General features: G+C 37.6%; 1 protein-coding gene across 3 annotated transcripts; it reads left to right on the top strand.

Moving 5' to 3' along the window:
* Positions 1-1,574: 1,574 nt before the first annotated feature.
* EPM2A (EPM2A glucan phosphatase, laforin) lies at positions 1,575-101,599 on the top strand. Of its 3 annotated transcripts, none has more exons than XM_054490304.2 (4): positions 1,603-1,993; positions 46,977-47,151; positions 91,448-91,689; positions 99,175-101,599. In XM_054490304.2, the coding sequence occupies exons 1-4, from the start codon at positions 1,693-1,695 to the stop codon at positions 99,450-99,452; spliced, it is 996 nt and encodes a 331-aa protein (XP_054346279.1). In that variant the 5' UTR covers positions 1,603-1,692; the 3' UTR covers positions 99,453-101,599. The 3 variants fall into 3 exon arrangements, with proteins under 3 accessions (XP_054346281.1, XP_054346279.1, XP_054346280.1); XM_054490305.2 differs by lacking the exon at positions 1,603-1,993 and adding an exon at positions 46,395-46,429; XM_054490306.2 differs by lacking the exon at positions 91,448-91,689 and having other exon boundaries at positions 1,575-1,993; positions 99,175-99,373.
* The last annotated feature ends 20,297 nt before the right edge of the window (positions 101,600-121,896 follow it).

Raw genomic sequence — 121,896 nt, 5'->3', positions numbered from 1 at the left:
TATTGTTTAATTTTTCTGCTACTGTTTCATCTACAGAATGGGCAGAACTCACTCTGGAAGAGCTGGTGGGAATAATGCCATTCGGGAAGCACACAACATGGGCAGCACAGTGGAGCACAAGAAAGTCCGGAGCTGTTAGCTCCCGGGTCCTGAAGGAATGAGAACTTTCACTGGAGTCTGGATTCCACTGTAGACAAAATCCTCTCTGCATCGCCAAATGACTCTTATTTTCCTAAACTTACTCTAAGAATATCTTTTAACAGCAATTTGAATAAACCGACTCACATGCCACTGTGATTTAATGTCTGATTTGCTGCCGAATCAGCTGTGTTTGGCCAGCCCTTCTGTCTTCACATTTTTCATAGTGTTTATCCTTAAGCTTAGCAACCAACCAAACTTCGAGTGGAATATCAACATTCAAAAGTAAAATGTATTATTAGTTTTCTAATTGTTCCACAAGAGATTGAGTTTGTGTAGTTTACATTTTTGCACTTTCTATTTTACTTATATCCTCAACGCATGAAATTTTGGCCTGTTCCCCTTTTTCACGAACTTCCAAATACTGGTAAAAATGCCTTTGTGTGTCTTTAATTCACATAACAGATTTGTGTTATGTTAAATGTTAGTGAATATATAAACGTAAGAATACAAGAATAATTTTGTTAAAGAATCAAAAAGTACCAGGACATTCCTTTGTCTTATGGCAGTGACAAATTGAAGTTCCCCACCAAGATATACGTATTTTGGATTTGGGCCAGACAGCTAAAAAACCTGTTTCAACTTAAAACCCAAAAAGGTTTTAAGTTGAAAAAATAGTGCTGACTTTTACTGAAAGTAAATTTTAAAGTTTTTTTTTTAATTTACTCCATTAAAAAATGCATACATCTGGACAGAGCGAGACTGTCTCAAAAAAAAAAAAGGCATACATTTATAGTCACAGAATGTTTTTGTTTTGACCTTGAAAAGTACTTGAAAGTATTTACTCCAGACTTACTTTACACACACTAAAAATACAGTTTTTGAAAAAAGAAAGTGATGTGGCTTTTCAGACAAGGGAATGGTATGTAATGTTTTGCATCAGCTCCGGGTCTTGCGTGATCTCCACCAATCAGAGATCCTTTAGAGCTGGTAGGGTCTAGAAAGATCATTATTTTACACCCTCATTTTACAGACAAAGAACCTGGGACCTGCTAGAGTAAGTGACTTGGTTCAGATAGGGAGCGCTCCAGAGACCGGGTCCAAGATCTTCCCCCGTTTCACAATTAGAAGGCGGCTGTCTAGAGGTCATTCCCTTCCTTATGATCCTCATAAAGTTAATTTCCAGTCTCTTGGAGAGAGGACTGGACGATCGCCTGGCTTAGAAGTTTTCCTCCCTCCCCGAACCCCGTTTTCTCTTCCATTTCTTCCGCTGGCGTGTCCCCAGCGCCCACAGGTGGAAATCAACCGCCCGCGGGGCTGCGGGGCACAAAGAGGCGGCTGGCGGCTCCGCTGACCCCTTCCCGCCGGCCTGGACGAAGCCTGGGCTCGGGAGCCGCGTGATGCATCCCAAAGAAGGCGCAGAACGGCACGTGTTCTCCCCGGTGCCCGGGGCTCCCCCACCGCCGCCCAATCGCTGCGGCCGCCTCGTGCTCGGGCCGCGCCTGCCGGCCGCGGGGACTCCGTGCCCGGGGATTCGCGCCGCCGCCGCCAGCCATGCGCTTCCGCTTCGGGGTGGTGGTGCCGCCCGCCGTGGCCGGCGCCCGGCCGGAGCTGCTGGTGGTGGGGTCGCGGCCCGAGCTGGGGCATTGGGAGCCGCGCGGTGCCGTACGCCTGAGGCCGGCCGGCACCGCGGCGGGCGCCGGGGCGCTGGCGCTGCAGGAGCCCGGCCTGTGGCTCGGGGAGGTGGAGCTGGCGGCCGAGGAGGCGGCGCAGGACGGGGCGGAGCCGGGCCGCGTGGACATGTTCTGGTACAAGTTCCTGAAGCGGGAGCCGGGAGGAGAGCTCTCCTGGGAAGGTATTGCCAGCAGACGCCTGCCCCCGGCGCAGAGCGACAGCTCCGGCCCGCACCCCCAACCGGGGCCTCGGCCTCGGCCTCGGCCTCGGCCTCAAGCAGGCCCCGCAGGCCCCGGCGGCGCGCGTCCCGGGCTTTTTGCCCGCGTCCCTGCGCAGTCCCCGGGCGACCTGAGCTGACCCTGCTCTGCCGGCCACACTGTCGCCGCCAGCCGCGCCTCCGGCTTCCTACTGGTTCCCTAGACCCGTATAGCGCTCCTGGCCGCCTTCCCGCCCACTCGGTTGCCTGCCCCTCGCACCTGGTTTCCGCACACCCAGTCCTCAGCTTCTTTCCAACCGCGCCTGCGTCACGGGCCAGTGTCCTTCGTCTCCTGGCCTGGGCCCCCTTGGCCCTCCGAGTGCCCCTCGCCCTCCGAGTCCCCACTTCCCTTGGCTGCCCGGCCGCGCGCGGCTGATGGCTTCAACAGCCCAACTCCGCCTTAGTTGGGTTTTGTGTCCTCATTTTCCTGCTCTAATTCACTAAAAAAACCCCAAAACGATCCAGCCAACGAAACTAGCGTTTTCGCTAATCCTAGACAGCAACGTGCTACTTAGTTTTTTTTTTTCTTAGATATTGAGAATGAACTAATGGAAAGACGTTGAATGTTTCCCTTTTTGGATATTTTTTCTTTTTTAATCCCAGATATATGACAATTGAGACATGACCTAATTTCTTAAAATACTAAAACAATACATGCTGGTTGTAAAATAATAATAAAGAAATGTACATAGTGAAAACTTACAGTGTTTCCTCCACACATCTTAAGCACACTGCTTGTACACATATATGTATGTGATATATGCATATACTTTTTTTTACAAAAATTGCATAGTAATTCTGAATTTTTGCTTTTCTTGCCTAACAATATGTTAGGGACATCTTTCACTGTCACTACATGTAGATATATATTTTACATGTAGATATATATTTTAAATGGCAACAAATTATTCTGCATCTACCGATGTGCGTTTAGGTTCTTTTCAGTTTTCCTCTGTCGTAAACAGTAGTGGCTTAATTGAAATTCCTTTTACAGGTATCTTTGAACATTCCGAGAGTGTTTCTGCAGAGTGGATTCAAAGAAGTGAAATTATTAGGTCAAAATGCAGTCATTTTTTTTTTAACACTTCATTAAAGACTGCTAAATTATGCCCTAAAAGGGTGATAACTAATGTCGGCTCCCGCCAACAGTGTCTGAATTGAGACAGCCCCTTTCTTTAAAGGAAATGTGCAAGGTTGTAGACTGGAGTGGGTGTGACTCAATAGTTGAAGTCAATTAAATGAATGTCTCTTTAGAAGTTTATATGGAAAAAAAAAATGGGCCATTTAGCCTGTAATGATGTAGAAACAAAGAATCAGTAAAGAAGATTAGAGTGGAATGTGTTTATATATTATCCTTGTTCTCCTTTTGTACCTCACTGGGCTTATGGTCTGGTAGCATTTATTGGTCTGTTATTTTACCATGACAGAATTGAAAGATACCCTCTTCAGTTTATCCTTTCTTTACAGAATATTACTATTATTCATAGTATTGTAGAATTATTTTTTAAATAAAATAATATATGATAATTGTAATAAAAATGCAAATGGTGTGAAACAAAGATCTTCCCTTTCCCTAGTTCTTTTCTTTAGCTTTTCTGATAGTCCTCCTTATGCTGTTAATAGTTTGCTTATGTTGCTATTTCTTAAGGTATCATAAACTTTTGTTTTAAATTTTTCTAATAGTTACCATATAAGTTATATATAATTTTAAAAGTTAAAATTAGGCAATAGATATTGACACCTACTGGATGCCCATAAAATTAACCATCACACCTGTTATGAAATATGAGGAATTTAGCTCAAGTTCATTCCCTGTCTTCCCTGCTGATATTTTTTTACTATTATTTTCAGTTTTTTTTGATAAATATTTTTCTTTACCATCCAAGCAGGAATTATTTTCAGTTTTGTATTAAAAATTGACTGTTGACTTTCTAGGAAGTTACTCCTATAAGAGAGGATAAGAAAAATATTACACATTTCTTCCTGTCTCACTTTGGTTTATTATGACTTTTACATTATCAAGTTTTATATAATTTATATTCTATTTTCTAATTGTTACAGTGCCTTCTTGTTTAAGGTAAATAGCCTGATTCTAAACATCGTAAATTAACAGAGAGCTTTATGAGAAGCAGGGTGGCCAAGTGTTTAAGAGCAAGGATTCTGGAGCCAGATTGCCTGGGCTCACCAACCAGTGTGGGATTTGAGGCGTGTCACCTCAGCTCACAATGAAAGGACCAAGCTGCCTAATAAATGAACTGTATTTTGTAGAATAGGATATATATTAAGAACTTAGAAGAGGACATATGGTAAATGTTAAATAAGGGCTAGTTATTATTTTTTACTATGATTATTAGGAAACCACGCAGTGCAATTAGGCTCGTAAACAAGGAAATAAAATTTTGTGACATGCAAACTGTACCACTTCAAGGAAAAATTCTCTTTTCTTCACTATAAATCATGTTCAGATTTTACTTAAAATGGTACTAGAATTTGTTTTACTTCATATTTGGACTGTAATGTTCTTCTACAACTTATTTAAAAATTTGTTATTAATTTTTTTGACAGAAGAGTTAAACCGGTTCTCACAATGTCCTAGCTTAATTGCACTACTTGATGAATGCATATTGCTTATTTCTTGGAAATAGAATTTTTTCCTTGAAGAATTAGGATTCCTGTTCTAATTTTCACTTTTCACTAATATATGGCTTTCTGATATATATATATGTGTTTCTGATATATGTATTAGTTTTATATAAAGTATTGACTATTGACTTTCTATTATATAGAAAGTTCATTCTTATAATCTTATTATGCAGGAAGTTACTCCTATATGAGAGGATAAGAAAAATAGCTTACTTACACATTCCTCTCCCTTCCTTACTTTGGCATACACACACACACACACACACACACACACACACACACACACACACACACACACACACACACACACACACACACACATCTTAGCTGTAAACCTGAGACTTTAAAGAAAACAATCGAACTCATATGTTAGTTGCACTGTTTTAAATGGTATATCTTCCTCTTTCTTAAAAACCTTAATCATTTCTTTGGATAATTTTCCAGAAGTGGTAAAATCAGAGAGAAAATATCTGAGTCCTCAAATTCCTAAAATGTCTTTATTTGGCTTTCCCACTTGATTGATCATTTGGTACAATATTCTGGTCTTAAAATAATTTTTCCTTTGAAGACTTTGCCTCAGTAATTTCTAGCTGATAATTATCAGCTGTCGCTGATAATTCTGATGTCAAACTAAGCCCATTCCTGTTAGCAGTCTGTTTTATCACTTGGCACTTGGTTGGCTCTTTAAATTCCAGGAATTGTTTCCTTCAACTCAGGGAAATTTTCTATGATTTCTTTCTCTTTTTTTTTGTTGTTCATTAAAAAAATTTCTTCTAAAAAATGACATACATGTGCAGAATGTGCAGTTTTGTTACATAAGTATTGTACATGTGCCATGGTGGTTTGCTGCACCTGTTGACCCGTTCTCTAAGTTCCCTCCCCTCAACCCCCACCCACCAACAGGCCCTGGTGTGTGATGTTCCCCTCTCTGTGTCCATGTGTTCTCTATGTTCAGCTCCCACTTATGAGTGAGAACATGCGGTGTTTGGTTTTCTGTTCCTGTGTTCTCATTAGTCATTGGGCACTTAGGCTGGTTCCATATCTTTGCAACTGTGAATTTTGCTGCTATAAACATACATGTGTTCTGTAGTCAATTGTTTTTTCAGGATGGCTTTTTTATTCTATTGATTTTTCTCCAGCATCTGGTAGTCCTTGGATATCCATTCATTTTTATGAATGAAGGATATGCTGATCAGTAGGGGTAGCTGTGCTGGTTTTCTGTTGAAGTTGTTATGTTTACTGAAAACCTCCTCTAAATGGGAGAACACTCATGGAATACTGTGTAATTTGGCAGATTTTGTGAAGGATAAAATTCCGCTCAGGGTGTGTGGCTGGGGAGCCAGTAGGCTTCAGATCGTTATCGTTGGCAAAGTAAAAAGAACTTTATCATGAGATGAGATCATTTAGTATATTTTATTGTTGAATGGAGTTTCCTTTTTCTTTACCTGTAGGTCTGTTGGGTGGGTCTGTAGACATCACAGGATTTGTTTCACCCAGTCTCCAGCTCCTATACCCACACTAGGGTCCTTTCCAGGAAACCCTTTCCCTACTGTGTTTAGAGCATGCTTATTCCATGTTGGTGATTTGGGAACATGGAATAATGGGAAGGGGTTGAAGGAGGCAGGTGGGAAACCTTTCTTTCAACTCCTCTCCAGGCTGACATGTGTTTGTTAGGTTTCCTCTTTCATGTTGCTTTTCTAGAAGACCTCCGTAACTACCTACTGATTCTTTCTCGTAACATCTGTTCATTTTTCTTGTATCACTTATTACAGTCTAAAAATCACATTAACTATGCTGGATTGGAGTCTTTAATTGCAAGTGATAGAAACTGAATGTGAACCAGTCTAAAAATAATTTTAAAAAATCAGTTCATGTAACCAAACTGAAAGAAGCATGGAGTACAGCCTCTCTCTCCTCACTTGCTTTCTAGCTCTCACTCTCTCGTTCTCAGATTTGCTTTTCTCAGGTCTTGGCTTTATTTTCTCAAGATAATTGACTCTATCAAGCTAGGCTTTCCCACAAGAAGCTCAGGACTATATGCCTAAATTGGATGTCACGTGCAGTGTCACACTGTATTCTCTTGGCTTTTCCCTTAAGGCAACAAGATGGCTGCTGCAGCTCTGTTCATCACATTTGCATTTAGTGGAATAAGGGAGAAGGAAGAGTGGAAGAGTCATCCTTAGGTATTTCCTATAATCTAGGAAGCAGAAGTTCACCAGAATACCTCCACACTCCCACTTTGTTTTATGTTTAGAATTGGCCAGAACTATTGTGTTTGACTACCTCTGCTGCAGAAGAGACTGGGTGTATTAGTCAGTTCTTGCATTGCTATAAAGAAGTACCTGAGATTGGGTAATTTATAATGATAAGAGGTTTAATTGGCTCGTGGTTTTGCAAGCTGTACAGGAGACATGGCTGGGGAGGCCTCAGGAAACTAACAAGTATGGCAGAAGATGAAGGGGAAGCAGGGACGATTGGCATGGCTGGAGCAGGAGGAAGAGAGAAAGAGGGGGAAGTGCTACACACTTTTAAACAACTAGATCCCATGAGAACCTACTCACTATCATCATGAGAATAGCAAGGGGGAAGTCCACCCCCATGATTTAATCACCTTCCACCAGGCCCTTCCTCCAACATTAGGAATTACAATTCAGACATGAGATTTGGGCAGGGACACAAATCTAAACCATATCATTCCACCTCCGGCCCCTCCCAAATCTCATGTCCTCACACTGTAAAATACAATCTTTTCTTCTCAACAGTCCCCCAAAGTCTCAGCTTATTTCAGCATTAACTCAGAAGTTCACAGTCCAAAGTCTCATCTGAGACAAGGCAAGTCGCTTTTGGCTAGGAGCCTGTAAAATCAAAACCACTTAATTACTTCCAAGTTACAATGGGGGTACAGACATTGGCTAAGTACTCCCATTCCAAAAGGGAGACGTTAGTCAAAACAAAGGGGTTATAGGCCCCACGCAAGTCCAAAACCTAGCAGAGCAGCCATAAAATCTTAAAGTTCCAAAATAATCTCTTTTGACTCCATGTCTCACACCCAGGTAACATTGATGCGAGGGGTGGGCTTTCAAGGCCATGGGCATCTCTGCCCCTGTGGCTTTGCAGGGTGCAGCCCCCATGGCTGCTTTCATGAGCTGGTATTGAGTGCCTGTGGCTTTTCCAGGCCTATGGTGCAAGCTGTTGATGAATCTACCATTGTGGTGTCTAGAGGACAGTGGCCTTCTTTTCATAGCTCCAGTAGGCAGTGCCCCAGTGGGAACTCTGTTTGGGGGTTCCAACTCAACATTTCCCCTGTGCACTGCCTTAGTAGAGGTTCTCACTGAGGGCTCTGCTGCTGCAGCAGACTTCTGCCTGGATATCTAGGTATTTCCAAATATCCTCTGAAATCTAGGTGGAGGCTCCCAAGCCTAAACTGTTGCCCTCTGTGCACTAGCTGGCTTAACATCACATGGAAGCTTCCGAGGATTATGGCTTGCACCCTCTGGAGCAGTGGACTGAGACATATCTGGGACCCTTTTAACCAAGGCTGGAGGTGGAGAAGCTGGGATTCAGGGAGCAGTGTCCTGAGGTTGCACAGGGTAGTGAGGCCCTGGGCCTATGAAACTTTTTCCCTCCTAGGCCTCCAGGCTTGTGGTGAGAGGGGCTGCTATGGAGGTCTCTGAAATGCCTTCCAGGCCTTTTCTACACTGTGTTAGCTATTAATATACAACTCCTCTTTACTTATGCAAGTTTCTACAGCTGGCTTGAATTCCCTAAAAATGGGTTTTTCTTTTCTACCACATGGCAAGGCTGCAAATTTTCCAAGCTTTTATGCTCTGCTTCCCTTTTAAGTATAAGTTCCAGTTTCAGATCATCTCTTTGCTCATAAATATGTGCATATGCTGTTAGAAGCAGCCAGACCACATCTTGAATGCTTTGCTGCTTAGAAATTTCTTCCACCAGATACCCTAAATCATCTTTCTCAAGTTCAGATTTCCACAAATCTCTAGAGCAGGAGCACAATGCTGCCAGTCTCTTTGCTAAAGCACAACATGAGTGACTACTGTAGTTCCCAGTAAGTTCCTTATCTCCATCTGAGACCACCTCAGCCTGGACTTCACTGTCCATATCAGTATCAGCATTTTGGTCACAACCATTCAACAAGTCTCCAGGAAGTTCCAAACTTTCCTTCATCCTCCTGCTTCCTCTGAGTCCTCCAAACTGTCCCAACCTCTGCCCAACACCCAGTTCTAAAGCTGCTTCCATATTTTAAGGTATCTTTATAGTAATGCACCTCTTCCCAGAAACAGTTTTCTGTATTAGTCAGTTCTTGCATTACTATAAAGAATGACCTAAGACTGAGTGATTTATAAAGAAAAGAAGTTTAATTGGCTCATGATTCTCCAGGCTGTACAGGAAGCATGGCTTGGGAGGTCCAGGAAACTTACAAACATGGCAGAAGGCAAAGGGGAAGCAGGCACGTCCTACATGGCTGGAGCAGGAGGAATAGAGAGAAGGGGGAAGTGCTACACACTTTTAAACAACCAGATCTCATGAGAACTCACTTTCACAAGAACAGCAAGGAAGAAGTCTGCCCCCGTGATTCAGTCGTCTCTCACCAGGCGCCTCCTTCAACATTGGGGATTACTGTTCAGACATGAGATTTGGGTGGGGACAAAAATCCAAACCATATCACTGGGAAAGTGCTTTATTTAAGCCAGCATATTCCTTCTCTGAAAAAATTAGGGTATTGATTACCAAGAAGAATGAGTAGAGTAGATTTTAGGTAGGCAGCTAACAATGCATGCTACAGTTTAAAACAAAAGATATATACAACATTTATTTGTGTATTTATTGGTTTTTATCTGCTACCAGATTGTGAACTCTGTGAGTGTAGGGACTATGTGTATTTTATTCATTCTTTTATATCCTGCAATTGTAGTTGATACATAGTAGTAGCTGCTCAATAAATATTGGTTTGATGAATAGAGCACGGAACAGAAAGCGATGGAGGTTTTTTTTTTTTTTATCATGGGCTAATTACTTTTTAGGTGCTTTCAATTAAATTACCCTTTGTCCTCACAACAACACTGCAAGGCAGATATTCATTTCTCTGTTATATAAATAAGAAGATTGAGACTTTCTTCTAGGTCTAATCTGCTGTGAATCCCATCCAGTGAAATTTTATTTTCAGATACTGTATTTCTCATCTCTAGAAGTTCCATTCAGTATTCTTGTGCATCTTTTTCTTTTGTTCTCATTTAGTTTATGTTTTTCTTTAAATTCATGACCATGTTGAAGATATAGCCAGAGTCTTTATCTTCTCGTTTCCTTATATATGTAATATTTGGGTGTGGTTTCTATTGACTAATTTTTCTAACAGTTATTGATAGTATTTGACTACTTCTTTCCATGCCTTTTTGAGTAACCATAGCTGAGCTTTATTTGTGGATTATTTTAAGGTATGATAAATTATATTACATGTATTTTTAAGAATAAACTGTTTAGAATAATTTTAGATTTACAGAAAAGTTGCAAAGATAGTACAGAGAGTTCTTATATACTCCTTACCCAGTTTCCTCTGTTGTTAATATTTTATATTAGTATGACACTTGTGAGAATTAAGGAACCAATATTGATACATGATTATTAACTAGGATCCAGATTTCATTCATATTTCATTATTTTTACTTAACATACTTTTTCTCTTCCAAAACCTTATCTGTATGACCACATTAGATTTATTATTTATGACTGTGATAGTTTCTCAGACTTTATGTATTTCTGCAATGACCTTAAAAGTTTTGAATAGTATTCATCAGGTATTTTGCAGAAATTTGCTCAATTGGGATTTTTCTGGTGTTTTTTTCTCATCATTAGACTTGGATTATGGGTTTTTGGGAAGACCATCGAAGAAAAGTGCCTGCCTTATTACATCATATCAAGGATCTATACTATTAACATGACTTACTACCGTTTGTGATGACTTTAATCATGTAGTTGAAGTCATATTTGTTAGTTTTCTCTGCTGTAAAAGTTGTGTTTTCCCCATATTTCCATACTGTAGTCTTTCAGAAGAAGTCACTGTGCAGGGCTCACGTTTAAAAAGTGAGAAGTTATGTTCTGCCTGCTTGAGGGCAGAATATCTACATTAATTTTCTGGAATGTATTTATATGGAGGATTTGTCTCTTCTCCCTCATTTATTTACCTATTCAATTATTTATATATATATGAATTCACAGATATTATTTTATACTTTGGTTTAAATATCTTACTACTTTATTTTCTTGTTCAGTTTATTTCAGGTTTGGCCATTGAGAACTCTTTCGGTGACTTCTCTTCTGTGTCTCTTTGACATCCCCCCATCTTTGTGTGTGTGATTTTTAGTTTGTTTTTGAGCACTTCCTTACTTTCTGGCACTACAAGGTGCTCTGAGATCATCTTTTATGTTTCCTTCCTCCACACTAAAATTGGACATTTCTCCAAGGAGCTCTGTTTGATTTTATTTTAGAATGGTATTAGAAATCAAGATCTGGGCAGTGAGTGTGCCTCTTCCTTCTGGGATATTGTTGCTTGTAGGCCTTCTTAGCTGGCAAAACAAAGAAATATATGTTTATATTAATTATGTATATATATGGGAAATATATTCTTTGTAATATAAAGTTCTGTGGATTTTGATAATGCACAGTGTCATGTATTCATTATGATAGTCTCATTTAGACTACTTTCACCTCCCTAGAAACTCCTCTTTTGTCTATTCAACCCTTCCCACTCCTCAAACCCTTGGCAACCACTGATCTGTTTACCATCTCCATAGTTTTGCCTTTCCACAGTGTCAAGTAATTAGAATCGTACAGTGTGTAGCCTTTTCAGACTGGCTTCTGTCACTTAACAATATGTTTAATATCTATCTATGTTTTTTTCTGTAGCTGTAATTTCTTTTTATTGCTGAATGATATTCCATTATATGTATGTTCCACATTTTGTTTATTTGCCTATTGAAAGACATCTTGATTGCTTCCAGGTTTGGATGATTATGAATAAACATTGGTGTGCAGATTTTTGTGTAGGTATGAATTTTTATATCAGTGGGTAGATATCTAGGAGTGGGTTTGCTGAATCATATGATAAGACTACTCAGCATTGTAAGAAACTGCCAAACCACCTTTTAGAGTGGCCTAGTATTTTTCATTTCCACTGGCATAGAATGAGAGTTCCTGTTCCACATTTTCATCAGCGTCGATGTTGTTAGTGTTTTGGATTTTAACTACTGTAATAGGTGCATAGTGGTATCTCATTGTTTAGATGTGCAATTCTGTAATAAATGATATTGAGCATTGTTTTATATACTTATTTGCCATCTGTATATATTCTTTGGGTGTCTGTTCAGATCTTTTCATTTTTAAATTCATGAGTTTTAAGAGTTCTGTGTATATTTTGGATACAAGTCTTTGAGAGATGGGTGATTTGCAAATATTTTCTCTCAGTGTGTGACTTATTTTTTATTGTAGCAGTGTTCATTGCAAAACAAAACTATTAATAAAATCCAACAACTTTTTTTTTCTTTCATGGATTATGCTTTTGGTATTGAATAAAAAAACTCTTCTCCAAATCCAAGGGCATCTAGTTTTTCTTCTATGTTATTTTTGGAAGTTTTTACATATGTATATATTTATAAGCCATTTTCTGTTAATTTTTATGTTTTATATAAGGTCTGTGGCTAGGTTCTTTTTGCTCCCCATATGGACATCCACTTGTTCCAGCACCATTTGTTGAAAATAATGTCCATTATTTTTTAAATTGTCTTTATTAGAAACCACCTGACTTTATTTGCATATGTCCATTTCTGTGCTCTCTATTCAGTTCTATATGTCTGTTTTTTTTGAAACCAGTATCACTCTCTGTTCATTACTGTAGGTTTATACTAATCTTGAAATAGTGTAGTGTGAATCTTCCAACTTTGTTCTTGTTCTTCAAAATTGTGTTGGCTCTTCTTGGTCATTTGCTTTTCCAAATACTTTTTAGATTCAGTTGTTGACTTGTACAAAATAGCTTGCTATGATTTTGTGTTGAAGCTATAGATCGAGTTCAGAAGAACTGACATCTTAACAATATTGAGTTTTCCAACTTATGAACATAGAGTATTTCTCCAGTTTTGTTAGATTTATAGATAAGGGTTTTTGGTGTGCTATTTTAAATAGTATATTTAGTTTTTCTTAAACAATTAAATTTCGGTTGTTCTTTGCTGATATCTAGGAAATAAATTAACTTTTGTATCTATTGATTTTTGTTTGCATGCTGGCCATTGTAATTTCCATTGTTTCATAGAGTTGGGATTAGTTTCTGACAGTTAAGTTACTTGTGGATTAGCTTGTTCTATGTGAGGTTCCTCTTGAAGGTTTACAAAGGCAGGTCTCTAGGAAGGTTGGTGCAGCCCCACTATTAAGCAATGAACTCTGGGTTCTTTACTGAATGCCTCATGTATTCAGTGACCCAAGATTTCCTCACTCTGTCTAGTGGAGACTAAAATGTTTCCCAGTTCTGTGTAAGCTCTGCAAGTTGTCTGGCTTACAATTTTCAGAAATTTTTCGTTTCTTGCCATTTGTTCTTCGTATGACTCTGTCAGAGTTTACCTTATGCATCCACAGATTGACATGCAGCCAAAGAATCTAGGAAACTTTTATGCAGATTTATGGACTTCTTTGTCTGCATAGCTTTCTCATCTCTGGTATTTAACTCTCACTTTGTTCTCCCCAAATGTGAGAGAAAGCCCTGCATCCCTATGTCATGGTTTGGAAACGCCCTGAAGTCAGAAATCCATGGCATTTATATCATTCATCTTGTTTGTTTTCTTCTCTTAGAGATTATAGTCCTGTACTGCCCTTTATTCAACATTCAAAAACAATTATTCTATGAATTTTGCCATTTCTCTAGTTGTTCTTATTGTAGGCAGGAACAGAAATCTCTACTGATTTTTAAAAATTTTGCAGGCATATATTTGTCCAGCATATTCTTAAATTTTTTGCAAAATAATAAGTCCTGATTTTGTTATTTAACTTATTTCTAATTTTTTTTGTATACTTGTGTATTTTTGTGTTCTGTGTGTATGTATATGTGTATAGTCTAAACTATATCTTTCTTGTGAAATTAGATTATTTGTTTTGGAACTCTCTTCCTTCATGCTGAAAATCCTTAACTCTAATTATAATGTGCCATTAGATTGACATGTCCCCACTCAGTGATACTCTGGATGAGGTTTTATATTCTTAGATTTTAATGGCCATAAATTCAGCCTTCAAATTATCACTATTTTTTTACTCCACTCTTTCATTTGCCCTGCACAAACTGTAATTTACCGTCATTTCATATTACCTTTGTGCTACAACGTTTATGTTAGAGCATATTTGATATATAAAAATTTTGAATCCTTAAATAATCTATTATAATTTAAGAAGATTAAATAAATCAACATGAAATTTTATGTCTTTAAAATAACACATTTGTTTGCGAAGGCAGCCATAATCAAGTACTTCACCGCTGGGTAGTTTAAATAACAGAAATTTATGGTTCCACAGATCTGAAGCCTAAAGGCCCAAAATGAAGGTGCTGTCAGAGTTGGTTTCTTATGAAAGCTGTGAGGTAATTATCTGTTCCAGGCCTCTTTCTTTGGTTTATAGATGGCTATCTTCTCCCTGCCTCTTAACACCCATCTTCTCTTTTTGTGTCTCTGTGCCCAAATTTCTTCTTATAAAGGCACTAATCATATTGGACTGGGGCCACCCCTAATTACCTCATTTTAACTTTATTACCACTGTAAACACCCTATCTTCAAATAAGATCACATTCTGAGGATCTAGGAGTTAGGACTTTTATATGAATTTTGGGGGACACAGCTCAACCCGTAACAGAGTAAATCTTTTCTAATATTTCATTCACCAAATTATTCTAACATTTCAGGTGTTATGATTTAGTATTCCCTTCCATACCACATCACCTCTACTAGGCAGGACATGGAAATTTGGCAAGTAAATTTTAATATCCCATATACAAACTCTGAGCTCTGGAACTTAATAGGGAGAAGTTCTTTGTATTTGTGTAGGATGTGTGGTATCTTTGTATTATCAGTAAGAAGAGAATTGAGAGAAAATGCCAACAAAACTGGGAGGTGAGTAGAGACTCTGTTTATTCCAACTGGTCCTTTTCCTTGACATTTCTATTAATTCCCCCATCCTTCTTTTCCAAAAGAATATTCATTTAATGTGTTGTTTCAGCCAAAATGATTCAGAGTTTTTGAGAACATTATCAGGAAATACATTCAAATCCAGATGAAAAGTCTTTTCCCTTACTCTTGGATCAAACCGGTCTTCTACAAATCCAAAATAAAATTGTGCCAGACTAGAATAATCCAGGTGTATAAATTGCTACAGTTTCTCATTCTGTCTTCCCCCGTATCTGATCTTCCATCATTTGCCAGGGTTAATGAGAGCTGAAATGATATTACTTGTTACTTTTAGATGATTTGTTCATGTTCCATAGAAGCAGAATGGATGTTCTAATATTAGGGGAAATTAAAGAAAGTACTGTTGCATGCTCACAGGTTAGAAAAGACAAAAGTTATGAACTTTTCCCCCCAAAAGGTACTAAAGCAACTACAATGTTATGAAGTGTTGTTTGGTGACCTACCAGAAACAAAATAATAGTTTGGATGAAGTACAATCTTAAACCAGTATAACATATTTTATGATGTCTAGAGAAATAATAGGCATCTGATAGGGATTTTTTATTTGTGTAAAAGTAATGCTCATGTGTTTGAGATGTGAGAGTGAATGTGTTTGAGATGTGTGAATGAATTGTGAATGAGGGAGAGTGAATGCTCATGCGTTTGAGTTGTGAGAATGAGTTGTGCTTGCAGAAAGCCAGTAAACAGATAGTTCAGTGAGATAAGAGCTGTCTTAGGAGATTGCATCTTTTTCTGAAAGAGCTAGGGTAAGGCTGACAGGTCAAGATTGACTGTCTGGGCCTCTACCAGGTGTGAGAAGTCTTAGTACCATTGTTGGTCCCAGGACTTCTGTTCCAGTAAGCTCATTAAAATGTTTTATTTTTCCAACACCATCACCAATTTGAGTTTCTGGAATATCTTCTAAGTTTTTATCTGGAATATCTTCTAAGTTTTTTGCTCTGATGCTGGCATCCTGGGCAAAATCCAGATAGCTCAGGCCTGTAGTGCAGCCAGTACATACAGGGTTGAGAAGCCCAACAGTTTCAATTTCATGATCTTTATGTTTTTAAATGGTAAATTGTAATGCCACATGAATGTAGCATTTTATCCTGAATTTTAGCTAACTAAAACTTGAGATAATTAAGGGAACGATTTTTTTTCTTTTTTATTTGACAGGGTCTGGCTCTGTCACCCAGGCTGGAGTACAGTGGCATACTCTTGGCTCACTGCAGCCTCCACCTCCCAGGCTCAAGCCATCCTCCTACGTCAGCTTCCCAAGTAGCTGAAACCACAGGCATGTTTCACCATGGCCAGCTAATTTTTGTATTTTTTAGTAGAAATGAGGTTTCGCCATGTTGCCCAGGCTGGTCTCGAACTCCTGAAGCACAAGTGATCCACCTGCCTAGGCGACCCAAAGTAATGGGATTACAGGTGTGAGCCACTGCACCTGGTCAGGTTATTATACAATTATTGTCTTTTAAACCTTAGTCATAACTGTTTCTATGAGCAAAGAGAAATTTTACCATAGTTTCATCTATTACCAACATTTCTCAACATTATATTTGTAGATTTTATGAACTCTGTATGTCTGGAAGAAGTTAGCATAACATTTACATTCATGCCTTTTGCCATAAAATACCAAAATATTACCATCTCTATTGTTTGGAGTCAGCAAAAGTCTATCTGTTTGATGAATATGACAATCAGTACTTGGCAGAATTCCAGAACTGGAACAATCTGGAGCCCCACATATGGAAAACAATATTTGGGGGTCACACTGTTAGTTCCATCATCTTCGATTTAGAACTATCTTTAATTTCACCTATGGACTTCTGAGGTAAAAATAATTCTGAATGTTGTACAAAAAGACATTGGTTTAAAGTGTTGCTTTAACACTTAACTAGTTCAGAATAATTATGAGGAAGAATTTACTTAATGTATATGAGTATTGCTGGTAAATGGAAGTAAAACTATTTTATATAAAAATATTGACAATATTTCATCATTGGTTTGTGTTTCTTAGTTTTGACAATGTCTCATGTTTTCTCTACAATGAAGAAGTATCCCATAAAAGAAATACATATTTAAAAAGTTCTTTACTCCAGAGCTGTGTATGCTTTTTTACACAGACTTCAGTCTTTACTTAATGTGGTTAGAAGTTTGAATCTGAAATTTTAGCTTGATAATGTTGTCTTTTTATTGTGGTTGAAGAAGTTTTGTTATCTCTTAGAGGGGTGTACTTAGAATCCATTAGTGAATCAATCTAACTAGAGATGAGAAATGTTGAGATATGATCCAAATGAAACATAAAAAAACACTAAAAACTCTTCTAGGTATTCTGGTAATACAAAAATGTGTTAACTTTATTAAACCTCAAGTTTTAGTATTGTTTAAATCGTTATTTTGGTATTAACCACTGAGAAGAGATCTCTATTACTTTTGCACCTTCAATTAGGAAAACTAAAACCCTAGCAAATCAGAATCAGTATTTGATTCACTTATTCAACTCATTGAAGAACTTGGAAGCTCAGTTATACACCTGGAATTGTGATAGGTACTGGGATACCAAGATGAAAAATGTACAGCCCTTGAGGTTAAGAGATATTTTTAGTTGAGGGGAAAAAATGTTTATTGTCAAGTAAGGACTAAAGCAGAAGTCTGAAACCTGTATGCAATGTTGTGGAAGAAGTTCATCTGGGTGGGGATTCAGGAGGGAGGAAGGGGTTGGGAAGACTTTATAGTAGGGATAGTATTTTGAACTTGGTATTTAATGAAACATAGGATCTTCTCTCATTTATTTTTGTATTGCAATTATGGGAATAAATACAACAACAAAGCTGTTTTTAAAAATCTGATCTGAATCCAAGAAGAAATGAGTGCTCAGGCTTTATCCTCCATGTCAGGGAGACAGGAGAAAGGCTGATTTTATAAAATGACAAGGAAAGAGCCAAAGTTGGAGGGTTTCAAAGGTGTTTAAACTTTTTGTGGTGGGGCTCCCTGGGTGTGTGGTGGTGATGTGGGGAGAGCTGCATGAACACATTTTGGGGTGAAGGAATCCTGAGTGAGAAGACTGCCACAGCTGTGAGGAGGGTGGGAATGGCGGCTGCAGGAAGCTGTGGGGTGGCCACCCTGGGGTGGGGGTAGGGTCTTCTTTCTTGAGGCCTGGAGGATGTGAGCAGGGATCACCTCTCTTGCTGAATGGCTTACCTCGAGCAGTCCTACGGATATTTTTTCTTTTCTGTCAAACATAAAACATCAGACAACTTTCTAGTAAATTTTCTAGGCACACCAATGATGCCCTGTCCTGGAATGCATTAGGATCACCTTGGGAGCTTTTTAAATCACAGATCTGCAGAATCTTCATGGGTGGATCCTGGGAATTCATATTTTTTATAACAGCTTGCTGAGCTATAATTCACGTACCATAGAATTCATCCATTTAAAGTGTATAGTTCAGTGGTTTTTAGGACACTTAGCCTTCTGTCCCTATGGATTCTGCGTCTGTGGATTCAACCAATCTAATATTCAGGAAAAAATTCTACAAAATTCTAAAAAGCAAAACTTGAATTTGCTGTCTGCCAAGTGTTATGTTGATTCCACACGAGTGGAGTGATGTGCCGGCATTGCATTAGGTATTTGATAGTATAAGTAACCTAGAGATGATTTAAAGCAGTGGTCCCTAACCTTTCTGGCACCAGGGACCAGTTGTGTGGAAGATAATCTTTCCATGGACTGGGGAGGTGGGGATGGTTGTGGGATGATTCAAGCACATTACATTTATTGTGTACCTTGTTTCTATTATTATTCCATTGTAATATGTAATGAAATAATTATACAACTCACCATAATGTAGAATCAGTGGGAGTCCTAAGCTTGCTTTCCTGCAATTAGATGGTCCCATCTGTGGGTTGGAGAAGACAGTGACAGATCATCAGGCATTAGCTTCTCATAAGAAGCCCGCAACCTAGATGTCTCCCTGTCTCCCAAGTGCAGTTCACAATAGGGTTTGCACTCCTATGAGAATCTACTGTGCTGCTGATCTGACAGGAGGCAGAGTTCAGCCCGTAATGTGAGTGATGGGGAGCAGCTGTGAATACAGATGAAGCTTTGCTCACTCACTCGCCCGCTTACCTCCTGCTGTGTGACCTGGTTCCTAAGGGAGGAAGTTGGCCAGAGGTTGGGACCCCTGATTTAAAGTACAACATATCCTCAAATAACATCTTTCATTCAATGTTGTTTCATTACAATGTTAATGAGAAAAAGATCACTTCCTACCAGGGCCCCTGTCTGCGGAGTCTGCATGTTCTTCCTTTGTTTGTGTGGGTTCTCTCCAGGTCCTTTGTTTTCCTCCCACATCTCAAAGCTGTCCCTGTGCGGTTCTTTGGCATGTCTATATGGTCCCAGTCAGAGTGAGTGTACATGTATATGAGTGCCTTGCCATAGAAGGGTGTCCTGTCTAGGGTGGGTGCCTGTCTAGCACTTGCAGGAATGAAATCTGGCCACCCTTGATCCTGAACTGGAATAATTGGGTTGGTAAATGAATGAAGAAATGAATACAAATTATTGTCAAACAAAAATCTGTAAAGTATATGATAATCATACAAATGCTTGATAACAAATAATATGCTACCAAAGTGCTCAGTGAGCCTCCCTGTTTGTGAGCGTTTTAGAACTGAGTGGTGGCAGGAGGTGCTCATTTTTCACTTTGCAAACATTTGTTCCTTGATATAACCCATCACCACCACTATTACCACAGTCACTCACTGACTCACCACTAATTGGTTAAATAATTTTCTTACTTGTTGATGTGGTTTGGCTGTGTCCCCACCCAAATCTCACCTTGAATTCCCACATGTTATGGGAGGGACCCAGTGAGAGGTAACTGAATCAGGAGGGCAGGTCTTTCTTGTGCTGTTCTCGTGATAGTGAGTAAGTCTCATGAGATCTGATGGCTTTAGAAGGTGGAGTTTCCCTGCACAAGCTCTCTCTCTCTTTGCCTGCTATTATCCATGTAAGATGTGACTTGCCTCTCCTTGCCTTCTGCCATGATTGTGAGGCTTCCCCAGCCACGATTGTGAGGCTTCCCCAGCCACATGGAACTGTAAGTCCAATTAAACCTCTTTCTTTTGTAAATTGCCTGTCTCAGGTATGTCTCTATCAGCATTGTGAAAATGGACTAATACACTTGTCTTTATTCATCTTTCTTAAATATGTGTATAGCTCACATTTATTTCAGTGTTTAATATGAGAAGTGTTTGTGGTATTTATTGAGAAGTTTGGTGATGTTTTTATGATCAGAAATATGCCATAGAAACTCCACCCTTATTTATATCACTTCACTATGGTTGTAAAATTGATTTGTTATACATCATTTCACTTAAAGTCACAGTTTCCAAGAACCTATCTACCATGTTAACTGAGGGCTTACTGCATACAGGAGGATGTGTGTATGTTATATGCAAATATTATGCCATTTAATATCTGAGACTTGAGCATCTTCAGATTTTGGTATCAGCCGGCGGTCCTGGGACCAATCACTCACGGGAACTGAGAGACAACTCTACATTCACAAAATGTTATGTAACTATCAACACTTATTCTTATGACATTTTTGCCATTCCAAAAAGAAACTCTATACTCATTACCAGTCAATCTTTATTCCTCCCTTCCCTATCCTCAGGCAAACACTAATGTACTTTCTGTCTCTAGGGCTTTGCCTGTTCTGGATATTTCATAGAAATATGTGGCCCTTTGTAACTGGCTGCTTTCACTAATGTTAATGTTTTTGAGGTTTGTACGTGTTGTAGCATGTCTCAGTTCTTCATTAACCCTTATTGCTGAGTAATATTCCATTGTATGGGTGTGTCACATTTTCTTTATTCACTCACCAGTTGATGGAGGTAAAAGCTGTTTTCACTTTTAAAATAATGGTGCTGTGAACATTTGCATACAAGTTTTTGTGTGAACATATGTTTTTACTTGTATTGGATATGTACCCAGAAGTGGAACTGGTATGTACCCAGAAGTGGAATATGGTAACTCTATGTTTAACTTTTTGAGGAAATTCCAAACTGTTTTCCAAGGTGACTGCACTATTTTCCACTCAACAGCAGTGTATGAGAGTTTGTTTTTCCACATTCTTGTTACTTTGTGTATTTTTAATTTTAGCCATTGTAGAGGGTGTGACATGGGGTCTTATTGTGGTTTTGATTTCCCTAATGACTAATGATGTTGAGTATCTTTTCAGGTACTTATTGGCTGTATGTCAATATGGAAGATACACACATATGTATCTTCTATACACACATATGTATATGTATCTTCTTTGGAGAAATGTCTATTCAAATCCTCTGCCCATTTTCAGTGGGCTTATTTGCCTTTTCATTGCTGTGTTGAAAGAGTCCAGGTTTTTAAAATAATCACCTCAGATGACATTGTTCCAGATAATCCTCAGATGGGCAATAGGAAACCACAAAATAAGCAGTCAATGCACCTAACTTGGACAGGACACTGAAGCGTTTAGTGTGAAATGCATGCATTAGTTTTGTACAGTGCTTTACTTCATTGTAACAGGTAAATAAATCCCAGACTCAGGAAAAGATGTACTAACACATCTGCTACAAGAGGGAGCTTTAAAAATTCGTGGAAAATGGAATTAAAAGATAAAAATAAAAAACACAAACTTTATTTCTCAATGTAACTTCCATCACAGTCAAGACACTTTTTAAGCAATGATACCAGCTATTAGTCTATCCCTAAAGAACTGAGGGTTTTAGAAATTAAACCATGTCAATGCAGTCTTTTTTGTTTTTACGTTATTAACTGAAGAAAAATTGGTGCCCTTTACAGATTTGTTGAGATTAGGAAACAAGAAGAAGTCAGAAAGAGCCAAGCCAAATCAGGACAGTAAGGTGGATGCCTAATGATTCCCCATAGAAACTTTAACAAAATTGCCCTTGTTTGATGAGATGAATGAGTAGGAGCATAGTCATGGTGGAGAAAAACTCTCTGGTGAAGCTTTTCCAGGCATTTTTCTGCTAAAGCTTTGGCCAGTGTTCTCAAAACACTCATAATAAGCAGATGCTATCATTTTTTTGCTTTCCAGAAAGTCAATAGGAAAAATGCCTTGAGAATCTCCAAAACTGTTGTCATGATACCTTCTCTTGACCATCAACTTGTGGTTTGATTGGGCCACTTTGACTTCTCAGTAGCCATTGTTTTGCTTGTGCTTTGTCTTCAGGATCATACTGGTAAAGTCGCGTTTCATCTCCTGTTATAATTCTTCAAAGCAGTGCGTCAGGAGCTTGATCTTATTTGTTTAAAATTTTCATTGAAAGCCCTGCTCTTGTCTGCAGCTGATCTGGGTGCAATGATTTTGGCACCCATTGAATGGAAAGTTTGTTCAACTTTAATTTTTAAGCTAGAAATTGTGTAAGCTGACCCAGCTGTTGTTTCTGCTGTTAATTATTGGTCCTCTTCCTATCAAGAAGAATTTTTCTTTGTAGATTGGTGTGGATGGTCTGTTGCTGCAGGCTTCATCTTCAACATCGTCTCACCCCTTCTTAAAATGAATTATCTATCGTAAAATGCTGATTTCATTGGGGCTTTGTCTCCATAAACTTTTGATGCTTTTTGTAAAGCATCAATGATTTCACCATTCTTCCAACTGAACTTCACCATAAATTTGATGTGTGTTCTTGCTTCAGTTTTAAGCAGAATTCATGTTGCTCTAAAGGGGCTCTTTTCAAACTGATGCCTTATTCTTCTTAGTTCCTTAAACTAGACCTTGTTGAGATATGTTATAACAAGTTAGTATAAGTTTATTTTAGTTCCAAAAAATTTTGAAACCTATGCATAGTTTTTCCACAGTATGCATTTTCTGTGAACTTTTTGAGGACCCGCTCATGTTTCGCACTGGAAATTTTTTTTTGAGGAAAAATGCATTTTAAAGTCCTTGAAAATTATTAAGCTCTATTAGTCCAATGAAAACTGATATGAAATTTTTCTAAAAGACATTTGATTTAATGGAATTATCTGTTAGGTATATTTATCCTTCCTTTGCCAACTCTAATATTATCATTTATCTGCACACTACTCTTAGATTTAGGTGCTCTTTGAGTTCTTTCATGAGATCATTTCTTATCTCAAGCTAAATTCTTTCTCTGGAGGACCTCATCTAATCCTAGGATGTTGTATCTCTAGCTGTAATCTCTCTTCTGGGCTCCAGACCTGTATATCCTCTTGTCTACAAGACTTTTACATCTGGGAGTCCTATAAGTAGTTTAAATTCAATATATTCAAACCTCAACTCATTATCAATCTCTGTAAAGATCCTTTTTCTGTGTTCTTGATTTAAAGACACTGCAGCTCAGTCATTCAAGTGTGTGGAAACATAGAACTTTTGTAGGCTGGGCTGTCTGTATTACAAGCTCCTGTGGTATAATGAGTATTTCTTCAGCCACATCCTTTAAATTTTAATTTAATAGTTCTGGGATTGGCCAGGGAATACAAACTTTATAATTTCCCCACGTGCTTTTGATAATCAACTGGTTTGGAAGACCACGGTTAGAGACTCTGCAGTTGAAATATTTCAATCCCCCAATCCTTTTTTTTTTATTATACTTTAAGTTTTAGGGTGCTTGCGCACAATGTGCAGGTTTGTTACATATGTATACATGTGCCATGTTGGTGTGCTGCACCCGTTAACTTGTCATTTAACATTAGGTATATCTCCTAATGCTATCCCTCCCCCCTCCCCCCACCCCACAACAGGCCCCGGTGTGTGATGTTCCCTTTCCTGTGTCCATGTGTTCTCATTGTTCAGTTCCCACCTATGAGTGAGAACATGCGGTGTTTGGTTTTTTGTCCTTGTGATAGTTTGCTCAGAATGATGGTTTCCAGCTTCATCCATGTCACTACAAAGGACATGAACTCATCATTTTTTGTGGCTGCATAGTATTCCATGGTGTATATGTGCCACATTTTCTTAATCCAGTCTATCATTGTTGGACATTTGGGTTGGTTCCAGGTCTTTGCTATTGTAAATAGTGCCACAGTAAACTTACGTGTGCATGTGTCTTTATAGCAGCATGATTTATAATCCTTTGGGTATATACTCAGTAATGGGATGGCTGGGTCAAATGGTATTTCTAGTTCTGGATCCCTGAGGAATCGCCACACTGACTTCCACAATGGTTGAACTAGTTTACAGTCCCACCAACAGTGTAAAAGTGTTCCTATTTGTCTACATCCTCTCCAGCACCTGTTGTTTCCTGAGTTTTTAGTGATCGCCGTTCTAACTGGTGTGAGATGGTATCTCATTGTGGTTTTGATTTGCATTTCTCTGATGGCCAGTGATGATGAGCATTTTTTCATGTGTTTTTTGGCTGCATAAATGTCTTCTTTTGAGAAGTGTCTGTTGATATCCTTTGCCTACTTGTTGATGGGGTTGTTTGTTTTTTTCTTGTAAATTTGTTTGAGTTCTTTATAGATTCTGGATATTAGCCCTTTGTCAGATGAGTAGATTGCAAAAATTTTCTCCCATACTATAGGTTGCCTGTTCACTCTGATGGTAGTTTCTTTTGCTGTGCAGAAGCTCTTGAGTTTAATTAGATCCCATTTGTCAATTTTGGCTTTTGTTGCCATTGCTTTTGGTGTTTTAGACATGAAGTCCTTGCCCATGCCTATGTCCTGAATGGTATTGCCTAGGTTTTCTTCTAAGGTTTTTATGGTTTTAGGTCTGACATTTAAGTCTTTAATCCATCTTGAATTAATTTTTGTCTAAGGTGTAAGGAAGGGATCCAGTTTCAGCTTTCTGCAAATGGCTAGCCAGTTTTCCCAGCACCATTTATTAAATAGGGAATCCTTTCCCCATTTCTTGTTTTTGTCAATCCCCCAATCCTTTTGAGTTTTATCTTGCTGCCTCTGCCCTGGATTGTTTCCTCATGTCTTCTACATGATCTAAAGAACTTCTACAGGAACTACTTTGTGTTTCTTCTCTATTCAATCCTTCTTCTACATGCTACTAGAATTATATTTCTAAAATACAGATGGGATAATGTTACATGTGTAATCAAAATATTTGGATGATGTATTAGTCTGTTCTTACACTGCTGATAAAGACATACTCGAGACTGGGTAATTTATAAAGAAAAGAACTTTTATTGACTCACAGTTCCACATGGCTGGGGAGGCATCATAATCATGTTGGAAGGCAAAAGAGGAGCAAAATCACATCTTACATGGCGGTGGGCCAGAGAGTGTGTGCAGGAGAACTCCCCTTTATAAAACCATCAGATATTGTGAGACTTATTCACTATCATGAGAACAGTATGAGAGAAGCCTGCCCCCATGATTCAGTTACCTCCCACTGGGTCCCTCCCATGAGATATGGGAATTACGGGAGCTACAATTCAAGATAAGATTTGGGTGGGGACACAGCCACACCATATCCTTCTGTCCTGGCCCCTCTAAAATCTTATGTCCTCACATTTCAAAACCAATCATGCCTTCCCAACAGTCCCCCAAAGCCTTAACTCATTTTAACATTAACTCAAAAGTCCACAGTCCAAAGTCTCATCTGAGACAAGGCAAGCCCCTTCTGCCTATGAGCCTATCAAGTCAAAAGCAAGTTAGTTACTTCTCAGATACAATGGGGATGCAGGCACTGCGTAAATACACCAGTTCAAAATGGGAGAAATAGGCCAAAATTAAGGGGCTACAGGCCCCATGAAGTCTGAAACCCAATAGAGCAGTCATTAAACCTCAAAGTTCCAAAATGATCTTCTTTGACTTTATATCGCACATCCAGGTCACACTGATGCAAGAGGTGGGCTCCCATGGTCTTGGGCAGCTCCTTCCCTGTGACTTTGCAGTGTCCAGCCCCACTCCTGGCTGCTTTCATGGGCTGCTGTTGAGTGTCTGTGGCTTTTCTAGGCACACAGTGCAAGCTGTTGGTGGATCCACCATTCTGAGGTCTAGAGGTTGGTGGCCCTCTTCTAACAGCTCCATTAGGCAGTGCCCCAGTGGGGACTCTGTGTGTGTGCTCCAATCCCACATTTTTCTTCTGCACTGCCCTAGCAGAGGTTCTGCATGAGGACCCTGCCCCTGCAGCAAACTTCTTCTATGAAAAGCATCCAGGCTTTTCATACATCCTCTGAAATCTAGGTGGAGGTTCCCAAACCTCAGTTCTTGACTTCCGTGCATCCACAGGCTCAACACCATACTGAAGCTGCCAATGCTTTGGGCTTATACCCTCTGAAGCCATGGCTTGAGCTGTACCTTGGCCCCTTTTAGCTATGGCTAGAGTGACTGGGACACAGGGCACCAAGTTTCTAGGCTGCATACAGCAGCAGGCCCTGGGCCCAGCCCACAAAGCCATTTTTTCCTCCTACTTCTCCAGGCCTGTGATGGGAGGGGCTGCTGCAAAGGTCTCTGACATTCCCTGGAGACATTTTCCCCATTGTCTTGGTGATTAACCTTTGGCTCATCATTACTTATGCAAATTTCTATAGCCAGCTGGATTTTTTCCCCCAAAAATGCATTTTTCTTTTCTATTGCATCATCAGGCTGCAAATTTTCCAACCTTTTATGCTCTTCTTCCTCTTGAATGATTTGCTGCTTAGAAATTTCTTCCACCAGATACCCTAAATCATCTCTCAAGTTCAAAGTTCCACAGATCTCTAGGGCAGGGCCCAAATGGTGCGAGTCTCTTTGCATAGCAAGAGTGACCTTTACTCCAGTTCCCAAGAAGTTCCTCATCTCCATCTGAGACCACCTCAGTCTGGACTTTATTGTCCATATCACTATGAGCATTTTGGTCAAAGCCATTCAACAAGTCTCTAGGAAGTTCCAAACTTTCCCACATCTTCCTGTCTTCTGAGCCCTCCAAACTGTTCCAGCCTCTGCCTATTACCCAGTTCCAAAGTCACTTTCACATTTTAAAGTATCTTTATAGCAGCACCCCACTCTGCTGGTACCAGTTTACTATATTAGTCTGTTCCCATGCTGCTAATAAAGATATACCTGAGACTCGGTAATTTATAACAAAAGGAAGGAAGTTTAACTGACTCACAGTTCCGCATGGCTGAGGATGCCTCACAATCATGGCGGAAGGCAAAAGGGCAAAATCACGTCTTACATGGCAGCAGACAAGAGAACATGTACAAGGGTATACCCTTTTATAAAACCATCAGATCTCATGAGGCTTATTCACTATCACGAAAATAGCACAGGGAAAAACCCACCCCCATGATTCAATTACCTCCCACCAGGTTCCTCTCATGACACATGGAAATTTATGGGAGCTACAATTCAAGATGAGGTTTGGGTGAGGACACAGCCAAACCATATCAGATGATTTCCTAGCTCCTATAAAATAAGTCTAAACTTCTTAGTATGGTCTTTCTGGTTTCTCACAATCTGGCAATTATTTACTTTTGCCTGCTCTTCCCCTGCCACTTCCTATCTTAGTATTGTACAATTTTCTTGGATTTCTGACAAAATCATGGCAGTTTTAGTTCTACAATAAACCATGATACATTCACTACATTGACTTTGGTGTAATAATATGGAAACCAATCAGAAGTAGTGTCTTATTCTTTTCAGGCTGGTATAACAAAAATACCTTAGATTGGGTAATTTATAAATAAAAGAAATTTATTTCTCACAGTTCTGGAGGCTGGGAAGTCAAAGATTAAGGCACCAGTATTAATAGATTTGGCTTTCTCTTTGCTTCCAAGATTATACCTTCTTGCTGCAGCCTCACATGGCAGAGGGGAAAAGGGATGGACTCATTCCCTCAAGCCCTTTTATAAAGACACTAATCCCACTAATGAGGGTGGAGCCCTCATGACTTAATCACTTTCCAAAAGTTCCTACCTCAGTATCGTTGGATTGGGGATTAAGTTTAAACATAAATTTTGGAGCAACACAAACATTTAAACTATAGCAAGTGGCCTCTTCAAATAATTTATATTTATTATATAATTCTTAAACATAGCAAGCAATTATACAATATAAAATTATTGAATGTATTTAAAACCACCTTATTAATACTCAACACTAACACATGCATATACACATTCTTTTGGATTAGGAGTACAAGGGCATATTATTTTAATCTCTATGTGTTGTCTGCCATGGTCTTTAGTGCATTGTAGGTATAGTTGCTCTGTTTTTCTCCAGTGGCCACCTAGGCCATCAGTGTTGATTGGATTTAGTATAAAGGCTTTCGTTAGAGCTTCTTGTCTGAGACTTAACCTTCCAGCATTAGCAGAGGGAAAGAACAACATGCACCCTTCCAGCTGAAGCAAATGTTATTGAGCTATAAAAATAGCATGCAGTTTAGTGAAGTTACATATTTTGGTTATATATGTGGTTAGTGCACTTTCTGGCTTTGTTGTCCTCACTCAACTGTTTGCAGGTTTACATATATATAAATTAGGCAACCTAATGTGTTGATTCTAGGTATAATTTTTGTACATCAGGCTCTGACACACCACCTACCTGGCTATAGTTTTGTGTATATGCCCAATAAGCAACCCTACATTGTAATTGCTGTTAAGATGTGGGATCCTTCATGGGATACAGGCAGCTCCTATGGATTTACACTGATAAAGTACTACTGGAACTTTGAGTCTTAATTTATACTCAAAAACATTCTAAATACCTTTTCTCTACTTGTCTAATATGTAGTCATTTGCATCTTGAATATCTGAAACCTAGACATTCCAAGTCTTCCAGCCTTCTATGCAAACCCCTTCTTTTCATATTTAAATAAATTGCTTGAATTCCCATCACATATACAGAGAGATCTGATCTCTTTCCTCCATATTACTCAGCACCATCTTTCCTTGGTATATCTTGGAAATGTTGGAGCGTGGCAGGCGATTACTGTTTACCAGTATCCATGTCCTCTCCCCAGGGGAAGATTATTCTTCTTTGCTCTGTTGAAGAAGTATATCTTTGTTATGTGGCTTGCTTTGGCCAGTAAAATATGAGAGGAAGTGCTGTGTGTTACTTCCTGTTGCGTTGCCTCATTCTCCTTTCTCTTTGCCAAGAAATTGTTGCTATTTCAAATAGGGATTGCCTTGATGGTCAGCATGAAAATGATGACAATGTGAACAAGAGTCCCTAGCCAATCTATAATGAACTCTAACATGGGAGATAATCAAACCCCTGCACTTTTTCTTTGTTTGTTTTGAGACAGCGTCTCACTCTGTCGCCCAGGCTGGAGTGCAGTGGCATGATCTTGCCTCACTGCAGCCTAGACCTCTCTGGCTCAGGTGACCTTCCCACCTCAGCCTCCCAAGTAGCTGAGACTACAGGTGTGTGCGCCACCATGCCCGGCTAACTTGTGTGTGTGTATGTGTGTGCGTGTGTTTATCTGTCTATCTCTCTCTATATCTATATATCTATATCTATATCTATATATATCTATATCTGTATCTATATTTTGTTGTTTGTTTGTTTATTTTTGGTAGAGACAGGGTTTCACCATGTTGCCCAGGCTGGTCTTGAACTCCTGGGCTCAAGCCATCCACCCACCTTGACCTCCTAAAGTGCTGGGATTACAGGCGTGAGCCACTGTGCCCAGCCCAAACCTTTGCTCTTTTATGCCACTGATACTTTGGGGTTGTTATTACAGCAAGCCCTAGGACCAAAAACAATGCCTGTCATGTAGCAGATGTTCATTAAATGCTTGATAAATGTATGAACTTGAGCAAGGCACTTTCCAGAAATTTCAAACTGGAATACACTCCATCTTCCTTCTTCAATGTGATTATGTGCCCGGAAATTTGTAACATGAAATAAAGATGCAATGCTGTTGCAATGCTGTTGCAAAGCATGAGTTTTTCTAAAAGACATTTGAGGAAAAAAGCATTATTTAGAAATTAAAACAGACATGTCTGTTTTATGGAATAGTACACAAATCTCAAAGGAATTTTAAAGGAAAACTAGAAGTCTTCTAAGAATATTAATACCAGTTGGGTACTGCCTCAGGTTATTTTTCCAAGACCCCTTGGACATGATAATCTTTGAGTCTCAGTTTTATCCTCTATGAAGTACAATGTTTGGACAAAGGTGGAGATGTCAGAGGCTTTTTAGAAGGGGCTATATGGTGTGAACAGCAGTGAGCTGAGAGCCAGCAGCCTTGGGCTTCAGTCCTTGCTTTGCTATATAAGTATAGGACCGTCAGGTCATTTAATCTTGAAATTTAGACTCAGGAAAAAATGTACTAACACTTCCGCTATCTGTCCCACTGGATTTTTTGAGAAATAATACATTTTAGAATACTTTGAAAATTATTAAACTCTATTATTCCAAATGAAAAGTGATAGGAAATTCTTAAAATCTTTTCAAATTTGACTAGTTTATTTATATTCTGTTACCACTGGGTGGCAGTATTTCACTTGCACTCTACTGTAATTTTTATAGTTTGTATATAATCTTATAGAAAAAAATTTAATAACTATTTTAAATGAGTACCTCATTGTTTCCCAACCTTATCTTTCTCCTTTCTCATCCCATACACTCCCTTTCTCTCAAACAATTCAGATAAACCACTACCATTCATTTAAAAAATATTTAATGAAGTAAATGTGACGGCAGTCTCTTTAAGCTTAGCAATTTATTAAGAACTTCTGCTTCATTTGGGAATATGTATTAGATAGCTTAATTTTGCTCAGATGTAAGCAGATTACTTTGATGTAGGTAATTAAAAGTAGTTAAAAATCACCTACAAAAATCTTGCTATTGGTTCTTTATGACAATTTTAAAATAATGTTTTTAAAATTAAGCTGATGGATGTCCTTTTTAACTGCTCATACCAGTGATGCCTATTTTATCCTATCATCAGAAGATCATCACACAGTTGTTATGTGAAATCCTTGATGTTTATGACATGTTCGAGAAACACTTTATCATGGTTTCATATCAGTTTACTTTGTGTCAGAATTTCCTAGAAAATTAGTCCCACAGATGAGTTAAATAAGAAAAGTATACTTGTAAAGCTTGGTGAATAATTCCTTGCTGACTTTTGTTGATATTAAGGTTTTGAGGTAAGTAACGGCATAAATGTGTTAGAGTAGTCGTATCCTACAGCATGAAGATCAGAGTCATTCAGCAGCATAATGGATTGCTAGTTTTCACTTGTAAAGAGACTATCAGTGCAATTTTTAAACTGACATAATCACTGTATTCTGTATAAGAGAGTAGTTGCTTTGAAAAATTAGGCTGTTTAAAGTTTATAAAACTTGATGTAGATAGAATAAATCTTTATTTTTAAATGGCTAAAATGCTATGTAACATTTTAATTGTTTTGTGCCAAATCTTTGTTGTTTTCAGGAAGAAAAAAAGGAAGTTTTTTTTTTAAAGAATATCTAAGGTCACACGTGGTGGCTCATGCCTGTAATCCCAGCACTTTGGGAGGTTGAGGCGGGTGGATCACAAGGTCAGGAGATCGAGACCACCCTGGCTAACATGACAAAACCCCGTCTCTCCTAAAAATACAAAAAATTAGCTGGGCGTGGTGGCGGGCGCCTGTAGTCCCAGCTACTTGGGAGGCTGAGGCAGGAGAGTGGTGTGAACCCAGGAGGCAGAGCTTGCAGTGAGTGAGATGGTGCCACTGCACTCTAGCCTGGGCAACAAAGCGAGACTCTGTCTCAAAAAAAAAAACAAACAAAAAAAACATGTTTATCAGATTTGCTGATAAGAGAAAGTTGGGAGAGATAGCTGGTATTTTGTTTAAGATGAGCACTATTCAAAATATTTTGTCCCACAGACAGGAATAAACCAATAAGAAGAGATTAATAAAAGTTAACTCTTACATTTGCATTAAGTTATTTTATAAAAATAGAGAACAAGAGAAATTGCATTGATCACAAGTCAAAGAGAAAAGAGTTTGTAGTTTCAGTGTTTCAGTTTTAGGGTAAAGCTAGCATGATTGGGCAGGGGTTGGGCAGAAATTGTAAACTATGTGAGTTACTGAAAAATCTTGTATCTTGGAAACACATAAGCCCATGTGGAGTTAGTGTTATTATGGTCTTGTCTTGATACATGTAGGTCTGAACAAAGTTATTGTTAAAATAATTTGAGTTTGTTTTAGTAGTGTACCTCTTTTGCATTAGTGTACGGTTTTGCAAAGACTAGGAGGACTGGAAGAGGTGTAAGGTAATAGTTAAGAGCTGTTACTGGTTGTTGAACATCAACTGTGATAGTTTCTATGTTAAATCTTTTAAATGGATTATCTCATTGAATTCTCTCACAACAGCCCTATGAGGCAGATAGGCATTTTTCTTCTTTTTTTTTTTTTTTTTTTGCAAATAAGAAAACAGACACAGTTTGCTTAAATGATTTTCTCATTACTGTTTACAAAGAGTAAATCATACAACTTGGAATGAAGTCTGAGTCTGAATTTTGAGCCCATGCACTTAACTGCTGTAAAATACTGTCTTTCAAGAAAGAAGTTTTACGGAACCCACAAAGGAGAGTTTCGAAAGAGGGTGGTCACTCTCATTAAGTATTGCACACAGGTAAAGAATGTGAAAAATTATTATGGAAACTAGCAGATGACTTTGTTTAAAGTTTTTTTTCAGTAGAGCATTGAGTGCAGATGCCATATTGCAGGACGCTGAAGAATGAATAGGGAAGTAAGAGTGCTGGGTGAGCACAGGGCTAGCTAGAGGCAAGAGAAGGCAATAAGAGATGCTGGTGGGGCAGAGATGATTGGAAACCTGGAAGAGGAGGGATTTGGGGAGATTTAAAGCCAGGAATAGAAGGAGAAGATTCTGTGTTATAGCAAAGAGGTTGTATAAGCCAGACACAATCAAGAACTAGACAAATAACGTACTCTCTTTCTTGCTCGCTTTTTTTGTGTGTGTGGCAATTGGCAAGTTTTAAAAGTACATTAGAATGCTTCTACTTTTACTGCTGACTTGTTTAAATAAAAATCAGGTGCAATTACAAATGTAATACATGGAATACTTTTGAATTAAATCAGGTAGAGATGTGACGCCTAAGGAAATATGATTTATCCTCCAAAATTATTTGCTGGAGAAAGATAATATGTTCCAACGGATCACTATCACCATTATTTGTTTCTCTCCACTCTCCGCAGCCAACAGAATCCTGATTTCTTTAGGTAGCAATGGAATGAATCATTGCTATAACCAGTTATGGTAATCTTATCCCTCTTGGGTAGCAATTGGCCTAAGGATGTTAATGTCACCTAGTTCTGGCTCGTGAGATATGGGAAGGCGAGGCTCTCAGGAATGCTTTTGCTTTTCTCATGAAAAGGAACGAAGGCTTAGCTGGCATAGCCCTTCACCATTCTTCATGGCTAGGACTCCAGACATGATGCCTAGAGGTGACCCTCTGAATATGAGCTTAGAAGCATGACAAAAGTCAGCATGTGAAGGATGGCAAAGCAGACGTTTAGGAAGATCTTGGTGTTGACCAGCTCTGGGCTACCTGGCTTCTCACCTCTAGTTATGTAAGACAGAGTCTTATATTCATATTTGTTTAGGTCACTGTTAACCAGATTTTCTGTTGCTTGCAACCAGACATAGTTCTGAAAGAAAGAAAATTCTTCTTCAGTGGTTTCTTATACGTGTGTAGTTTATGATTACGGAAAATTTTAGGATAATCTAATTGCCAGGATTACACCCTCTTTTATTTTCAGTTTATAATGTCTTATTAAAAGGATTTAAAACAACCTAGTTTCTCAATTTCATCTTTAAAGATTGTATTTGATCATTTTATCCTCCATTTCAACTAGCTGTATATTTCTAGTTTCTTTCCAGTGCATATGTGATATTCATGTCAACTATATGCCCTTAATATTCATAAAATATTTTTGCCATGGAAGAAACCAATGTGTGAAGCTATCAGGGATGGTTTTTGCAGCAGAACTAGATCAGCTCAAGGGAATGTTTTACTAAATTATTTAGTCCACATTCTGGAAAATCTTAATTGAAGACATTTTATGCCAAATATGTTCTTACTATGAAACTGCCAAAATGCATGTTTACCTAGCTAGCTGGGTTAGGATGGAATTAAATGTAAACTATTTCTCAATGTTCTGAAGAGTTCTGGGATGAATAGTTATATTCTGTGTTTTCTGCATCTAAATGTTGGACACTGTTGAGATATAGCTGCTAGGGAAGTTATCTCCTTCTGCCTCAGCATTATTTGTATATTTAAGTGCACAAAGGTTTTTTTTGTGTGTGTGGGCTTTAAGGTATACGAAATGAAGTAGCAAAATGTGGTTAGAAAAACTTGCTTATACAGTGAGACTAATACTGATATAGATGCTTTATCTATTTTTAACATATGACTTGGATTTGTGTTCTGGCTATGAATAGGGAAATTTCTAGTTAATTCCGAGAGTGCCATGAAGAGAAAAAAAATGAACTACCAGTTTTAACAACAACAACAAAAGTCTAGACACTGCCATGAAAATTGTTTTAATGACAGTAGGAAAATCAACGTTAAAGATTATTAGAATAATTAAATCAAAATTTATTAAACACAAAAATAAACATCTCTGCATGTGACATAGAAAGTAAATTTCAGTATCCAGCAAATGTTTCCAATAATACAGAGATGGCACATTTTAATAGGTTGATCTTTAGTCATAGTATAATAAACTACTGAAAGATTTGATCACATCAAATTATGTGGTCAAATCTTTTGGCTTCTCTTAGATTATTATCATGTTGAATGAATTATTAATAATTTAATCTTGATGGTTTGAGTCAAGCCTATTAAGAATAATCTGAGTTTCAGATTTGATTTTAAAATTATATATCAAGAAAGCTCTGTTATTGTGTTTAATTTTAAATGAAAGCATAATTATCTGGTAATGCCATTGTGGAATTTTTTCAGCATAATCTACAACCTTTGAGATGCTTCCTATTTTGAAGTGTGTTTATCATCATGAATCATTAACTAATGTAAATGCTTTGCATTAAAAAGTGCCTTCTTAAATACAGTAATGGTTAGAGATGTGTAATTCTGTTCTTTACTTTCCAAGTCATGAAATCCAGTTGTTTTACAGTGCTGGCTTTGGAATTCAGTCAGTAATAGGGACATCCTGTGGGCTAGTGTTGTCACTCTACCTACTGAAATAAACAGATTTGTTCTTATCCATTTCCTAATTTGAACCATACTTATTCATACATTCTTGTACTGTTTGTCATGTGTCTAAAGCATATCCTGTTGTTTATCACAGCATAGCACCCATTCCCTCTATTATAAATCCTTTCTCAGTAATTCTAGCCCATACTGATATTACCTTCTCCAACATACTCCATTTTTAGTTTTCTACATTCATATGCACACCACAAACCTATCATAATTTTTCTCTCCCAGTGAGCCAGTTGATCCTTAGAATACAGCTCAGCATAGCCTTTCAGTCATCATACATGGAAAGTGGCATTTGAGATGAGGCCTATTTGCAATCCTTTGGCACTCTGTTCATGTTTCAGTTAACATACTGTTTTAAAATTATTTTCATAATTTAGTTTTGTTTCACTAGTGGCTTCCTATAACTTTTATCTAATCAACAGAAATTCATTTATTGTGGGAATCATGTTTTAAACTTCATTTATTACCCCATCCTAGCATAGGACTGGATACATAACAAGCGCTCAATCATACTTGATTATTAACTGGATTAAATTGGAATATTTTACATATATGAGTGTATTAGTCTGCTAGGACTGCCATAACAAAATACCACAGACTGGATGGCTTAAACAACAGTTTATTTTCTCACAATTTTGATGACTAGAAGTGATAGATCAGGGTGCTGGCAGACTCCATTACTGGTAATGCTTCTCTTCCTGGCTTGCAGATAGCCACCATCTGCCTGTATCCTTATATGGTGTTTCCTCAGTGTGCTTGAGGAGAGAGAGATCTCTGGTGTTTTTTCCTCTTATGGGGTGTAACGGCGTTAGGACTTCACTCTATGATCTCGTTTTACCTTAATTACCACCATAAAGGTCCTATGTTTAAATACAATCACATTGGGAAGTTAGGGCTTCAATATATAAATTTTGGGGTAGGGGAGACACAATAGAGTCCATAACAATGGGATATTCAATTATTAGTATTTTTTAAAATGCACTATTAAATTTTACTTTTGCTTTTACCTTTTTTTTTTCTATTATGATTCTTCAAATTAACTTGGTATAAGCCTCCATTTCATCCATGTCTTTTTCTAATCATGGAAGTTTTTTGTTGTACTATTTTCTGCTCTGTATGATTTGACAGCTGTTAATTGTTTCCTTAAAAGTCTTAGCTGGAACTGATCAAGGTCCTTCTGGGAGTTTTCCCTCAAAGATCCCCACTGGAGGCTTGGCAGATAGTGAATCCAAGGCTAAGCTTTGTCAATCACTCCTTCTGTTTCCTTTTTCTGCACGCCTTAAGCTTACCTTTGAGAGGGCTAACATGTCATACTGGGCTGCTAAACAACTGTCTCAAGGACATTTGTCTATTTTCTCATAGAATTTGAAGCATAACAAATGTCTCAAGGACCTTTGTCTATGTTCTCATTAGCATTTGAATGACCTTAACTCTAATTGTTGAGAACAGATGAGGCCAACCTATTGTGCACCAAGTTATGAGCCCACTGAGTTGTAATTCTGCCATAATTCTGTGCAGTAATTGTCTTAGGCTGAGTGGCTCATTTTTGACTAAAAGAGCTAGACAAGTTTACATATACAGATGTACAGAAAGGCTGGTGCTTATGTATCCAAAATTTCACAATATTATTTGTCATCAAAATAACAATAATCAATAGTAATCAGTTTTCTACCTTGAAACACACCACACACACACACACACACACACACACACACACACACACACACACACACACCCCTACCTGTGCCAGATGTTTGATTCATTACTAGGATCATACTATCATATTTGATATTTTCTTTCCTGATCCTCCAAATTCTAACTTCCTTATCAAATAATATTTTCATTTATTTTAGAAAACCCTGTTATCTCTAATTCTAGTACCTGTTTTAATCATTGCTGTATGGGTTATTTGTCTTTATAATTCCTATTTCTATTATTGATATTTTTAAGGGAAAAATCATAATTGTATACATGTATGGGTACATTGTAATGTTTTGATATAAGTATATATGTGGAATAAATAAATCAAGCTAATTAACACATATCACTTCACTTATTTTTTTGTGGAGAGAAAGCTTTGAAATTTATACTCTTAGCTATTTCCAATATATTATTGACTTTAGTCACCCTACTGTGCAATAGATCTCAAAAACTTATTCCTTCTGTCTAATTGAAACTTCTCATTTTTTTGATATAGGCATTTATTGTTATGAACTTCCTTCTTAGAATTGCCTCTGCTGCGTCTCATAGGTTTTGATATGTTGTATACCCATTATCATTTGTCTGAAGATGTTTTTAATTTCCCTTTTGATTCCTTCTTTGACTTACTAGTTGTTCAGGAGCATGTTGTTTAATTTCCACATATTTGTAAATTTTCCCAGTTTTCTCTTATGATTGAGTTATAGTTTCATATCATTATGGTAGGAAACAATACTGGATATGATTTCAGTCTTCTGGAATTATTAAAGACTTATTTTGTGGCTTAACATATGATCTGTTCTGGAGGATGTTCTGTGTATATTTGAGAAGAATGTGTATTCTTTTGCCGTATATTTCTGTTAGGTTCATTTGGTCTAAAGTGTAATTAAAGTCCAATGTTTCCTTATTGATTTTCTGTCTAAAAAATGATGTTCTGTCCAATGCTGAAAGTGGAGTATTAAAGTCCCCTACTATTACAGTATTGCAGTCTATCTCTCCCTTCAGGTTGCTTAATAACTGACTTAAATATTTAGGTGCTACTATGTTAGATTATATATATTTATGAATGTTGGAGAATTGACACCTTTATCATTATATAATTACCTTCTTTGTCTTTCTTTACTGATATTTGACTTAAAGTCTTTTTCGTCTAATAGAAATATAGCTACCTCTGCTCTCTTTTGGCTTCCATTTGCATGGAATGTATTTTTCCATCCCTTTATTTTCCATCTACGTGTGTTCTTACAAGTAAAGTGAGTATTTTGTAGGCAGCATCTAGTTATGTTTTGCTTTTTCAATCTATTCAGTCACTTTATATCTTTTGATTGGAGAATTCAATCCATTTCCACTCAAGGTAATTATAGTATGTAAGGACTTACCTTACTGCCTTTTCATAATTTGTTTTCTGGTTGTTCTGTGTATCTTTTATTCTTCCTCTTGTTGTCTTTCTTTGTGGTTTGATTGTCTTCTGTAGTGATATGTCTTGAATCCCTTCTTTTTATATTTTGTGGAAGTATAATAGGGTTTTGTTTTGCAATTACCATGAGGTTTACATAAAACATTACCTGTAACAGGCTATTCTAAGCTGATACCAACTTAACTTTAATCAAATACAAAAGCTCTCCATGTTTACTCCTCCCTACCACATTTTATGATTTTGATGTCAAAGTTGGCAACTTTTTGTAATTTGTATCCCTTAACAATTTATCAAAGCCACAGTTATTTTTAATAGTTTTGTCTTTTAACTCTCATGTTAGAGATAAAATTGCTTTACACATCACCTTTCAAGCAAAAGACTATTTTGAATCTGACTATGTATTACTGATACAATTGAATTTTTTCCCTTCATGTATTTTATGTTATTAATTAGTGGTATGTTTTCTCAGCTTAAATAACTCACTTTAAGAATTCCCGTAAGACAGGACTAGTGGTGATGAATTCCCTTATTCTTTATCTCAGGAACCGTATTCTCTCCTTCCACTCTAGAAATCTGTTTGTGAATGTGGTAGATTGTACTGACAGTTGGGGAGGAGGAGAAGAGAAAAATATTACAGAAGTGCATAAAACTTCAAATTAAATATTAAAAGATGCTTGCCATTAACTGCTCTTTGGTGGTCTCATGATCAGGGTGTTTTGACTATCATTTATTCTTACATAGTTTTTCTAGCTGGATCTTCTTTCTTCTCTTTCTGCATCTCACCTTTCCTTCTTCTTGTCAATCTTAACACCCCTTACTTCATCCTCTCCTTCACTGATTGTATCTCAGGTTCCCATTTCATTAGGAAGTACAGTTTAGTTGTATCAATGACTACCTCCGAACTCAGCTATTGTCTACCTTTGCATTTTGCCATTCATCAAAGTGCTCAACTGGAACGGGATTCATCATCTCAAAGAGGCAGTTGGTTGAACAAAAAGATTTTTTGTGCATTTTATTTCTTTGTTTTTGCCATTAGAAGAGAACATCAAAGTGCCAAAGAGTTTGTAATGACTATATCATGTTTGTGCAACTTTATGCAATAATAGCTTCTGAGGTAGTAACAGATGGGGCATGAGAAAGATCAGATGTGGGTGAGTTAATAGTTAAAATTAGAGATTAATGTGTTAGAATCAAAACTTATGTTCATATGCTAGAAATGAAACATTTAAAATAATTTAAATCCAAAGAGGATAATTCAAATAAAATAACACGAATAATAATTGTAAATTTTATTTTGCTTAAGGACACTACACCTATCCAATAGATATTTAACCAATATAATTTCAAAACTTCTGGATTTATTAAGAAATAAACATATTTTAACCCAAACTCTCAAACTTATAGTACTATGTAAAATAATGAGTTAGTTATGAGTTTTTAAATTCTAGGGTTTCTTATTTCTGCGGCTTTAATTGGAGTGCCAGACAGCAGTTCCCTTACTCCTACACATTTACTCACTTTGTTGGAAATCACCTAACTTGCCTTGATGAACAAATAACAAAGTAGCTAAAACTGTTCTGAAGAAATAGATGTTTTTGTTAATTAAACCAATAATTTTCTACTTTTCTATCAAAAATACAGATTAGTTTATCCCAACATAGTGAGCGATTTATATGTTTACTTTTTAAATTTTAATTTTAATAAATTTATTTTTTAATTTTAACTTTTACAGATTTAGGGATACAAGTACAGTTTCATTACATGGACATATTGCACAGTGGTGAAGTCTAGGCTTTTAGTGTGTCTGTCACCTGAATAGTGTACATTGTATCCAGCAGGTAATTTTTCATCCCTCACCTCTGCCTACCTCCCCACCTTTTGAAGTCTCTAATGTTTATTATTTCACTCTGTATGTCCATGTATATCCAATGCTTAGCTTCCACTTATAAGTGAGAATTGTGGTATTAGACTTTTTAAGTTATTTCTCTTAGAATGATTGCCTCCACATCCAAATAGGAAGACAGGAAGTCAAACTATCCCTGTTTGCAGATGATATGATTCTATACCTAGAAAACCTCACAGTCTCTACCCAAAAGCTCCTTGTTCTGATAAACAACTTGAGCAAAGTTTTAGGATACAAAATCAACATATGAAAATCATAGGATTTCTATATACCAACAGCATCCAAGCTGAGAGCCAAATCAATAATGAAATCCCATTTACAATAGCCACAAATGGAATAAAATACCTAGGAACACAACTGACCAGAGACATGAAAGAATTCTGCAACAAGAATTACAAAATACTGGTCAAAGGAGTCAGGGATGACACAAACAAATAGAAAAACATTCCATGCTCCTGGATAAGAAGAATTAATATTGCTCAAATGGCCATACTGCCCAAAGAAATTTATAGATTCAATGCTATTCCTATCAATCTACCAATAAAATTCTTCACAGAATTAGAAAAAACTTTTAAAATTCATATGGAATCAAAAAAGAACTCAAATAGCCAAAGCAATCCTAAGGAAAAAGAACAAAGCTGGAGACATCACATTACTTGACTTCAAACTATACTACAAGGCTATTGTAACCAAAACAGTATGGTACTTGTACCAAAATGGACACATAGACCAATGGAACAGAATAGAGAGCCCAGAAATAATGCCAGACACCTAAAACCATCTGATCTTTGACAAAGTGAACAAAAATAAGCAATGGGGAAAGGACCCTATTCAATAAATAGTGCTGGGATAACTGGCTAGCCATATGCAGAAGATTGAAACTGGACCCCTTCCATATACCATATACAAAAATTAACACAAAACAGATTAAAAACCTAAATATAAAACCTAAAACTATTTATTATTGGTTTCTAGTTTGATTCTGTTAATGTCAGATAACACAATTTGTATGATTTAAGTTTTCTAAAAATTTGAAGTTGTTTTATGGTACAGGATATGTTCTATCTTGGTTTATGTACTGTGAACATGTGCATTCTGCTATATTGGGTGCTGTATAAATGTCACCTAGATAGTGTTGGTTGATGGTGTTCTTGAGGTTTCTAATATCCTTGCTGATTTTCTGTCTAATTGTTCTAACAATTGTTTTGGGTGAGGTGTTGAGGTCTCAAACTGTAATTCTGGATTTTTAAAATTCTTTCAGTTCTCTCAGTTTTTTGCTTTACATATTTAACAACCTTACTGTTTGATATATACACAGTTAAAGTTGCTGTGTCTTCTTGTTAGATTGATACTTTAGGCATTGTATAATTTCCCCTCTCTAGTAATTTTCTTTACTCTGAAGTATACTTTATATAATAGTAATATAACTACTCCTGCTTTTTGATTAATGTTTGCATAGTATATCTTTTTCTATGCTTTTACTTCCCACCTGCCTATATAATTTGAAGTGAATTACTTCTAGACAGCATATAATTGATTCACTTAAAAATTACTCTGCCAACTTTTGTATTTTCATTGGTGTATTTAGACTATTTATATTTAACATAATTATTGGTATGTTAGAGCCTAAGTTTGCTGTTTTATTTTTTGTTTCTGGTTGTTTTCTCTTCCTCCTTTTTCTGTGATTGTATGGCATGTCTGGTTCATAATTGAACTTTTTTTAGAATTCTGTTTTGATTTACACATAGAATTTCTATACACATTATGTATATTATATACCTGACATCATAGTTGACTGGTATCAACCTTTTATGAGTTTGAGTGAGTTTTAGAAAACTTACCTCCATTTTTATTCTTTTGCCTTTCCTCATTTGCAATATAATTGCCTTAAATATTTCCTTTACATACATGTAGAATAACATCAGACAATGTTAGAATGTTTGCTTATTTACTTATATTTTTGTTTACTCTGCTCATTCTTCCTGTTTTCAAAGAGTTTCTTTTTGTTTAGACATCTTCTGTTAGTCATTTTTAAGGTAATTCAGCTGGCAAAATTTTCTTAGTTTTCCTTCATTGAACATGTTTTGATTTTCCCTTTTTTTCCTGAAGGAAATAGTCACAAAGTAAGATTCTTGGTTGACAGTTGTTCTTTTTTACATTACTTGAAAAATGACACTTCCTTTGGTGACTTCTGATGAGAAATCTGCTCATATTAGAATATTTTTTCCTTTACATTGCTGTTTTTCTCTGGCTACTTTTATGGTTTTCTCTGTTGTTAGTTTTCAGAAGTTTAAATATGTCATGTCTCAGTATTGATTTCTTTGGGTTTATGTTGTTTGGGCTTTGCTCACCTTCTTGAATTTGTAGGTTTTGCCTCTTGCCAAATTTGAAAAGTTTTCAGGCATTATTTTCTCAAGTACTTTTAAGCCCTACTATCTTTTTCCCTCTTCTTCCAAGACTCCAATTACATAAATTTAGATCTTCTGTTAATAGTACATACCGCAAGTCCCTAAGGGTCTGTTTTTTGTTTGTTTGTTTTTGTTTTTGTTTTTTTTTAAATTCAGCCTACTTTTCTGTTGTTTGCTGTTTAGATTGGGTAATTTCCATGGTTCTGTCTTGAAGTTTGTGAATTCTTTCCTCTGTCCCTTCCATATTGCTCTTAAACCCATCTATTGAGTTTTTAAAATTTCAAATATTGTGTTTTTCAGTTCTAAAATTACTATTTAGTTCCTCTTTTCATCTTCTATTCCATTGCTGAGACGTTCTGATTCTTCATTTGTTTGAAATGTGTTCTAATGGGTTACTGAGGCTTTAAAATCTTTATCACATAATTCTAACATCATTGTTCTCTTGGTGTTGGCCTTTATCAGGCATCTTTTTTTCCATTTAATTTGAGATCTTAGTGGTTATTGGTATAATGGGTGACATTCTATTGAAACCTGGACATTTTGGATATTATATAATGAGGTTAGCTCTTATGTAAACTTTCGATTTTAACTGAATTCTTCTGACACCACTCCAGCAGAAGAATGGAGGTCCCACCTTATTACCCAGGTTCCTCACACTGTTTCCATTCATAACCAAACCAAACAGACTCCTCCCTGAGTGAGGTGGTAGTTCTAGCTCTCCAGTAGGCCTCCATTGATAGCTTTCTGGCTGAGAGAGGGAGGAATACCTTGTTACTGCTTCCCACATGGCATCCACTGATGGTGAGGTGGGAAGGAGGTGAAAATCTCGACTTTCCACTAGGTCACCTTTGACATGATCTCAGTGGGAAGAAGGGGCACCTCGTTACTGCCAAATGGAGGTGGAAGTCCACCTTTCCACTTGGACTCCACTACATTGCCAAGGGTGATGCTGAAAGTTTCAGACCCCTACTTATCCTTCTCTGACACCATGATAGTGAGTGGGTTGAGGCACTGCAATACAGCTTAGCAAACAAAAGTGGAAGTCTACCCATGCTTGGCCTTTGCTGGCCTGAGTGGGTGTGGGGCCACATTTTTTCAGTGGGTTTGACTGGAGTATTGTAGTTATTATCAAACAGATTTCTGTCTGGCTAGGCTTGTCTTTTCATTTGGCTAGATAGAATGGACTTTTGTCATGTTTTCTTTTTGCTGTCCTTGTGTTACCAGGTTGCTGGCTTCTTCAGATCTAAGTCTGGGATATATAAGGCAAAGAAAATGCAGGAAACTCAGTACTTACGTCTTTCCTTAGGTTTCAGTGTCCCTGGATGGTCTGTCTTCTCTTTGCCTTTCAAAGTTATTTTATGTTTATTTATAATTTTCAGGGTTTTAAATTATACTTAGTGGGAGGACTAGGGAAAAGTACATTTATTCCATAGTTCTCCATGCAGAAATCTCCAAAACCAAAATTATTGTACTATTCATTTTTGCCATTTCATTAGGTGAAATTAAAGAGACAATAACCCATCCTCTAAAAGACATTTTAACTATTAGAACATATTTTGAATAACTCAGGTTACTATCCATGAAAGACTTTTAAAAATGTTGCCTAAAACATAAATGTGTAAAAATAAGTAATTAAAGAAATCATTCTAGGAATGAAGAATTCTTATGAAGATGATGATACATAAATAATTCTTCTTGACCATTATAATTTATGAATATTTGATCTCTTCAACAATTATATTTTTAATAGGTAATAATTCAATTGTTGTAAGTCAGTTATACTGACCAGTGGGAGCCATAGATATTGTTTTATTTAACTAAAAAAGTAACACCCACTCCTTGTAACTAATCCAATCAATTCAAAACAGTTGACTGTGACAGTTCCCCTCCATCCAATTCCATTTCCTAGAAGTAACCATATCCAGTTTGTAGTCAATGTTTACACTTTCAGTCATGCTCTGCTGCTTCAGTTGGTCACTCCTACTTTTCTTCAGCTCCTCTCTCTATTCATCTTTTGTAAGTTTATCCTTCTCTCTCTGGCTGTTAAACATTGAAAGACTTTCAGACTTTGTTGTAGAAATTTTTTCCTTAATTAATATTGTTTTTCTTTGTGACTCACCTATGTTCCTATTTCAATTACCATTTGCACTCAAATTACTCATATATTTATTTTTTTAGTTCAGATTTCTGGTCTTAATGTCAAATCAATAACTCCAGCTCTCTTTTGATGACTCGTTTTGGATATTTAAAGAGCACTCCAAACCCAGCATTGCCAGAACTAGATAGATGATCTTTCCTTACAGCCTCTTTCAGATTTTGCATCTCAGTGAATAGTACCACTGTATATTGAATTATTTTCACTAGAAGCTTAAGAGTCATTATTGATCCCCTTTCATCTTCACCTTCCTTTTCCAATTAATCACCAAGTCCCGTGGCCTTTCCCTCCTGAATCTGCATAATCCTTTCAATGTCTGTGACCAAACTTCATCATAAACTACCTAGGCCAATATAGTAGTTTCTTAAATGGACTCTCTGCTTCTATCTGATTGTTCTTGAATTATTTTTTTACTCTGTAGCCAGAGAGATATCCTTAAAATAAAATCTGGTTATGTTACATGCCTTCTTAGAATATTTCAAAGTTTTAGTTGCTCTTATGATAAATATCTGAGTTCTTATCATGACCTAGCACAGTACCTGTCTTAATAAATATCTGTAGAAGAATGAAAAAAACTTATATGGTTTAATTTTCTATTAAAATAGTATTACTATATGCATGTATCTCTGTATGCATGAGAAATTCTTTTTTCTTATTAATATTTCTGTTGTATATGTTTCTAGAAGTGAGGTTGCTAGTATAGTTTGGTTTTTATCTATTAAAAATGAAGGTTAATAGAGATGTGGTGCAGTGCCTTGTAGTCGTCGAGAAAAAAAATCCATTAAGAGAAAAAAGAGGAGACTGATCTAGGAAGATCAGTAATGGTTTATTAAGAGAGTCATCCCGTACCTTCTGTCTGAGGGAAGGAGTTATATCTCAAAGAAACATCAAATAATTTAAGGATTTTTTGAGAGCTTACGCCAAGCAAATTTAGGTTAAATATTTTCTAAGACAGAGCAAGGAGAAAAGAACAAATGAATCACATTTTTGTATTCATAACAAATGTGATTTATTCCTGTAAACCACTCATGCATTTAGTTTGCTTACATGTCTTTCTTACAGTATATTACACTTAAGTAGTATAAAGAAAGGCATGATTTGAAATGAGATAATAAAAAGGTAATAAAAATAATGTATGAATTATAATTTTTATAGAAATCAAGGTTTACTAGTATATAAGACCATTTGGGCTGCTGTAAACAAAACACCATATGTTGGTTAGCTTATGAACAATAGAAATTTATTGCTCACAGTTCTGGAGGCTGGGGGGGGTCTAAGATTGAGGCGTACCAGATTCAGTGATTGGTGAGGGCTCACTTACTGGTTCATAGACGGCTACAACTTGCTGTGTTCTCACATGGTGGAACAGAGCAAGGGGTTTCTTTCACTCCTCTTTTATAAGGGAGCTAATCACATTTGTGAGGGTTCTTCTTCATGACCTAATCATCTCCTAAAGGCCCCAGCTCCTAATACCAACACCTTGGGTGTTAGGATTTCAACATATAAATTTTGGGGGGACAAAAACATTCATACCATAGCAACTAGTGTAGTTGATACTGGGCAGAATCGTGAAATAGGCAAATAATATTTTTAGAGATGTGTCTCTGCTTCCTTTGATCCATGGCCCTGGAAGGAAGATGGTGTGTCTTTGTGCATGTGACATCAGCAGGGAGCATCACAAAGGCATCAGACGCCAGAAAGGTGGGGGACTAGGAGAGGCAGGTGCTACTAGCTCCGCACTACTAGTTTTGTGACCTTGGGCAAGCTAGTTAATCTCTGTGAGACTTGTTTTCCTCATTTGAAAACAATAATAATAACTGTTTTACCTGTAAAGTAGATTTGATGTGATCATTTATTACTTATTAATGCATTTATTTATAATTATGCATTTTTTGTTGAGCTGATACTAAAACACTTTATTCCTGATTTTATTCTTAAATTTGCATACCAGAAAGTTAGAAGTGTGTAATATAGGGGCATTAATAGCTTTAAAAACTTTTTTTAGGAGCTTCTCAGGCTGCAAAGTGATTCATAATGGCCTCTTAGGGCACTGAGAGGTACCATGAAGCTCTGAGAGAGTTAACATGCTTTTTATAACCCATGTACTCAAAGGGAGTAAAAAACTCTGATTTTCCTAAGTAACTCTTTACAAATTCCTACTGTTCTGTTTTTCACTCTAGTCTTTTTTGTTTATACTGAAATGTGTAGATTAAGTAGCTTTATGTTTTTTTTTTCTCTTGCTATTAATTTTTTATCAGCTGCTTTGAGGATGTTTAAACAAAACACTGATTTAATTGCTCTGTTTATCATTTTTTCTTGTTCTAGGCAATGGACCTCATCATGACCGTTGCTGTACTTACAATGAAAACAACTTGGTGGATGGTGTGTATTGTCTCCCAATAGGACACTGGATTGAGGCCACTGGGCACACCAATGAAATGAAGCACACAACAGACTTCTATTTTAATATTGCAGGCCACCAAGCCATGCATTATTCAAGGTAAAAATAGTGCTATGTTTATAAGCATAGAAGTAGGACAAGAGGTAGCATTAGCACAATGGAAATATTTACTGTGTTCGAAACTGCAGTGTCTCACTTTGGAGGGGTCTATAGGCCTGTAGTACTTTGAGGAGATAATTACAGTGAATCAGTGTGTGAGATTTTCTGGGTTTAGATGTGGAGGATTTTAAAAATAGAATTCTTTAATAAATGCATACCCTAACATCAATATATTTTGACCAGATAGTAGCTAACCAATCGCTGTACTTATGTAGTGGATTAAAAATAAGAACTACACTAAAATAGCCTAAATTAATATTTGTGTCCTTTATGCTACTACCAGTGAAATAAAAATTGGTATTTCCTTATAAAATCTTATTCAAATAAATTTGTGTGAAAATACAGACACAGAACTAGACTGAATGTGATTATCTGCTTTATTATTTGTTAATATTTTGATTTATTTGTTCATTTAATTCCTAAACCAGGAGGTTGCTAAATAAAACATAAGGCTCATTATCCTCTTCTCCTTTCCCACTCATCAGAAGTGATTATTTTTAATCACTTTATGGTTAGTTTTTCTTGAGATTAAATCTGAATCTTAAACAATATGCATATGTGTTGCTTGTTAATGTACCAGTTTAAAAATAGCTATCGATTCCCCTCTATTACACATAAGAAATTGACGTCTCTCGTACTTGTCCTCTCTCCCCACTCCAGTCCCTACCAGGCAGTTTTTGAAAAATTCCATTGTTACTTACCATCATACAAATTCTATGTCTTGACCCATCAATTTTTCACAGTGTCCCCTAGTTTCCTACATTGTAAGAGCAGAGATTTTTTTTGTTGCTGTATTTTTTTCCACATCTATTTCCACCTACTAACTCCTGCTTTTAAATTACTTTTATAATTTCAAGGCTTATAGAATTTATATTAAACTTAGTAAATATAAATGTCTTTCACAGTTTGATTATTTAAAATTTGAAAGCAATTGCTAACATTTAAAATACTATGTAAGTGTTATTTACTGTAGAACTTACAGTGTTTGCACCATACACAAGGAGATGCATTCTCATTTTCTTAAAGAATGTGTTATTTTGAATGAGAGATACAATTAATATAAACAGAGTTGTGAGGGGTAAAAGAGAGAGAAAATGCAATTTCACAATAGTTTTAGGGAATTAATATTCCTCTTGAACACATCTTTCTTTCAGACTTCTGGTAGATGTTGGCTTTGCTGATGGGTTGTATGTATAGAATGAGGAAGACAAGAGTTAAGCATGTCTCGTGGTTTTATGGCCTGAGCTACTGAATTAATGGTGTTGCTGCTTACTGAGATGGGGAAGACTAGGAGATGAGCAATTTGAAGTAGGGATTGAGGTAAAAGTTCTACTTTAGTCATTTTTTGAAATGTCTGTTAGATTACAGGGAGGAAATTGATTTGATGTCAGGAATTTTATGCAGAGCTTGGAAATAAAGATATAAAATTGGCGGTTATCAAGACATAGCATTCAAAATATTGAGTCTAGATGAGACAATAGTAAATGAGTGAAGTATAGAAGAGACAGAGAAGAAGCAAAAATATTGAGCCCTGGTTCACACAATTTAGAAATCAAGGAGAAGCGGAAGATCCAGACAAAAGAATGAGAAGGAACACCTCTTGAGATGGTCTGACATTTAATGAGGATGTGTTTATGGGTTCTTTTAAATGATCCTGAACCACATTTCCTGAATGAACCCTTTTTTCTGAAGAGTCATGTCTTGGGATCTGGAGATTTTTTTCCACTGTATGATTATTTCTTCTCCTTGATTGCCTTTTCTCTTTGTCATTTGAGACACTCCTTAGATGGATGTTGGACCTCTTGGATTTACATTTTATGTTTGTCATCTTTTTTATTGCTTTACATTTTGAGAGGCTTATTTTTTTCCAATTCATCTATCGATTATTTTTTTCTTAATTTTGGTAATTGTATTCTTAATTTTCATGGACTTTTACTTATTGTGTTATTCACTTTTTGCATATTAGTTTGTTCTTGTTTATGAATGAGTATATTCATGAATCTTTCTTAGAATACTAACGAGAGTTATTTTTAAGTTTTCTTCTCTTACTGGAACTATACTTTTTTCTCCTGAATCAATTGTTTTTCATTCATTTTGATCTTTTTTTGTGTTATTATTGTTTTAGGTAACATGATTCTTAGTTGTTCATATTTACTATGTGAAAGATTAGGTTGATTATTGTATATGGCTGTCATAAGTTTCCTCTGCTTTTACTGGCCTCTGTACCTGTGAGAGGTGTTGGGGGCAAGCTGTGCTCAGGTGGGAAGATCCTATCTTTCTCAGCAGACTCAAATCAGACAACCCACCTGCGTACTTCCTCTGCCCCACCCTGAATGAAAAGACAAGGAGGGTCTGTGGTGGGGTACACCTCTCACTCTGAGAACATTTGCTCTCTGAGTTGATGTTTTAATTTTTAAATAAAGTATTTCTTTAGCTTCACTTACAGCATCGAAGCTGTATGTGCAGGTGAGAGTGAACCTTAGTTCATGTACTCAATCGTGCAAGAAAGCTTATGTTTCTTTATTTTCTTTAAAGCAACTTAGTTTTACATCCAAGTCTCTATCCTACTGAATTCTCAGGTAATTCAACCTGTTATCCACTGCAAGGTGTAAATATATCTATGCTTATAAATAGTAATATATTAAAATGTATGTGTATTATATAACTCATTATATATTAGTATAATAAATAATAATAATATATGTGTATGTATACCTGGAGTATAATATATAATCGAATATATACACACTCACATACACACACACACACACACACACACACACACACACACACACACACACACACACACCCACACCCCAAGTCCTGGGAATCTTTATTTTTCAACATCTCCATGTGATTTTTACATGCATAAAATGACAGTAGTTTAGAATAGAAAAGGAATATTTTAATGCACCTTCAGTTGTTTTAGTCTAACTCCCCTTAAAAATTCCAGCATAATTCACCTTCACATGAAACTGGGTAAGATGAAAATCTGAATTCAGTTTAAAAGAAAAGAGTTGGAAAGGCATTTATATATTTCATTATTAAATTGAAAACATCGAATTCTATCTGTTTGCCATGTTCATCTGACAATGTATAATGCTAAGATTATTTGTGAATTTATCTTAGCTGCTTAAATAGATACAGACGGGTAGATTATATGTTTGAGCATTTATACAATGGAGGTATTCAAACTCAACTAAGAATTTGTAATTACAAACTCTCACTCTTTAGTTTGAATATAGGAATGGAATTATGCCTAGAATTTTTTTATGGTTGGGATAAATCATATCAGAATGGAATTGCCAGTATCCTTTATAAGGATAAAGCTTTTTAGAACATATATATCTAAAAATTAAATGTTATATAATAAGATAAATGGTAACTTCATTTATTCAGTAAGAATTGTGTGGATTACTCTGTGCAGCCCATGTTGAGTGCTGGACCATCAACAATGGAGAGACATGATCCTTTCTCTCATGGAACTTAGGCCGTAGTGAAAGACAACATGTAAACAGCTGCAATACAGTTAAATATTTGCTGTAATGAAGTTATATATGTAGTGTAAAAAGGGACAAGAAAAATCTTTAATTCAAGGAAATCTTTATGAGGATGTAGAACTTGAACAGAAATGTGAAGGCTTCTTTTTCTCAGGACATTTGGGAAAGGGAATTCAAGGTAAGAAGAATAGCGATATGGTTTGGCTGTGTCCCCACCCAAATCTCATCTTGAATTGTAGCTTCCACAATTCCCATGTGTTGTAGGAGGGACTAATGGGAGGTAATTGAATCATGGGGGTGGGTTTTTCCCATACTGTTCTTGTGATAGTGAATAAGCCTCATGAGATCTGATGGTTTTATAAGGAGGAGTTTCCCTGCACATGCTCTCTCTTTGTCTGCTGCCATCCATGTAAGACGTGACTTGCTCTTCCTTGCCTTCAACCATGATTGTGAGGCCTCCTGAGCCACATGGAACTGTGAGTCCATTAAACCTCTTTCCTGTAAACATTACCCAGTCTTAGGTATGTCTTTATTAGCAGCGTGAAAACAGGCTAATACAAATAGGAAGTGTACACGTAGAGAGGTGTGAGAGAGCAATATTAGGGTAGCCACCTAATTTTCTCCAACCAGGATGCTTTGAGAGTAAAAAGAGGTACTTTACATAATTAGTCTGAACATGGGGTATAAAAATAGGACTTTACTGGGAATGCCAGGACATATGGCAACCTAGAGAACGTGTCATGTAAAAGAGAACATTCTGGTACTTCTTAATATTCAGATGCATATATAAGCTGACAAGCACCTGTCTCCATAGAGGGACTACAGATATCCTTTGATAGAAATTAGCACCCATTCCATGTTATGATTTATCTAGAGAGTTTTATGTGTTACATTTTAGTTTTTGATTTTAGCCAAGGTATACATGCCAATTCTTTAAACATGTGTTTAAAGAATTTATCAGATCTACAAGTTTTATTATGAGAAAAAGAAATCTTTCTGCCTCTTCTTTCCCCCACCCAACCTCCCCCAATTTTGTCTTTCCACAGGCAACCACTTTCATCTCTTTAAGTTGATAATTTGCAACTTAACTTCAGGTAAATGATAAATAATATGATTATATTACTACTGTTTGTTTTTAGATCTAGGTATTATCTATTGACTTTACAACTTGAAATATGAATATCTAGCTCTCTTTTCTTCTCCTTCTTCCACATCCATCCTATTGTTCAGTCTTCCCAATATAGTAATGCGTTATTTTTCATGAGATCAGTATTCCACATGTATATTCATATGCCTATGTAAATGCTATTTAACAACCAAACAGTTCGCAGATGTTTAAATCTCCTTTGAAGAACTTACAGCTCTCAAGGTTGCTATTGAGAAGTCAAAGCCATTATGCCTTCCAATCTTTATGTTCAAATGTTTTTGTTTTTGTTTTTACTTCTGTAAACGAAGAAGCCTGCAGAATCTTTGCATTTCCAATAGTGTGAAATTCCATGATGAATGTCTTGGTATGGGTCCATTTTATCCATTTTGCTAAGCTCTCAGTGCAGAAGACTTTAATTCTGCAAAGAAGTAAAATTTACTTCTTTGGAAGTAAATTTCTTCAATTATTTCTTTGATAATTTCCTCCCCTTTATTTCTGGAATTCCTATTACTGAAATATTCGATCTCTGGCCTGAGTTTTCAATTTTCTTGTCTTTTATATTTTGCATTTCTTTTTTTTTCTTTTTAAATATATTTTTCTTCTCCTTTTTTTGTTTTTTATTATTATACTTTAAGTTCTAGGGTACATGTGCACAACATGTAGGTTTGTTACATAGGTATTCATGTGCCATGTTGGTTTGCTGCACCCATCAACTCTTCATTTACATTAGGTATTTCTTCTAATGCTATCCCTCCCCCAGTACCCCACCCCCTGACAGGCCCCAGTGTGTGATGTTCCCCACCCTGTGTCCAAGTGTTCTCATTGTGCAATTCCCACCTATGAATGTGAACATGCAGTTCACAGAAAACATGGTTTTCTGTCCTTGTGATAGTTTGCTGAGAATGATGGTTTCCAGATTCATCCATGTCCCTGCAAAGGACATGAACTCATTCTTTTTTTATGGCTGCATAGTATTTCATGGTGTATATGTGCCACATTTTCTTAATCCAGTCTATCATTGATGGACATTTGGGTTGGTTCCAAGTCTTTGCTATTGTGAATAATGCCACAATAAACATACGTGTGCATGTGTCTTTATAGTAGCATGATTTATAATCCTTTGGGTATATACCCAGTAATAGGATCACTGGGTCAAATGGTATTTCTAGTTCTAGATCCTTGAGGAATCACTACACTGTCTTCCACAATGGTTGAACTAATGTACACTCCCACCAACAGTGTAAAAGCATTCCTATTTCTCCAAATCCTCTCCAGCATCTGTTGTTTCCTGACTTTTTAATGATCACCATTCTAACTGGCATGAGATGGTATCTCTTTGTGGTTTTGATTTGTATTTCTCTGATGACCAGGGATGATGAAAATTTTTTCATGTGTCTGTTGGCTGCATAAATGTCTTCTTTTGAGAAGTGTCTGTTCATGTCCTTTGCCCACTTTTGGATGGGGTTGTTCGTTTTTTTCTTGTAAATTTGTTCAAGTTCTTTGTAGATTCTGGATATTAGACCTTTGTCAGATGGGTAGATTGCAAAAATTTTCTCCCATTCTGTAGGTTGCCTGTTCACTCTGATGGTAGTTTCTTTTGCTGTGCAGAAGCTCTTGAGTTTAATTAGATCCCATTTGTCAATTTTGGCTTTTGTTGCCATTGCTTTTGGTGTTTTCATCATGAAGTCCTTGCCTATGCCTATGTCCTGAGTGGTATTGCCTAGGTTTTCTTCTAGGGTTTTTATGGTTTTAGGTCTGACATTTAAGTCAATTTGTAAGGAAGGGATACAGTTTCAGCTTTCTACATATGGCTAGCCAGTTTTCCTAGCACCATTTATTAAATAGGGAATCCTTCCCCCATTTCTTGTTTTTGTCAGGTTTGTCAATTATCAGATGGTTGTAGAAGTGCAGTGTTATTTCTGAGGCCTCTGTTGTGTTCCATTAGTCTATAAATCTGTTTTGGTACCAGTACCATGTTGTTTGATTACTGTAGCCTTGTAGTATAGTTTGAAGTCAGGTAGCATGATGCCTCCAGCTTTGGTCTTTTTGCTTAGGATTGTCATGGCAATGCAGGCTCTTTTTTGGTTCCATATGAACTTTAAAGTAGTTTTTTCTAATTCTGTGAATAAAGTCATTGGTAGCTTGATGGGGATGGCATTGAATCTATAAATTACCTGAGGCCATATGGCCATTTTCATGATATTGATTCTTCCTATCCATGAGCATGGAATGGTCTTCCATTTGTTTGTGTCCCCTTTTATTTTGTTGAGCAGTGGTTTATAGTTCTCCTTAAAGAGGTCCTTCACATCCCTTGTAAGTTGGATTCCTAGGTATTGTATTCTTTTTGTAGCAATTGTGAATGGGAGTTCACTCATGATTTGGCTGTTTGTCTATTATTGGTGTATAGGAATTCTTGTGATTTTTGCACTTTGATTTTGTATCCTGAGACTTTGCTGAAGTTGCTTATCAGCTTAAGGAGATTTGGGCTGAGATGATGGGGTTTTGTAAATATACAATCATGTCATCTGCAAACAGGGACAATTTGACTTCCTCTTTTCCTAATTGAATACCCTTTATTTCCTTCTCTTGCCTGATTGCCCTGGCCAAAACTTCCAGCACTATGTTGAATAGGAGTGGTGAGAGAGGGCATCCTTGTCTTGTGCCGGTTTTCAAAAGGAATGCTTCTAATTTTTGCCCATTCAGTATGATATTGGCTGTGGGTTTGTCATAAATAGCTCTTACTATTTTGAGATACGTTCCATCAATACCTAGTTTATTGAGAGTTTTTAGCATGAAGGGCTGTTGAATTTGTCAAAGGCATTTTCTGCTTCTATTGAGATAATCATGTGGTTTTTGTCATTGGTTCTGTTTATGTGATGGATTACACATACTGATTTGCATATGTTGAATGAGCCTTGCATCCCAGGGATGAAGCCGACTTGATTGTGGAGGATAAGCTTTTTGATGTGCTGCTGGATTTGGTTTGCCAGTATTTTACTGAGGATTTTTGCATCGATGTTCATCAGGGATATTGGTCTAAAATTCTCTTTTTTTTGTTGTGTCCCTGCCAGGCTTTGGTATCAGGATGATGCTAGCCTCATAAAATGAGTTATGGAGGAATCCCTCTTTTTATATCGATTGGAATAGTTTCAGAAAGAATGATACCAGCTCCTCTTTGTACCTCTCATAGAATTCGGCTGTGAATCCATCTGGTCCTGGATGTTTTTTGGTTGGTATGCTATCAATCATTGCCTCAATTTCAGAACCTGTTATTGGTCTATTCAGAGATTCAACTTCTTCCTGGTTTAATCTTGGGAGGGTGTATGTGTCCAGAAATTTATTCATTTCTTCTTGATTTTCTAGTTTATTTGGATAGAGGTGTTTATAGTATTCTCTGATGGTAGTTTGTATTTTTGTGGGATCGGTGGTGATATCTTCTTTATCATTTTTTTATTGCGTCTATTTGATTCTTCTCTCTTTTCTTCTTTATTTGTCTTGCTAGCAGCCTATCAATTTTGTTGATCTTTTCAAAAAACCAGCTCCTGGATTCATTGACTTTTTTTGAAGGGTTTTTTGTGTCTCTATCTCCTTCAGTTCTGCTCTGATCTTAGTTATTTCGTGCCTTCTGCTACCTTTTGAATTTGTTTGCTCTTGCTTCTACAGTTCTTTTAATTGTGATGTTAGGGTGTCAGTTTTAGATCTTTCTGCTTTCTCTTGTGGGCATTTAGTGCTATAAATTTCCCTCTACACACTGCTTTAAATGTGTCCCAGAGATTCTGGTATGTTGTGTCTTTGTTTTCATTGGTTTCAAAGAACATCTTTATTTCTGCCTTCATTTCATTATTTACCCAGTAGTCATTCAGGAGCAGGTTGTTCAGTTTCCATGTAGTTGTGTGGTTTTGAGTGAGTTTCTTAATCCTGAGTTCTAATTTGATTTCACTGTGGTCTGAGAGACAGTTTGTTGTGATTTCTTTTCTTTTACATTTGCTGAGGAATGCTTTACTTCCAATTATGTGGTCAATTTTAGAATAAATGCTATGTGGTGCTGAGAAGCATGTATATTCTGTTGATTTTGGGTGAAAAGTTCTTTAGATGTCTGTTAGGTCTGCTTGGTGCAGAGCTGAGTTCAAGTCCTGGATATCCTTGTTCACCTTCTGTTTCGTTGATCTGTCTAATACTGACAGTGGGGTGTTCAAGTCTCCCATTATTATTGTTTGGGAGTCTAAGTCTCTTTGTAGGTCTCTAAGGACTTGCTTTATTAATCTGGGTGCTCCTGTGTTGGGTGCATATATATTTAGGATAGTTAGTTCTTCTTGTTGAATTGATCCCTTTACCATTATGTAATGGCCTTCTTTGTCTCTTTTAATCTTTGTTAGTTTGAAGTCTGTTTTATTGGAGACTAGGATTGCAACCCCTGCTTTTTCTTGCTTTCCATTTACTTGGTAGATCTTCCTCCATCCCTTTATTTTGAGCCTGTGTGTATCTCTGCACGTGAGATGGGTCTCCTAAATACAGCACACTGATGAGTCTTGACTCTTTATCTAATTTGCCAGTCTGTGTCTTTTAATTGGGGCATTTAGCCCATTTACATTTAAGGTTAATATTGTTATGTATGAATTTGATCCTGTCATTATGATGTTAGCTGGTTATTTTGCCCATTAATTGATGGAGTTTCTTCATGGCATCGATGGTCTTTACTATTTGGCATGTTTTTGCAGTGGCTGGTAATGGTTGTTCCTTTCCATGTTGGGTGCTTCCTTCAGGAGATCTTGTAAGGCAGGCCTGGTGATGACAAAATCTGTCAGCATTTGCTTGTCTGTAAATGATTTTATTTCTCCTTTACTTATGAAGCTTAGTTTGGGTGGATATGAAATTCTGGGTTGAAAATTCTTTTCTTTAAGAATGTTGAATATTGGCCCCCACTCTCTTCTGGCTTGTAGGGTTTCTGCAGAGAGATCTGCTCTTATTCTGATGGGTTTCCTTTTGTGGGTAACCTGACCTTTCTCTCTGGCTGCCCTTAACATTTTTTTCTTCATTTTAACCTTGGTGAATCTGACAATTATGTGTCTTGTGGTTGCTCTTCTCGAGGAGTATCTTCGTGGTGTTCTCTGTATTTCCTGAATTTGAATGTTGGCCTGCCTTGCTAGATTGGGGAAGTTCTCCTGGATAATATCCTGCAGAGTGTTTTCCAACTTGGTTCCATTCTCCCCGTCACTTTCAGGTGCACCAATCAGACGTAGATTTGGTCTTTTCACATAGTGCCATATTTCTCGGAGGCTTTGTTTGTTTCTTTTTACTCTTTTTTCTCTAATCTTCTTGTCTTCTCACTTTATTTCATTAACTTGATCTTCAATCACTAATATCCTTTCTTCCACTTGATCAAATCGGCTACAGAAGCTTGTGCATGTGCCACAAGGTTCTCGTGCCATGGTTTTCAGCTCCATCAGGTCATTTTAGGTCTTCTCTACACTGTTTATTAGTTAGCTATTTGTCTAACCTTTTTTCAACATTTTTATCTTCCTTCTGATGGGTTAGGACATGTTCCTTTAGCTTGGAAAAATTTGTTATTACTGACCTTCTAAAGCCTTCTTCTCTGTCAACTTGTCAAAGTCATTCTCTGTCCAGCTTTGTTCCATTGCCCCCAAGAAACTACAGTCCTTTGGAGGAGAAGAGGTGCTCTGGTTTTTAGAATTTTTAACTTTTCTCCTCTGGTTTCTCTCCATCTTTGTGGTTTTATTTACCTTTGGTCCTACAGACCTACAGGTGGGGTTTTGGTGTAGATGTCCTTTTTGTTGATGTTGATGCTATTTCTTTCTGTTTGTTCATTTTCCTTCTAACAGTTAGGTCCCTCAGCTGCAGGTCTGTTGAAGTTTGCTTCAGGTCCACTCTAGACCCTGTTTGCCTGGGTATCACCAGTGGAGGCTGCAGAATAGCAAATACTGCAGAACAGCAAATATTGCTGCCTGATCCTTCCTCTGGAAGCTTTGTCCCAGAGTGGCACCCGCCTGTATGAGGTGTCTGTTGGCCCCTACTGGTAGGTGTCTCCCCGTTAGACTACACGGGGGTCGGGGACCCACTTGAGGAGGCAGTCTGTTCGTTCTCAGTGCTCAAACGCCAGGAGAACCACTGCTGGGAGAACCACTGCTCTCTTCAGAGCTGTCAGACAGGGACGTTTAAGTCTGCAAAGTTTCTGCTGCCTTTTTTTCAGCTATGTCCTGCCCACAGAGGTGGAGTCTATAGAGGCAGTAGGCCTTGCTGAGCTGCAGTGGGCTCCATCCAGTTCGAGCTTCCTGGCCGCTTTGTTTACCTACTGAAGCCTCAACAATAGCAGACGCCCACCTCCCCCCACCAGGCTGCAGCCTCTCAGGTTGATCTCAGACTGCTACACTAGCAGTCAACAAGGCTCCGTGGGCGTGGGACCCGCCGAGCCAGGCATGGGAGAGAATCTCATGGTCTGCTCGTTGCTAAGACCATGGGAAAAGTGCAGTATTTGGGTGAAAGTGTCCCGTTTTTCCAGGTACAGTCTGTCATAGCTTCCCTTGGCTAGGAGAGGGAAATCCCCCTACCCCTTGCACTTCCCGAGTGAGGTGATGTGCCACCCTGCTTTGGCTCACCCTCTGTGGGCTGCACCCACTGTCCAACCAGTCCCAGTGAGATGAACCAGGTATCTCAGTTGGAAATGCAGAAATCACCCATCTTCTGCATCTATCACACTGGGAGCTGCAGACCGGAGTGCTTCCTATTGGGCCATCTTGGAATGGATTCCTAAAGATATTTTTCTTAAGTTTATCATCCCACACTCCTATTTAGTTTTGTATTTCTGCTATTATTTATTTTCGAGGAAAATAAGTTTGAGTTTTTAAAAAATATTATTGTTTTTATCATGGTTAGATTATTTCTAGGGAGACAGCAAACAATTGTTTTTTTTTATTTTAAAAGCAAATTTCTTTCCCTGACATTGTTTTTGTGTGTTCCAAATTGTTTTAATGTCTTTTTTTCTCTTCAGTTTGTCTCAATAGCTCACATTAGAGGGTTTCCTCTGGTACTTGGAGATTCTTAGTTCCTTGCTTCTCTTTAATGTGGGAGACAAAAGCACAGAATAGAGGCTCTGAGTATATGGATGGGTGTGTGACTACATGATCTGACTGCCCTAGTTGGATGGGAAACCTCTGATGTGAGATCTTTAGATCTTTCCTTCTATACTACTTTTTTTTTCCTAGACAAGGCTATATCAAACTCCTGCCTGGAGGGTGAAGGTCTGTACTGGGACCTGAGGGTAGGAGGCTGGCTGAAGGGATCTCTGCTTCCAATGTACGTAATACACTTAATTCCTCTGTTTTTATTGTGGTGTTTCTTCCTTGTGCCAGGGTTCCCCCAGTCCAGAGACTTCTTTAACCTTTTCGAGAGAATAAACCTCGTCTTTTGCCAGGACTGGGGAGGGAAAGTTTCCCAGCTGAGGAGAGCGTAAAAGTGAATCTGGCATCTGGCTGCTGCTTAAACAGGCTTTCAACTAGTTCTTATTTCTTTTTCTCATATCTAAAAGTATCTGGTGGTACCCATTTCTGAGCCTGTTGGAGATTCCGTAGTATCATTCTAGTTGGTTCTCACCATTCCCTACTGCTGGCATTAGGACTTTGTTGTTTGTTGTAGCTCTGTTAAATTTTTCAACAATTAACCAATTGCTTTCCAACTTCCGTAATTTTATTGTTACCATCTTTTCATTTCTGTGACCTTAGGGACCTGTGTTTTAAAGGGATTTGGGGAAAGAGTCAAAAATTTGGTGAAAGATTCTAGATGTGTGGAATCAATTTGTGTGCAATAAAATAAACTGAAATAAAATATAAAACTTGGTAAATAGCTCAATAAATATTAAATCCACATTTAGCTTGTACTCTGTTTCTTTGGCCCAGGTAAGATTCTTTCATGCTAGAATGAGATTTTAAAAATCAGTGTGCATTTTTATATTCAGGCTACGGTTAGGACCAAACTACACCACCCTCTTGAATAGAATTATTTTTCTTGCGAAAGAATGGATATTTGCATTAAAGGACACATATAACTAACTTAATGAGATGTTAGTGGTTAAGGACTGTAATTTCTGTTCCTTGAAAGGCTTATTGCCAATTAAATACACTTCAAGAGGCATAAATTAGATTTTATGAACGTTACGCTTCACACTCTTTCAAAAATGTTACAGTTTAGAAAACATATTGTAAAAACATGTTTATACTTTTACCTTCTTTGGCTCAGAAAGAAATTCTATACAGTAATTTTTGAAACTCAAAATTATTTTACACACTGTAGAACAATAATTTTGCACATTTAAACATACTATTTTATCTGCCATTCTTTTTAATGAATGAAATTAATTACTTTGGAGACAGAGTAAGGAGCTAGGGTTCTAGCCCCAGCTCTCTCATTTACTCATGGGTAACCTTGGAACAATCCTGTAACAGTTCTAGTAATTTTAATTTCCTAATTTGCAAAGTGAGCTGGTTGAACTAGATAACTATTAAAAGTATAGTTCTGGAAATAATCAAGGTTAACACCTGATTAATGTCAATGTTAATTTCAAAAGCTAAGGCTTATATCACATTTTGCCAACATGTAATATTGACTCACAATGGCTATACTCCATATCAGCTTCTCTGCTTTCAGATCCAGGGACCAAAGGCCTGAATTCCAGTTCTGCCTCAAGGTGGTGCTTTCCCTCATTTTTGTAGCCCAAGACATACGTTCAACTCAAGAGTCCAACTCTACAGCAGCTATATTTGGAAATACATATATTTTATAGCCAGTATATAAATGATTTTTAATAAGTAATGATAAAAGTTTTTTTTACTTTGCTCACATTTATAAATCAGACTTTGACAAGAATCTTTTTTGGAGTAAACAGAGAATAGCCACAGAATTCAGTGTGCAATGGGACCTAATTACATAGTCCTGCTTCTATAGTTCACAGTCAAGACATTACTGGGCAAAGATAGAAACTAATTTCAATTGCATTTCCATCTGATTCAATGATTTGAGATTCTTTTAAATCTTAAGACAAAGATTACAATTGTTCATGTCAGTAGGAAAGGAAAACAACATGCTTCTCCTTCTTGTTGAATTCTTCTGACTGGGGAATGATTTTTATTGAGTATTAACTGGGTATGTGAGAGTTCTCTAAGAGTACCTTTTTTCTATCTGAATAATGCTGTTTGTATGGTCAAATTAATTGCTAGATATCCTCTTTTTCTTATGTTTTTGAAATATATTTTTATATAAGAGAAATATATTTAAATATATTAAGCAAAATACATATTTTATCTCATATATGTCATTATATTAGGATGATTTATTTTCAACACCATATCAAAGAATATTAGTGTTAGACAGTAGCATCTTAATGGTAATAGGGCCTAGTGCAAGCATAGCCCCTTAATTCTTGTTTCTTAAGAGTCATTTAGAACCTATCAGCTAAAGTGTATGAAGAAGTAAATCAGTTTTGGGAGATCATGCTGTTCTGGAATCAGTACAATTGTAAAGGAAGCAGCTGGATTTTTGTGCTCCCTCGTGTATTATCAGCAGCTTTGTCGTTTAAATGGTGATGGAAATGTCTTGACCAGTGGTGAATGAAAGGAAGATTGGAAAGGAGAGAGCTTGACTGCTAGATCTCAGGTTGTATCATAGGAATGGTGGTTAGAAAGATAATGATTTTATCATATAAATTAAGCAAACTGGATTTATTATAAGTCATGAATGATGTGGGTAAGATATGGTGGTTTTACTGTAAAATATAGAATTTTACTACAAAAGAGAGCAGAGCAATGAGGGAAGGTTAGAAAGGTGAGGGAAATTTATAAGGTGGGAGCCATAGCAGGATATTTTCATGTTAATAAACATTATCCCAGAAAGTAGAGAAAAATTAATGATTAAGAAGAGAAAGGAGAGAACTGTAGGAGCAAAATCTGTGTGTAAGCAAGAGTGAACTGAATCAGGAGAATAAATGATTCATCTGTGGTCCTGGGAGGAAGGCAGAGAACTTGGGCATGGATCCAGTAGGTTGAAGCAGCAGTGAGAGCATGTGGAAGTTTGGTTTTTGATGGCTCTTTTCTCAGTGAAATAGGAAGCAAGGTCATCAGACGATAATGAGAAGAGAGAGAAGATTTAGGTTTGAATGAGATATATGGACTGGGTGACTAATGGAATATAAATATACTGACTCATGAATTTTAATTTTTATAAAACTCTCCCAATTCCAATATGTCAGTGGCCATGACAACCAAAGAAGAGTTATTCTTTCTTATAACAAATACCGAAGACAGAATATTTTTGACAAGCTCAGCTAGCCTTTTTCCAGGGTTTTCTATGTGACGCTAACCAGATCAGAAAGAAGTCTAAGTAACATGCTGAAGTGGAAGCTTGGCAGACTGGAAATTTTATATGATGTTTTTCAGTGCTAGAATTAAATCTATTATGCGAACCATTATGGAAGGTCCACTTCAGGAAGCCCAGCTGATTATATTAGGGTCAGTGAACACATCAGGGAATATTTATATCTTGTTTTCAGAAGGTGTATTATGGTCACTTTGCCATTCATTTATTGTGATTATTTAAATTGGCTTCAAATGACTTGTTTCTTAGATCATGGTCTCCTCTTTTGCGGAACAGATGGGAAGGATTATCAAACCCTTGGAGGAGGGTTCAGTTAAAAACCAGTGGTCAAAATGCATATATTACTTACTATGTATTAGAATTAATGTCGCTGTTGCCTATTTCTATATCATAAAGGCCCTATTATAACTTTTCTATTCACAGACTTTTTTTTGAAACATGAACTCTTTATTATCTTGTTTTGATAAGTTGTAAAATGCCTTTCCTGTCTTCCTTTTTCTAAGTCCTTTTAATTTTTATCTTTGGATGTCATGAAGACTTATTGTTCCTGATAAATGAATCAATAGTGATGAAAATATCAGCTTGATTCATTAGCAGGTATAAACATTACACTGAAAAAAATACTGGGTGTATCAACACACAGACCATCTCACACACTCACTCATTTATACACACATGCATGTACACACACGTACACACTGATAACATCTACTTGTACAGGCTCTCCCTTGTATAATGAAAGAATTATTTTCCATCCACAGACCATATGGTGTGTTTGATGGTCCTGTAGCAGGACTCTGGGATCCACACTGATGAAAATAGGAAGTAGATTTTAGATGTTTTACAAATAATATACTGATCAAGTAAAACCATATAATGCTTTATAACCCTTAGCTACTTCTGACTATGAGGGAAAAGACATCTTACACGGTGTCCCTTCATGCTATAGATGAACAAAGTGGGAACGAAAGCCATGGAGGTACTACTCTGGGATCATAGCAGCCAATAAGTAGCAGAGCTTGCCATTCCCAGATTCTCCTCCATCTGCCTCTTAATTATTGTATCTTCACAAGACAGGGTCTCTACTTTCTTGCCCCAGAGTAGTCTATCATCAATTTCTGACCAAAACATAAGTATGGATACAAATGAATGCCAAAAAAATTGTGCCTGTTTTCATTAATCAAATTTCAAAGCTTATATATTCCATGTAAGTCTAGATAAGTTGAATTAATTATAAAAAGGACCTGAAACCTTTTTTTCTCTCCCAGCACCTTCATGCCATTTTTAAAAAATATATATTTATTCAGTCATTTGCCTTATAGTTTAACTCACCTCATTGTCCTTCTCCATCTTATTATCTTGACCATTGTATTAATTGCTTGTCTCATTATCCCTTTTTTCTTAGATTGCAGATCCTGTCCCAACACCCCTTTCTTCTATAAGACTTCTTTGGCCCGTTTAGCTTTACTGAGGCAATTATTATTCATCTTAATTTATTTGCTTTCATTTCCATTGCTATACCCCCTACTTGGACATGTTTACTGCATACCCCATTAGGAATAAGCACTTGATGTTAGAGAAAGGCATTTTATGAGAGGATTTTACAGTATAGAGTATGTCACATTTTTTTTTACTGCTATTCCAACCTAATTATATTAGGTATGACTTCTCATGCTGAGTTTTATGGAAACTTAATGTGTAAAATCTCGAAGCTCAGACCCATAGTTGCATTAAATAGGAAGTCACCAACGAAATTTATTTAAATGCTGACCTCTCCAAGGTCTTAAGATTGTATTTTGACAGCAATTTTTTGCTTGGCCAAACTTTAGTCAGGTCCCTGAACCTCCTCCTAGACCACCTGTAAAAGGGCCTGTATAAGCATTTTCCTTGTGAAATCCATTTTTAGCAACGAACCCAGCTAAGTCAATTTAGCAAGAACCCCATCCTCGATGTCTTATCAGGTTCCTCATTTTCCACTATCCCCAAGTGATGTCTGATCCCCCTGACATGACTTTAGTGAGAATCCTGTGGATAGGTTTAGCCAGAATCCCATTTACCCCTGATATATCCTCTTAGTAATTTTCTATCCACTGATCCCCACCTTGCTCCTTGACTATAAATTCCTGCTTGCTCATGCTGTATTCGGAGGTGACCCAGTCTCTCTCCTCCACCACAAAATCCCATTGTTTCATGATCAGTCATAATCAATCCTAAGTTTACCTTACCTTGCTTTAACAAGTATCATTAAATGATTTTTTTGAACAAATTTCAGGCTAATTTTTCTTGGTCTAGTTTTAGGCAGAATGAGAAACCTAAAGCTAAAATTAATGATCAGTCAGGAAAGAAAATTCAGCATCTCAAAAATGATAAATTAATTAGAAAAATGATCAATTTGTTATAAAAATAATAGATTTATACAAATGATCAGGAATGATTTTTTTGGTGCCAAGTGTAGTATATTTATATTTATATAGCTACTTGTATGTTTACAGTTGGTTCCTAGTCATTTCTTAGACAAATTAGAAAGAGAGAGAAGTGAACACAGAGAAGGAAGTGGGAAGAAGGGAGGAACACAGACTTCTCATCTGGACTTGGCCACTTTTCATTCAGCTATTCTGTGACAGTAGGTGGGGAAATGGTTTTTTCAAAAACCCATTTCCTTTCCGTGCATGCTCTGTCCCTTGAAATTTTACTCTGAATAATCTTTTGTTTCTGATGTTATCAGAGGTTTGGAAATAGGGCTTTTTGTGTGTCTTATTGGTTATAGCCATAATGATGAGTTTTCTTACTTCAGATCTTTCCAAAGAACGCAAAGTCCAGAGATGCAGTGAATGTGAAAGAACCATTATGATAGAGATCAGTGATCACATGTGTTGATCAAAGGTGCTCAGCCGGAATAATGGTTATTTACAATTGAGGGGGTTTCAAGAGCCATTCTTTAACTTAGGATAATCAAATCCGATACTGTGAATTAAGAAGGAATAAAGGGATAAATCAAGTAGAGTAAAAGTTGGAAAATAGATTTGAACATTCATATTCCTTGTTTCAAAATCTTTTTCATATTGTTTAACACTATTTCCTACTGAAAAAAGAACACGTAAAAAGCTGAGTTTAGAAGTATCATTCTGATTACATACCATTTTCCCAGTATTGTATTAAGTACTGTGAAAGTTTTTCAGCTTAAATAAAGTGAAATTAGATGGTGTTTGTTTTTAATCACAAAGGTGTTCTTCACTTTTAGAAAGGATTACCTTGCATTTAAACAAGTTCACATTCTCAGGATAGAGCAGTGGGGTTGGGATTTCTCTTCAGCCTGAGTTAATAATAGCTGAGGCATGATTTTATTCTGGTCACTGTGACTAGAAAAATTAACAAGTAGAAAAAATATACACTCAAGATTCTATACAGTAATGCACCAGTTAATTCACACTTCAAAGATGAGTAATGAGAAGTTTAAAAGCTGAAATCTGTGGCCTGGTGAACTGCAGATTGTGAAAGGGCATTTATAAAACTTTGCATAGGAATGCACCTCATCTATCAGGTTTTGCCCCTTCTGTTCCCTTTTCTTCTTTTCTTCTCTACCACTGTCTTGATTTCCAGTCTACTTCTTTCTCAGACCCGCACTACTTCTTTCTCAGACTTTGTTTTTCAGGGCCTCTGTTGCTGTGCCCCGTCTCCCTCTCTAACCTTCTCTGTCTTTTCCTGTCCTCTCTTCCTATTTTAATGCCCTTTCCCCTTTTCTTTATTGTCTTCTTGATACTTTATTAACTGGCCACAATATGAGATTGAAGTCCAAGTCTCAACACATATTTAAAACGTTTTGTACTGTCTGTTCTAAATATGGTGATTAGGTGACTTTGATCTGCTTTCATTCTTTTCATTCAGCAATTTTTTTAAAATTTATTATTTTATATTATTTTGAGACAGAGTCTTGCTGTCTCCCAGGCTGGAGTGGAGTGGCGCAATCTTGGCTCACGGCAACCTCGGCCTCCTGGGTTCAAGCGATTCTCCTGCTTCAGCCTCCCAAGTAGCTGGGACTATAGGCATGCACCACCATGCCCAGCTAATTTTTGTATTTTTAGTGGAAACAGGGTTTCACCATGTTGGCCAGGGTGGTCTGGGATTCCTGACCTCAGGTGATCCGCCTGCCTCTGCCTGTCAAAGTTCTGGGACTACAGGCGTGAGCCACTGCACCCAGCCAGCAAGTGTTTTTTGAGTGTCTACGTTTTGCTAGGAGTTAGATATTGGAGTAAAAAGTTAAACAAGGCTTAGTGTCTCCTTCAGAAGCTAACAGTCTCATGGTAGAGACAAATAAAATATGTATTATTGTTCCCAGTATTGTATTAGGTATTCTTAAAGTTTTTCAACTTAAATAATAATAAAATAAATTGGTATTTGCTTTTATCACAAAGGTATTCTTCACTTTGCTTTCCCTTACGTTTAGACAAGTCCACATTCTCAGGATAGAGCTATGGGAATCTCTTTTCAGCCTGAATTAATGATACCTGAGGAATGATTTGGGGTTAGATACTGGGGTACAAAGTTAAACAAGGCCTAGTCTCTTCTTCAGAAGCTAATAGTCTCATGCTAGAGACAAATAAAATATGTATGACTATGCAGATCTTAATATCGTTGTTAAAAGATAATTTTTCAGAAAAATTAAATTTAATAGAGTTTAATTGAGCAAGGCATGATTCACAAATCAGCTCCCCACCTCCCACCTGCCCTAGCCTGCAACCAGAATAGGTTCACAGTGACTCTGCTGCATGGTTGGATGATATTTATGGATTTAAAAAAAAGCAAAATGAAGTACAGAAAATGGAAGTAAGGTACAGAAACATCTGGATTGATTACAGCTTAGCATTTAGCCTATCTGAACACAGTTTGAACAGCTGGCTGCCTGCGATTGGCTGAAACTCTGTGGTTGGTACAAAAGTAGGTTACAGTCTGTTTATACATCCAGTTAGGTTACAGTTCACTATGCGTGGAGAAACCTTTAGGACAAACTTAAAATATGTAATGAGGCAGCTTTAGGCCAAACTTAATTTAACAAAATTAAGTGACTTTTTACTTCTCTGTGATTTTTCAACTTATTTTCTTTAATTGATCTCTAGTTTAAATCTTGCTATATTTAGTATGTGATTTGCTTTCACAAATTTAGTTAATATTTAATTTTAAGGAACAATTATTTTTTAATAAAGGGAGAGTTGATGGTACTTAAAATTTTATGAAGTAAGGACATGAACAAAAATTGTATTTACCTCATATTCTGATTTTCTTATCCTAATAAAATCTTTTCAATAATTATACTGTTGAAGTACAGAAAAAGCCTTCTAGGTAAAGTACAATGCTGCCTTAAAATTGTGCTTTAGATTTTTATCATTATTAAAGAATAAAGTTTCATAGAGTATTGGGTATAGGACTGTTGCTTTGCACAATTCCAGAGTGTATGATTCATGCGGTAGTTTATGTGAATCCTCCCACCCCATCCCACCCCATCTTGTGGGAAAATTGGTTGGTTAATAATTTTAGATACCACACAGAAAGTTAGTGGGGATTATAATATTTGGATTAACATTTACTTGAAAATTTTGTGGTAAATTTTTTGATCAAAGACATAGTAATAGCTTCTCAGAAATGACCTGTATTAATCATTTTTAGTTTGTAAGTCAAGTGGCTGGTATTCCTTCACATCTCCTTTGGAACTGTTTGAATGAGTTAACTAACGCCTCTTATATCATTTAATTTTCATGCATATCCAACTTTATAGCCTGAAAAATCTTTCTGGAATTGGTATATGAAAAAGTATCTAAGCCTAAGGAACAAATATTTATAAACACAATAGGAAAATGGAGATTTCACAATAGGAAAAAAAATTATAGAAAGGCAGCTAATCCACTGACAAGACTAAGAGTTAATTTAATTAAAAATCAAAGCCATTTTTGAGATTTGAATTTTAAATTGAGAAAACTACTGTGTCTTTCCACTACTTTAACTTATAAAAGCAATATAGATTTTTTTAACTTATTTTGGTTTGTGAAATAGCCTTAAAAGGCATTTGTCATTCCAGAGTAGATATTTTTGTCTTATTAATTTGTATTTTAATGAAAATAACATAACTTTCATCTGGTATTCAGTGAACTATGCTATTACAGAATAAGACTGAAATAAGATCTTTTGGCTGTATTTTAAATGAAAAGAATATGAAAAGCATCCACTGGGATTTCTGCTTTTAACAAAAACAACTAAATCTCTGATAGAAAATGTCTCAGAGTTCTAGTAATAGTAATGAGAGAAATAATGAGTTTAGGAGCAAAAGTCACATCTGTTGTGCTGTAAATGGTGAATTCAAGCTATAGATCCTCATTAAAAACAAGAAGCCCATGAATTGAACAAATGCTATAGAGTGTAGAACATGTCAGTCATTGAATGGAAAATATCTATAAATACAATGCAAAATAAATAGATGCTAAAGAATGACTGCATGCGTGGACAGATGCAGGCAGTATTTACTATCTAACTTGGCTTAAAGTATTTTATCTTGTTGACCTGACTAATTCTTCAACTTATTTAAAGATATTGTCTTGGGTTGCTTTCTTGCTAATGCAGATAGCTTTTTAGGGGGAAAATTAAAATAGTAAATATAGAGTGCACATAAAGGTAGCTAGTGTACTGAGAAAAAAAGAAGGTAATGAAGTTTTATTCCAGACACTTGAGCAAGCAAACAGTCTTATGATATACTAAGCTGATGGGAGGTTGGTATTATCACTTTAGGACAAAGTTGAAGGGCAGTCCAAAGAAACGCATCACCTGAGTGCCCGTAAGTCTGAGTTCAGCAGACTCTGGGGACAGAGATTGTAAATCTTCTACTGTCTTAAAAGTAAAATGACAGTCTTTTGATTAGAACTTGAAATTGGTCCTTAAAATGAACTTGAAAATCTTAACAGTAGGCTGCTGTGTGTTCCTAAAGTTCTAATAAAAATCTGCCCTGTGGCAGCCTCTGACCACCACTGACCAAGGAGGTTGTTAGAAAAATGCCACTTGTATTGAAAGGCACATCTGTTATTACAGAACAAATAATTAAGAGTGACTAGCATAGAAGAAGGAGCAAACTGAATAAAGGAAATAGAGAAGATTATAAATGAAAGAAGACTAAGGTCAGAAAGAAAAATTAAATAGAATCTAATAGTGAGAATAAATCCTGTCAGTTAAATAGGAAGAAGAACCTTTGTAAAACAATTTTTAAATGCATGCCTGGAAAAATAATCAGAAGGATTAAATTTTTCAAATAAAAAATAGGAAAAGGCCAGGTGCGGTGGCTCATGCCTGTAATCCCAGCACTTTGGTCGGCCGAGGTGGGTGGATCAAAAGGTCAGGAGTTTGAGACCGGCCTGGCCAATATGGTGAAACTCTGTCTCTACTAAAAATACAAAAATTAGCCAGGCGTGGTGGTGCTTGCCTGTAGTCCCAGCTACTCGGGAGGCTGAGACAGAAGAATCACTTGAACCCAGGAGGTGGAGGTTGCAGTGGGCCGAGATCGTGCCACTGTGACAGAGTAGGACTCCGTCTCAAAAAAAAAAAAAAAAAAAAAAAAGGAAAAATGACGGGCTTATTTTTTTCCTTATTGTAATTTCTTGCTCTTCAAATTTCATTGTTGATTCTAAATCTATTATTGAAATTCTCTAAAATGAATTCTGCCTGATTTTGTTAGTGAGCACTGAAAAAATTTCTAGCTTTTCTTTAAAAATAAATAAACATAAAAGCCAAGAGAATATTTTATCTTTAGTAGTACATTTTCATTTATAAGACTGGACAGATTCCATGCTGCCAGACCATTAAAGGAATTTAAAAGAGTCTTGTAGATCAAGAATTTTTCCAGCACTTCCAGTACTGTACTTGGTATCCTGAGAAAAAGAACATAAATAGATATGCTGGGTGAGAAAATGATCCCATTCAGCTTCATACAACTCCTTTGGCAATAGCACTATAATCATGTCAACCGTTTTCTATGATGCTGACATCATGTCATCATGTTGCCAGATCCTGATATTGATTAAGCTCTCTCTCTAATGCCACCTCTTCTGTGAATCCTTCCCTGGTAATGAGGGTAGAGATCTTGTTTGTTTCATTCACTGTTATATGCCAAATCTCAGTGTCCACACTTTGCTTACTCAATGTTAAAGTTACTTAATGATGCATGTTAATTTTCCCGTAGAAAGACTATATGTTAGTTTCAGGGCCCACTAGGATCTAGGTGCTCTCCTGTGGTGAGGTTTGCAGGAGGTGGTGGTGGTGATGTGGCCTGCTGGAGGTCTCTCACTTACCCTTTCTCCACACTGGCTCTCTGGGCTCCCATCTGGCCTGAGCTGGCTTCCTGGCATCCCTCTCCTTCCATGTCTCCAGTGTTTCCTGTGACTTCTCTGTTGAACTCGAGCATTCTCTCTTAGATGCTTTATTCAAAATGTGATTAGCTACTTGCTAGTTTAGTTTTTCTTTGTGGAGGAAGCGAGTGCTGGATGTCTCTAGTCAGCCCCCTTGAGGCTTGTCTTCCTGTGGCTTCATTTTTATCATCATTATAGATTTTTGAAAACTAAAGATATAACTTCTGTACTCTTGCATATTAGTGGATTTTTTGACTTGCTCTGACATTTCCGTTTCAAATCTTGCAGAAAAAATAGGTCTTAGATGAATCTTTGGATTGCATTTTTGGATCAAACCCCTGAAGATATCCAGTAATAGAAGTAATACAGCCTCAAAATACTTTCCAAACACTAAGAACTAAGCTTATTTCCTGCCTTATGATATAGCTAATTCCAGGGTCACTCATTCATGTATTTATAACTTACCTTAAAAACAATGTTCGAATTAGTGAATGCCAGTGCTCTTTTATGTTCCCTTTTTTTTTTCCCCCAGTATATCCTTTAGTTTTTTTGGGACCATTTCAATAGAAAAAAACACATAAAATATTTTTATCTATGGCAATCCCTGAAGAAACTCTTATTTAAAGCTTTAGGAATGTCTAAAACCTGACAAGTAACATCCTCTTCAGGTACCATATTTCTCATGAATTTTGGCCCTTTTCATATTAAATTATTAGTTTTAAAAGTAATTTTGTTTTGTAAATATAAAAACATATTATGACTTCTGCCTTTCAAATATTATTTTAACATTATTTTAAAGTTCACTTTTTTGTGAACTTTTTGACATTAAGAATTATATCTTATTTACCTTCGTATCCTTGCAACCTATTTTAGTGGCTGGGTATAGAGTAGATCTTCCAAAATTACTAAACAGTTCTTTGGATTTTTTTCTTGGTCATAGAAGGTACACGCAATAACTTTTACATACTTAATAGCTACCCGGCACTTCTCTAGCTCCTTTGGACAGAATCCAACATGTACTACAATAGATGTTTGGGCACTTAAATAGATATTATAGCATATAATGGTCATAAACCACTGGAAAAGCCAATCCTGCTTTTTTTTTTTCCCACGGCAGTATCACGCTGTTTGAAATACTAGAATCCTGGAACTTAGAAAAGTCTAGATTTGCTACAGTGTCAACAAAGTGTTATGTGTTTGATTGTGCTTGCACATGGTCACACACACAAATTCAACAAAACCAAATCAAACAAAACGATGTGTGCATTTTTGGGGAGTGAAAAAGCCACTCACAGTCATAAATAATGTACACTCAAGAAGCTGACAGTCTAGGGCAGGAAATAGACTTATGAACAAATGCTATCATTGGTAAAAAAAAAAAGTCCAAATTTGTAGAAGTTCAACTTTATACAAGTGAAGTAAGAGAATCTGGAAACACAGAAACATTAACTAAAACTTCAAGAGCCTTGAAAAACAATTTTATTGAAATACAGGACTCAAACTAAACAGAAATAGATTTTGTGTTAATATTAGCAACTCATAGACAGTTATCAAACCATAAGCTAAACTCTCCATTTTATTTTCTTCTTAAACTTCCTTTTATATAATGAAGAAGTGATATCAGTGAACAGATTACTTATACCTACCATTTCTGTGGAAATAAAGGAGTTAGAATCTAGATCACATATAATGAACTTGACAAACTTTGTAAAGTTCTGTAGGCAACTGGGAATTTCAGTTGGACTTTGAGTATGGCAGATCAAAACTTTTTTTATATTTCCTACAATTGAGAAAATCTTCCATAACACAGAAAGGGAAATTAGTATGTTTTTATTTCTGCTGCCTAGTCCTGAAATGATTTTCTGCTTGTCTGTGCTTTAATACAGTATTATGATTACACCAGCTTGACCAACATGGAGAAACCCTGTCTCTACTAAAAATACAAACTTAGCCAGGCATGGTGGCTCCCTACTTGGGAGGCTGAGGCAGGAGAATCACTTGAACCCGGAAGGCAGAGGTTGTGGTAAGCCAAGATTGTGCTCTAGTCTGGGCAACAAGAGTGAAACTCTGTCTCAAAAAAAAAATTTGCATAGTCTATGTAGAAAATATTAAAATTTACACTCAATAATATATATCACTCAATCAACAGATATACAATGAGTTCTGAGATCAGGACAGTGGAAGATAAAAGAAGTTCAAGAAAAGCTCACTGCCCTACTGGAGCTTACTATTTACTTAAAATGATAAGGCATTAAGGTCTGGCTATTTCAGCAGCAATATATAAATTAAATAAATCTAGAGAAGATCAGAAGAGCACCTAGGAGGCCGCATGTAATACACACCTGTGAGGGTTAATTTTATGTGTCAACTTGGCTAAGCCATGATACCCAGATAGCCAGTCAAACATTATTCTAGTGAAGGTGTTTTTTAGATGAGAATAATATATAAATAAGTAGACTTTGATTAAATCAGAGTACGCTCCATAATGTGAGTGGGCTTCACTCAGTCAGTTGAAGGCCTTAAGAAAAGACTGACTTCCCCAGAAGAGGGAATTCTGCCAGCAGACTTCCTTTGGACTTGAACTGCAGCTCTTCCCTGGATCTCCAGCTGCCAGCCTACCCTGCAGGTTTTGGACTTGCCAGACTCTGTAATCATGGGAGTTAATTCCTGAAAATAAATTTCTTTTCCTAATATACATATGCACATGTCCTATTTGTTCTCTTTCTCTGGAGAACACTGATTGACACAAAAATAACAGTTGAGTGCTGTATTAGTCCATTCTCACAGTGCTATAAAGAACTTCCCTGAGACTGGCTAATTTATAAATCAAAGAGGTTTAATTGACTCACAGTTCCACATGGCTGAGGAGGCCTCAGGAAACTTACAATCATGGTGGAAGGCAAAGCAGGCACGTCTTACATGGCAGCAGGTGAGAGAGAGTGAGCAAGAGCAGGGAAAACTGCCTTATAAAACCATCAGATATTATGAGAAATCACCCCCTATCACAAGAACAGCATGGGGGAAACCTGCCCCCATTATCCAATCACCTTCTTCCATCAATACGTGGGGATTACAGGTCCCTCCTTCAACAGGTGGGGATTATAATTCAAGATGAGATTTGGGTGGGGACACAAAGCCTAACCACATCAAGTGATGTGGCTTGAGCAGAAAAAAATCAGCCAAAGGTTTGATGATTATTGTACATCTCCTGTCTTATTTTCTCTTCCCATGTTTAATCTTCTTTCCTAGATGGTGAGCTCCTAGAGTTCAGTGGGCACAGTATCAAGTTCTGATATAGATACAGACTTGGAAAGGGAATATCTTTTAATCCTTATATTTAAAGCAGTCAGAAATTAATATGCAAAGAGGTAGGCTGGTCATCTAGATTCCTCCCTTCATTGGTTATTAGGAGGACTTTTAGAGGCCGCAGGCAGTTTTGTAGAAGCACAGTACATGAAAAGCCTAGATTTCACTCTTCAAGAGTTGCAAGACATTGTAGAAATTGCTTCATGTCTCCATGCCTGTGTTTCTGCTTGTAGATTAAGTAAGGTAATAGAAGTTCATGTACCCATGAAAATAGGCCAAACTAATCTGTGCTATTTTAAGTCAGAATAGTGGTTATCCTTGTGATAATTACAAAGAATATGAGGGGAGTGTTCTAGGGGCTGGCAAAAGTTCTGCCTCTGGATCTAGGTGCTGGCTATATGGATATATTAGTTTGTAAAATAATTGAGTGGTACTCTTGTATTTTTAATGTATATTACATTTTAGTACAAAGTCTTCAAAAGTTCATATGTTCTGTCTTGTAAACACCTTCAGAAAATTGACAGGATACAAAACTTCTAATGTGTCACAAGGATAACCCAAATTACTTGTTGCAGCATTTCCTTTAAACAGTTTCCATCAGAAAATTAGAATCCCATTAACAACAAACAAAAAGAGGTGGCAAAACAGAGGCAAAGAAAAGCAAAATTTTTTTGAAGTCCATTAATTGATTTTCAGTAGATCCACCTAAATTTAATGTGTTAGGTCTTTGGCACTATCTTTATTTTACTTGTTGATGTTTATCTCGAGAATGCAGTGAAACCAAATGCTTGTATTTGTGAAAGTGCTTTTCGATATTTGTTAAAACACGATGGAAAAACTAGGTAATAGCTGTACAGGCTTTTTTATAGGTCATAAAAGGAATAAATAAAATATCTTATAAGTAAGTTTGAAGCTCCACAGCTCCTAGTCAGAAAATTGAATTATTTAGTGTTTCAGTAATGTGATGGAGCCATCCTTCTTTTATGAACAACAAATATCATGCCAATTGCCTACTTTAAATACCATTGAGAAGAGGGTGGATAGAATTTTCACACACAGACATTCCTGGAAATAAAACATACAGCATTTTCTGCAGATCTCCCTTTGACCTGTTTGATAAAATAACAGAATCCCAAATTATGAAATATTTTTCTTAACCACCTGAGTAGCTGAGGGGCATCCTTATTGAGGGTGTGTTGGTCTCTAGGGCTGGATATCTGTATATCTTAGCACTGTTAATCACTGCTACACTTCCCACTCCTTTTTCTCTTTCAGTTATTTTATATTCATGAGCATTCTTCTGTCTTTCCTCATGTAAATCTAAAAAGTACACCATTTAATTCCTGATTTCTTTGAATGAAAATGCTGGATACAGAAGGCATTTCGTTAGTACCTCACTCAATAATCCTGGTTGCAGAAACGCTGTGCATTGCTAAATAGAGGAAAAGACTCTCAGGACCAGCTTCCTTTACGTTGATAGAAACAGGTGTTCTCTTTTAGTTGTCAAGTCAGCTCCCTTCTGAGAATCTCAGATAAGTGGTCCAAATTACATCTAAGAGGAAAATTCGCCAAAGCATAATTACTTTTCATCAGGGTGCCACAAATAATGAAAGGAAAAGAACACTTGAAGTATATTGTAGTCTACTTAATCACCATCATTTTAAAAAGCTGATGTAGAATTCCTTACTTCAAGACAAATTGTATGGCTTTGGTGGTAAATTAGGCATATTTTCTAAACACTAAATTGTATTTCCTCTAATTCACATTTGGCTAAGAAAAGCTGACTAGTCTTTGTAGCAATGGAATATAAGAGATAAGGTTTGCAGCTGCCATTTTCAAACAGTTCATTTTTGTCTATTCTTCAATTGCTTCCTGTGTTTCTATTCATATTGAATAAAATCCCTTTCTTTCATGTTAAGATAAATTTCATCAGGGTTGCTATCCATGTAGGATGCGGCAGATTCCTTACTTCACCTTGTCTTTCCATTTCCCATTTCCCCCAGCCCTACCCAAGAGCTAAATTTGTGGAGAGCAAGAGATAATTAGCATGAGTAGAAATTGTAAAGCTTTGCTCAACAATAAACAATTGTCTAGCACCAGTGCCTAAGAAATTCTGGTTATCAGAATTTTAGGTAACATTTATCTGCCTTTAAGTGACGTTTTAGAACTGAATAATTTTAGTTGAGGCACAGTAGAAAATCTGAGAGTGATAAAAGTAGGTTTGACTACAAGGTTAACCACTGATTAGATATGGGGAAGTTGCTTAAGCTCTACAGAATTTGGCTTATTTATAAAATTAGGATAATAATACCTATCCTTTAAGAATCAAATAGCATAACAAAAACAATTTCCTAGGATTGCACTTGATTAATAATAGTAATTATAAAGGACATCTAATTTTTTTTTTTTTTGAGACAGTCTCACTCTGTCACCCAGGCTGGAGTGCAGTGGCATGATCTCTGCTCGCTGCAACCTCCACCTCCTGGGTTCAAGTGATCCTTGTGCCTCAGCCTCTCGAGTAGCTGGGATTACCCGCGTTTGCCACCACACCCAGCTAATTTTTGTATTTTTAGTACAGACAGGGCTTTCACCATGTTGGCCAGACTGGTCTTGAACTCCTGACCTCAGGTGATCTGCCTACCTCGGCCTCCCAAAGTGCTGGGATTATAGGTGTGAGCCACCGCACCCAGCCAAGGACATCAATATTTTTGAGAAGGTATATAGACTCTTGGGGAAATGACAGGAGAAAGTGCTCATCATACAAAAGCATCTTTAACCAGGGCCAAAGCCTTCAAGTTGCCTTCTGTTTTCCTAATGGCTTTCTGTTCCTTCCCATCAGCAGCTCTTCTATCTATGATCCTCATCTTTTATCCTTTCCAGCAGATGTTTATCCTTATCATCGAGAGCCTCCATCCCCATAGATACTTGCTCTTTGTACCCTGTATTTGATGAATGTTTCTTTTCTCCCTACAGGCAACTGGGTATATGGAATAGAAATGCCCATTCATAACTTAAAATTTGCCATGATGATTAACTTACTATGGGGTAGAGTTATAGGTTTCCCGACACATTATACATCTAAGGCAGGGATCAGCAAACTTTTTCTGTAAAGAGTTGGGCAGTATATATTTTAGGCTTTCTGGGCTAAATGATTTCTGTTTCAACTACTCAACTCTTTGCAGTGGGAAAGTAGCTGTGACAATATGTAAACAAATGAGCGTGGCTGTGTGCCAATAAAACTTTATTTACAAAAATAGGTGGAAGACTGAGTTTGGCCCATGAGCTATAGTTTTCTGGTCTCTGTAAGACACAGAAATAAATTAAATGATGCTACAGTTTAAAGAGACATACTAGTCATGTGGTCCAGGTTTCCCCAAAGAATGTTCCCATAGAGAGCTGTCTTCACACAACCAAAAGCTAACTGGTCAAACATATTTTTGAAATGTTACACAATTTGCCCCCATCATATAGGCTTACCAACACATTAGTATTCTCAAGTCATTGACTTTTTTACGGTGTAATATTCATAATAGGATAGTAGCTAATGCTTTAATACTGCTTGCTAAGTGCTCAGAACCATTCTAAATGCTTTTACCTATATGATTTCATTTATTCTCACAATGCTGTGAGATATGCATTAATCCCATTTTATAGTTGATGAAGCTGAAGCACTGAGAGGTAAACTACCTGTCCAAGGTGACATACTTAGTGGAGCCAGGATTCAAATGTAGGCAGCCTGGCTCCAGGGCTCGAGCTCTGAGCCACCTTTCCACCTCCATGTCATATCTTGAAAACTATGAGAATTACTGTGAAAGCTGGGAAACTGCTTATTGAATCCAGTTCTCTCAGTGTACACATTAGAAAAGAGAGGCCACGAGAGATTCAAAAGACTTTGCAAAGGTCACAAGCATAATTAATAACTGAGATAAGTCTACAAATCAATTAAATCACTACTTGGTACTTGAAGAAAAGCTTAAATGAATCCTTTATCAAGAAAGAAAATCCTCTGAAAATGAATAATCACCTCTGACTTCCCTTTTTAATTCAGATTTTTATAACCAGTTTCATTTCAATGAGGTAAATAAATACAAAGTTTGATATTTAAAGGCAGAATTTTTTTTCACTTTTAAAATTCTGATAGGCAATCCCCCAACAAGGGGAAGATGATACATCTTTATCTGCAACTCTGATCTCTCTCCCAGGCTCTGAATCAGTGATTCCTAAGCCTTAATGTACATTAGAATCATTTGGGAGTGCCTAGACAAAATGATTCTGGGTGCCACCCCACTGCCTCAGATATTCTGAACTTAACTGAGGATTCTGCAGAGATATTTTGAAGGAGACCTCCAAGAGATTCTAGCATGTAGCCAGGGCTGTGAACCACTGCCCTAGAATCACATTTGTCATTACTGCTCAACTTGTCCACCTGCGTTAACAGCTAACATTTAACATACTACGTGACATGAAATGGAACTTATGGTTATGGTCCATGGGTTATAATTAATAAAAATGTGAGTATACTCCAAGCATGAATGAAATTTTATTGCAGATGAATTGTATGGGTGGCGGTAATATTCAATATATTTTAAGTGAGTGAGACCTTTGGATTGACAAACACAGCTGCAGAACTAGACTAACCAAGGACTCGGGATTCTGTTAGGTTGCTATGAATCTCTCTGGTTCAAATAGAGGCTGGTCTCTACCTTTTATGTGGCTTTCATAATGCAAGAGACTTAAGGTTGAAGAAATAAGTGTTTTGGAGAATTAGGTTTTGCCACCATCCACCACCTATTTACAAGTATATAATCATTTTTAACAGAAGACTTTAAAAAAGAAATAATGTGTAGTAAAAGAATTTAGCATAGAAATAGACCATCTATGAGAACAAATAGAATAGAAATTACCAGGGATTTGAGGCAGTCTAATTACTACTATTGAACACTAAATGTGTCTTTTTTCTGGCAGTTAAAGCAAGAAAGGAAACATGTTGAGTTACATAGTTTTATATTCTGGCTAAAAACAGCTTTCACATTTGTCTGCAGAGAAAATTGTTATTTTGAGCTAAATTCAACAAATAATTTAACACATACATCCTTGGGATAAAACAGTTGAAAATGTCTTCAACACAGTTTTGTGAAAGTCAAAGAAGTGCTTTTCAATTGGTGATAGGTGAATGAACCCTCTAGAATATCTTGAGTTAGTTAAGTCCTTCCTTCCTTCCTTCCCTCTTTCCTTCCCCCTTCCCTTCCCTTCCCTTCCCTTCCTGTCCCTTCCCTTCCCTTCCTTTCCCTTCCTTTTCCCTTCCTCCCTCCCTCCCTCCCTTCCTTTGTATTTGCTTTTAACTATATGCTGGATACAATGCTAAGTGCCATGGGTACTGTGAGGAATAAGATAGCATCCTTGTTCTCTAGGAGGTCACAATACAAACAATGAAATGCTTAAGAAAACTCATAATTCAGAGCAAGAGAGGCCAGAGCCTGAAATAAAGATGTGTTATTGTTTGCACATATCTTTACAAAGGTATGTATAAGATGCCATGGGAACACAAAGAAGCAAAGAGCTAAGTGAGCCTATTGGAGATCAAGGAAGATCGAGTAGGCTTGGTTGAATAGATGAGCAGGGGAATGCAATGGAAGATGTGTTCCAAGAGGAATGATAGCAGAATAAGGGGAAGGGAAAGGAGAGTGCATGGCTCTTTAGGAAAATTACAAATATCTGCCCTAAATTGAGGTTCATATGGGGACATGGGATTAGTGACACACGTAGGGGTCAGACTCCAAAGAGTCAGGCCAAAAGATTGAACTTCATATAAAAGCGATGGGTATTCAGCTCCGTATTTTAGAATACGGGGTGGATTTCACATGCTTTATGCTTTAAAACGATCACTCTAATGACAGTGTGTAAGGGAGACAGACTGGGAGGTCACTTTGGAGGCTATTGATATAATTCACTTCTTAAGTGTTGTGGATCTGAAGGAAAGAAATAACATTCTACAAGTCTTTAGGAAATTGACTTTTATGGTGGGCTAATGACTCTGGGGGAAGGGATAGGGAGAAGGCAAGCGATGTTTCCTGGCTTACATGACTGGGTGGCTATGGCACAATTCCTGGAGACTGGGAACCATAGAGAATAATCGTGCACGTTTGTAGGTGGGGAGCAAAGAGTAGGAGAGGATGAAGATGAGTTCATTTGACTCGAATGGGATAGGCAGGAGAGAATTCCAATAGAAGGTTGAAGTCTGAGCTGGAGATAATGGATTTGGAGTTTACCAGCATATAGATGACAGTAAAAGTGATGTATGTCAGTGAGATATCTAGGAGTGTATCAATTGAAAGGAGACCAGAGTTTGGAACTCTAAGAAACAGTCACACTTAAAAGGCATGTGAGGGACACAGTTTATGAAGGGGACGGAAGCATGGTAAGAATAAATGTGTGTAGGGTAATAGGGTGATCAGTAGGATACATACAATCACCTAGTAATGGAATTTTCAATAGACAATGGAAGAAAGTGTATGTGGCCAAGTGCAGTGGCTCACGCCTGTAATCCCAGAACTTTGGGAGGCCAAGGTGGGCAGAACACAAGGTCAGGAATTCGAGACCAGCCTGGCCAACATGGTGAAAACCCATCTCTACTAAAAATACAAAAAATAAAAAATAAAAAAAAAATTAGCCGAGCGTGGTGGCACGCGCCTGTAATCCCAGCTACTCCAGAAGCTGAGGCCGGAGAATTATTTAAATTCAGGAGGTGAAGGTTGCAGTGAGCCAAGATCGCGCCACTACACTGCACCCTGGGTGACAGAGCAAGACTCCATCTTAAAAGAAGAAAAAAGAAAGTGTACGTTAAATTGTCAGTGAAACAACAATTGTGCCAGGTGGGATTCAGTAGGTGCTGGGTCTCTGGCTGCTGGAGTGAATGCTCTTAATAAGAGTCTATGGATAGTTTATATTGTTTAAGGGACAAATGAATTAGATATCAGAAAATTTGAGATCCAGACTCTTCTCGTTAGATGAGAACTCCAAGCTTAGATGAGGTTTCCACACAATTAAGCACAGTTGTGAATGGAGAATAAATGCCCTTAAAACTTTTGCCAGGGTCAGGCACAGTGGCTCACGCCTATTATAATCCTAGCACTTTGAGAGGCCGAGGCGGGTGGATCGCTTGAGCTCATGAATTCGAGACCAGCCTGGGCAACATGGTGAAACCCTGTCTCTGCAAAATATACAAAAATTAGTGGTGGTGCACACTTGTAGTCCCAGCTACTTGGGAGGCTGAGGCAGGAGGAGTGCTTGAGCCTGGGAGGCAGAGGTTGCACTGAGCTGAGATCACACCACTGCATTCCAGCCTGGGTGATAGAACCAGACCTTGTCTCAAAAAAAAAAAAAAAAAAAAGTTTGCCAGGATGGTGGCTTATCCCTGTAATCCCAGTGACCTGGGAGGCTGAAGCAGAAGGGTTACTTGAGATGGGGAGTTCGAGATTAGCATGGGCAACATAGCAAGACCTCGTTTCCAAAAAAGTAGAAAAGAAATTACCTGGGCATTGTGCCACATGCCTGTAGTCCTACTCAGGAGGATGAGGTGGGAGGATCACTTGAGTCCAGGAATTCGAGGCTACAGTGAGCTATGATTGTGCCACTGTACTCCAGCCTGAGCAATAAAGGGAGACCCTGTCTCATAACAACAGCAACAACACTTTTGAAAATATTGAAACATTTGCATAACATAAGATGGAAATGTCAATGTCCTGGGCTATGAAATGTGGAAGAGGCAATTTTAGTTGATAAAAATTTAAGATCAATTTTTACCAATTAAGCACTTCACTCAATAGAAGCTAGGCATGCTCATTAGAAGAGATGATCTTAAATAAAACTGTATTCTGAAGGTCTTGCCAGGATGAATTAACTGCAAGCAGGAACATGTGTAACCAAATGCACTCATGACGATTAGAGTTGTTTGAGATATACCAACTTAAATATGACAGTTTCAGTTTGGGTGGGATTGGTACTTAATTCTCCTTGTTAATTGTATTAGGCTATGTGTCTAATTGCTAATTTACAATCTTTCCTAGTTAGTAATCAAGTAAATAAATCAAGTATTACTGACAAGTATCTGTTTTCCCATATCTATGGATCCTCAGGATCCTTGGATAACTTAAGGAGGACAGAGGCCTTTCTGATTTTCACATCCTTGGTAGGTAGTAACTATCATGATTTCTCTCTCATGTCATGAAGTATACTCTTTGTACTCTGACTTCAGGATGAATGAAAGAAGCAAAACTTCCCAGGAATTTGGGAAGCATCAATATTATAATATTTTTAATTATGCATTTCTCCTCTGTTCCTACCATCCTAATTACTCACATCTCATAGGGAAGAGGAAGTGTTTCTTGTATGTCTTTCTAGAACCTTATCTAATTTTTGACATCCTTGACTGCAGCACTGATAATTGTGTCAGCTTTCAACCATTTAAATTATTTGATGCCCCATAAATTTTAAGTCTTATGTGTATTTTCCTAAATTTTCAGCATCCATATATAAAAAAAAATCTTACGCAGCTTTTCAAAATATAACACAAAAGGAAATTTTAGGCTCCTATCAAGAGGTCAATGAGCACTGTAAATAGGAGAAAAGGGGAATGATTTAGAACCAAGGAAGGTCACTCTGTAAACACAGCCATTTGGTTTCCTGCAGCTTGCTCACTGGGAATTCAAGAAAAAAGGCAAAAGAGATTTTAAAATTATCTATAGTTAGTAGAATTTTTTACAGTAATGAGCCTGGTTAATATTAGCATCAACAATAGAGATACAATGCTTGTCTTCTGTTTGCTTTAGCAGGAGGATCTTACTTAGTTAACATCCCAGTATAGCTGAACATTATGAATTGTACTGCACCAATGCAATGTATAATAATAAGATAATAGTATTTAGATTAAATTATTAGAGTATTTGTTGATACTCAAACTGTAGTCCAAGGGCCAGCAGCATGGGTGTTACATGGGAGCCCGTGAACATGCAGACTCTCAGGCTCCGGCTCACATGTCCTACGTCACTATCTACATCTTAGCATGATTTCCAGATGACTCATCTCCACATTAATATTGGAGATGCACTGGTCTAGATGAATAATAATCATACACCTATCCAAAACTATTTTTTTCTTCAGAAAATTATAGTGTTGTTGCTCAAAGTACTTAATGGAATCCCTTTTTATCCCAGGAATTCTTTGTATTTCAACAAATTAAATAGTTGGCAGTGAAGAAGACATTAACATTAAAAAAGGAAGAAAATCATGATATTTTCATTTTCCAACTGTCTTGTTTTCTAAATTCATTTTTGTTTTGGAGCTGAAATAAAGACCCACAAGTCCAAAGAATAACTTAAAAAATCTATTTAGTGACTTGATTTCGTAAATAAATCTGTTTCATTGTGTACCACTTTGTCTACAGTGGATATTTGTATATGAGTTAAATTTAAACCATAAATTATAACATGAATTAAATGTAACTCATAAATTATAAGTTAAATTTAACCTTTAAATTTGATGGGCTACATATCCAGTGTATGAAGTTCTTACTTCAATCAAACCCTACTTTATTAACATTTCCATAATAAAAATAAAGATTTGAGGGAAAACAAAAGGAATTGAATAGCTTGATATTATCAAGTTTTGGGCCATATGCAGGCCATTAACATGATGCCTAATAAATAAAATGTTGATGAACTCTGAGTCTTGTAAAAATATATAGCAAAGAAACTTGTAGATATTAGTTTTATTGAGAGTAGACCTGATTAAGAAAATTTAGATTATCATATTGCTTTAGTAACCTTGGGGTCAAGTTTAAATCTTCTCTTTTCCTCAACTATTGCATCCAATTAATGTGCAAGTTCTGTTGGTTCTACTGCTAAAGTACATGTTGAACTTATCCACTTCTCTCTATCTGTACCACTAACTGTATTCTGAGCCATCACCATCCGAAAGGTCTTCCCTCTTCCTCTCTAGTCTCTGCTACACCCGCTACCCAATCAAATTTGCATATCACAGCCAGAGTCACCATTTAAAAGCTCTAAGTCCATGTCACTCTTCTACTTAAAAACCCTTCATTGGTTTTTCATTGGTTTTATATTAGTATATAAATTCCCTAGCATATCAATGAGGCATTGCCTGGTCATTTTATATTTATCTCATTCCATTTTCTTCCTTGTTCACCACACTCCATGTCCCTAGGTTTCTCACAGTTCCTAAAGTATACCTGACTCTCGCTTTAAAAAGGACTTTGGGTATCTGCCTCTTCTGATGTCAGATCTGTTTTAATGTCACCTTTTCAGAGAGCACTATCCTGTCTTATCTAAAATCTCGTTCCCCTGTAATTCTCTATTTTAATTCCATGTTTATGTCCTTAAAAGCACATTACAAATTAATTCTATCTAATGTATACATTTGGTAAATGTATTTGTTTGTTGCCTGTCTTCCTCAAAGAATGCAGGCTCAAATGAAGGCATACTTTGTCTTGCTTACTGTTGCTCACTATTGGTTGTTGAATTACTGGCAAAAAGTAGGCATCATTTCATATTTGTTGAATCGACAGATTCTTTAAAACAAGTACAAGAAAAGTCACATATTTAATTTTTTATTCCTTGGTCTTTGGTGCTTCCTAATTCAGTATGCAAGGGATTGATTTTAAACAAGTCTTTTCAAGTTCACTAAGTAAAAAAAAATTAAATATGACATTTTAACTTTTCAAAGAATGCTCAGCATTGGAAACAACATTAACAAACTAATAGTCTATTTTCAAGGCACATTTTGTTTAAATCTATATCAAAGTAACCAAGTCGTAGCTTGGTTATTTGCCTCAATCTTTGTGCTGCCTCATGATTGACTTTAAGGAAGCAAAGTTTGCTAATTGCCTTATTTACAATTATAATCTGTTGATATGGCATATAAATCAAATTTCAGGGCTATATATGCTCAAAAACAAGAAGGCCAAACTCTCTTGGACTCAGTCTTAAGAAGTTGTGAGTCTGAGAGACTGTGCTCTTATATCAAGGGATTCTCCATTGAGATTCGTTCTCTGAGAGTCATGTAAGAGGACCCAGGACTATACCACATTTATTAAAACTAGACACCCCAGAACTTCACAGTACCAAATCATTAGATCAAGAAGGGGCCCACATATTTCAGTCATTTTAGTCGGGGGTCTGGTGATCTTTTCCCCCCATGTGTGAGGTGCGCAGGTGATAGATGGAAGGACATCAGTGAAGGAAGGAAGAAGGGTAGTATTGTGTAAAGAGAGCATTTGGGAACTACCATCAAATGCTAGTTGTATTTGCAAGAATTCCAAACATCAGGATGAATGGTGAAAAAAGATCTATTACAATGCTTTAAGGACGTCTGGTGTATGGATATTTGAAAAGAGTCTGGATGATTGAATGACTATTTGAAGCCTGAATGTTTAGACTTTTATTGAGTTGCTAAGGCTGCTTTAACAAAGTGCCACAGACAGTGTGGCTTAAACAATAGAAGCTTATTATTTAACAGTTCTGGAGGCTGAAAGTCTGAGATCAAGGTGTCCACAGGGTTGACTCCTTCTGAGGGCTGAGTGGCAGCATCTGTTTGAAGCCATCTTCTCCCTGTATCTTCACATTGTCTTCCCTCTGTATCTGTGTTCAAACCCCGCTCTTATAGAGACAGTAGTCATTTTGGGTCAGTGCTTACTCTAATGACCTCAGTTTAACTTGATCATCTCTGTAGAGACCCCGTCTCCAAATACAGTCACATTCTGAGTTCCTAAGCATTAGGACTTTAACATAGGAGTTTGGGGAGGGGGACACAAGTCAATCCATAATAGGCCTTTATAATTAATGATATGGCATTTCGTAATATGGAAAATAAAAGAGTATTTTGTCAAAAATTATTTGCTTTCATATGGCTCTAAACTACATAGTACATCCCCAAAATGTAAGAAATGAACTGGACTTACAGAAATTAACTTGTGCTCTATATACGTAGTCTATGACTCATAAAAAAACTATAATAAAACTATGGTTTAATAAAGAAGCTAATTAGTATCACTTTCTAAATTGGAATTTGTCTTTGAGTAGTTATTCAGCCTTAACCGGAGCCTGTTATAAGCACCCTTTTGGGGTAGAAGTTTGGCATTAATAACTTAACACTGGATGCTAGAGGACAAATTTTCAGCAGAAGGAGCTGTATGTGCTATTGAAGCCTGGAGCTTACTAGAGGTTGATTTTAATGTTTCTCTTGCTTTCCCACTAATGAGATCTAAATTATAGGACTGATAGACTTTTTTTCCCTTTACTCATTATTTAAGAGCCAGATCATATTTTAATTTCTCATTGAATTGCCTGTAAAATATTAAATAAGATAAATGCAGCACAATTATCCAACTTAGGAAATGTGCTTTTTTTTCTTTCCTTTTAAATTCTTAGCTGGGTTTTGTTAAGAGCTTCAGCAAAATCGATTTTCTTTATTTTTTGAAATGGTGCTCCGTTTGTATGGCTAGGAAGAGGGTACTGCAGTTCAACAGTTGGGGTCTTTAGGTGTGATAAATAAACAAAAGCTGGTTCCATTATTCCTGTGGTTTTCCTCATCTTTTTTTCTTTTGATGGACACAAAATAATGCTAATTTTCACCTTTAGGAAAAGGTTATTCTGCCATTTCTCATGGCCATTAGTGATGGAAGCTCTAATGTGAAGTCCGTTGAATGGACTTGTCTCCCAATACCTTTTGTCTTTTAGACACCCACTTCTCCTGTCAATACCCTGTGATGATTTTTACAAAGTGCTTGGATGGTCATTCTGCCTAATGTGCCGGTGAGGCATCCTTTGACTGACAGCTGAGCCTCTGATTCATACGCTTCAGTAGCTGTTGGACCACAGGCCCAAGCCTGATGGGTGAAACAAATATTGTAGTATTATGATATGATTACCTGGAACCACAAATCCAGATTCACTCAAATGAATTAAATTGATTTTGATTTGCAGTCCAAGAAAATAAGGTTCCAGAATGTCAGCCATGTATTCTTTCCCCTGGTCTTTAGCTAAGTTGTAATATTACTAGGGTAGATTTTATTTATATATAATCTGATTATAGCACAGCAGAAATAGTCAAAACCCTAGTTAATAATTTTTTTTCTACAAAAGTACATTCTTATGCATAGGACTATATCAAATATTTGTCGTAGCTCAGAAGTAGATTTAGTTTTGGCCGGTTAGAAGGTACTGTGCATTAAACACATGGACATACATTGTCTCTCATAACAAATAATTTCTCACTCCTCACTGTCTAGGAATTATTTGTAGTCTTGACACTATTTTTTGGACAAAGATAAGAACTCACCTTAATTTGTAGATATGTCAGACTGAGGAAGCCCATTTTTTCTCATCTCCATATTTTTTACTGATACTTAAAAAAGATATTGGGCTCTATATATTAAGCTTCTCTTACATGCATATGGAGACCTTGGACTGGTGGTCCAAGGTGGTGGTTCTGGAATCTGCTGCATATGTAATCTAGTTAATTACTAAACAGACCAAAAATCAACCTACAGAATTATAGGCCTAACTCCAAAGCCTCTCTATAAGTATCTCTGAGGTGGATCCTGGTAATAGCTGTTTTTATAAAAGTACCTCATGTGACTTGAATGCATAGCCAGGTTTGAAAACTTCTGTCCTGAGCTGACTGAGTGTTAATACCCTTTTGGTTCAGTTGGCATCTCTTTACCTTTCCAAATAGTCTATAGTGAAGCTGCCAGAAATCTCTTGAGTTCATGATTGATAGTGGATTATTTATGAAACAAGTCTCTGGAAGTTTTATGATAATAACATAATTGTAAGCTGTAACTTTTATTCCATTATATCTTTGAATTTTGGTATGCCTTGCATTAAAACTACTCTTACAGAGAATTTTTATTCTCTAATCTCATATTTCAACAGGCTTCTTTTCACCCTAAAAATCCTGATGTTAAAAATTGTTTAAAATAACATTGATACCAAAAGAAGACTAAAACTGAGATGAGATGAATAAAAATGAATTTTTAATGGTATCAAATCATCCTCTTTTGAATGGATAAGTAAAAGTTTAATTACTTTTTAGAAAGCATATCATGCATCTTGTTACCCCAGTGAATCCTGTAACTGGAAATATATCACCTACTTTTGGAAAACAAGCTGAAATAGGATGCACATGAAGGGCACTTTAGCTGTCTGATTAAGCAGAATTCATTGATGTGTTTTTTTCCAACAGGCCCAGTCTTTGTCTCTGCATCCCATACAATGATTCAGTACAAATCACTTTATAACCTTACTTTTATATCTTTCAATACAGTGTTTGTTTTCAGAGTTTATCTTTAGTTATCTGTCTCTAGGTTTAGAACATCTTGTTTTAAAATAGCAGAAATTAGTTCATACTCATTTCTTAAATATGGACTCTGACTTCCACCATGTCTGGATGTATATTTTAAGGGCTTATTTCCATCAGAAATGTTATGTGTGAGATATATGTGTTAAGCTACCAGCTTTGGGCATGTTTATCTTTGACTTGTTCTGAGTTTCCCTATCACCTTAAAAACATTTGAAGGCCAGGGCTGAAGGAGATGATAGAATAACACCTCTTTTAGCAACAACATGTGACTCTATAGACTGACTCTGGTTTGGGATATGCTGACTCTGATTTCTTACATTGCAGGCTCAAATGTCCTAATTTACCCTTTGTGTATCTCTATGAACTGTTCTTGAGCTTTTTTGTAATCCTGTGTGAAAAATCAGCCAGCCATTTTATTTTGGCATTTACCGACTAGCTAAATACCAACTAGTACCCACTCAAAGAGTGCAATATTCAAGAAAATGCTGAGTGGTATTTGGATTTTAGCTTGACTGTCATGAAATTCTCTTTAATATTTTACCAGTCCTCTTTAAAATTTTGCCAGTAAAACAAACAAACAAACAAAAAAAAGTATTACTGTCTTATAATAGTTTCTATTTCTTGGTTATATAATGGAAGTGTCCACTTCCCTCTTTTCCAGCTTAGGAGCTTTAGTGTGCTCAGTTCAACCCCAAAGTATACATATGGGAGCCCAGCACTATCACCTCGCTAGGCATCCAGCAGGTCCCTGGGTAAGGGATCTTTGAAAGATCTGGAAAGAGGGATGGGACATCTAGTTAGAGGCAGGTCTCACTCAACAGCCAGAGGGAAGGGGCAATCAGCAAGCGGGTGTGAAGTTTCCCCCTGAATACTCAGCTATCCAGGTCCTGGTGAAGCTCGGCTCTTGGGTACCCTGCGAGTGTCCTTGCTCAAGGTCTTTCTCTCAGTACACTGGGTCCAGTGGAATATCCAAGAATCATCTGGGGCCAGGGATAAGATGAAGGCCTTGGATTTCATGCCCCTCTTTCCATCACCATTAAGTCTTTTGCCATTTCTAACTTTTCTTTTATCATTTTTTCCCATAATAATCCTCAATCAGGATTTCCACAAGGAAATTCCTAATAACCCTTTAGACAAGAACACAAGTAGAAAAAAAAAAGTTGTTTTTCTCCTGTAGGGGAAGCAGGGCTCAGGCTTTAGACAGATAGTGCCAGATCTTATGAGATACTTTTCATCGATTATGGGTCATGACCACGTTCGAGGATTAGTTAATTGGCTTCTCCTGTTAACATCAACAATGACAACAACCACCAAAAGGAAAAAAGCAAAAAACAAAAAAAGCTAGCTTTAAAAAAAATAGGGTATTTTCTACTGTGTAGCATTCAAATGAAGAATATAGGAAACAATGAAGAATTAACTGAATAATCTTTACAATGCAATGCAAAGTAAATTACAAAGATAAGTAAATCACTATAGCTACACATAAAATCCACTTGCACTTACTGTGCATCCACTGGTTTCAGTCCAATTCAGATACATTATTTAATTGTATTTATTCCTTACAAGATTTCTGTGAGTTATTTTTAGACCCATTCTAAAGATGAGTACACCAACAGGTTAGAGTTGATAAATAACTTGGCCTAACATCAGACAATTATTACTAAATGTTATATGAAATCTTTATTTAGTTATTTATTTATTTATTTTTTTGAGACAGGATCTTGCTCCATCGCCCAGGCTGGAGTGCAGTGGTGTGATCTCCACTTATTGCAACCTCTGCCTCTTGGGTTCAAGCAATTCTCAGGCCTCAGCCTTTCAAGGTGGCTGGGATTACAGGTGTGTGCCACCACACCCGGCTAATTTTTGTAATTTTACTAGAGACGAGGTTTCTGCCATGTTGGCTGGGCTGGTCTGGAACTTCTGGTCTCAAGCAATCCCCGCCTCAGCCATCCAAAGTGCCAGACTACAGGCGTGAGCCACTGCGCCTGGCTTCTTTTTTGTTGTTTACATTTTTCCTTTTGGCTGTTGTTGTCAACATTGTTAACATGAGAAGCCAATTGCCCAATTCTCTAATGAAGATCCACCACTGTCTTTCTAAAACTTCAGTTCTGCTTACCCTACAGGAGAGAATAAACTTTTTTTTTTAAGAGATGGAGTCTCACTCTGTCACTCAGGCTGGAGTGCAGTGGTGCAGTCTCAGCTCACTGCAACCTCCGCCTCCCGGGTTCAAGCAATTCTTCTGTCTCAGCCTCCCAAGTAGCTGGGATTACAGGTGTCCACCACCACACCCGGCTAATTTTTGTATTTTTAGTAGAATTGGCCAGGCTTGTCTCGAACTCCTGACCTCAGGTGACCCACCTGCCTCGGCCTCCCAAAGTCCTGGGATTACAGGTGTGAACCACTGCATCCGGCCAGATAAGCGTGTTTTATTTTTTTTCTCCTTGGGTTCTTGTCTAAAGGGTTATTAAAATTTTTCTGAGTTTTTAACTTTTTCATTTCATTATTTTTTTCTATAATAAACTTCAATGATAGTTTCCAAAAGGAAACTATATTGCTATTTCTCCTTCTTACCTTGCAGCATTAGATGAAACCTGTAGAACACTGCTAGGTACTAATGGAATTAATGTTGATTCTGATTTTATTTAAAAGAAGTCTGTCGTTTTTTAGCTTCTGTTCTTTAGCATATTTTAAAAGTCTCATACTATTTGAAATATTTACATAGACTTTTAAACCAGAATGCCTGCTGAAATTTGTTTTTCAGAATTTATTTATATAATTACAGGAATTTTCACCTCTAATTTATTAGCATTTGAAGTCTATTGATGGATTTTTATCATGTGGAACCATATATGCATTCATGGTATAAGTACAACTTGGTAGACTTATTTTAATATATTGCTTGATTTGGTTTGCAAATGTCCATTTCCTGGCGTTCTAGTTAATTGAAATACTTGCTTTCCCCAAAGCAGCAACACCAGTACTTTTCCTTTCAGTAATAACATTGGTGCTCATATTCTAAAATATCTAGCTTTTCCTGTGCCAGACTTAAAGGTTAGTTATATTTTAATACTACATGTTTTATGCAGCTCCTTAAACCTCAAATCAGAACAACACTAGTAATAGTTGACTCCATATGTTCTCATTAGAATTCTACCAAATATCTGGCTGGGTAGCTGCCCTCGTCAAGTGGAACATGTAACCATCAAACTGAAGCATGAATTGGGGATTACAGCTGTAATGAATTTCCAGACCGAATGGGATATTGTACAGAATTCCTCAGGCTGTAACCGCTACCCAGAGCCCATGACTCCAGACACTATGATTAAACTATATAGGGAAGAAGGCTTGGCCTACATCTGGATGCCAACACCAGATATGAGCACTGAAGGTAAGGATCAGAACTGTTCTACCTCCTTGTTGTGTTTCAGAGAAACCCTTTCTTGCTGTCTATCTATAATTTAATATCTTAAAAATGAATGGTAGAAATGGAATAAATATAAGATTTTAGATTTAATATATATAATACATATGTTTTGACACTGTGGCTAAGATTCTGTTTAATGTGGCTTCTTTGTTTATTCATTCAACACATATTTATTGTGTATGTACTGGGTATGCGGCATTATGCTAATAGCTAGGAACACAGCAATAAAGAAAGACAGGCACAACTTCTGCCCTCACGGAGTGCATTGTCCTATAGGGATGGCAAATGTTAATCAAATGACTAAAAATAGAAGTTTAAAACTATGATGAATTTTTTGTTAGAAAAATATATAGATATTGCTGTGAGATTATGTACAGGTAATCAGGCCAAGAAGGGGGGTCAAAGAGGGTTTTCTTGGGAAGTAGTGTTTGGGCTAAGATCTGAGGATGGGCTGGAGGAAGAGTGAGTGGAGATAGTGTCCGAGGCAGTAGCAGCAGCTTAGAAGAATCCTTGTTGCAGGAGAGAGTACAGAGTGTTGCAAAAACTGAAAGACCAATGTGGCTTGGATCAGAGAATGAGGAAAGATGATCCTGCAGGATTTGAGCGACAAAAAGGACTTTAGATGCTGTCCTATAGCAGGAAGAAGCAGTTGTACAGTAAGACGAGTTCGACACTAATTACAGCACAGAGGGGAATGGGTAAGAGGAGTGAGGACTGTGCTGGAGGAGAGTTATCCATGGAAAGAGCACATTCTGGGGAGCGACAAAGGGAGGCTGCATGAATGCCATGGCACTTGAGGTGGGCATGGCTTTGATAGGTAGATGTGGAGGGAGAAGGGGCATGCTAGGGGGAAGCAGCAGCGCAGGAGATGGCACAGAAGCATGGAATTTTAGAGGAATGATAGGGATTTTAGCCCGGTTGTAGAATAGGGTACTTGTTGAAGAGGAATAGAGATAACTACAGTCGGCAGAGGAGAGAACCAAGTTACACCGATAGTATCAAGCAGCTGTCAGCAGGGGGCAGCAGAGAGCTTCGGAAATGGGAGAGGCTGAGGAGTTTGATGACCTCCTCTGCTGGGGAAAGGACAGTGATATCCAGCTCAGAGACGTTTCTATCTAATAAGACTCCAGGCAGATATTGTAGCTGTCTCTATTTTGCAGACGAAGAGGCTGAGGCATGAAAAAGTTATTGCCTATGTCATAGAACTAAAAAGAGGCCCATTCTGAATTTCAAGGCTGGCAGTCAGACCCAGAACATTGCTCCAGACAGCAACTTTACCAGCTATGAAGCTTCTCCCTGCATTCTTACACAGACGCTTCAGGCAGGTTCTTCAGACCCATGTAATTTCAACCCCTTATGTTCATGATCATCTGAAGTTATGCAGAGCCTACAAATTGCAAGGGAAGTAGCTTGTCTCCCCAAGAGTGAATGGTCTGCAAGACAAAAGGCCATGAGGATCACAGGAAACCTACGTTTCTGGACCTTGCCCACCTCAGCCCTGTATGGATCTCAGGTGGTCCTCCTGGCTAGGCTGGGCCCCTTTGTTGATCTGTGTCTGAGCTGAATTATCATTGGGGATGGGGTATAATGTTTGTTCCTGAAGGTGGAGAGAGCTGCTGACAGTCTGGTTATTCCTCTTGGTAACCTGATCTAAGGAAGCATGATTTAGCTGTAAGAGCTCTGCCCTTCTTCAAGGAAATAAAAAAGAAAAACTTCATTTGCGAAGACGCACATTGGTTGAATCTAGGTGATATTCACCTTGTCCAGCTGGTTTTCCTGGTTTCAAAACAGAGAAGATAGTTAGGATTTGAAGGACTGTAGCTTCCAGAGAGCATTTTGATGTTAGCTTCTCTGAATCTGATTTGACAGCATTGTTATCCTGTTGGAGAATGATGTGAGACGAGGCTGGGAGAAGTTAGGCTGCCAACTGTGCCATGCATCCCCCACCATCCCATCCCAACCCACACACTAATTACCTGAAGGCTCTGCTGACAGATAGGTAATTTGCTTGAGAGTTTGGGACTCTGCAGAAGCCTGAGGGAAAACTGTATCCCCAAGGACCCATTGTAGTTGTATTCATGAACCTTTTTTGCGGTCAGTGGGTTACCAGGTCACAGTCGTAACTGTTAGTGCAGCAGCATAGCTTCTTTCAGGCTGAGACAGTGCGGCGGCATTTGAGCTGCAAAATGCAAGCTTCCACTTGATAAAGGCCCAGCTGTAAGACCGACTAATGGATTTCTTTGGCTTGGCCTAACCTGGGGGTGTAATCTAAGGGTTAATAACCACTTCTGACTGGCAGGGGAACTTTTTACCAATAGACCAATGTCTGTGGCTCACAGTATTAGCCCAATGAACACATAGATTAATCAGCTGAATATTTTTAGAACTCTAGAGAAAAACCCACTTGGAAGTGTTTTGAGCTGCAGCATAATGCTCTCAGTTGAAGTCTGAGAAAGAAGACAGTTTGTTAGGCTTGACTGTCACCGCTAGTTGTCACAGACCTGTTACAATCAATCGTGCAATCGATCCTTTCTCTTGTATGCTTTGTCATATGTGGAAGGGTGGTGTAGATTTCTATTTTAAAAATCTTTTATAAACATTTTGGTTTGTGTCTTTCACCTAGGGAATGAAAATCTGCCAAATCTAACACTCACCTGAACAAAACAAAATGAAACAAATCTGCTCATTAAAATTTTCTTTGCATAGAAGGTATTCAGGTTGTGTTTTGACCTCTGTCACTGCAGCACTATTTATAACAAATGTCTACCCTTGCCTCCCAAATGAGTTCATAGGCTTCATGAAGTCCTCAGCTGCCCCTCTGTTGTCAAAGTCTGACTTCCTTTCCCTCGCTCAACACACTGAATTCAGCTCTCCTATCGCATGGAAATGCTGACCTTGGAGCCAAGACAACTGGGCTTAAGCCTTGTCACCACCAGGTAGCTGGGAGGATATCAGCAGGCTAGTTCCTGCATTAAGAAAATGAGGATAGTAATTTCCACCTTACAGGACTATAACAGTAGAATAAGATAATTGATATGAAAGGGCTTTGAAAATCACGAAGTTGGAATTGTAGGATTAGTTCCAAGTCTTTAAGTTTCTACCAAAGGATGTTATAGATGATGTAGATCCTATCTATATTACACTTCAAAGATGGAAAAAAATATGCCCTCCAAATAATATATTCATCACATATCTGCTCCTGGAGTAAGAAAGGAAAGTGTGTGTGTGTGTGTGCATGTGTGTGTGAGAGAGAGAGAGAGAGAGAAAGGCTGAAAGTTGCAGATTTCTTTCAGGATCAACCTTGGATAAAGCGTATCTTTAGGGCCTTTTGACCCCTCTCTTTTATCTCAGGCCCTAATACCTCAGGCTACTTGACTTACCTGCCCAAATGCTCTACCTCTCCCTCTCCTCACAACCTTGGCTGGCTGAATAGTGCTTTCAGGAAGCTTTTGGTTGGTCCAGAGTCAGATTAGCCTGGAGCAGGTGTGAACCACAAGTTAGGCTAGAAGTGCTTAGTAGTGTCTCAGATCAAATAGGCTTTTGTTGCTGCTTTTCTAGTCTTGTGTTTATTCATGGACTTAATGAGTGTGTATGGAGCATCTACTGAGAACTAGGGCCTGTATTAAATTACAGAGTCAGAAACTCAGAGGGTAGAATGTCTTATTTGAACTGCAAAGGGTTTACAGTTTTTCAACTTAGTTGTCAACATTTAAAGTTTGGAATACTTTATGTTAAAAGTTCTGGATTTCTGTCTTTTCTTGAGGTTTTATTGTTTTTAAGAATGGAAATGTCTTATCAAATTAAATTCTATGTGGAGCCTATCTATAGCTGCTCTGGTTGACACCGGCTCTGTTGAGCTGGGTATATCAAGATGAACCTTCCTGGGGACCCTCTTTTTATTCCTTAGTGGGTCACATATTAGGTTAGACTTCCTAGAATGGGTTTCAAGCAGAGAGAGATGGTCCGCTTGAGAGGGCTCCTCTAGGGTGGGGCAGAGGTGTTAATCCTCAAGGAGGACATTATTCTCACCCAGGGTAAGAGCAGCAGCATGGGCTGGTAAGTGAGTGCAGAGGGACTGACTGAGAATCCAGATTGACAAGATGGGGGCCAACAAATACCATTAACCAGGTAGAATAGGGAAGGACCACAGTACAGTGGTTAAGACCTGCGGCTTCAGAGTCACACTGGCTGAGTTTGAGTGGCCACTTAGGGAATAACCTTGGGCAAATGTCTGTGCTCAATTTATTCATATATAAATTGAAGATCACAACAGTGCTGACCTCATAGTTGTTAAGAGGTGGTTGTAAATGAGCTAGTGCATGTAAAATGCTTATGAGAGTGCTGGGAAGGTAGAAAGGGCTCAATAAATGTTATCTACCATCAACCAAAGAGGGTGATTTGTAGTCACAAGAGATCAAAATAAACCAGGCCTCCAGCTGTGGCCAGGCTGAGATGAGTGGGCACCCTGGACCGGCTGCTTCTCTGGTACCCTTCTTTTTTAGATGGAGTCTTGCTCTCTCCTAGAGGCTGGTGTGCAGTGGCACAATCTCGGCTCACTGCAACCTCCACCTCCCTGGTTCAAACAATTCCCCTGCCTCAGCCTCCTGAGTAGCTGGGATTACAGGCGTATATCACCATGCCTGGCTTTTTTTTTTTTTTTTTTTAATTTTAGTAGAAACGAGGTTTTACCATGTTAGCCAGACTGGTCTCTAACTCCTGACCTCAGGCAGTCCACCCGCCTCGGCATCCCAAAGTGCTGGGATTACAGGCATGAGCCACTGCGCTTGGCCTCTGATACCCTTCTTAAGTATTTATTTATTCTTTATGTTGATTAAACATTTGCTCATTCTTCAGTGCAATGGTTGAGTGATTCCGGGAGAAGATCACTGATGGCTGTGCCCAATGCTGAAATCTGTGTGAAGCTGGGAGCCTTGGGAGCTTCTGCACGTTAGCTGACATGTACCTTTCAGGAGTGTGTGCCTGAGATCACAGAACCTCAAACTAACACATGCCCCTTTTTAACTTCTGAACTGTATACATACCTCTTGAAGAATGTTTTACACATAAAATGAAAAGGGGAATGTATTGCATCATTTGCGCTGTTTGGTGCAGAACCATCCTAGGGGAACCTCTGGCCAGAGAACAGGTCTGGGGAAGGGATCTTGACTGGGACCAGGGAAGATCTTGTTTGCAGGCTGGTTACACTGATGCTGTATGCGCCGAGTGCCAGGGGCTGGGATTCTGAGTCCAGCAGCTCCTACTGCAAATGACCACTGTGGGCTATTCACATACTGGGCATCTGAGGCAAGCCTGAACCTACGTTAAATGATTCTTTTTTGTTTCCTGCCAAGGCACATAGTATCTGGAGAGACAGGCACAGCAGGGAGCTTGTCATGTGATGCTAGCTGTGGCAGGAGCAGGAAGAACCTACACTTCCGGCTCGAGCAACAGAGTTCTCCTCCCACCCAGCTTTCCCTGGAGTGAACCCCTCATACCCTCAGCAGAACAGAAGCCCCACAGTGGAGCAGGCCTCTCCATTCTCAGCAGGGCTGATCCATCATACATTGGAGGTTTTGCTCCTCTGATCCCCCAGCGCAAATGGTGGATCCGCCATGCAGTGCTCTCCATGAGACATGCTGAGACATCTTGCTGTCACACATGATGCTCTCACCATCCTGTTGCATCTCCAGTGATATTTTAGTGCCTCTAGGAGGGCACCATGAGTAACTGAGTGGCAGGCCCACCTCGCTGTAATCTCAGGGTGCCCTGGAATCAGGTGTGGTGGTTTAGATGGGTTAAAGTTCATGGTTCAGTTTGGATTATGAGGAATCAGATATACACAGAAGCTGGTAACTCTAATACAAATGCCCTTGGGGACCAGACAGGGAACAACAGTGTATGGCAACAGGCCAGAGAGGGATGGAGCTTAAGGAACTGAAACCGTGTCCTCCCTGCCTGAAGGCATTCCAGGTACAAACATTCTAAACTGCTGTGTGGAGCGTGCAGTCTTAGATCTCTTCACTAGGGGGTTAACAGAGCTCCAGCAACAAGATTAGAATTTTATCCTGGCTTCCACATGGGCTCTGCTCCTTCTCAGAGCTTGATGAGCCTGAAGCTGAGGATGATGCCTGGCTGGGTGGAATGGCCAGTGAGAGGCCTTTCAAGCCACACTGTGGTCCTTGGTGAACTCTGTCCTTCCCAGATGCTGATGCCTCATCTCAGTGTGTTGTGTTGGCTCCTTCAGGGGCGCTTGTATTTCACCAAAGGACGTCTAAAGAGGGGGTCTAAACTTATGGGAGTGGCCGTCATGGGATAATTCTGGGCCTCACGGCAGACCCCCAGGTGAAATCTTTTGAGGGAGGGGTGTTCCCATCTCTTTGGTCATCCAATAAGGATGGCAACGTGAAAGCCACGCAGGGCTCTTGTGTGTGACCATTGGAGGATCCTTTGGGGCCACTGTGTTCCTGTAGCTAGAGAATGCCAAGTCGTGAGCATGGAGCTGTAACCCAGGGCCTTCTCATTGCCCTCTTCCTTTCCCTTTGAAATAATTTACACTGATCACCCGCTGAAAACAAACAAAAAACCCGACTTACAAAATATCTCTGTACTGAGAACCTGTGAGCAGGAGAAGCTTCAGGCATCCAGGAGCTCAAGGAAGTGATTGTGGGGTGCTTCTCTGTCCCACAGGATCAGAGAGCGGAGCAGAGTCTACCAGGCCTCAGCAGGGCATAGCATGTCCTCTCCTGGCGTGATGAGAAGATATTTGAATAATCTAATAATCAAAATGGTAACCTTGAAGTAAACCCCAAATTATATAATTGTATAATTTCCTGAAAACATAGAAATTAAATCAGTTTTAGTATTCATTGTATCTCGAGGGAATAAATGAACAATTGGTTGTCCCATCTGTATCGAATAATGTTAGCCATTCCATTGAACAAATGAAAATGAGCATATGTTGAATGAACAGATTGATTCCTTTAACTATTATGGGTCACTTCTGTGTTTTACATTTAGCTGGAAGATACTTTTGGATTGACTGAAATTCAGGTGGCCAGACCTGACAACTATTTTTTTTTTTGAATTCTCTAAAATTCTGACCAATCTCTGCAAAATCTTTTCATGTGAAAGTGCATTCTGATGACAGGCGATAGGTCACTTTTCTTTGGAAGGATATTTGCATGGATGGCGAAGTCACCCAAAGGAGCAGCAATACCCAGGGAAGGATTAGAGAGAGCCTCTGGCCTCTGGAATGCTCTTTCCACTTTACTATTATGAGGTTGTAAAATGGTCTCACCTTTTCCTTCACAATGCAGGAAGAAAGCAAACTCTCTTATCCCTGCCTGGCCCTGTGCAGCCCTGTGATTTCAGGCTGTGCTGGAGGAGATCTCAGCGGCAGTATCTGGTGGTTTAGCTATTCACATGTGTGCTGTGTTTTCCCCACCGCAGGCCGAGTGCAGATGCTGCCCCAAGCGGTGTGCCTGCTGCATGCGCTGCTGGAGAAGGGACACATTGTGTACGTGCACTGCAACGCTGGGGTGGGCCGCTCCACCGCGGCTGTCTGCGGCTGGCTCCAGTATGTGATGGGCTGGAATCTGAGGAAGGTGCAGTATTTCCTCATGGCCAAGAGGCCGGCTGTCTACATTGATGAAGAGGCCTTGGCCCGGGCACAAGAAGATTTTTTCCAGAAATTTGGGAAGGTTCGTTCTTCTGTGTGTAGCCTGTAGCTGGTCAGCCTGCTTCTGCCCCCTCCTGATTTCCCTAAGGAGCCTGGGATGATGTTAGTCAAATGACCTAGAAACAAGGATTCTACCTGAACTGAAAGGACTGTGTGACCTCCCCCAAGCCAACCACTTTCACCTGGGATGACTTTCGATTATGCTTTGTTTTGGGGCTGTATTTTTGAAATACTCTACAAGAAAGCTGTGATTCACACATGAGAAGAAGCACGAAGCAGTTAGGCTGTACCTCAGACAGAAGGGTAATTAATGCGTGCAGTTCCTGCTGCCTGCAGGCGGACGAGGCCTTTGCTTTACAGCACTATATGTGTTGCACGATGGATCCATGACAGCACTTTCCTGTTGCGCTGAAACTCTTGGCCATGCAGAGGAAAAGATATGGAGCTATGTGGATTTCATCACTAGTATGTGTGCATGAGCTGGTCAGTTGCCAAAGGAGGAAATAAGGTTAGAAGCCTGAACCGTTAAAAAAGAAGAGCTCACTGTGGTCAAAAAATGATGGCTTTTAGGACTTATTTTTTATCCTGCCTCACAGTTGTTAAAGTCTGTTCCAAGGCATCACCTTCCTTCTCTACCCAACAACCCTGTGTAACAGCTAAAGTAGAATTATCTCTCATTTGTTGTTGTTTTTCCTCAAAACTGCCAAACAAAGCAAAAAATACCCTTGTTTTTTATAGTTGAGACATCAAGAAGTTAAATTGAGGCTTAATGAGCATAGGTAGCTTGCCCAAGATCTCATGACCAGTCAAGGGCAAGCTGGAGTTAATAATCTATATTTATTTGACTCAGCGCTGTTTTCATCACAACTTGTTTTCCCAGCATCATGTAGCACATTCAGTTTTGTCTTTCTCAGGGTATGGTCACTATGCCTGCAGGAGTTTCTATAGCGAGACACAGAATAGTATTCTGATCAGTTGCCAAAGAATCTAGGAAAGTAGTTGTATTTTGTGCAAGCTGATTTAAAAACATGATGGGCTGTTTTAAGACCAGAGTGGAAATTCATGAGAGGAACTATACTATCAAAAGAGCCCAAACGACCAAATCCATGGATAATTGCTTCACAGCCTTGGCCATCCTGGCTCAGCCCTCAATTTAGTATAATATGCAGTTCCTGTGCCTCCAGACTATGCAGCTCATCTCCCTAGGTTCTACAGGAAATACAGAGATGAACAACTTTGCCTTCAAAAGTGTGCTGCCTAGAAACAGACCTGCATTCAACCAACTGTAATGCAGGATTGGACCATGAATGATATGCTAGAATAGAAGAAAGAGAAGTGTTTTTTTTTTTTTTAATTGAGAGCCTCTATGTGCAAGGTGATATATAATCATATCCAGTTTATAATCCAGTATATAATCATATCCAGTTTAATCTTCACAATATCCAATGAAGAAGGTCTCATTATCTCCATGATAAAGATGGGGAAACTAAGGTCAGAGGGGTTAAATCAACTGTCTGTTGTCACATGATGAATAAATAGATGAAGTGAGATACAAAGCTGGGTTTGATTCAAAGCCCTTACTTTCCTAATTAAACTATGGTGAATATTTATTTTTCTGCACGTTCCTTTCTTCCACAAACACATATTGATAGATGCAAGAGACTCTTATTTAGAAGGCGTGGGGGACAAGAAGGATACAAGGTAAGTTTCAGTGGAGCTCAGAGGATGGGAAGATATAACTGTGGCACTTAGGGGAGATGACATTTGCTTTGGGCAGAGGCAGCTGGCCAGGACACATTTCCCCTATAATTTTACAAAGTTAAATTTATAAGCTAGCATTAAGTAAAGTGAAGTCCAGCTCCCTTGCTAAAAATAACTAGAGGTAATAATTGGTATTCAGGTAACTCATTTACAGTCATAATGTGTTGTGAAAATTTAATCTTAAAAATTGAATTTTTAAACTACGTGGGTCTGTGAATTTCTTTAATGTCTAAGAAATCCAGCTTCATAATTTCCATGATACAAATATCTTTTTTCAGGTGGATTTTTACCTTTGTTCCTTTTGCTCTGATAGACAAAATCAGTTTAGGACTATTAAAGAATGTTTTGGAATAAACTGTCTTTTCCTCAATGAATGGGATGTCTAATGTATTTCAAAATCACCCAAAACTTTTGGTAAATAAAAGCATTTAAAAAGACCTTTCTGTACAGGATTTTTAAAATGTTATCAGCTTAGTCTGAAATCTAGAAGGACAAATTGTGTTTACTTATTTGTAAAGGGGGCAATCCACTGAGCTAAATTGTTTATTTTTCTTGTCACCCTTCCTCTTTCAATTAACCGATCAAAATTGGCAGTTACATGATAAAGGAAGTCAAAGGTGAGGGACCACAGAGAAGTGACGATGAAAACTTAGAGTGTGTCTGAGAAAATCAAAGCAGATATGATGCCATTAGCTGCTTGTCACTGGTGTTTAACAAAACTTTTCAATCACGAATTTCTCAAAGGCAATCATAAGACGATCTCATTCATGGTGAAAGAAAATCTGAATGAGGTTGTTTTCTTTCATACTTGAAACATTATCCCTCTATCATTCTGCTTGCCAGCATTAGGAAAAATGTAAAACACAACACAAAACACTCTCTTTTGACCATCATTAAGGTGTGGTAAAAACCACTTGGCTTGGTGTAAGAAATAATGATGAAAAATGTGGGTAAGACTTTGGAAATGATAAGAAAGTAATGAAAGGAGAGATTTGAAAGTGAGTTAGGAAATAAGAAATGAAATGGAACTTGCCACACATGAAAAATCACTGAAGAGCTAAACGCAGAATCAGTTGGATCAGAAGTTAAAGCTGAAAGTATCTTTAGAAATAATCTCATTTAATACCTTTATTTTACAGAGGAGCAAACAGACCCAGAGACATCAAATGACTTTTTCCTATTGCAAAGAGTTATAACTGGGACCAAAGGTAAAGGATAAGTCAGGAAGAAAGGTTCGGAGATTTATTGTGATATTGAGATGTCGTAAGAGAACTAACGGGAATGAGAGCAGACAGTATTGTTAGTGGGTAAGAAGTGGTGCAAGGATTAATAAAAATTGGAGTAAGAGGAAGAAAAATGGCTAAAATGAGAAAAAGAAAAGACCAGTGTCTTTTCCAAAAGAAGAAAAGGCAGGTGTTTTCTGTGGGGGTGAGAGTGAGAAGGTGTGACTATAGAAGCACAGGGGGAGATTCAAGATTATGTGCCTGGGAAAGAGACGTGCTGTGTCCACTTATTTGTCTGTGGGACTAGATCACAGTAGGAAAAGGGAGCAGCTAGATGTAACGTGCTGAGCAAATCATGGCATAGGTGTGCCGTCGCTGAGTACCTGCTAGAAAAAGAAGAAAATTGATAGAAGATGAGACTGACAATAAAGGGGAAAGGATTGATGACACTACCCTCATTATAGCAATAATGACAATAATAAGAAAGAGTGAGAACAACCGTAACAACTCTGTTCTTTGCTTCTCTACGTCGTTGTTCTGAAAGTCTTCCCTGATTCCATTAATGGAAATACACTTGCAGCTGCTCAGGACCCAAACCTCAGTGTCATCCTTGACTCCTCTCTTTATTTCAAATGTCACATTCAAATCATCCAGAAATTCTGTTAAAGCATCTATAGCATCTGTGTTTTTCCTCCTTTACTGAACAACCCTGGTCAGAGCCAATGTGATCCCAAGACTATATTTCAGAAATGGTCTTCTACCTGGTCTCCCTGTTTCTGGCCTTCCCTCCCAGTCCCTTCCTCTATCAAACCTACTCTCACATAGTGGTCAGGGTGCTTTGATAAAAATGTAACTCAGGTCATGTCACTCCTGTGTTTAAAAGCTCCAGTGACTTCTCACGTCACTCAAGGTAAAAGCCAAAGCCCTTTGAGGTCCTGTACAATCTGGTCACCTGTTACCTCCTGACCACATCTCCTACTTAACTGCCTTCCACCTCTCTCACTCTGCTGTAGCCATACTGGCCCTCTTGCTGTTCTTTGACTATTCCAGGCAGGCTCTGGCCTCAGGGCACTTGCTCCTGCTGTTCTCTTTACCTGGAATGCTGCTACTCTAGGCATGCACATGGCTCACTCTTCTCCCTCCTTCAGTGATGCCTCCCTGGACTACCCTATAAAAGATGGCCTGATCCAATCTCAGCCTTCCCAATCCACAGTCTTTGCTTTATTTTTCTTCATAGAACTTATTAATGCCCTACATATTACATAAGTTACTTATTTTATTTTCTATATGCTGTCACTGCAATGTAAGCTTCACTGCATTATAAAGGCAGAAATTTATATCTGTTTTGTTTGGTGATGTACCTAGAGTGCCTATAACAGAGCCTGACATAGTTAAATGAGTGAAGGACAAGAATAGCTAATAACCATTGAGAGCATACAATGTTATAGGTATTGTCTAAGTGCTTCACATATATCAGCCTACCTCATCATTACAAAAATGCTAGGGGATATTATCCCTATTTTACAGATAAGGAAACTAAAGGATAGAGAGAAGGTGAACTTATTCTGAGGCAAGTAAAGATAGTTTTACTTCTGATTTGGTGGAATAAGCTCTTAATGAACCACCTATTATAATCTCTGTTCACATTACATCTGTTTGCTAGGGCAGCCATAATAATGTACCACAGACTAGGAAGCTTAAGCAACAGAAATTTTTTCCTGGCATGGATCTGGAGTGTAGAAGTTGGAGATGAAACGGTGAGCAGCGCCGGTTCCTCCTGAGGGCTGCGAGGGAGAATCTGTTCCATGCCGCTGTTCTAGCTTCTGGTGGTTTGCCAGCAACCTTTGACGTTTCTTGGTTTGTAGAAGCATCACCTTGTTCTCTGCCTTCATCTTCACATGGTGTTCTCCCTGTATGGGAGTCTGTGTCTAAATTTCCCATTTCTACAAGGATGGCAGCCACATTGAATTGGGCCCCCCTGACTCTAATATGGACTCTTCTTAACTAATTACATCTGTGATCACCTGATTCTGAATAAGGTCACATTCTGAAGTAATGGAGGTTATGACTTCAACATTTGAATTTGCGGGAAGCACAAATCAATGGACAACACTACAGAAAACAACTACCTGAAGACTATAGGGAGTGAAAGAAGCCAGGCAGATTGGAGGGGAGTGGAAATGTGAAAAAAGGGACCAGATTGGGTTGAGTTTCCCATTTACAGGTTTAGCTTGTAAAAGAGAACTATTGAAAGAGTAGTCAGAGACAGACAGAAAATTGAGGCCATTCAAATAAAAGACAGGATGAATTCCTGTACTGTTATTATATCAGGCATTATACCAATATTCCTAAAGGACATATTTTAATAATATAAAAATGAAAATGATTGCTGTCCTCAAAAATCAATCCAAAATAGGTTAAGACTTAAGCATGAGACCTGAAACAGTAGAACTCCTAGAAGAAAACGTAGTGGAAGAACTTCTTGACGTTGGTCTCAGCTATGATTTTTTTAGATTTGACACTGAAAGCACAGGCAACAAAAGCAAAAATAAGCAAGTGGAAGTGCATCAAACTAAAAGGTTTCTGCACAGTAACAGAAACAAGAAAAAAAATGAAAGGCAACCTACACAATGGAATATTTGCAAACCATAATATGTCTGATAAGGAGTTAATATCCAAATGCATAAGGAACCCAAACACCTCACAAGCAAAAGAACAAGTAACTCAATCTAAAAATGGGCACAGGACCTGAAAAGACATTTCTCCAAAGAAGACATACAAATGGCTAAGAGGTATATGATAAGGTGCTCAGCATCATCAATCATTAGGGAAATGCTGTTTAAAACCACAGTGAGATATCAACCTCATACCTGTTAGGATGTAAAAAAGAAAAAAAGCAAGAGATAGTAAATGTTGGCAAGGGTGTGTGGAGAAAAGGGAATCCTTGCACAGTCTTGGTGAGAATGTAAATCAGTACAGCCGTTATAGAAAACAATATGGAGTTTTGTAAAAAAATTAAACCTATAACTTCCATTTAATTCAGCAGTCTCACTTCTGGGTATATATCCAAAGTAAATAAAATCAGTATCTTGAAGAAATTTCTGCACTTCCGTGTTCATTGCAGCATTATTTGTGATAGTCAAGTATGGTAACTAAGTGTTCAATGACAGATGAATGAATAAAGACGATGTGGTGGATATATAAACAGTGGAATATTATTCAGCCTTAAACAGAAGGAAATCTCATCATTTGCAACAACAGAGTTAAAACTTGAGGACCTTATGCTAAGTAAAATAAGCCAGGCACAGAAAGACAAATACTTCATAATCTCATTTATATGTGGAATCTTAAAAAAAAAAGAGCCAAATTCATGTAACAGTGAATAAAATGGTAATTACCAGAGGCTGAGAAGTTGGAGGAAAGAGGAGATGTTGGTCAAATGGTACAAACCTTTAGTTTTAAGATGAATAAGTCCTGGAGACCTAATTAATTACAACATGATGATGACAATTAATAATAACGTATTGTATATTTGAAATTTGCTAAGAACACAGTAGATCACAAGTGTCCTCACCATAAAAAAGGGAGTTATATGAGATAATGGATATGCTAATTAGCTTGATTGTGGTAATCATTTCCCAATGTATGTATAATTGTACACCCTAAATAATACAATCTTTGTTTGACAGTTGTACCTCAATAAGGCTGAAAAAAATTGCTGTTATTTAAAAACTGAACAATATGCAATTACTATTAAATGAACTAGTATGGCACCAGAATGGTGTGGATTATAAAGGAGAAAATTAGCAGAAACTAGTTAGTGAAAGAATGGAGAGCTGGACCTTGAACAGAACAGGTCATTGTCATTACCATACTTATCAAGACTTTATCAATTCCTAGTGAGAGAAAACTCAGAATTCACTGAATAGAATTTACTGTTTGCTGTATATAAATGGTTAAAAGTGGAATTGTATATTTTTATTTGATAGAAATCCTTATTGCTGCTTTCTTAATATTAAATGACTAATCTAAAGATGGAAATAAGGTCTAAACCAGTGGTCTCCCACCCGTGTGGCTCAGTTCCTAACAGGCCACAGTAGTGGTCCATGGCCTGTTAGGAACCGGGCCACACAGCAGGAAGTGAGTGGCAGGTCAGTGAGCTTTACTGCCTGAGCTCTGCCTCCTGTCAGATCAGCAGCAGCATCAGATTGTCAGCGGATTGTGAACTGTATTGTGAACTGCACATGCGAGGGATCTAGGTTGCATGCTCCTTATGAGAATCTGTCTGATGCATGATGATCTGAGGTGGAACAGTGTCATCCCAAAACCATACTCCCCTCGCCTCCCTGTCCATGGAAAAAATGTCTTTCACAAAACTGGTCCCTGGTTCCAAAAAGTTTGGGGACCACTGGTCTAAACAGTTTCAGAGATTTTACACCCATAGTGGATAAACGAAGTGAGTATCCCTCATTCTTTATAGACTGGTGTTTAAACGATGCCAATTACTGCTCAGCACCTCACATGTTTCAGGGGCTTAAGCCATGTTTATACGTTAGGATTTCTGATAATATTTGGACCTGTTTGCATTTGTTCATTTTTTTATTTCAAAAATGTTTTTACCTTTTCTATGTGTCTCTTCTTGCTTTTCATTTTTTATAATTATGTCTTCCTCCTTACAACAAAGAACTTTAACACTGACTTATGTTCACTGGTATTTATATTTCCTTCATGTTGACATGATTACACTATAATTATGAGTTGTTTTAGATATACTTCCTCTTTTTCTTTTTGTGTTCTTAATTTTTTTTTTAAATTGTGAGGAAGGCAAAAAAGAAATGTTGGTGGGGACATAATCTTCACTGCCAGACAGACCTATGATTACCACTCCACCCCATTTCTAGCTTTCTTAACTATCTTAGATTCCATTACTACTGAGAATTTAAGCCCAGTTACTCTCAAGGTTCCAGTGAGCTTATGAGTGCCCAGCTCTCCTGCAGTACTGCATCCCCTCATAAGGTATTCTGAGTCACATCTTCCTTTGCTTTCCATCAGCTCACTTCCAAAATCATTCTATCATGCTGAGCTATCTTATCTACTAGTAATCCTTCTTAACTGCCTCTTCATTGTTGCGGTGAATTTCTGTCTTCAGATTTTATATTGTAATTTCCATTCAGATGTCAGGAGGACTAGTGTGTTTGCCAGTTTAAACCAGAATTTTCTCAATCATCATCTATAGTAATGACATCCAAATCTCAATCCCCATTCCACTGCTTTCTTCTGAGTACAAGGCTTATATATCAATTTGTTTCAAAACATCTTTCAGAGTATCTCCCGAACTCAATATTCCCAATTTTTTTTTGCCAGACCTCCCATACTTTCTCTGTTGAGCAGACACTGGCAACATCTTCCCCTAATTTCCCAAGTTAGAAACTTGAATGCCATCTTTGTCATCTCTCCTCCATTTACCACCCTCCTAACCATTTGACAAATTACTTTCATTATGCTTCCTAAATATCTCTTAAATATAACTACTCCGCTGTGTCCACTCTGACCTGGATTGTTAAAGCTTCCTGGCTTATTTTCCTCTTGTAATCCTTACCCCTTTCAAGACCATTCTTGACACTGCTGCCTGAGAGACCTTTCTACTTCAAATATACTACTGTCTCTTTCTTGCTCAGTATTCCTCAATGGCTCCTCGTTCTTCTCAGAAAAAAGTAAAAAATCCTTAATGTGACATTGTATTAGTCTGTTCTCATGCTGCTAATAAAGACATACCTGAGACTGGGTAATTTATAAAGGAAAGAGGTTTAATTGACTCACAGTTTAACATGGCCTGGGAGGCCTAAGGAAACTTACGATCATCGCAGAAGGAGAAGCAAACATGACCTTCTTCACATAGAAGCAGGAAGGAGAAGTGCTGAGCAAAAGGGGGAAAAGCCTCGTATCAAACCATCAGATCTCATGAGAACTCACTATCATGAGAACAACATGAGGATGACCACTGCCATGATTGAATTACCTCCCACTGGGTTTCTCCCATGACACGTGGGGATTATGGGAACTACAATTCAAGATGAGATTTGGGTGGGGACACAACCAAACCGTATCAGACATACGAGGGTCTTTATGATTTGTACTGTGTCCTTTTCTCCAGTCTCTGTTGTCATTCTTATAACCATCTCCCAAAAGTGCTTGTTGGCCACAGTGAATTGCTTAAAGTTTCAACAATCTTTTGTATCCTTGGGGTTTTGCACATATTTTTTCCTCTGCCTGGAATCCTGTTCCCTCCTATCTATATCTGGCGAGCATCAACTCATCCTTTGGGTCTTTGAAGACACCCTCTCTCAGGCATCTTCATGAGTCCTCAAGGGTGCTTCTTCCAGGCATTCTCATAGAACCCCTCTTAACGTGCTATACTATAACATGAGCTATAACATCATTAGATGGGAACTGTAAACAGTGCTTGGCAAACAGGCTTTGGCACATTCTATGACAGTTAAGCCAAGTACTCTTTGGATTCTGTGTTCAGATCTAATATGTATTTTGTTTTTAATTAAAAAAATTGTTTTGAGATAGGATCTTGCTTTGTCACCCAGGCTGGAGTACAGTGGTGTGATAACAGCTCATTGCAGCCTCTACCTTCCTGGGCTGAAGTGAGCCTCCCACCTCAGCTTCCTGAGTATCTGGGACTACAGGTGTTTGCCATCATACTAGGCTAATTTTTAAAAGTTTGTTCTAAAGATGGGGGTCTCACTATGTCACCCAGGCTGGTCTCAAACTCCTGGGATTAAGTGACACTCCTGCCTCGGCCTCCCAAAGTGTTGGCATTACAGGCATGAGCCAGCACCAGGCCAGATCTAAGTATATTTCAATCTAAGAGAAATGTGAAGAAAATATTAAATGAGAACTTTATTGTTTCATGTAAGTTAATGAATGGGGTAATTTATTCAATGAAAGTACTATCAATATCTTCATTTTGTGCCTTATTTTGTTTTAAGCATTTTAATAATGATTTCTCTTTCTATATAATACTAGTATTTAGTTATATTAAGGCAGAGTAACATCCTATAAAATATTGTGTTTTTAGCCTATCCTCTTTGTGTTAGTCTGTTTTCATGCTGCTGATAAAGACATAATTGAGACTCGGTTATTTACACAGGAAGCAGGAATGTAATGGATTTACAGTTCCATGTGGCTGGGAAGGCCTCACAATCATGCTGGAAGGTAAACGGCACATCTCATGCGGTAGCAGACAAGAGAAGAAGAAAACTTGTGCAGGGAAACTCCCCTTTTTAAAACCATCAGATCTTGTGAGATTTATTCACTATCATGAGGACAGCACAGAAAAGACCTGCCCCCATGATGCAGTTACCTCCTATTGGGTTCCTTCCACAACATGTGGCAATTCACGATGAGATTTGGGTAGGGACACAGCCAAACCATATCATTCCATCCCTGACCCCTCCCAAATCTCACATCCTTATATTTCAAAACCAGTTATGCCCTCCCAGCAGTCCCCCAAAGTCTCAACTCATTTCAGCATTAACTCAAAAGTCCACAGGCCAAAGTCTCATCTGACACCAGGCAAGTTCCTTCTACCTATGAGCCTGTAAAGTCAAAAGCAAGTTACTTCCTAGATACAATGGGGGTACAGGCATTGGGTAAATACAGTCATTCCAAATAGGACACATTGGCCAAATCAAAGGGGCTATAGGCCCCATGCAAGTTTGATATCCAGTAGGACAGTCAAATCTTAAAATTCCAAAATGATCTCCTTTGACTCCATGTCTCATGTCCAGGTCACGCTGATGCAAGAGGTGGGTTCCCACGGCCTTGGGCAGCTCCACCCCTGTGGCTTTGCAGGGTATAGCCCCCCTGCTGGCTGCTTTCATGGGCTGGCATTGAGTGTCTGTAGCTTTTCCAGGCACACAGTGCAAGCTGTCAGTGGATCTACCATTCTGGGGTCTGGTAAATGGTGGCCCTCTTCTCACAGCTCCACTAGGCGGTGCTCTAGTAGGGACTCTGAGTAGGTGCTCTGACCCCACATTTCCCTTCCTCGCTGCCCTAGCAGAGTTCTCCATGAGAGCCCTGCCCCTGCAGTACACCTCTGCCGGGGCATCCAGGCATTTCCATGCATTTTCTTAAGTCTAGGCAGAGGTTCCCAAACCCCTATTCTTGACTTCTGTGCACTGGCAGGCTCAACACCACGTGGAAGCTGCCAAGGCTTGAGGCTTGCTCCCTCTGAAGCCATGGCCTGAGCTCTATGTTGGCCCTTTTCAGCCACGGCTGGGACAGCTGGGATGCAGGACACCACGTTTCTAGGCTGCACACAGCATGGGGATCCTGGGCCTGGCCCATGAAACCACTTTTTCATCCTAGGCCTCTGGGCCTGTGATGGGAGGGGCTGCAGTGAAGACCTGACATGCCCTGAAGACATTTTCCCCATTGTCTTGGGGATTCACATTTGGTTCCTCATTACTTATGCAAATTTCTGCAGCCAGCTGAAATTTCTCCTTAGAAAATGGGATTTTCTTTTCTATTGCTTTGTCAGGCTGCAAATTTTCCAAACTTTTATGCTTTGTTTCCCTTTTAAAACTGAATGCCTTTAACAGCACCCAAGTCACATGTTGAATGCTTTGCTTCTTAGAAATTTCTTCCACCAGATACGCTAAATCATCTCTGTCAAGTTCAAAGTTCCATAAATCTCTAGGGGAGGGGCAAATGCCACCAATCTCTTTGCTAAAACATAGCAAGAGTCACCTTTACTCCAGATCCCAACAAGTTCCTCTTCTCCATGTGAGACCACCTCAGCTTGGATTTCATTGTCTGTATCACTGTCAGCATTTTGGTCAAAGCCATTCAACAAGTCTCTAGGAAGTTCCAAACTTCCCACATTTTCCTGTCTTCTGTGCCCTCCAAACTCTTCCAACCCCTGCCTGTTACCCAGTTCCAAAGTTGCTTCCTCATTTTCGGGTATTTACAGCAGCGTGGTACTCTACTGGTACCAATTTACTGTACTGGTACCACTCTACTGGTACCAATTTACTGTATTAGTCTGTTTTCATGCTGTTAATAAAGACATACCCGAGACTGAGTAATTTATACAGGAAAAAGGGTTTTAATGGACTTATAGTTCCATGTGGCTGGGAAGGCCTCACAATCATGGTAGAAGGTGAAGGGTATGTCTCACATGACAGCAGACAAGGGAAGAGGGTTTATGGAGGGAAAATCCCCTTTTTAAAACCATCAGATCTTGTGAGACTTATTCACTATCATGAGAACAGCACAGGAAAGATCTGCCCCCATGATTCAGTTACCTCCCACTGGGTTCCTCCCACAACATGTGGGAATTCAAGATGAGATTTGGGTGGGGACACAGCCAAACCATATCATGCTTGCTGAAAATTGCATGTATTCAACCCTGTTTTGGCTTGCCATCATGGGCTAATACCAATGGCCATAAAAAATAATAGCCCTATGAAAGACATTGCTTGCTGTGTGTACTGAGTACACAGGGATGCCTTATTTGACTGTGCTTCCCTTTATTGTGCTTCACAGATACTGTGTTTTATATAAACTAAAGGTTTGTGGCAACCATGCCTCAGTGAAATCCATCGGAAACATTTTTCTAACAGCGTGTACTCACTTTGTGTCTACACTTTTGGAATTCTCACAATATTTCAAATTTCATTATTATTCTATCTACTATGGTGATTTGTGATCTGTGATGTTTGATGTTGGTATTGTAATTGCTCTGGGGTGCCATGAACTATGCCCGTATAAGACAGCAAACTTAACTGATAGATGTTGTGCAGTTGTGACTGCCCCACTGACTTGCCATTCCCTCGTCTCCCTCTCCTTAGACCTCCCTATTCCTTAAGACACAACAATCTTGAAATTAAGCCAGTTAATAACTCTGCAATACCCTCTAAGTGCTCTAATGAAGAGTTGCATGTCTCTTACTTTAAATCAAAAGCTAGAAATGATTAAGCTTAGTGACGAAGACATTTTGAAAGTCGAGATCAGCTGAAAACTAGGCCTTTTGTGCCAAACAGCCAAGTTGTAAGTGCAAAGAAATCCAGCTTTGACCACTATTCCACTATTCAATTGAAAGATTACATTAAGATCTACTCAACAAGTCTGAAGAAGGATATCAATATTTACAAATTAGACACTGTTCAAAAAAGGATTTCTGATTTCTTCAGAAATGTAGATGGAGAAAACAAGACCTAGAAATCTTTTTCTACTAGTAATTTCACATTTTGAACAATTGTAAAAATGCTTACTACCTTCCAGCTTTTGTGCAGAACTTTCATTCACTGAGTACTTATAATGTCTTTGTTAAGTGGATGTAATTGTGGAAATATATAGAAAGTAGCTTAGGATGACTAGCATGGAGAAGAGAAGACTATTCAAGGAAGTAAGAGTCTTTCAATATTTGAAGGATTGCTATATAAATAAGGCAATTACTTTGCACTTTTCGCTTTGGAGGGCAGAAGTAATATGCTGGATTACATTTATTGATTTGCGTATATTGAACCAGACTTGCATCCCAGGGATGAAGCCCACTTGATCATGGTGGATAAGCTTTTTGATGTACTGCTGGATTTGGTTTGCCAGTATTTTATTGAGGATTTTTGCATCAATGTTCATCAAGGATATTGGTCTAAAATTCTCTTTTTTGGTTGTGTCTCTGCCCGGCTTTGGTATCAGGATGATGCTGGCCTCATAAAATGAGTTAGGGAGGATTCCCTCTTTTTCTATTGATTGGAATGGTTTCAGAAGGAATGGTACCAGTTCCTCCTTATACCTCTGGTAGAATTCGGCTGTGAATCCATCTCTGGTCCTGGACTCTTTTTGGTTGGTAAGCTATTGATTATTGCCACAATTTTAGATCCTGTTATTGGTCTATTCAGAGATTCAACTTCTTCCTGGTTTAGTCTTGGGAGAGTGTATGTGTCGAGGAATTTATCCATTTCTTCTAGATTTTCTAGTTTATTTGCGTAGAAGTGTTTGTAGTATTCTCTGATGGTAGTCTGTATTTCTGTGGGATTGGTGGTGATATCCCCTTTATCATTTTTTATTGTGTCTATTTGATTCTTCTCTCTTTTTTTCTTTATTAGTCTTGCTAGCGGTCTATCAATTTTGTTGATCCTTTCAAAAAACTAGATGGGACGTATCTCAAAATAATAAGAGCTATCTATGACAAACCCACAGCCAATATCATACTGAATGGGCAAAAACTGGAAGCATTCCCTTTGAAAACTGGTACAAGACAGGGATGCCCATCAAAAAGCTTATCCACCATGATCAAGTGGGCTTCATCCCTGGGATGTAAGCCTGGTTCAATATACGCAAATCAATAAATGTAATCCAGCATATAAACAGAACCAAAGACAAAAACCACATGATTATCTCAATAGATGCAGAAAAGGCCTTTGACAAAATTCAACAACCCTTCATGCTAAAAACTCTCAATAAATTAGGTATTGATGGGACGTATCTCAAAATAATAAGAGCTATCTATGACAAACCCACAGCCAGTATCATACTGAATGGGCAAAAACTGGAAGCATTCCCTTTGAAAACGGGCACAAGACAGGGATGCCCTCTCTCACCACTCCTATTCAACATAGTGTTGGAAGTTCTGGCCAGGGCAATTAGGCAGAAGAAGGAAATAAAGGGTATCAATTAGGAAAAGAGGAAGTCAAATTGTCTCTGTTTGCAGACGACATGATTGTATATCTAGAAAACCCCGTTGTCTCAGCCCAAAATCTCCTTAAGCTGATAAGCAACTTCAGCAAAGTCTCAGGATACAAAATCAATGTACAAAAATCACAAGCATTCTTATACACCAATAACAGACAAACAGAGAGCCAAATCATGAGTGAACTCCCATTCACAATTGCTTCAAAGAGAATAAAATACCTAGGAATCCAAGTTACAAGGGATGTGAAGGACCTCTTCAAGGAGAACTACAAACCACTGCTCAAGGAAATAAAAGAGGATACAAACAAATGGAAGAACATTCCATGCTCATGGGTAGGAAGAATCAATATCCTGAAAATGGCCATACTGCCCAAGGTAATTTACAGATTCAATGCCATCCCCATCAAGCTACCAATGACTTTCTTCACAGAATTGGAAAAAACTACTTTAAAGTTCATATGGAACCAAAAAAGAGCCTGCATCGCCAACTCAATCCTAAGCCAAAAGAACAAAGCTGGAGGCATCACACTACCTGACTTCAAACTATACTACAAGGCTACAGTAACCAAAACAGCATGGTACTGGTACCAAAACAGAGATATAGATCAATGGAACAGAACAGAGCCATCAGAAATAATGCCACATATCTACAACTATCTGATCTTTGACAAACCTGAGAAAAACAAGAAATGGGGAAAGGATTCCCTATTTAATAAGTGGTGCTGGGAAAACTGGCTAGCCATATGTAGAAAGCTGAAACTGGATCCCTTCCTTACACCTTATACAAAAATCAATTCAAGATGGATTAAAGACTTAAACATTAGACCTAAAACCATAAAAACCCTAGAAGAAAACCTAGGCATTACCATTCAGGATATAGGCATGGGCAAGGACTTCATGTCTAAAACACCAAAAGCAATGGCAACAAAAGCCAAAATTGACAAATGGGATCTAATTAAACTAAAGAGCTTCTGCACAGCAAAGGAAACTACCATCAGAGTGAACAGGCAACCTACAAAATGGGAGAAAATTTTTGCAACCTCCTCATCTGACAAAGGGCTAATATCCAGAATCTACAATGAACTCCAACAAATTTACAAGAAAAAAACAAACAACCCCATCAAAAAGTGGGTGAAGGACATGAACAGACACTTCTCAAAAGAAGACATTTATGCAGCCAAAAAACACATGAAAAAATGCTCACCATCACTGGCCATCAGAGAAATGCAAATCAAAACCACAATGAGATACCATCTCACACCAGTTAGAATGGCAATCATTAAAAAGTCAGGAAACAACAGGTGCTGGAGAGGATGTGGAGAAATAGGAACAGGTGCTGGAGAGGATGTGGAGAAATAGGAACACTTTTACACTGTTGGTGGGACTGTAAACTAGTTCAACCATTGTGGAAGTCAGTGTGGCGATTCCTCAGGGATCTAGAACTAGAAATCCCATTTGACCCAGCCATCCCATTACTGGGTATATACCCAAAGGACTATAAATCATGCTGCTATAAAGACACATGCCCACGTATGTTTATTGCGGCACTATTCACAATAGCAAAGACTTGGAACCAACCCAAATGTCCAACAATGATAGACTGGATTAAGAAAATGTGGCACGTATACACCATGGACTACTATGCAGCCATAAAAAATGGTGAGTTCATGTCCTTTGTAGGGACATGGATGAAACTGGAAATCATCATTCTCAGTAAACTATCGCAAGGACAAAAAACCAAACACCGCATGTTCTCACTCATCAGTGGGAATTGGACAATGAGAACACATGGACACAGGAAGGGGATCATCACACTCTGGGGACTGTTGTGGGGTGGGTGGAGGGGGGAGGGATAGCATTAGGAGATATACCTAATGCTAAATGGCGAGTTAATGGGTGCAGCGCACCAGCATGGCACATGTATACATATGTAACTAAGCTGCACATTGTGCACATGTACCCTAAAACTTAAAGTATAATAATAATAATAATAATAAAATAAAGATAATAAAATGAGAAAAAAAGAAAGTATAAAATCCTTTGTAAAAGAAGGCATGTTATTATTATTTGCTATAATATCACTATTTCAAAAAAAATTCTCTGGAAAATAATGAGCTGAAAGGTGACTTATTTCAAAATCAATATGCAAAAAACAATAACTTTACTCTCTTTTGAGAATCATAATTGGCTAAACCCTCCCATTTATATAATTTAAAAGAGCAATGAAACCATGAAATAAAAAATATAAAATGGATATATCCTTGTATATTTGAACAAATGAATAGACAATATCTATGAAAAGAGTGTATAAAGATGTTAATTCTGTCTAAACTGCAATTAAATTTAAAATAAATCAATAAAAGTTTTTTTCTGAGAACTTGATTAAATTAAAAGGGTAAAGAAATCTGAGTTGCTGTAAGTTTTTTTTTTAAGTAAAAAGATAGCACATAATAGAAATATCTATTCCCATAGTATGTCTCCTGGGAGAATAGGCCTCTGTCATCATTATGTAATGCCCCTCTTTAGCCATGATAATTTTCATTGTTCTGAAGTTTGCATGGCTTTTTATATTTAAAGCAAGATGGTTCTGATTTCAGAGCAGAAGGTCGTACCAAAAGAATAAAATAGAGGATACAAAATAGACCCCAGAATTTTTAATTAACAATACACTTGAAAACTAAAGCCAGTGGGGAGATAGACAAATTATAGTTCCAAGATAACAAATGATTGAAAAAAGAGAGATCACTGCTAATCTTAGAATGAATTCCAGATTACAAAGGACTAGAAGAAAAACATTTTAAAAAGTATGGCCTAAGGTCTGATACCATGAGTTAAATATTTAGATTTTTAACTGCTAAAAGTTAAGACAAAAAACTGTGACAAAAACATCAAAAAAGGATGAAAAGACAAATGTTACAGAAGAAAATTCAGTTATAAAATAATAAAATCTTTATAAATCCTCACTATGTAAACCATTAAAAAAACCTAATGGCAAATTAAAAATGATAATTCACTAGAGAAGATGTATAATGGCTTAAATAGCTGTCCTAAATTCTTGTGATGGAAATAAAAATTAAATTTTCTGTCCTGTAAATAATTTTTAAAATATTCATTGAAATTTTTCAAAGTGTACATACCTTTTTATCTGGCAATTCTAATTCTAAGAATATTTCTTTAAAAATAATTGAATAAAAGTATTTTTAAAATGTATATACAAAGATGTTGATTCAACTTTGTTATGGTGTAGAATTTTTTGTATATTATCGCATTAAATTTGCTAATATTTTACTATAGGTTTTTTTTTAATGTCTGTGCATGAGAGATGTTGGCCTGTGATTTTTCTTTCTTGTAATATCTATCGAGTTTCAGTATTAAGCTAATGTGGCATCTTAGAATGAGTTAGGAAGTATTCTCCCTGCTTCTATTTTCTAGAAGACATTATGGGAAATTAGTATCATTTCTTACTGTAATACTTAGAATAATTTACCAATGAACAAATTTAAATTCTACCAATTCTTTCAATAAGAAATGAACCTTATTGCTTTTTTTCTTGAGGGTTTATTATTGATTTAATTTTTTAAATAGATTTTTAATAGCTACATATTAAGTATATTCAGAATATCCATTTCTCCTTGTGTGAGCTTTGGTATTTTATGTCTTTTAAAGTACTGGCCCATTTCATCCAAGTTATCAAATCTGTCGGCCTAGAGTTGTTTTTTCAGAATTCCTTTCTTATACTTTTAATAGCCATGGATCAGTAATAACAACATATTTAAAAAACTTATATTGGTAATTTGTCTTTTCTTTTTCTCTGTCCCTTTAAGCTATCCTGGCTAGAGGTTTATTATTTTATTTATATTTTCAAAGAACCAAGTTTTGTGTTTTTTTCCTATTGTTTTATATTTTAATTTCTTTGATTTTTGCTTTAATTTGTATTATTTCCATTCTTCTGATGACTTTAGGCTTAAATCATACTTCTTTCTCTACTTTGCTAAGGTGAAAGCTTAGATTACTTATCTTAGGTCTGTCTTTTTTCTAATAATATGCATTTAATGATGCTAAAAATTTTCATCTAAGCACGGCTTTTGATACTTCCTGTAGATTTTGATAAGTTTTAGAGCAAAGTAACTTTTAATTTCTCTTGAGAATTTTTTCTTTGACCCATATCTTATTTAGCAGTGACTTGTTTAGTCTTTCAATATTTGGGAATTCCAAGCTCTGTTTTTGTTGCTAAATTCTAGTTACATCCATTTTGTTCTGAAAACATACTTTATATAATTTTTATGTTCAAAAAATTTGTTAAGGTGTGTTTTATGGCCTGGAACATGATCTGTCACGGTGAATGTTTTATGTAATATGAGAAGAATTTGTACAATGTGGCTGTTGAATGAAGAATTCTATAAATATCAACTAGAACGAGTTGATTTACAGTGTTGTTCAGATCAAAAATATCCTTACTGATGTTCTGCCTGCTTGATTTATCAATTACTGAAAAGGTGTGTTGAAGTAGATTTGCCTATTTCTTCTTGCAGTTTACCAGTTTTAGTCTCATTATTTTGATGCTGTGTTGTTACGTACGTACAAATTAAATTGTTTTGTCTTCTTGGAGAATAGGCCTTTATCATTATATAATGTCCTTCTTTATCCTTGAAAATTTTTCTTTTTCTGAAGTTTGCTTTGTTTGAAATTAATATATACTCTTTAGCTTTCTTTTATTTATTCTTAGTATGGTAAATCTTTTTTCATCCCCTTGCTTTGACCTAACTGACTTTTTATATTTAAAGTGAGTTTCTTGAATACAATGTATAGTTGGGTCTTGTTTTTATCTATATTGACAATCTCTGTCTTTTAATTGGTGTGTTTAGATTATTTATATTTAAAGTGATTATTGATATGGTTGAATTAATATCTGCTATATTTGTTACTGTTTTCTATTTATTAGAGCTTGTTATTTATATCTTTTACCTTCTTTTTGTGCTTTCCTTCTTTTTATTTGAGGCTTTATTATTATTATTCCATTGTTATCTCCTCTCTTAATATATCATTATGCTCCTTTCAAAAAGCTTTTTTGGTGGTTGTCCTAGGGTTTAAAATATGCATTTCTTGCTCATCATCACTGGCCATCAGAGAAATACAAATCAAAACCACAATGAGATACCATCTCACACCAGTTAGAATGGCGATCATTAAAAAGTCAGGAAACAACAGGTGCTGGAGAGGATATGGAGAAATAGGAACACTTTTACACTGTTGGTGGTAGTGTAAATAAGTTCAACCATTGTAGAACTAGAAATACCATTTGACAGCCATCCCATTACTGGGTATATACACAAAGGATTATAAATCATGCTGCTATAAAGACACATGCACAAGTATGTTTATTGCGGCACTATTCACAATAGCAAAGACTTGGAACCAACCCAAATGTCCATCAATGATAGACTGGATTAAGAAAATGTGGCACATATAAACCATGGAATACTTTGCAGACATAAAAAAGGATGAGTTCCTGTCCTTTGTAGGGACATGGATGAAGCCGGAAACCATCATTCTGAGCAGACTAGCACAAGGACAGAAAACCAAACACCGCATGTTCTCACTCATAGGTAGGAATTGAACAATGAGAACACTTGGACACAGGGTGGGGAACATCACACACCAGGGCCTGTCGTCGGGTGGGGGTAGGGGGGAGGGATAGCATTAGGAGATATACCTAATGTAAATGACAAGTTAATAGGTGCAGCACGCCAACATGGCACATGTATACATATGTAACAAACCTGCACGTTGTGCACATGTACCCTGCAACTTAAAGTATAATTAAAAAAAAAAATAAAACGTGCATTTCTAATGAATATAAACTTACCCTCAAATAACATTATACAGTCTCAGGTGTAGTATAGGTATTTTATAACATAATATTCCCAGTTTCTTTTTTCCATCCTTATAATATTAATTTTACCTTTTTCATTTGCTTTACTCATCTAGTATATTGTTACTATTATTAATAAAATAAAATAGTTATCTTTTAAAACAACTAAAAATTTGTAACATAAAATATTTTATTTTACCTTAACAAATGTATCTCTTCCTTTCTTTTTATAGATCTGAATTTCTGACTTACATAGTTTTCTTTCTTTCTGAAGAGTTTCTTTTAACGTTTCTTACAGTGCAGGTCTGCTGCTGCTGAATTAGCTCACTTTTTGCCTGATAAAGTGTTCTCGTTCACTTTTTAAAGATCATTTTGTTGAATGTAGAGTTCTAAGTTCGTGATTTGTTCTTTCAACACCTTAAATACTTTACTGCACTCTTTTTGTTGGTTTGTGATGAGAGTTTCCTGTAATTCTTATTTTTGTTTTTCTATAGGTAAAGTTATTTCCTCCCCCTGGCTTCTTTTAGTAATTTCTCTTTGTCTTTGGGTTTCTAGAGTTGAAGATGATCTGTCTACATGTAGGCATTTTGCTATTTAGCCGTGTTTTATGATCTCTGACCGTCTTTGATGTATGATTTGGTGTCTGTCATTAATTCCAGAAATTTTCTCAACCATTGCTACTTCCAATAGTTTGTTTTTTTAAAATTTATTTTACCTTTCTTCTCCTTTCTGTATTCCAAATGTGTCTATGTTATACCTTTTGAAATTTGCTACAGTTCTTGGACATCTTATTCTTTTTTATTCTTTTAATCTTTGCATTTCAGTTCAGCTCACTGATTCTTTCCTTGGCTGTGCCCAATCTACCGATGGACCCACCAAAAACATTCTTCATTTCTGTTAGTGTTTTTTACTTCCAGCATTTCTTTTTGATCCTTTCATAGAGTTCTTATCTCTCTGCTTATGTTATTCACTTATTCTTGCAAGTTATTAACTTTTTCCAGTAGATTTCTTAACATTTTAATCATAAACATTTAAAATTTTCTGTTTGATATTTCAAAATCTCTGCCATATCTGAGTCTGGCTTCGATGCTAGGTTGAACTTTTTATACTGTTTTTTCTTTTTTGTCTTTTAGTATGCCTGTTATTATTATGATTTTCTGAAGCTGAGCATGATGTATTGGGTAAAAGGAACTGTGGTAAATGGGCCTTTAGTGTGAGGTTTTATATTAATCTGACCAGGAGGTAGGATGTGTTTCATGTTTGCTGTACGTGCCAGAGACTTCAGATTCCTCTCATGTCCTTGTTCTGGTCTCTCCTGTTATCTTCAGAATTCCCTAAGAAGTTCACCTTAAGTCAGTGCCTTGCAGCTCTTTAATGTGCAATCTATTATTATTATATATGGACCCTGTAGATGTGGTGGTTAGGTATGGGGAAGGGGAAGTAATCTATAATCTTATGGTTAAATTTCAGTCTTTTAGTGGGCCTGTGGGCCTGTATTATTGGCTTGTGAATGCCACAATTTTCTTTTTTCTTATTTTTCAGTTTTTGCCCTCCACTTAAGTGAAATACGAAGGCTAGAAGGTGCTGGAGGAGAATAAGTGCCCTTTCCCCAGGTGTATTAGGCTCTGGTAAAATCTTTTTCTTGTTACGTAGAATAGTTGGTATATTTAAAAATGGCTACTCCCCTCTTCCCCTGACAGAATTGTGAGGGGAGTTTCTCTTGGCTCTTGACCATGAGAACCTGTTGAGATTCCTAGAGGTAAAACCCACAAAAGTGTGAAGATTTTCCCAAGACTGTGGCCTGTAGGAGTTTCTCATTCTCATGTTAGTCTATACTTAGCCTACAGCAAGTTGTTAAAATTAGCGTTTAAGTATTTCTATAATTTATAGCTCCAGAAACTCCTGCTCTGGGTAAATAGAGCTTGGCA

The sequence above is a fragment of the Pongo pygmaeus genome, chromosome 5, assembly GCF_028885625.2.
Source record: "Pongo pygmaeus isolate AG05252 chromosome 5, NHGRI_mPonPyg2-v2.0_pri, whole genome shotgun sequence".
In the NCBI taxonomy this organism is placed as follows: Eukaryota; Metazoa; Chordata; class Mammalia; order Primates; family Hominidae; genus Pongo; species Pongo pygmaeus.
Note: the sequence above shows the minus strand (reverse complement) of the source record. Positions and strands in the feature narration are given on the sequence as shown.

Coding starts and splice junctions, on each gene's coding strand:
- EPM2A (XM_054490304.2), top strand. CDS start 1,693: ATGCGCTTCCGCTTCGGGGTGGTGGTGCCGCCCGCCGTGGCCGGCGCC. Junction 1,994..46,976: donor AGGAGAGCTCTCCTGGGAAG/GTATTGCCAGCA, acceptor TTCTTGTTCTAG/GCAATGGACCTCATCATGAC. Junction 47,152..91,447: donor CAAGCCATGCATTATTCAAG/GTAAAAATAGTG, acceptor TGTTCTCATTAG/AATTCTACCAAATATCTGGC.